The sequence below is a fragment of the Melitaea cinxia genome, chromosome 13, assembly GCF_905220565.1.
Source record: "Melitaea cinxia chromosome 13, ilMelCinx1.1, whole genome shotgun sequence".
NCBI lineage: Eukaryota > Metazoa > Arthropoda > Insecta > Lepidoptera > Nymphalidae > Melitaea > Melitaea cinxia.
In genome coordinates this window covers 2,105,496-2,249,674 of record NC_059406.1, presented here as the reverse complement: position 1 = coordinate 2,249,674, position 144,179 = coordinate 2,105,496, and the positions used below count along the sequence as shown (strand labels likewise).

Genomic DNA, 144,179 nt, shown 5'->3' with positions numbered 1-144,179 from the left:
ATGACAAAAAAATGTTATTGTGGGATATCCATAAGAGATAGGTATATACCATCGCGGAGTTTTCTGTAGACCTTTTCAATGTGTACAATACTTAGTACATTATTTTGATAAATCTCGTAGGGTTCAGACTGCGTTTGCAATTTAAGCGAAAAAATAATAATTATTTACGACATAACATAAGAAAACTCAAAACAATATTATCAACAGTACTCAAACAGTATTTCTCCATTATTTAATGGATGTTATTATACATATAAACCTTCCTCTTGAATCAATCTATCTATTAAAAAGAATCGCATCAAAATCCGTTGCGTAGTTTTAAAGATTAAAGCGTACATACATGTGCAGGGACAGAGAAAGCGACTTTGTTTTATACTATGTAGTGATAAATATAAACTACATATTAAATGCTTCATTCTTTTACAATACCAATAATAAATGCATAGTCAAATAACATACGAGCTTATTTTAATAAAATATTATAGTTTAAAACCTTACAATAAATAACATTTATCTATAGAAACTAGAAACGTCTCGATCCCCCCTCTATTTAGGGGGTATGAAATAAATCTCTTTCTGTAAGGACTCATCCCGCAGCCGGACAGAATCAGCGACGCGCACTCAGCGATTCAAGTTCCTATATTTCTTTTGAATTTTAACGCTATTACTATTTTATTTATTTTGTTACATAGAAAAACAACAAATTTTATTTAACTTAAGTAAAACATGATTCGTATTTTAATTTAATCATAAATTCGAATAATAACATTAAAAACCAGAACATATTACTTTTACCTATTTTATTTTTTAATTATTTCTTATTTATGCCTCAATAACGATAAATAAGGACAATACAAACGTACGATTTAAAATTTTAAAATAAAAAGCTAACAATAAAAACACACGTATGAATGGAACGATAAAGCGTCACTAAAATTCAAAGTTTTCCCGGAAATGCGACAGAATTTCCCAACAAATTCAAGTTAACCTTCGCAGTTAAATTCTTTTTCCCCGCAAGTGAGGCATAAAGTATTGATTCGGTCCTGTTTACGCTGGGTGCAAAAATTCGTGACGCCGCACAAAGGCAGTTTTTAAAATATTTATCGTTAGTTCCCACAGCCCTCATTCATCTATACTATAATACATTTTCAGTAGAATATTGTAGTAAATGCAGCTAATAGAGACCAATTTAAAATTACCTATTTATTTATTTACTTGACCTACATATGACTTACCGCGTTGGCGCAACGGTTACAGCCATGGATTGTATCTGTTGCGCTGGCGGTTGCGGGTTCGATCCCCGCACATGACAAACATTTGTATTGGCCATACAGGTATTTGCCGTGGTCTGGGTGTTTGTGCAGTCCTAGTGGTTCTCCCCACCGTGCCTCGGAGAGCACGTTAAGCCGTCGGTCCCGGTTGTTATCATGTACACCTGATAGCGATCGTTACTCATAGTAGGGAATATATCCGCCAACCCGGATTGGAGCAGCGTGGTGGATTAAGATCTGATCCTTCTCCTACGTGGGGAAAGAGGCCTATGCCCAGTAGTGGGATATTACAGGCTGAGGCGTATTTATTTACTTAATACATGAGGAATATAACAATATTATATCTTTAACAAAAATACAAAGGCGGTCTCATCACTCAACCTCTAAATTTACTATCAACGCAAAAAATATTGTTAACGTAAACTATTTGATCAGATAAAACAAATTGCTTTCGAGCAGCTGCCGATATGAAATTAAAAAAAAAAAAAACTATACTACTATATAGATTGAACCTAGTATTATTCATTTCATTCATTTAAAGTCCTTGTACATGACAATTACATGTAACACATTAAACATATTTGAAGATAGTTACAGGCTGTGAAGTACAGTGGGCGGACTTGTAGCTATTTAGCCATTTCTCATTCGTCGAGAGAACTGCGAAAGTTAGAAAAAAGATAGTTGGAATAAAAGTACGCGGTAGCTTATATTATGTAGTTATTGAATTACAAATTTAAAATTGATTCTATATTCAAATTTCAAATAAATTAAAATATCTTGTTCATCATATAAATATAGATTTACGTTTTCCTGCCATAACTCGTAGTAAAGCAGCGTTGAAATCAAAAGCCAACCCTTCGTAACAGAAAATTTATATCCATTAGTGAAACGTTTGTAAGGTGGCATAATTTAACAATTTTACGAGGAGTACAATCACAGTAATGTCATAAACAACTGCCATAAATGAAATTTTTAATCCCTCCAGAAAATTGCATTTCATTTTTTTAAACTCAGAAAAGTAAAAATAAATGAATGAATATATTAGACGTTTTTTTTTTTGTTTTTTTTTTAATTCAATATATTAATTCTATTGAGGTAAACCCCAGCTAAAAACTTCTTGCTTTAAATTAAGAGCAGCTCGACAAGGGAAACACATCAACCTTACAGAGGGTTACAGTCAAATAACACCACTAAAAATAAATACTATTAAAAATAATAACAAACTGTTTCCCCAATTATTGTAAAACTTTCTGTCCACTAAGTTGCAGACTTTGAAAGTTCTAAAATAAAAACAAACACCGCCAGGCCATAGTAATCCTAAACGTATTAATGAACATCAGAAGATGATTAGTAAATATTCTAATAAATTTGAAAGAAAATGTAAAAGAAATTTGCTTCGCTTTTTACTTACTGTTTTTTAAAATCCTTACAAAATGTACAAAGAATAGTTGATCGACCGATATATAAAAGGCTACATTCAACGTTTCAATAAGTTATAAAAATGTAACTTACGTAAAAATGCATAAAATATTTATATTAATTCGATAATCCTAAATTATTAAATAATCCCATACAATGTTATGTAATGTTTACGTTACAATATCGTAGTTAAGGTTGTAATGAAATTGCTATTATAACGTAACAGGCGCATTCACAATTAAAATAACATAGTTTACTTTATGTGTACATATATATATATATATATATATATATATATATATATATATATTTATGTGTGTGTGTATATATGTATATATTTTTATATGTGTGTGTACATATACATATGTATATTATAAATTATATACTAAAATATTTACATATTTATATATTTTTTTTTCTTTAATAATTATGTAAGTCTATCATATTGTAGTTCTTATCTCTATTTATTACTGATTTTTCCTCCCTAATTTGTGCACACTTCTAACCGCTGCTACTGTATCGTGTCCAGTACCCAAAGGTTATCTGTAAGAGATCGCTATTTAGCGATAAGATCGCCTTTGTACATCTTGTATTGTATCTTTCTTTATATGTGTCTGTATTTTGGTGTACATTAAGAATAAATAAATAAATAAATAAATAAAACATAATTTTTACATTGTATAGCAGAAATTGGAAATCGATGGTTAGACCTTGTATAAATAATATCAAATGTACCTATATACATATACCCCCTCTCTTCCCGTGAATGTCGTAAGAGGCGATTAAGGGATAACACAGTCCCACTATCTTGGAACTTAAAAACTGACCGATTGCGGAATAACCATCAAACTGCTGGGTTTGAAATACACAGACCGAAGACGGAGAATAGCGTCTTTGGTGCAACAAAGCTAGCCCTGCAGTCACCAAACCACCTACCCAGCGTGGTGACTATGGGTTAAACACATGAGTTCACGCCGTTTTTGGCGAACTTGTAGAGGCCTATGTCCAGCAGCGGGCTGCGATAGGCTGAAGTGATACATATATGCATATCGACTACATACTATAATATACTATATACTATAATATACTTCTACACTTCAGCCTATCGCAGTCCACTGCTGGACATAGTCCTCCTCGAGCATACTATAATATTAATTGTTAATCAGTCAATAGACGCTCCAGTTTCTAAGCTTTTTAAGACATATAATCTACAAACGAACGTTTAATATCTCACAAAATTTAATTCAAATTAGCTCTCATAGACCCGGTTCCCTTATCTCGAGCTACTTTCGCGACAGACTTTAAGAAATTGCTCCCAAGCTTACACTCATTTAAATTGCATTAAAGTTACGCCTGCCCGGCATCGGCGGGATTTTATGGCTCCTGTTTTAAATATTGTTTGATAATATATTCAGTAGTAATGTAACTATATATTTGGTGAGTTTCGTAATGCTATTTCATATTATCATCTGAGTTATATATTATATGACTCGTACAATAATATGAAATTTGTGTATGGACACCGCCGTCCCAAAATGTATCTTTTTTTATCACAAAGGTGGCAAACAAGCATGTAGCTTATGGACGCCAGCAACACCAGCAGGCCTAGCATGCGCGCCACGACAAAATTTTGTCTACCCCTTTTCTCGTATTATCTCTCTATGTCTACAGTAGCTAACATGCGTGCACGCGATACTCTTCACGTTACGTCAAGAAGAGATAATCATTAAATTTTAGTGATCTGTGATATTTATCTCTACGGAAGCTAACATGACATCGTAATTTTGTCGAATTTTGTCGTTTTAGGAAGAGAAACTTCTCGTCTTCAATATTATCGACGAGAAAGACGATAAATAAAAAATAAATAAAACCGGGTGCCTATTTTTTGTATACCATGGCGTTTCCCTATTATAATTATATAATTTCGGTATGGGAAGAGTGGGAAATGCGAAAAGTCGAGTGAAGTGTGCCATATAATGACACAAAAAACGTATTTGCGCCCTGTTGCTTCTTATTCTAAATAATAATAATACTTTATTTCAGACCAAAGTATAAGTCCATATTGGGTTAGTACAACAAGACAAGACAACATTCAGAATAAAAAACAAAACAAAATTATATTAAAAAAATCAATAACTAAAAATAAAATTAAATAGAATAAAAGTAAAATCAATAATCAAAAAAAAAATTCAAAAATTCAAAAAATTTTAAAAATTAAAAAAAAAGCCAAAAGGCCGAGAACATTGTTAAATAAAACATGTGTCACTCGTTTGAAATTATACAAACTTTGGCTCATCCCGGTTTGGCACGATTGGTCAATAACCTTGTAAATTCAACTTTACGACATAAGAAATAAGAATGATATTCAGTTGTGATTATGGTTGATAATGTTTCTCTACTCGACAAGGCGAGGTCTTCGGAAGAGAATTTTGTCTCTCATAGTGCGCATGTTAGGGTAATCGAGAAAATACTCGATGTAGACATCATCTCTCTCTCTCGTCAAGAGATATCTCGTTGTATGCATGCTAGGCCGGCAGGTGCATTGCAAGCGCGTTGCCGAACCTCCACAAGAACACCAAGTTTCCTATGACCAACACTCACCAATTTTTTTTAGAATTTTGAGGAAGTAGATACCACTGAACTTATTTAAAGAGTACTTACTATATGTAATAATACAATCACATCAATAATGTGTTATTTTATTATTCATTAAAATAAGTTAAAGGAAATTCAATGCTAAATGAAGTATAGTTAATAAATACGCGAAATACGCAGGTAGAATTTAACGACCGATAAATTACCTCGAAATTTGGACCATCAAACGTCTTTAAATTAAACGATCACAATTTTAACGTTACCCATGGAATAACAGAAAGTATTAAATTTTAAGGGTGTTCCAAATTCAAAATTTTGAAACATTGAACAAAAAAAAATTATGGTTGATTAATAAGTGGTTATTTTTTAATTAACATTACTATAGAGTCGATGCCGTTTAGAATAATTTGATGTAATAAGTTTTTTTTTTTTTGAAATTCATATAAAATCAAAATTCTGAATATTTATGAAAAAGCAATACAAATAGCACACAGAAACTAAAATATACTCTAAGAATTAAAATATATAAGTGTAGTTAGGCAAAAGTAAATAGTCAGGATAAATAATGGAAGACAGAAGAAGGTTCTCGGTCTATATCAGTAGTCATAATTTGATACAAGCTATATGGCGACACATTGTAATCGTATTAGCCGATCTGAAAAAATATCTAAGATCTCAAAAATATTCTGGAATAGATAGTATAATTTTATACATCTTTTTTATCTGAGATCTTCTGAAGCCGTGATTCAAACTTCACATTAAGGGGACCGTTTTAAGCTGCATTCGGGACATACATAGAGAAACTTTCAGATTTTACATAACCAAACAAAAAACCAGAATTCAATTTAAATAGACACGTAATAAAATAAAAACATCATCAACGTACATAGGCAGTCGAAAAAATAGTCAATTAAATAATAATCATTAGAGTTAACTAAAAAAGTACCATTTCACTAAAAAGTTATGAGGTAAAACACATTAAAAAATATACAGTTGAATTAAGAACCTCATCCTTTTTTTAATTCAATCAAAAATACTCTATACTTTTTGAATAATCTTTGATAACGCGTAGTTACCTACTTGACTATTTTTTCGTCGATCTACGTTGTATTACTCGCCGATGTAATTGAAGTCGTTTTTTTTCGTTTGCGAACAAACACAATTATTGTACATGTTTATGTTTCCTTTTCGGTGTAAAAATGTCTTCTTTTAGTGTACAATCAATAATATTTGTATTTTATTTTTATTTATTTTTTTATTTATTTATTACTTCTTGCATACATATAATCAAACACTTTTACATAGTAAAAAAAAAGAAGAAAAAAAAACAACAGAACAGAAATAAAATTAAACAAAAGGTAGTTACAATGACAGCATGCAAAGGCGGTCTTATTGCTTTAAGCAATCTCTTCCAGACAACCCCAGGTAAAAGGAGATTATTAGTAACAAAGTGCGGGATTGTGCAAAAGTAGATAAATATAAATAGAATTATAAATACATTAAAAAAAAATACATACATACACTTACAGAAGAATAAGATCATACAAAATCATGAGAATAAATAAATTTACGTAAACCATACGTAAAAATATAGGTACACATATTAAATACATACAACATACACAAAATACATACATCCATACATACACATATATAAATACATACACACACATACATATATACATACATAAATACATACACATACAACATAAGTACACAAATGCATATCACAAAATAATATAAAAAAAAAAAAAAAAAAACATTTAAAGCGATAGGTAATGTTTGTATAAGCGATTCTTAAAAATTGATAACGAATCAGAATGACGAACATTTCCAGGTAGGCTATTCCATAGTTTCGCAGCCTTAATCGTAAAAGAGTTTCTGTACACTTGCGATTGCGAAACAAACATCTTCAGCCGATTGTCTTTACGTGATCGAAGGTTTAGGTCAGAATTTAAGCCAAGAAATAAAAAACGTTCTTTTAAATAAGAAGGAGATAAGGGATTATAAAGAATGGAGTAAAGAAGGGAAAGCATGTGGAGATTACGGCGCAGTCTGATTGGTAGCCACTTGAGTCTTGTTCGGTATTCGGATATGTGATCAAACTTACGCAATCCATATACGAAACGTATACAATGGTTTTGAAGTCGTTCAAGTTTGTTCAGCAATTCCTCTGAAAGATCGGGATAAGAGGAGTCTGCATAGTCTAAAAGCGGTAGAAGAAGTGAATGTGCTAATGATAATTTGGTCTTGACAGGAAGTAAACGCTTCCACCGTCGCAAACAGCCAATAGTCGCAAAAAATTTTCTGCTCATCTCATTCACCTGTGGAGCCCATGACATAGTACTGTCAATAATAATACCAAGATTCTTTACTGAGGTTCTCACAACTAAGCTAGTATTATTTATTTTAATTAAAGGTAGACTATTAATATTAACCTTCGCGATCTGTTTTGCGCCACCTAACAAAGCCACCTGGGATTTATTGGGGTTTAACGCTATCCCAAAAGACTCACTCCACGAACTAATTTTATTCAAGTCAGAATTCAAGTCTTCGATTGCCTTGTTGATATTGTTAGCAGGGGCAGAAGTATAAACTTGCAAATCGTCAGCATATAGATGATAAGACGAGGAAAGAGATTTGGCGACAGTGTTAATAAAGATGGAAAAAAGGAGAGGAGAAAGAACACCACCTTGTGGCACACCAGCAGTAAGTGAACAATAAGTTGAAAGGCGGTCATTACTGCGAACACACTGTTCACGACCACGCAAATAACTGTCGAACCATTGGATGGCATCAGATGAAATATTAATGGACTTTAGGACGGCTAGAAGGATGTCAAAATCAACCGCATTAAAAGCGTTGCTGAAGTCTAGCAACGCTATAACTGTAATGCGCTTATTGTCCATATTAAGTCTTACGTCATCAGTTACCTTAACTAGAGCTGTTACTGTACTATGGCCAGACCGGAAGCCAGACTGAAAAGGACTAAGTATATCATTTTTAATTAGAAATAGATGAAGTTGATGATACACTATACGTTCAAGGACTTTAGAGAGAAAAGGGAGAATAGAAATCGGTCTGAAGTGAGAAAACGAAGTTGGATTTTTAATCTTAGGGATAGGGATTATTTGAGCTTTACGCCAAGAACTAGGAAACTTATGACAGGTTAAAGAGCAATTAAAAATGTGAGATAGGATAGGAGCTATATGGTCAAGTAGTAAAATAATCATTTTTCGATTTATTCCATCGTAGCCAGCTGCATCCGATTTGACAGACAAAATGTGTTTTTATTTTATTGTATAATGCATGTGTACCTAATTAACTGGTTAACGAATATATACGTCGTATTACTTGCCGATGTAATCGAAGTCGGTTTCTTTTCGTTTGTAAGTACGAGTAAATAACTAAGCAAAGTAAGCAAATAAAATATTCGGCTACAAAGAGCATAATTATATATCTATATTACACAAGCTTAATAATTTCTTGAAACAAAAACTTTTCATATCACGTAGGTAACAAACATACTACAGCGGCGTTCACGACGAAAGAGAGCTCCACAAGCCAAAAAAATCCTCAACCTAATGAATACCTGACGCAATAGACGATTCGTAATAAGCTCTACGCCTTTAACATGAGAAAATACTTCGCATTATTTAAGCAGCAAATATATCTGAAGGTTTCTGTTTCTCTTAAGAGTTATTCATATTAAAATATGTTATTTATTCATAAACAACAGGCTTTACAGATTAAATTAAATTAATTTCTTTACAAAATTCAATTTAAATTAAGAAATAGTCACGGAGTACACAATATTTAAAAAAAGAACACAATACATAAAAGAAAACAAAATGTAAATAAATGTAAAGATATTGTAAAAATAAAGGATATAATTGGTTAAAATCTCATAATATATTTACAAATTACCTGTATGAGTTCGTATGTATGTAACACGTGGTTCAATAAGTCCCGAGACTAAGTACTAAAAAAAGGTCTTTTTTATAAAATTAATTTTTATTCATCAACATAGTCTCCTCCAAGAGCGATACAGTCCCTCCGACGCTTTTCTAACTTTTCTATCCCATGTGTGTAGAACGATTTGTCTTTGGCTTCAAAATAAGCCTCCGTTGCTGCGATAACTTCACTATTTGAGTCAAATTTCTTACCCTGAAGCATTTTTTTGAGGTCTGCAAGCAGCCAGTAATCGCTGGGGGCCAAGTCTGGCGAATAAGGGGGATGAAGAAGCAATTCGAAGCCCAATTCGTTAATTTTGGCCATCGTTCTCACGGACTTGTGACAAGGCGCGTTGTCCTGGTGAAACACCACTTTCTTTTTGTTCATGTGAGGCCGTTTATCCGCAATTTCGTACTTCAATCGCTCCAATAAGCACATGTAATAGTCACTATTTATATTTTGCCCCTTTTCAAGGTAGTCGATGAAAAGTATTCCATGCGCATCCCAAAATATAGACGCCATAACCTTACCGGCCGATTTCTGAGTCTTTGGACGCTTCGGGCGGCTTTCACCAGCCGCTCTCCACTCCGCTGCCTGCCGATTGGATTCCGGAATGAAATGAAATGGTATATCCAGGTTTCATCCATTGTTACATACCGACGTAAAAAATCCTTTTTATTATGATTCATCAGCGCCAAACATCGCTCTGAATCATTGATACGTTGTTCCTTTTGATTAGTTGTAAGCAAACGCGGCACCCACTAAGAAAAAAGCTTTTTCATGGCCAAATTTTTATGTAAAATAGTGAAAACACTACCAGCTGAAATCTTCACTATCTCGGCTATCTCTCGCACTTTTACCTTCCGATCTTCCAATACGATTTTGAGGACTTGGTTAATATTTTGTTGAGTCACTGCTTCATTTGGACGACCTGAGCGTTCCCCATCATTGGTGTCCATGCGACCGTGTTTGAAGTTGGCATACCACCGACAAATGGTTGCTTTAGAGGGAGCTGATCCTGCATAACATTTTATAAGCCATTGCTGTGCTTCAACGGTATTTTTTCCCATTAAAAAACAATGTTTTATCAACACGCGAAACTCGTTTTTTTCCATTGTATCGAAATTACAACCTTAGCGTCACTTAAATGTTTCAAAATCAATAATTTTATTGTTCCATTTTTAAAAATTTGACACATATTCTTGTATTGATAGCCAGTACTTTTTAAAAATCAAAAGAGTTTTTAATATATGCGCCATTTCCAGGTTAGTCTCGGGACTTATTGAACGATCTAGTATATACATGTAAATATCAACATTTACATTTCATTTAAGACGCTTCTAACTATACAACATTATGCCATGGTTATGTTTATCTAGATAATACATATGCTATCATGGTCATGCAGTTGACGACACGTTGGCGCAGTGGTCACAGCACTGGTTTGTGGCTGTTGTGCTGTCCCCGGACATGGTTTGTATAGGCTATACGGATGTTTACCATGATCTGGCCGTTTATGCTTGTATGCTGTGTATTTCCGGACCCCGGACACAGGAGTACATACTGGCAGCCATTGAGTGTGACGCGTTTATTATTTTTATTTATTATATTTTTATCTAGTTCCTCAGCCCAGAATGTCATATTACCTTACTGCACATTCTTGAAATACTCTACTTGCCTGTAAAGCTTTTATTTTTTAATCAAATTTTACGAGGACTGTATGATACACGTTCTAATTGGAGGATTGTTTTCATTTCTATAAATAAATGGCCTTTTTTTTTTTTTTACGTGGGGAAAATTCATCATGGATACCCTCTAGCGCGGGGGCGCCAGAGGGTTATGTCAGACTCCTACTGACTAAAAACCACCACGTGTTAGCAGTCATCCGCCTGGGTGGGGCGAGAGGGGTCGCGCTAGCATTCGCCACCTCGCCTCAGCGGTAGGCCCGGACAAAGCTTCCGGGCCCCGGCATGATGGTGGGGTGGCCTCGCTCACAGCAAGGCCACCCCTCAGACGTATGGGGTCGTGTCGTCCGGCCGGCCGAAGTCCCCCGACTATCGGCCGCCGACCCCACTATTACGAGGGGGGGAGGAGGTGGGCAAACCGCCTTCTCCTTGCCCCCGTACGTCTGCGCCGGAGTGGGCCAGCAGAGGCGTCTTCCTCTCTGGCCCGCTCCGCGGTCTCCTTCTGCGTCATTACCTCTTCGCAGAAGGAGACCACCGCCTGCCACGATGTCTCGCTGTCAAGCATGGCCTTTACGACACTCGGCAGCGAGAGATCCCGTCCGAGAACCGCTGAAAGCGTGCGCCGCTGCGGTTCCCAAGTGGCGCACGCCTCCAGCGTGTGGAGCGCCGTATCTTCTGGTGCTCCACACTCGTGGCAAGCTGGAGTCGCCTCCCGTCTCGCGATTTGGTGCAGGTACTTACCGAAGCACCCATGTCCGGAAAGCACCTGCACCAGACGGAAGGTCAGCGGCCCGAACCGCCGCCTCACCCACTTCCGGAGGACCGGCTTCACTGCGTCCACCGTCCACTGCCCGGGGACTGGCGAAGCCAAGTCCTCCGTCCACCGCCGCAACAGGGTGTCCTGCGCCAGCCTCTGCATGCGTGTGAGCTCCTCCCACGTAGGAGACTCCCCCCGGGATTTCCGCGCCGCCACAAAATGATATGTTTCGGCGAGGATCTCCGCCTGCAGTTCCCAGGGGGGATCGCCGGCCAGCACGCACGCCACCGTCCAGGACACCGTCCGGTAACCGCGTATCGCCCTTGTCGCGATGACCCGCTGCGGCCGTCGCAGCTGGATTTTATTGGCGCGACCGAGGGCGTCCGCCCAGATGGGTGCCCCGTACATGGCCATACTCCGGATGACCCCGGAGTACAGCCGACGGCAATGGGCACTTGGACCACCCACGTTCGGCAGCAGCCTTCCCAGTGAGGCGGCGGCTTTCACGACTCTTGGGGCTAGCTCTGCAAAATGAGCCCCAAGAGTCCAGGGTGAGACCCAGGTACCTCATCTGGGTCCCCACCCGGACCGAAACCCCATCCACAGTCACCCGCGTACCTGGACGGGGTCCCCCTCGAGGCCCATGGAACAGTAGGGCCTCAGAAATAAATGGCCTATAATATCCCACTGCTGGACATATATCTTGTAGTCCATGTAGAAGAAGTATTGAAGCTCAATTCACCACGCCGCTGCAGTGGGGGTTGACAAATATATTATTTACTTTGAGTAACGATTTCTATCAGACATCTGTGATATATGGACCGTGGCCGAAGACGGCCAGCAGCGTCTTCGGTGCGACAAAACCAGCCCTGCGGTCACCAACCCGCCTGCCAAGCGTGGTGACTATGGGCAACACACACGAGTTCACGCCATTTTTGGCGTGAACTTATGGAGGCCTATGTCCAGCAGTGGACTGCGATAGACTGAAGTGAGTCTGTAATAACAAACGAGACTGACAGCTTAAGAGCCATTTCACAATTTTACGCTCTGCAAGTTTAGGTAAATTTGGTCGCATCGCGCGAGTCGTACGAGCCGCGCGATCTTTGTGCTAGTACGTATAGTGTGACAACCAAAAGACCATCGTGATCATTTTCTGATGTATAATAAAAATTATAACTATGGTATAAAATGTTTTTTACATAATTAATTTGTTAAAAATTTCAAGTATGTTATATAACAACAGTCAATAAATTTAAAATAAAATTAAAAAAATCAATTTTATGAAACAATTTTTTTAAATTGATTTAGTTTTTTCAGTTTACGAATGAATCTAATATTTACGATATGAATAAAAAAGCATTTAATGACATCGACACCGACAAACATATTAATTAACAAATAACAAGACAAACAGATTGAAATGCCTATTTGTATTGATAGTGTGAGAAAAGAAAATTAAATTATACATTTGTTTACAGAAATTATCATTATATTATTTTACAGTCATTTTCGTAATATGTTTATTTTATTTATATTTTATTATGAAAGTATCAAATGCGTTTTATCCGCTATAACAACAGGCGCTTGGCGCGTGTGGGCGAAAGGGACGGCTGCGCAGAATTTGGCGTGGACCTTACCTCTAAGAGCGCTAGCGCTCGACTGATTTACCGGGCTTGATGCGTGGCAATATATACTATCTTTTTATTATTTAATATAAAATGTATTAAAAATAATTACATCTTTTAATTATTTTATTTTTTTGTATTCCTTAATGATGTAAGTTTACTTTGATGAAGATAGTTCGTTAAAATTTCTTAGTTTTCTAAGAGAAATATCGCTTTTAAAATTGTACTTATTTGGAAAATATTCGTAACTTTAAATTTTTTTTATCGTTTAATAGAGATACAAATGGAATAAAAATCTATGATAGTGGACAACAAAATTATATTCCACATATTATGATATTTTTTTAAAATGGTTTCAACGTAGAGGTTATTGAAAAGTAGGACTTCAAAGTATACATTGCGACCGTTTACCCAGGGAGGAGGCTGATGAAAAGGTTAATAATTTTATACACATAATATAAATCAAAATTCTGATCTGACTATGGACTACAACAAAGGTTGCTCTATTATATTTCAAGAATATAAATTACATTATTGCATCCAACACTGAGATTAACGACGTCAAAATATTAGAATTTTGCGGATTGTTACCGATTTTTGTGAAATGGCTCTTAACATGAACGAGGATAGACGCCGAGACAGGGAACAAATCATACATGCATAATTAATTAGGCCAGTAAACTGAGACATCTATTATAAGTAATAATACTAACAGAAAGCGTTCAAAGCAATCAGCGACCTCTTTAGGGGATCATTATAAAATTCATCGCGCGAACCATTGCTCTTCGTCATTATGTTATAATTATCTCACAAAGCATTCGAAAATTGGGAACACGGAAGCAAGTTACCGATCTACCGAGTAATTAATAACAGTTACTCGATAAAACTCGGTCTTCCGTATAACGTTCGTTCCATTCATTTGATAACGCTTAAATGTTCACGGATACTGTAAATTATTAGACGTTCTCCCTCAAGTTCAGTATTGAAATTATTTTAATCGAATTTCGCTCTACGGTGTGATGATTAAAAAATTGTTGTTTAGCAATTAGATAATATAAATATTAATTTGAATTTATTTTTGAATAAATTAATATTTTTTTTACGCACGCTTGACTTGGGGAATTACGTTATTATTATTGTTACGAAAAGTATGATGGGGCGGTCGGATGTTGATAGGGAGATATAAGTGAGATGGAGCTAAGAAGCTTTATTTCAGTCGTGTGGTCTAAAGCACACTCGTTTTTTTAGTTGTAATATAATATCTTTGAAGTACGTCTTTTAGAGTTTCAATCCCGTAGGGTATTTATAGGACGCCGCGTTAGCGCAGCGGTCACAGCCATGGATTGTACCTGTTGCGCTGGCGGTTGCGGGTTCGATCCCCGCACATGACAAACATTTATATTGGCCATACAGGTGTTTACCGTGGTCTAGGTGTTTGTGCAGTCCTAGTGGGTCTCCCCATCGTGCTTCGGAGAGCACGTTAAGCCGTCGGTCCCGGTTGTTATCATGTACACCTGATAGCGATCGTTACTCATAGTAGGGAATATATCCGCCAACCCGCATTGGAGCAGCGTGGTGGATTAAGCTCTGATCCTTCTCCTACATGGGGAAAGAGACCTATGCCCAGTAGTGGGATCTAACAAGCTGAAGCGAGGGTATCTATAGAACCCTATTGCTAGAGTTCTGTTATATGTCTGTTTGTTTGCCTGTTTATTATGGGGCTAGATCTTTTACTTTCATTGCTATCTTTATTTCTATTGCATAGCGCAAATAAATAGAGAACGAATAAAATAATGACAAATGAAAAAAAGGTGGTTGTTATTGCTAAAAGAGCGATCTCTTCTAGACTACCTTTGGGCAAAGGACATGAAGTGAATGAAGCGGAAAGAAGGTGTGCCAATGATGTAAACAATAATGAACAGATATTTAATGAAATATTTTATATAAAATACAAATAATTTAAAAAAGTAAGCAATAGTAAAAATAAAGTAAACAAAATCAACTATTGCACATTATTTTTTATTACTTAATTTATTACCTGTATTAAGGGAATTATTACAACTAGCACTTCCATACCAGAGTGGTTATCCAAGCTTTAAAAATAAAGACTTAAATTGTATAACTTCAGCCTGTAATATCCACTACTGGGCATAGGCCTCTTTCCCCATGTAGAAGAAGGATCAGAGCTTAATCCACCACGCTGCTCCAATATGGGTTGGCGGATATATTCCCTACTATGAGTAACGATTGCTATCAGGTGTACATGATGACAACTGGGACCGACGGCTTAACGTGCTCTCCGAGGCAAGGTGGGGAGACCCACTAGGACTGCACAAACACCCAGACCTCAGCAAATACCTGCATAGCCAATACAATTGCCTGTCATGTGCGGGGATCGAACCCGCAACCGCCAGCGCAACAGGCACAATCCATGGCTGTGACCGCTGCGCCAACGCTGCCAATCGAAATAATATTAGTAGCTCTCAATATAAGTCGGACAAGACAAGAAACTACGAAATATAACTTTCCCACTTCCAATAAGAATAAAAGATCTTTAAAATTAAAATGTTGAAAGCAATCACAATTATATCGAGCGCTTTAGATATCACTCAACAGCGTTCCTTCGCTGGAATCGTCGGCACCCAATAAAAATTAACTGTTTGCAATTAAACTTTTGAAAGTACCCTTGTTCGAATGATCAGTCTTATCTCAGAAGAGCCCTCCTCGCTTAGCGGAGATAAAATTAGTTTTCAAGATTTTGAAAAATGTTGACTTGAACTTTTTTAGAAAACAATACCAGAGGAATCAAAACTGGATTAGGAAAAATATGAAGCATGGCAAGTTATATTATCATATAAAACACCTGTATTTTATTTCAATTGATTACTGTTAAGCTATTTTTACTCTTTTTATCAAAACATACCTTTTTTTATTTCTTTGATACGAATGTAAAATCAAAAACGTGATTATGGTTAACGTATAATTACATCAAATATATACTATAATATATATTAATTACTATAACAATAGAAAATGAATACATTCCGTAAAATAAAAAGCATAAAAAATATTATAAAAAAAATTCAATAAAACATAACAAATATCTCTGATGCTCTGAAACGTGGTATGAATACATTAGTTAGATCCGCTTTAATACCCCTTAAGAGCTACGTTGCCGGTGCATTTATTTACAATTTTATTCAATCAATCCGCTTATTGCATTATCGACCTTATTTATATTCGCTTAAGTACTTTTATGACTGTAAAATTAACATGGTAATAGAGTTCCTTGTGTCTATTTTCCCTGAGAACATTCTGTTTGTAGCTTTATCTTAAGAATGCGACGGTATTCTGTGAAACCTGCGGGTATTTGCGTCTTACCACGGGCATTAAATGTCAAAGACGATTTAAAAAAGTTTTTTAGTTGAAAAGGATTGAGAGACGACCTTTTACTTTTAATTTCTCAAAGACATATCAAAGCGAAGCTTAAATTTCAAACATACCATCACTTGAACATTTTATATAATCCGTTACATATGATTTATAATTCTGTTCATCACAAGAAATATATACAACCTTTTTGAAAACCAACCTCTTTGTCCCATAAATTAAAAAGAAATCAATATTAGAACGTAACCAATTGTGAGACTAAAATACTGCGCTATCTCTTTGTCGCGCTCCCCGCACGTCAGAATCATAAGGGACATGTTTGTCTGCGATACCGCTCCCATTGTTCTCATTTAAGACAATGAACATTTTGTCATAGTTTGTAGTTCCTAAACGCTGTATTATCATGTTAAATGCGGGTATACGATCTTTAAACTTGGACAGGCGCATGATTATCATTCGATTGTCCTAATTAATATGCGTTTGGCTATGTTACTGGGATCTTTTATGGATACATATTTGCTTATTTATCAGAAAACAAAATATAACAACAAAAAATATATACACCCATGTCTTTATGTAGGTTTAACGAAACAAAAATAACTTAAAATATAGAGCAAAATTCTTGTATACAAAATCGTAACAGATGAGAGTCAGTGTCTGACCACGTCCTAGTTATAGGCAGTGTCTGCCGTTCTAAAGACGTTTATTTAATTAATAGCCATCAGGATAAGCATAATATTTGAACAAATGGCACTTTTGTAAAGGTATATTATTAGTACTTTTATTATTAATTTAATGCAAGATTAATCTTGATGTAATAATAATGTATGTTTTTTTTAACTCGAAAAGTATGTCTATGAATGAACTTTATGCGTCTTAAATTCTAAGATGTCGCTATGAATTGTTCTGCCAAGTTCTAGAACTACAGTTAGAGTTAAAGTGCTATAATTATACAGCACTAACATTACTTGCCCTGAGTTTGCTTTTAGTTTTAATTTATGTCGTTGTGCTAACATTTTGGTCTTAGAATTACAAAATGGAAAATTGTATTACAACATTTATACAACGGCATACCGGGTTATCGTCAGAAGAGATTTATATTAAAAAACATACCTTCTATTTCCTCTTCTGTCTACAAAATCATATACAAGCACTCATAATTATAAGTATTTCTTTGTGGTATATACAAACAATTCAATGTTCATCATGATATAGGAAGTAAAGATTTATTTTTAACTACATGAGTCTTTATAGACCTTTATAAAGTAGAAGACAATTCAAAAGTTTTAAAGGATTTAAGATGCAATACAGCTGCAATAATAGAATTAGAAACTTCATGATATATGAAAATCTGGCTAGTCAGTCAAGAACTGATGTAGGGCACAGCAGGAAATTTCCTGCTCAAAATATGGAGCAGCTCGACTGGGGTAGTACCTCGACCTTACAGAAGACCACAGCTAAATAATACTGTTTTCAAGCAGTGTTGTGTTCCCGTTGGTGAGTAAAGTGACTAGAGCTCCTTGGGGGCAATTGGTGATAGGATCGGCAACGCATTTACGATGCACCTGGTGTTGCTGGCTTCTATAAGCTACGGTAATCGCTTACCACCGGGTGAGCCGTACGCTTGTTTGCCGACCTGGTTTTATAAAAGAAAGATCCTTCAAGTAGTAAAGTGTTTCTACGCTGGTTTAGATAGCCAGAAATTCTGAGGACGCGCTGTATAGACGCTGTATAGGTCAGTACAGCTCTTGTGACCCTCCTAGTGTTACTAGTAACCGCTTATCATGAGGAGTACTATACAGTTATATTGCCACTCAAGTATTATATACAGACAAATATTTGTAAATACATAATACATAATTTTGGATTCCTTCGTGGAAAATGTTAAAATATGTAAATTTATTATCATTTAGAAAAACTTAGTCGTCATTAATTCAAAAACAAAGTTACACAAAACGTAAATTCTGTTTCGTCTGTCAAACTTTGTAACGCGATTTTATTAAGGGCTGGTTACGGTCCACCGTGGCGGGGGAATTAGGATCGGTAATAGAAGTACTTACAAAAATATTACTTTCTTAATTGCCTAAAAGGTTAACTGTTGAAATGAAGTTTAATTTGAAAAAAAAATTTTTATGAAGTCAATAAATTGGAATATCTGACTATAATTTCATTTAATACTAGCAACCCGCCGCGGCTTGGCACGGGTGCAATGCTGATACTAAGTATACTACAGAATGTCTTTATTTAGAGTATGAAGCTAGCTTATAGCATGGTTATTAACATAATAACAATATTCAAATATGCGTCGTTAGATTACACGTTGTTACAGAATGCGTTGAACAAATAAAGGTTCACTGCTCGTTCCCCGTAGGTGATAGCGTGATAATTTGTAGCCTATATGTTGACCCGACTTCTTAATAATATTCGTGCCAAATTTGAAGTAAATCCATGCAGTACTTTTTGAGTTTATCCCGGACATACATACAGACAAACAGACAAAAATTCTAAAAACTTAATTTTTGGCTTCGGTATCGATTGTAGATCACACCCCAAATATTATTCTAAAAAAATATTCAATGTACGGTTTAGACTTTCCTACCATTTTATTATATGTATAGATTATGTAATTTTATTATTTTCATACTTATAGCTCTCATACTTTGTTATTTGATAAATTTGATATATTTTTTGTAAACGTGTTTTGGTTTAGTGGCTATTATATTATTTAGACGTCACAGAACTGGCTGTTGCGCTGGCGGTCGCGGGTTCGATCCCCACTCAGGATAGACATTTCTATTGGCCATATAGATGTTCGTCGTTGTCTGGGCATTTGTGCTTTTCAATTGTGAGTTTTCGAACCCCAAACACAGGAGAAAACCCTACTGGGGGCCGTTGAGTATGTAACGTTTATTTATATTATTTATTAATTTAATGATCCGCTATTTTACCACGAAATATCTGTTACCATTCTAGTACTGAATCTAAGATGGTTATTATCCTTGAGTCTCCGTATCAGTAATACTACTAACCGCCATGTCTATTACATAATTTGCAAAAGCCAAGCGATTGCGATTATAGAATAATAATTGAATTTAAATCATGCTTTAAAATTGAAAGCAAACTACATAATAATGTTGCCTGTGGCGATAAAATAATTTCAGTTTGTGTATATTAATATATAAGATTTATAGATTATCGTGACTACTTCTATTACTAAAACTATTCATAAAAGGGATTATTTACATGTCTCGTGAACAAGACATTTGCAGTTAATGTCGAAATATCTAACTGAGGTAGGGCACAGCAGGAATTTCCTGCTCAAAATCTGGAGCAGCCCGACTGGGGTAGTACCTCGACCTTACAGAAGATCACAGCAAAATAATACTGTTTTCAAGCAGTGTTGTGTTCCTGTTGGTGAGTAAGGTGACCAGAGCTCCTGGGGGGTTGGGGATTGGGTCGGCAACGCGCTTGCGATGCCTCTGGTGTTGCAGGCGTCTATAAGCTACGGTAATCGCTTACCATCAGGTGAGCCGTACGCTTGTTTGCCGACCTAGTGACATAAAAAAAAAAAAAAAATATCGAGCTCCGCAAAATGAAAATACAAAATATCCCGTTTATGAATAGTTGTGTATATTACTAATTGTACAAGCGACTTCACTTGTAATTAAACGTTCGACTTATTTAAAAAAAAAACTATTACCTTAGATCATAGTATGGAATCAAATCATAAATGTGTCAGAATTCGAATGTTTCCTTCAAATTCATTCGAAAGATTCCATTTTTTTTTTAATGTCGTCAATGTACAGAATTGGTCTTCTTACAGACAGTTTCAATATTCTGTCTACCCCTAGATTTACTTATTAGAGATAGAATTTTGACATAAACTCCATACTAACTGTGTCAAAAAACTATCACTAAGATCTCCAGTGGTTTCCCTCCAAAACGCATAAGTAGATTATTAAGAACGGCCGTTAGAGTATCATGACGAGGGTAGATAAGCATAACTTTATTTCAACTAAGCCCAGTGAGATCTTCATTAATAACAATTACGTGATGTTCGAAACGAAAGTTCTTGTAATCATATTTTACAAGAAGCATTTAGTTTTAATCATTCGTCCCTCTGGCACAGTTAAATGCCAACTTCATTCCAGTACGGGGTAGGTACCGTCCAGATGTCTTTAATGGCTTTTTAACGAAATTACGGCTACAACTTCGAAACATCGAACTGTTTATTATTTATCACTCTAAGTTTATTATTTTGTTCGGTCGATTTCCTTGATAAATTATGTAAAACGTTACGAATTATACAATTATATTTTCTGTATTATTTTTGTTTTTAAAACAGTTGAATTTAATATATATCTTCAGGTTTTTATTATAAAACTGGGGACTTAAATTGTGTGAAACAACCGACATTACCGCTCAGTAACGCTGAGTGACGTTTTATAGCGCTTTCAGCTGTTAATGTAATAAGATACAGTCCACTGCTGGACATAAGCCTTCCCAAGTTGGCAATTATGACGCGAATATATATGTTTTGCCCATAGTCAGCAGCCGGCTTTATCTTCGGCCTGTGTATTTGAAAGGCAGCAGTTGTATGGTTGTATATTACAATAGCATTGTTATATACATACAATAGGATACCAAAATTAACTCGTAATACGAATAGCAAGCGTCCATTTACATTTTGAATTTAGAGTTTCGTTATTTTATTCATAATAATTTGATTAATTGAGTAGAAAGAAGTTAGAAGTTAATTATCAGCAAACAATACAACCTTCTTTTCCCACTGCGGCCATTATATCGTTTTTAAGAAGCAAACTAAAAAGTTACAGTACCGACTTCAGTATCGATTATAGAATGCTCTCAAAATAATTGTGTTTATCTGCAAACGAATAAAAATTGAATTGAATTGACATCGACAAGCAATACAAGTCAAGCTTACGTAAAGAAGTTTTACTTCAAAAATGATTCGAATTGAGAATCATCTCCTTTTTTGGACACCAGTAAAAAATGTATAGAATTGGGTCTGTTAGAATTCTATTATAATAACAAATATTACGCTTCAGCCTGTAATATCCCATACTGGGCATAGGCCTCTTTTCCCCATGTAGGAGAAGGATCAGAGCTTATCCAACACGCTGCTCCAATGCGGGTTGGTCTTTATTTTCTCATAAGACATACAATTTCAGTATATAGTCACTTAAAATGAGAAACATTAAAAAGAATATGATACGGTATAGTAATGTTCGGTGCGTGTGTGTGTCTGTGTGTGTGTGTGTGTGTGTGTGTGTGCGTGTGTGTGCGTGTGTGTGTGTGTGTGTGCGTGTGTTTGTTTGTTTATAAATGTGTGTGTGTGTATGCATGTGTGTGTGTGTTAGTGCGTGCGGTCGTCTGTTGGTGCATGCGTGCGTATGTAGCGTGTATTTGTGTGTGTTTTTTATGTATGCGTGCTTGATATAATATTATTAATGAATTTGTGTTTTCTAGTATTTTTTATTTACTTTTAAAGCCTGTTATAATATAGGCATGTTAATATTACGTTTAATCAAAGTGACTAAGAATGTAATTTTTTAGCAATTCTTTAAATTTTGTCACGGACTTTACGTTAGTTATACATTCGGGTAAGTTATTATACATTCTAGCTCCATCATATTTTATGTTTAATCTACCGTAATTTGTCCTGGTTCTGGGTAACTGTATTAAATTGGTATTTTTCCTGCGTTTACTATAATTACTGGGATTTTTGAGATCAAAACGTAACTGTGTTTGTAGTGTTCCTTTAAGTATTTTTCTGACTAACATGCATGTATTGTAGGTATATATCTGTTTTACATTAAGAAGCTTTGTTATTTTGTAAACATCTTTTGTAGGTGTCAAGAAATCCATTTTATACAGTACTTTTATTAGTTTATTTTGTGTTCTTTGTAAAGGTTGTAAGTTACTCTTAGCTGCGCATCCCCATATCTCTCAGTAAGATACTCTAGATGTGGTTTAACTAAGGTATTGTATATAACAATTCGTAGTTTTTCTGGTATGCATTTGGATAGATTTCTTAAGCAACCAAGTAAAGAAATTAGTTTTTTTTCGTACTTTCATTATGTGGGGTTTCCATGTTAGCTTATGGTCTAAAATTAACCCGAGATATTTTTCTTGTTCGGATATTTTTAGAATGTCATTATTTATTTTAAGTGTTAAATTTTGATTAATATTTTTGTTTTTAGCGGCGAAAATCATGTCTGCTGTTTTACTGGTATTGACTGAGAGAAGGTTATATTTAAACCACTCCTCAAGGGTATCAAGATCTTTTTGAGATTTTGCCATAATTTCATTTATATTTTCTCCATAGTAGAAAAGGCATGTGTCATCTGCATATAATATTATATCTCCAGTTAGGTCGAGTTCACTAATGCTATTAATGTACATGATAACAACCGGGACCGACGGCTTAACGTACTCTCCGAGGCACGGTGGGGAGACCCGTGCACAGGAGGATTACTGCACAAACACCCAGACCACGACAAACATTTGTATTGGCCATACAGTTGTATGGCCAATACAAATGTTTGTAATGAGCGGGGATCGATCGAACCCGCAATCGCCAATGCAACAGATACAATCCATGGCTGTAACCGTTGCGCCAACACGGCGTCTAACATAATAAATATTACTATGTATTAATCTTAGTACTGTGTGGCTACGGTACTAAAGAATATAGCCACCCCCTCTCTTCTCGTGGGTGTCGTAAGAGGCGACTAAGGGATAACACAGTTCCGCTACCACCTTGTAACTTAAAAAGCCGACCGGTGGCGAGATAACCATCCAACTGCTGGCTTTGAAATACACAGGCCGAAGACGGGCAGCAGCGTCTTCGGTGCGACAAAGCCAGCCCTGCGGTCACCAACCCGCCTGCCCAGCGTGGTGACTATGGGCAAAACACATGAGTTCGCGCTATTTTTGGCGTGAACTTGTGGAGGCCTATGTCTAGCAGTGGACTGTATAGGCTGTAATGATAATGTACAAAATTGTAGCACGGCCAGTAAATGTATAGCTTTATTCAATAATAACTCCTATTCATTTGACATAAACGTTGTACTCAATGGAAAGCGGTCGTGAGGTCGCAATAAAAGGCCATATTCAATACTCGCAGTAATTACGGTTAAGATAAGAATAATTTATGTTTTATCTACGAGGGGGGGCTATGGGGGGATAGGGGTCGTTAATATTGCGTCGATGAATTATGAACTATTTACAGGTGAAGATTTTTTTTATATTGTTTGTTGATTTAATACATAAAATGTAGTCTGAAACGTGTTCTGCGTTTATTCTGAATAAATGAAGATCGGAACAGTAAGTAACGTATGAGTGTGTGCAATTAATTAATGTACGGATAGTAATCCTCAGTTATTTGCATTAGTTTGTTTATAACTCTGCATGTATTATCTCATCGCGAGCTTTTATGAAATAACTGGAAAAGTCTTTCACAAACAAATTAAAAAAGATATTGTATGTTAAATCGTTTGTGTATATATGTGTGTGTGTGTATGTGTGTGTGTGTGTGTGTGTCTGTGTGTTTGTCATAGGATATCCTATGAATCATCTCATTATGTTGCATTATTATTTTGACACAATATTATAAGACATTAATTAGATACTAAAAATAAATAGCAACTTGATACCTCCTGTGTGTATCAAAGAAAAGGTTTCGAAAGGACGAGGGCATCTAGTAATGGTTCTTTTTTCTTTAAAGTTCGAAGAGGTCGGAGTTTTAAGCAAATAGCCGTTTTAGCGCTATTTAAATTAATACTCATTAAGCTTATAGGGATAGAAGTTTCATTTTATATTTTAATATAACTATTGTAATGTTTATTTTAGTCGAAAACATTACACGCAAATGCTTAATCCGCTTTTTCCCTGATTTAAATTATTTTAAATTAACAATTAATTAGTTTCCGAGCCTTACCGTCTTTACCGGCAAAATTGTTTTCACTTTTGTCGGTAAAGCCTTACCGGAAGAGAAAAATGTCATTGAAAATATCTCATTTTTATTTTTGATGTGGAAATCTGGAGCCGAGTATATCTAGAAAAGGAGCCATTGGTGTAAGAAAATTTTCTTATGGATGATCCTGCTTTTTTACCTACCCAATACATAATATGAAAAACCCATGACCTGAAACTCGACATTCAGTATAAAATATAGATGCTTGATTTGCAATAGAAAACTGGAAGTGCCTCAATGACGAAAGACGTTATTAAGTAATTAAACGACTCACGGTCAACTGCCTCTGGCAAGATGTGAATGCTGTTTCAGGGCTAAGGAAATATTCACAACAAAATCAGACATTATCTGTATGACATATTCAAACGACCAGAATTGACAAATATTTGTATGGTTTATGCAAACATGCCATTAGTTTTTACATCGATTTTAATAGTGTTAATTGATCATGCCATACAGTTAAGGTACGAATTGTAAATAAGTCATTAATTTCTGAATCTTCTCTGTCTTTTTTCTCTTATAGTATAAAGTCAAATCTAAGCATAATACTCAAAACTACATCCGAATAACCGACTAGAATACAATACTAATTAAATGTGAACACAATTTGAATATCCGAGGGTACGAACCACCCCAATACTTCCAATAACCCGCAGTCAAACCACATCAGCACCTTATCGAACGATATATTGCCTACCTTTTGTTCTGGACCTTTTCATATATGTAAATAAATTCAATAACTCCGTCCGCCTCTTCCGAACACTGTTAGTAACCTTTTCCACTGCTCCATCTTATTGTGTATTCGATACACTACAGTGAAATACGAACTGTTTTTATATTTTACTTATCTTAAATATTTATTTATAAATGAAAATGAATTGCCAAAATGTATACACGGGCATAACTTTTAAACAACTACATTAAATTGGATAATTATTTGTGTTCGTTATTGTCAGAAAAAGTTTATATAAAAGTAAAATCTATATCTATACAAATAAATAAAATTGGAGTGTCTGTTTGTTATATTAAAACAGCTTGTGCGAAATGCATATGAATGTATGTATACACGATACATATACCAAAATAACATTTTTTTTTTTACAATTTTTGTCTCTCTATCTGTCTGTCTCTCTGATTTTGACGATACTCACTGTCAGATAGCTGATGTAATAAGGAGTAATTTACGCTACTTTTATTTTATACATATATTTATTTTTTAACTCTGCAAACTGAACTATAACTTTTTCCTCATCCTCATTTTGGTGTCATAAAACTTAGTAGTGGTCTCCAGTGATCGAAATTCGACCATAATTAATTAAAATTATAACTTTGAACATTATTTAGGTTCTGTTGTCAAAGACTTCTGTAATAATAAAGAAAATAGTATACATGCAAAATTGACATTGTTTGTCTAACTGAAACATGGCTTTTATCAGGTATTTATGATCAGGAAATTTTCGACTCTCGTTACACAGTTTATAGATGTGACAGAGATTATGAAACGCGAGGGGATCATCTTGGTGGAGGTGTGCTCATAGCTCTGCGTCGAGAGCTGCAGGTGTATTCGTTTAGTACGGTTTCAATGCCTGGTGCTGCAGCTGAGGCTATCGAATTGTGTGTTGATTTAAAATCTTCAAACAAATCAGAAAGACTCCACATTTTTTGTGGTTATTTTCCTCACTGTCCTCGACACTTTGATAGCTTATTGCATTTCTTTGAGAGTGTATCCGATGTCATTGTTAACAATCCTGATGATGATTTTTTTATCTTAGAAGACTTTAATATTTCTTCAGCACAATGGACTTCCGCCGATCATGCACCCTATATGACAAACTCCACAATAAATGGCGATCATTTAGTACAGGCATTGCAAGGCTTCATTAGTTTTACGGATCTTAGGCAGTATAATCACATATTCAACACAAAGAGCCGAATTCTCGATCTCGTTTTTTCAAAAAGGGAGTGTTTAGTTGCTCATTGTAAGGAGCCTTTGATCGACGAGGATCCTCACCACCCGGCTCTGGATGTGATTCTTAAATCATCTTCACCACAGGTGCTTCATTCTGCTCCGCGTGTTGTAAGATTGTTTCACAATGCTGACTATGACGCTATTAACAATGATATTGCTTCTGTTGAATGGCAGATTCTGCTTCAGGGTAAGGATGTTGATGCCGCGGTGGCTACATTTTACGATTTGATTAATAACATTATTTCTAAACACATCCCATTTAAAATTTTTCGACATGATACTCGCTATCCATCGTGGTTTTCTCGTTCTCCTGTAAAAATAATAAAGGAGAAGTTAAAGTATCACAAGAAATGGAAGATTTACGGTCGTAGATGTGACTATGACACTTTTAGCCTTCTGCGTGATCGTCAAAAGCGAGTCATGCGAGAGTGTTATGATAAATTTATTATCGATGCTGAAAAAAGAATAAAAATCAATAGCAAGTATTTTTGGACGTTCATTAAATCGAAAAAGTACTCCTCCGATCTTCCCGAAACAATGTTTTTCGACGATGAGACTTCTGGCGAGGGTAATAATATTTGTTCATTATTTAATAGCTACTTTCATTCCGTTTTTGAGCCCCCAGTGTGGCAGAGTCCTTCATCCCAGATTACTCCTGTTAGTGGTACAAATACCATTGGCAAAATAGTTTTCAGGATTGACGTATTAGAAAAATATTTGAAATCACTCGATATTTCTAAGGGCTGTGGACCTGATGGTATCCCACCTTCATTTTTGAGAGAGTGTTATAAGTCTCTGGCTTTCCCGTTGACATTCTTATTTAATTTATCTTTGACCGACGGCGTTATGCCTGCTGTATGGAAACAGTGTTACGTTGTTCCTGTCTTTAAGTCAGGCGACAGACATAGTATAAAAAATTATAGACCGATTACTAAAATAAGTACTATACCTTAACTATTTGAGAAATTAATTTATGACATTATATTCCCTGTCTTACGGCCTATTATTATTGATCAGCAGCATGGTTTTGTAAACAAAAGATCCACTGAAACCAACCTCTGTGAAATTGTACATCAGGTATCAGTTGCCTTGGATCAGGGTTATCAGGTTGATGCTGTGTATACGGATTATTCTAAGGCATTTGACAAGATTACACACTCTATACTTCTTCAGAAGATTCTTGAAATTGGTATACATGGTGACCTTCTGCGATGGTTTGAATCTTATTTGAGGGAGCGCAGTCAGGCCGTTACAGTAAAGGGTTTTTGTTCAACATTTATGCCAGTAACATCTGGTGTTCCCCAAGGCTCTCATCTCGGCCCGCTTCTTTTTAATTTATTTATAAATGACGTAGGTTCTATCCTCAAAAATTCTGACTTACTGATATATGCTGATGATATGAAAATATATAAGAAAATTAAAACATCTCTTGATTGTCAATTATTACAAATCGATCTGAACGAATTAAGTATTTATTGTACAAACAATCGCCTCTGAATCCCATAAAGTGTAGTATTATCTCATTTTCTAGAAGGACTGAGTCTTTGAAATATGATTATTTTTTAAACAATGTTATGCTTAACAGGGTATCTGAAGTGAGAGACTTGGGCGTTCTTCTTGACTGCAAACTATCCTTTAATTCTCACATCGAGCATATAACTACAAAGGCGTACCGAATGCTTGGCTTTGTATTTCGATGTGGTAGAGATTTTAGGTATAGATCTACTCTATTATTATTGTACAACTCATATGTTAGATCAATATTAGAGTATGCATCGACAGTCTGGAACCCTCAATACAAAACTTATATTGAAGCTATAGAAAAAATTCAAAGAAAATTTGAAAGGCACTTTAATTTTAAAGCTTTAAGTCGCAATGATGTTACCGAACCGTTACCCCTCCCATCGTTGCTTGATCGGCGCTTAGAGAGAGACCAAGTCTTTTTGTATAAGATACTGAAATCTCATATTAATTCGGCGTTTTTGTTACAAAACATTAATTTGAGATGCCCTCGGACGAGTTCGCGTTCAAAAAAGTTATTTTCTGTCCCTGTAACCAGGACCAAATATGCTGGAAACATCTTTGTTCTCAGGTCCTGTAAAAACTATAACGACATATTTAACTCTATTGACATTTTTAATTGTACCCTAACCTCATTTAAGCAGCACGTTAGGGACGTAATAAGTAAAAATAATAATAATGTATTTCTTTGATTAAAAAAAAATTCAATGTATTTCTTGGTATAATAATGTATCCCTTTAATTTATTACAGTAATTTTTGTATTAATCTTAATTTTAATTCTAATCTTTGACTTATTTTTAAATTATAATCCTTTCATTTGACATAATTGACACGCTCGACTCTTTTTGTGACTTTTTTTTTATAAATCACATAAATTTTTATATCTAAGTGATTTTTTGTCTTTTTGATAGTTAATTTAATTTATATTATGTTAATTGATTTAAACTTACGATTTTTGACAAATGACATGTCTGTATATTATTGTTAGTGGAAACTTTAGTGATTAATGTGTTTTTGTAAGAAAATTAATTGTATGTGATTTTTATATTGTATGTTTCCCAAATAAATAAATAAATAAAATGTAAGACATTATATTTTGAAATCTCAAAGAGCAAGCGAGACGAATGATAGATCAAAACAAAAGACAGGGATTAAAGATTTCCTAGTGTTAACTACTGGACTATAGCTTAAGTTGAACGTATGCTGAATTTTTCGACACGTAAATATACCTACCTAATTGAATGTGAATTAAATGGTATGACAAGCGTTATTTTAGTGCGAGCAACAATCGTGAGAAAAGGTTTTTCACAATAAAAATGTAGTAAATGGTAAGGAAGTTATTTGTTAATCGTTTACTTTATTTTTTTTACAAAACTACCCTACGAATTAATTAAAATTTACCTAACCGACTTAGATTTTAGTTTTGCAAATTTGGTCCGACTTTCATAATTTCGGCGAAGTGGAATTGGATCATACGGTATGCCTTAAGGGTCCACGGACCGCTGTCAGCATTCTCAGAGGAGACGATAATTCAATTTAGGTTGTAACCACAACGACCCCGGAATGTTATATTTGTGGGTACCTATTTTATTGTCCATAAAGTCTATAATGGCTTAAACCTTTACTATTGCCAAAGTTCCTAATAAAGACATTTGTCATGAGTGTAAATTGTTTTAATTGCTAATCATAATGAATTAAACCCAAACATACTACTAGGTATACTGACTTTATCAAGGCGAAGTGAACACGTGCATCCTTCTCTGTTAGAACAATTAAAATGGTATAGTAAGACAGAAAAAGTTGGACATCCGAAATTCTTTTCGATATTTATGATTTTAGTGCTCTAAATAATCTAGAGTTTTACTGACATATCATCATCATCATCATTATCATCATCACAGCCTAATACAGCCTCCACAAGTTCGCGCCAAAAATGGAGAAAACTCATGTATTTTGGTTTTAGTCACCACGCTGGGCAGACGGGTTGGTGACCGCAGGGCTGGCTTGTCGCACCGGAAACGCTGCTGCCCGTCTTCGGCCTGTATACCTTCAAGGCTTTTGGCCTTTCAAAGCCAGCAGTTGGATGGTTATTCCAACATCGGTCAACTTTTTAAGTTCCAAGTTGGTAATGAAACTGTGTAATCCCTTAGTCGCCTCTTATGACACCCACTGGAAAAGAGGGGGTTACTGACATAGACGAAACGTAAATAATTGTAATTATATTTGTATTATTCAAAATCGTGTGTATTTATTGCATGCACAGTTCATTGAAAAAAATGCTATGAAATAAAATATCTTCCTCTATAACAGCTACGCGCTTACAAAGCCGATAGACAGAAAAAAAATTGAAATAACCTTATTTTATATACATTATCTTAAAATGCCTCATCTAAGCATTATTGACATTATCACTTACTTTTCAGAAATTCCAAAGACGGTAAACGCATCCAAATCTTTTTTATCCTCGTCCCTAACAGAGATCTTCTTACAGATGGATATAAATAACTTAACGCAAAAATCGTATGAAATACGTTATAGCCTAATTAACCTCAAGTTAATTTTTGCAATCATTATACCTTATAAAATTAATAAGTTGTCAATCATATAGGACACATTTATGACATATACTCCATTATAAAAAAATGTAATTTTGTTAAATATATCAAAACAATGGAGGTCTCCGCTTCAGCCTGTTCACGATCAGGATTTAGCCTGTAGTATCCCACTGCTGGGCATAGGCCTCTTTCTCCATCTAGAAGAAGGATCGGAGCTGAATCCACCACGCTGCTACTGTGAGTAACGAACCCAGACAGACAACGAGACTGGATATAAATATTTACATAAACACAAATATCTACTCCGAGCAAGAATCGAACCTACTACCGCCGGTGCTTAGGCACCGCCCCCGCGGTACACGCATCATTACACCAGAGCGATCGTCTGGAGTTTTCCATTAGCAACATATTGTTTAAATTATATCAATTGCTGTATTTAACTTAAATTATTGCCATGTATTCAATTATAACACACTGGTGTTAATATTCATCCTAATTTATAGCTTTGGACGGAACGAATTTATATTGTAGTACGTTACCGGCGTGATAGGCTTTGCGGGAGTTTAAATGTTATATTCATTGAATGAATACTCAAAATCAATTGATTATCGAATGTGTCGTAAAAATAATTTAGCAAAGCTTTGTATGATTTGATTTGGTATTGCACCTGTTGCGGTATTTTTCTCCTTTCCTTTTACGATTAGCCCGTTGGTGCAGTTTGTAGTGACCCTGCTAATATATATATATATATATATATATATATATATATATATATATATATATATATGTGTATTATTTACATATATTTATCAAAAAAAATGTAGCTATACCAGTCTACTGTAACCTATAACACAAGCATACTTTAGGAACAGATGTCTGTGTGTGTATGTTGTAAATATTTATTTATTTATATATATACAGTTTCCCTCGATTTCTCTAAGATTCCATCATCAGATCCTGGTTTCCTTATAATGGCACCACACTTACAATATCTCCTTTCCAACAAAAAAAGAATTATCAAAATTGGTTCATAAACGACGAAGTTATCCTCGAACATACATTATATATATACGGTCGAATTGAGTAACCTCCTCCTTTTTTGACGTCGGCTTACTTTTAACAAGTTCACATTTTTTCATTATTTCATCATGTTCTTTTATATTATATCAAGCCTAACTTACTTACTTACTTACTTACTGTAGTAATTTTAAACCTTGAACTGAAGGATTAAAAGCGTCGAAACAGTTTCTTGAAATTTAAAAGTTGTCTTCTATTTTAATGCACGATTAAGAGTACACCCAATGGTTGACTAGTTTACAAGTATACGCAACAACAGCGTTAGTAAAAATAATATTCGTAATCGTAAGCAAAGACTGGATAAGTATTGCGAACAACCTGGATATTTAGCAAAAATTTGAAGAAACTTGAGGTCTATGTCCAACAGTAGACTTAAATATATTTAAACGACAGAGAGTATGAAAAAGAAAATAATAAATATAGCAACGGTGACATTTAAGCGAAACGAAACAAGGATTTTAACCCTTTTAAAGTAGGTCAATAAATTACAAAGCACGAAGCTTTTAACATTTTAAAACAGAAACGTCAGAGAGAATTAAATAAAAACGTTATAAAATATGTTTCTAATAAATTATAAACAGACTCCAGTCAAACGGTCAGTTACAAAAATATATAGCACACAAATGAGCAACTTTACGAACCTTGCTTGTTGTAATGACGTAGATATTCAAAATGCGATGTTAAAACATGAAAGTTTTACAAACGTTAAAAAATGTTGGAATTTTAATGTTTATGAACACGCTAAAATTTTCAAAATTTTCTTTATTACATTGAATATAGCGTAAAAATCGTGATCACTTTTTGACTATTGAGAATTCGAATTTCACCACAAAATTTTTCGCCATAAAATTTATCTAGCAAAATTTGCAGTACGCCTAAAACATAACTTAAACCACAGGAATTAGACACATATGCTAAAACGTGTTTCATGCAAGATATTACCAATTTTATATTAAATACAGTTTTTTTTAAAGAGTAACTGCGGGGTTTCTTGCCGATTCTTCTCTGCAGAATCTTTATTCCGAATCGACGGTAACTTCACTTTCAACCATAATTAAAATTTTGATATGTAAAGTGACTATTCTATGAAGCTTTTGAAGCCTATTTAAGATATTTTTATTTTCATTATGAAGATAAATTTAACCTCCACAGAAACGGAGCAGACGAGATTTGGTGTCCAAGTTAGGCCTAAATTTATTGGAAGTCGGCTTGTTCAATCAGATCTTGTCTGAACCAACATCCCAATGTGCCAAATTTATACTAGAGTTTGTAGTTACAATTTAGTTTATTTAAAAATGTTAAAATTGTTAGTTTTAGTATAGGATAAGTATAGTATAGGACTGTCATGTACATATGTATAAAAGGCCCTAATAGATTAATATATAAGATATTTGAAAAAAAAAACAGCGCATTAGTACATTATTCTTCAGCTGAGCAACGATTGTTGTCCCTAGTCAATACAGACACTTTCACGTGTTGAGGTTTCTAAAGAAAATTCTTCACAATTGTTTATTTCAAAACTAAGAAGAAAAATCTACAAAATATATTTGTCCCGTGTTATACTTCAATTAAAAGCAATACTTAAAAATGACAAAAACATCGAAAGCCACTACCCTCAATCACGCATATGTAATTCAAACAACGCTGTCTCACTAATTCTAAATAATATTAAAACAATTGATGTGTTTTAGAAACGTATACTGTTGATTGGTATGTCTGATAACAATCAGACCTGGGTATGCTATTCAATATTTATTTATTTTTTGTTTGCGTTTGTAGCACTATGGAAAGTTTATTATAGTGGCGTAGCGTAGTTTTTGCCGCTCGTGGCCCACCAAAAACTTCCCACCCCTAACAATTCATTTATTATTTTTTTACCAAATGAATTCAAGACATTAGTGGCACGCTTAATTTTAGCAAGCAACATTTTTATACGTGTTACTTTGCTCAAAAGTGATTTGGAGTTTTTTTTACAGATGAAAAAATCATGGTGATTTTGCCACACCTCTTTCGTAAGCAGCCCGGGCCATAAAATTGTTATATTGTAACCCGCCTACCCAGCGTGGTGACTATGGGCAAAACACATGAGTTCACGCCATTTTTGGCGCGAACTTATGAAGGCATATGTCCAGCAGTGGACTGAAATGATGATGATGATGATGATGATGTATTAATTGAATTGTTTTGGCTCATTTAAAACATTCCATAGCCCCAAATTTCAGAATCCTTACCACGAAATAGGGACCGAAAAGACGCAATCACTAAACTAGAGCGTTACGTGTTGTCCATATACTATTAAACGAGGTATTCCTCCGAGCGGTTGGGCAGCGATTGTCTAAATGTTAATGCAGCGGTCACAGACAGAACAATACTATGCAAATACCATCCCTCTGATATTGCTCTCGTAATAAGGGTCTGTTTGCGACTTTCAATAGGGCCGCCATAAATATATATATGTATGGGAATTTAGGTTTGGTATACAAGACAATTTTCTAAATAGGTACAATTAATAATAAAAATAAAATCATTTGGCTGAAACTTTCTTCAAATTTTTAGAAAAATACAAAATTTTGTTTTAAATGCGATATTTTTACAGTAGTAAAGCAAAATAATGTGTCCATTTTTTTCTTTCTCGGGATCTAAGGATATGCTGGATCAATTTAGAAAAATATAATTCTCTTACTTTGCCTATTTTGTCATGAAGAACTTGGCGTCATTAGGGCTACGCTTAAATGAGATTCAAACATTTTTTGTACATAGGTATGTCGTTTCTATTTGAAACTAGCAGACCTGATAAATTTCGTGCCAGCATATTTTGTTTCATACATCGTTTATTGTTTATATTCTTTTATACTTACTTTGTCCAGACAATAACAATACAAAAAAAAAACATCCAAATCGCCTGCACACGTTCTTCCGAATCCTTTATGTGCGTACATACATTTCAACTATTCATTTTTATTTATATAGATATAATTTCTGTTTTAAATTATATGTGTTATATTTAAACCATGTAATCTGAACACTAACTCATCCCCTCACGTCTTCTTTCACGTGAATTATAAATTGTTACATTTCGTCAAGTAAACAAAGCACCCTCTGTTCCTGTAATATTTTATTCACCATCACATACCTTCTTGTATATACTAACAGACAGGAAGGAATCCATAAAAACATATGGGACGATTTTCGTTTACCTCGAAACGGGAAGTTTGGTGAATATTACTTATAGATATTTTTTTATGTTTTATTGAAGATTTTTACTGATCCAATAGTACCTCGTAAGACGCATAATGTATAATAGGTATCACCATATTTACATTTGTATATCAGTAATTAAAGTTATGTGCGTGCTTGCGTGCGATCGTGTGTGTGTGTCTGTGTATGTATGTGTAAAGGCATTTAGTTGCTTACCTTGGGAACAAACGACCCTTTGTGTATGGCAAACATATTTTGTTATAATTATTGTAACTTACTTTTTTAGTTACTAAATATCATTGTCATAAACCTGCGTGGTTTTTAATGCTTTTTATTATAATATATTAATAAAAAAAAAAAAAAAAGTACTTAGTTAAACCTATAACTTCACTCAAAATAATATTATTAGTATTAGTATTACGCTTGAAAACAATAAAAGACACAAATGACACAGAATTGCTTTTATTATAAATATTAATTGCACATAAGAATATCCATACAAAAATACGTTTTATAATTAAAAATGATTTCCACTAAAATAAAATATAAAAAAACTAAACAGACAGATCAAAACACCAAGTATAATTAAAAAAAAAATAGCTTAAAAAAAACAAATATATGTGAAATTATGCAAATGTAGACACCGAATCGTATCAGTTGTCAAGAAATTTAAAACTAAGTACATAAATCTATATAAAAGCAAAAAAAAACATACACAAAACAATACAAAAATTTCGAAAATTTAATTGACATATTATATACGACTCATAAAGAATTGATTGCACACACATACAATTTCTCTACATTATGACAATCTGTAATGACACATCACTAATACCGGTTCCTATATTTAAAAAAAAAAACTCGTTTCACGAAGCGGTAAATTCCGAAAACGAAATAAAACGGTTCTTTATCCAAAACGAATAGTTAATTGAATATAGAAACCGGGTATAAATGATGATTAAAAGTGAAACTTTTCATAGACGTAATCAGTAAAAAATATTTTTATCTATGGACAATAATTTATTATAAAAAAAAATAACAATTTATTTATTTATTTACATATTTGTGATGTTATTGGTAACATTTTTATTTGTTAGATATCATACCTGTTCCACTATATGTTGTTTAAAATTAAATTTCCACTAGAATATTAATAAAGTAAGACTTAAACATTTAAGCGAAAGAAAATGATTCTTTCGCTGGATTTTTGTTTACAGATTAAACAAATACGTTACTAACTAGCAAAAAATCGATAACACTATGGAACAGATTTCAAAAAAATCATGAAAGTAAAATCACAGTGTGACCGAAGTTTCAAAGTATTACCCTACTTAAAAATTAAAGACAAGGTGACTTACCGGTTACTATATTCAAAAACGATCCGTTTTGTTCATTGAACTAAAGTAAGCAAAACCAATCGCTTTTGAATATAAGAACCGGTTTTTAATATATAAGGAAATGGTTCTTCTAATGGTAATGAAATGGAAAATCTAAGGGTAATGGAATGGTAAAGAGCCACAGTAATTGTCTTATATTAAAAAATGGATTGAAAATACATTGTACATAAAATTCATATCTGGTAACTTTTAGTCCTACATCCTACTTAAAATTAACGAAATACATACTGAAATAAAATTGTGACACTATTAACGAGATGGCGGTATAATACGTGAATATTTAATTTAACTTTCAAAAAGCCTCAACTACAATATTATTTTTAATCTAGATCAGCGGGAGTTGCAATGTTGAACCGAACGGTTTTGGTTTGTGTTACTTTTTTTTTACTTATTTATTTGAAACAATTTTTATCGCTTCCATTTTGAAATAGCATCGTACAACACAACGGATTCCTTTTTGAAATTAATATCAATTTAACGGTTTTATAGTTCAATTTTTTTTTAATGTTGTGCCAGTACTAATTTCTCTTACGACCAAGATAGTAAACACTAGCCTAGCCTGATATCAGTAAATTACATCATTTCTAGAGTCTCTAGTATTATCCAGTACTCTGTGTAAGCGAAAATCACGTGAGGGTATGTACGTATTGATTATAAGCAAACCGAACCTAACTAACTCGCACTGAAGCCTCAATGTTTAACTATTGACTTTGGGACAGTGTTCTGTAAGCGGATTCCAAGCAAGAAACAATCAAGATGTAAGCTAAGCGTATGCTCAATTAGGTTATGTATTACAGAAATTACAGGTTGTATAAAATCTGTTTTCCCATACTCATAAAATAATTCGTTTTCTCAAGAGATGTTTCATTTAGAACGGGACATTAATTTATAACAGGTTCATTATGTAAACAAAACGTGTAACTTCAAATTTCGAACAAGACATGTTCGAAATTTGAAATTTTCCTATGCAAAACGAATCCTTTTCTGAATATACGAGTAGGAACTAAAGCTTATAACGGTTTATTATCGGTTAGGAGATTAACCTACAATTTACGTATAAATATTTATCAAGTTGTAGATAATTTTGATTTGCCGATGTTTTTGTAGCATTGTTATCGCCGGGTATACTAATTTGTGGGTAGGTGTGGTGGCATACGCTTAGCTTTATTTAGGCGTAAGCAAATTTTCGTTTTACGATCGGTAAACAGGTCCGGCTAATACGGGTCGCTATTTGACCGGGTCAATCCTTGACCGGGATTAAGGAGCCTTAAACGGGTCCTTCTTCGATTTTATGGCGGATCAAAGTTTTTTGGTTGATACGTTATTTTAGATAAAGAAACGATCGTTTAAAGATACGATGAGATTTTCTATTGAATTATTTTTTTATTATATTGTTAAATTAATAATAAAACAAGCTTCATGATAAAAAAAGTAACAAAAACTTCGTAATTGCATGTATTATGGTAGGCGTGAGCCAGTAGAACAATTTGTTCAGAATTATAATATATCTAACTATATAATTCATGATTTTATTTCATACGAACATACTTGAAAGTATTTATACATGTAATGTTTAATTTTTAAAAACCTAAGGATTATGATGTTTTAATTTTTTTTTTTTAATAGAAAAATAATTTTTGTATTCGATTTTTCATGTCACGAATCGAAAGTGGTAATATTACTTTTATTACTGTTATATATATCAAATTATACCTTTTTTTTTTAAATAAATTATTATATCATTGCATATTTTCAACTATAGCAAATGTTTTAATTAATGTATTATCAACAGTCTCCTGAGCTACAAGTTTATTTATACATTCTTATATTTACTTTTACGAATGGTCCACCGATTAACATAAATTTTTATACATATTTGCGACCATATTATCACTATTTATTTAATTTCACACGACAGTAAACGTCATTTGAGTTAAATTATTACAAAACGTTTGAAAAGACAAACGCTTTTCTCGTCTATAAAGATGGTAAATAAAAAAACGAACTACCCTCCATAACATATTAGGACTGTTACGTAACATTTACGTTTTGTTGGTTTATACAAAATAATCGGTACATATCAAAACGTATTAAATATCTCATTACAAAATCGACTTTAATACAATTGTATTTAGACTACATTCGACAGCCGAGAACTCGTGCTCGCTACGTCAACTAGTGATGCGACTCGAGTCGATTTTAAAACGAGCGACTTTACAATCGAACAAGAAAAGTCACTTAAAAAAAACAGCCTTAAAAACAGTCAATTACGTGCTGATTAACCCAAATAGATTACTTTAAATTATCTTGTAGTATTAAAAAAATTCAGATGAATCTTTTACTTATTTGATTAAAATTGCGTCACAATTAAGTACTCCAAATTAACTCGTAGTATTAAATAAAATTGGTTGACGTTTTTTTTTACGTGTTCGATTTAAATCGATAGAAAGCAAGTCACGAAAATCGAATAAAACCTTAGTCGAGTCACGATAGTCGAATAAAATCGCAGTCGGGTCACATCAAATCACTTACGTCTACATCACAGCACTCTATGTGGAGTGTTCGAGGAGGGGCTCGTGCTCGAGCTCGACGGGTAGTGTTCGCGAGCCGAGCACCGAACTTTCGGCCTCGTCCGCGCACGCGAGCGGCGAATAGTACGCTCCCTTCGAACGGGTTCGAGGCTTCCGCGAACTTCGCGTCTGTAACAACGTACCTTCTATAAATATATAATATAAACAAAAAAAAAACGAGTGTACTTTAGACCACACGACTGAAGTGAAACTTCTTTAGCAGAGAGCTTTTCCAGAGCTCCTGGGGGGATTGGGGATTGGGTCGGCAACGTGCTTGCGATACTTCTGGTGTTGCAGGCGTCTATAGGCTACGGTAATCTCTTACCATCAGGTGAGCCGTACGCTTGTTTGCCGACCTAGTGATATAAAAAAAATAGCAACAGGCCTGCGCTGTGTCTTAGATATACGAAACGAGCTGGCTATGAGAGAAAGAGAGAAAGAAAATTTGTGCTGACACCTCTCTCTCTTGCTCCGTTCGCCTCGCTCGATCACACTTTTCGTAACGCTTTAGTCACACATTCACCGGCTTACTTCCCAAGTCAAGCGTGCGTAGAGAAGTTTTACTTCAGTAAAAGTTAATAATTAAATTTAAAATAAAGTAACAAGTCTTCACCTGTATCACGATCGCAGCGACCACGAACACAACAATGGCAACAGCGGCGAATGCCACAACAGCGCTGGCTCGAGAGTGTGGCGTGGCTTCGCTCTGTGTGGCTTCGAGAGCGCCCCACTCCGGTATACGGCGTTTGCCAGCCACTGATGAGTTTATACACTCGCCTGGAACGTACCACGATGTTATGACTATGTTCCAATTGAGATGTATACTTATAACTTTGCTAAAATCTCAATAAAGTATTATTTCAATGGCCACTTCGTCATTTCATAGACGCCTAATTTGAAGTATTCATAAAGATACACATAGACATGAATTGCTACTATTACATCATTGTAGGTCTGTGCGTAAAAACAGCTATTATTATTTTTTTTAATATCTAAGAAAAAAAAAACCAAAAAAACGTACACATACGCCATCTTGTACCATAATACTCTTAAATGGTCAAAGTATTAATATGAATTAGTTATAATATAAAAATAATAACTATTTCATTAAATTTTCAACTTATTCGTAACGATTCCAGTTTCATTCTCCATGTTTCGAATTTATATTCTTCATCATTTAAATTCATTCAAATTCAGTAAAAATTAATTCATTAATATTTCTCATCAATTACATTTTAACGTGATACCTATTAAAAATACTTCAAGAAATCCGACACCAAATAACATTCAAAGCCAAAATCAAAGGATTAATATTCAATCCAAGAGCATAATCTTACCGGTGTCCGGATGACAATGGCAGCAATCGGGTGGAGGCGTTGAATTAGTTGAAACCGCTCGCTCCGAACAACACTGCACGCATTGGTTGTTCAACCTGTGACAAGTCAACGTGATGGCGGTTTGGTATTACATTTCCAAACTAAATTAATCTACCTATATAAATAAAAAATTTCTATATTGTTGCCGAGCGCAAAACTCGAAAAGAGATGGACATATTTCGCTATTTTTTTAAGGTTAGTATTCTGTTGAATTTTTAATAAAAAAATAAAATAAAAATTAAGCAGAAATTAAAAAAAAATCTTATTTGATGTTCTTTAATTTTAGAATAAAAGAGTGACATATAAAGTGTGCATACAACTTCATTTAACAAGTCTATTCTCACAAACTTGTTCATAACATTTACAGGTTTTTTGTTTATATGCACACTAGCTGACCCCTGTGCTGTGTGGCTACGGCACTAAAGATTTTAGCCACCCCCTCTCTTCCCGTGGGTGTCGTAAGAGGCGACTAAGGGATAACAAGGTTCCACAACCACCTTGGAACTTAAGAAGCCGACCGATGGCGGGATAACCATCCAACTGCTGGCTTTGAAATACACAGGCCGAAGACGGGCAGCAGCGTCTTCGGTGCGACAAAGCCAGTACTGCGGTCACCAACCCGCCTGCCCAGCGTGGTGACTATGGGCAAAACACATGAGTTCACGTTATTTTTGGCGTAAACTTGTGGAGGCCTATGTCCAGCAGTGGACTGTATAGGCTGTAATAATAGCTGACCCCGCAAACGTTGTTTTGCCATATATGTTAGTAACCTCCTCAACCCCCCCCCCCCTCGTTATAACTTAGGAGGATGAAAAATAGATGTTGTTCGATTCTCAGACCTACCCGACCTGCCCGGTCAAGCCGTTTCAGAGGAGTTTAACTACACACACCGCGACACGAGAATTTTATATATTAGAAGATTTTATAGACAACAATTTTTGAGCAAATCTTTGGTGAAACGGAATATTATTAATTTACCTACTTTCGTCACATTTGCCACGAATAAAACTGTTAAAATTATTTGTAACTCAAAAGTTTAACAAAAGTATATTTTTCTTATTATTATTTTTAATTTTACTTTGAGTGGATGAGTTAGCGTTCTATTCTCAAAGATATTAAATTTTAACTTTGATCCGTTAGAAAAATCTTACCTTTGAGATCTGATACGTTGTATAATAAAAGCATTTACGTTTTAATTGAGCTTGGTGGTAGTTTGTGTTAAAATAATAAAGGGGTAAGGATCAAAGGAATGAACTTTTAGGTAATGACCTAACCTTCGTGGTCTTAAGCTATTGAACGTAACTTGCTAAAGTGCTACAAGTAGTTAGCCACAAAGTAATATCTAATAAAATTAATTACGTGTATGCCGTCCGAACGTAATATTTTTGTACTTAAATATCAAATTTGTTAAATATTATCTATACTAATTTTATAAAGAGAAAAGATTTGAGATTGTGTGTTTGTTTGCATTGAAGAGACTCCGTAACTACTGAACCAATTTGAAAAATTCTTTTCACTATTGGGAAGCTACAATATCCGCGGTTGACATAGGCTTAATTATATTTTCAAAAAAAATTTGTGAAAATTTATATATGTATATTGTATGAATGAAAAATGTTTGTGAAATACCCGTGCGAAGCCGGGCGGGATGCTAGTAAATAAATATATAAACGCTTCACGCTCAACGACCCCCACTAGGATTAACTCTTGTGCCACGGTACAATTCGGATATATACACAATACACAAGACCAAATGCCCAGACCACGACAAACATTTATATGGCCAATCTAAATGTTGGTCATGTGCTGGAATCGAACTTACAACTACCGCAACATACAGTACTGCGACCGCTGCTTCAACACGTTGAAATTAAAATAAATAGAACGATAATTTAAAAAAAAAAACACATTTTTAATATTTAACCTTTTTTGTTCCATAAAAGCAATATATATATCAAATTATTTATTTTTTATCTCTATATCCTTATTTCAATTACTCTAATACCAAAAAAAAATAACGAAATATTTCTATTATTTAGAGAACAATAATAAAAATTATCATAATTAACAAAAAAAAAACGCATTTCGTTTAGAAAAAAATGTTGAAGATGTATTCAGTTATTATCAGACATTTTAATAATATGTTAGCAGGGTTTGAAAAAAAAATTAAAAGATCAATAAGTGTTTTCCAATTATCTTCACTCCATATCAACGTCCACTAAAACGTAATAAATATTTTACAGACTATAGACAAATATTCTATAGACTACTCTATGCCCTATAGACGTTCGTTGTACAGAGTCCGGGCTTCAAAACTAATCGCCAAGTTGTTCAAACACTTATCAAGACGTAACTTTAGTGAAGAACAACGACGTGAGGAACGGCTGTCTGTTTGATTTTAAATTAAAGGAAATTAATCGATTCGAATGCTATACGCTGAGTTTGTATTGGATTTTAAATTGCTCACTTCAAGCTAACTTCTGGTTACTTTTATTAGTAGAAAGAACAATAATTAATATATATTTTTTAATTTATTCATAAATTTTGTTAGATTAAAATAATTTGATGGATGAATAGGGACTATTGTGTCGTTACATTGGCATGAACGCTTCAGCCTGTAATATCCCACTGCTGGGCAGGTCTCTTTGGGGATACTACATGGGGATGTAGGAAAAGGATCAGAGCTCAATCCACCACGCTGCTCCAATGTGGGTTGGCGGATATATTTCCTACTACGAGTATGAGTAACGTGTAGTCGCCTAAAACACCAACGATTCGATTCCAGCTCGGGATAGATTTTTGTATTTGCACAAATATTTCGTTCCGGTTTGATCCTTGTGGGTCTCCCCACCGTACCTCAGAGCGCACGTTAAGCCTTCGGTCCCGGTTGTTATCATCCGATCGTTACTCATAACAGGGAACATATCCACCAACCCGCAGTAGAGTAGCATGGTAGATTAAGCTCCTATCCTTCTCTTACATGGAGATAGAGGCCAATACCCAGCACTGGGATGTTTCAGCTGAATCGTATCGTATCGTACACTATTATACATTTTACCACATACAAAGAATATTGAATGAACACATCCAAAAACGTATGATTAATTCAATTCTAAAACAAAAGCTAAACCGCAGATAGAGACATAACAATCATTCCCACTCACCTATCAAGTCGCAATGGTCTCGAACAACCGGAACAGCTATACTGCCCGGGACCGGAGCAAGTCCTACACGATTCGTCGCAAGCGCGACATATTCCACTGCTCGTTTCGAAGTACTGTGAACCGAGGCACTCCATACATATCCCGCCATCTAACATGAACCGCGGAGGACAAGACGTGCAGTGTAGCGGGCTAGAACCGTTACATTCGCGGCAATAGTGGTGACAATGACGACAGCCATCCTCGGTTTGGTAGAACCCTGGTGATGGAAATTGATAATAATACTATGCGAGGAAGTTATGTCATACGAGTATAACAGCGACTTATTCATTAATGTTAATTTAATTTTGTAATCAAATAATTTCATAATTGTTTATGCTTTCAACTGTATGGTAAATTGATCGAGACTTTTTAAAACTATTTTGGAATTGATTTTAAATGTATTTTAATTATTATTTTTTATAATATATATGTGCTCAAATTAATAGAATGAGTGTAACACTAATTAATATAAACTATAGCTTTTAAAATCTTTTGTTTATGATTATAACTGTCGATTGTCAGCGTCCATCTCGTTGGTGTTAAATAAATAAATAATAAAAGGTTTATATTATGACAAACAGTAGTCTTAGAGAAAAACTATATTTTGCAAATCAACTAACAAAATTTTTTAATTCCCCTCCTCCTCCTAAATCCTCAATATTATTTAAATATTTCAAAGATTGTTTCGGATTCCATTAAAAATGGCACATATGCGTTTTCCGAAATTTCCCTAAAACTATTCAAATCAAGATGTACAATGTTTTCATTCAGCATAGGCGTTGAGTCAACATCCCAATGCAATACCGAACAATCATTCTAAATGCAAATGTAAGTTCAACTATCAGATTATTTGGATCACTAGAGACTAGTTCCGGTATTACCAGGTTACAATTTCAAAACCTCTAAGACTGATTGACATTAGCTTGCGATCTCCATTTATAAATATTTAATACACTTCAATAAATTAATTAAAAACAATCCTACTCTTAACTCCCCCCCCCCCATCTTCTGAGGACCTCTGGTCACCTGACTCACCAACAGGAACACAACACTGCTTGAAAGCAGTATTATTTAGCTGCGATCTTCTGTAAATTCAAGGTACTTCCCCTGACGAGCGACTCCAGATTTCGAGCAGGAAATTTCCTGCTGTGCCCTACCTTATATAAGAAGGAGGTACATAGAATCGTAAATGAAAACATCACCTACCTTGAGGACATTCAGGGTGACATTCCCCAGCTGCTAATCTCCAACCAGGAGGACAGGATGCGCACTGATCTCGTCTGGGTCCCACACAAGACCGGCAAGATAAATAACACTTGGAGCATGTTCCGCGATCTGCGTAGTACCTGGACAAATATAATATTATCAATCAAACTGTACAAGCTTAAAACTATTAGGAAGAAATTTAGTTCCACTTTTCCTGGAGGATAAGTGACGTTTTGATGTTTGAAAACTTAAAAACAGAAATACATTTACGCAGATGTCTATAGAAACGGGACATATACAGTTAGCCTGAACGTCAAAATACAAATATGCGGAATACAACATGCGGAATCAAAACTCTAAAACTTTAGGTAAATAATGGCAATCTTCGGTCAAATTCGCTTATTGAAATACCATGTATTTGATAGAAGAATCGATCTTCCAATTAATACAGTTACGCAGATGTCTATAGAAACGAGACATATACGGTTAGCCTGAACGTCAAAATACAAATATGCGGAATACAACATGCAGAATCAAAACTCTAAAACTTTAGGTAAATAATGGCAATCTTCGGTCAAATTCGCTTATTGAAATACCATGTATTTGATAGAAGAATCGATCTTCCAATTAATACAGTTACGCAGATGTCTATAGAAACGAGACATATACGGTTAGCCTGAACGTCAAAATACAAATACAACATGCGGAATCAAAACTAAAACTTTAGGTAAATAATGGCAATCTTCGGTCAAATTCGCTTATTGAAATACCATGTATTTGATAGAAGAATCGATCTTCCAATTAATACAGTTACGCAGATGTCTATAGAAACGAGACATATACGATTAGCCTGAACGTCAAAATACAAATACAACATGCGGAATCAAAACAAAAACTTTAGATAAATAATGGCAATCTTCGGTCAAATTCGCTTATTGAAATACCATGTATTTGATAGAAGAATCGATCTTCCAATTAATACAGTTACGCAGATGTCTATAGAAACGAGACATATACGGTTAGCCTGAACGTCAAAATACAAATACAACATGCGGAATCAAAACTAAAACTTTAGGTAAATAATGGCAATCTTCGGTCAAATTCGCTTATTGAAATACCATGTATTTGATAGAAGAATCGATCTTCCAATTCACCTTGTAAGTTGCTTAGGGATTTGATAATATAATTTACAATTCTGTGATTTTCTTCCTATTTTTAATGCATATTTATTCCATTTGTGAAAACTTAACTGGTCAGTGAATATATTGACGTTTACTAAAATCATTGTATTATAAATACTGTTTGTTCTATTATAGAAACTAGCCGTGCCCCGCGATTACACCCGCATTAATTTGAAGAAAAAAATTCATAAAAATATTGTATTTATATATAGCCTTTTTAGGTAATTAGGCTAGCCATAAATAAAAGAATTTTTCAATAAGAAACAGTTAGTCCTTAAGATTACCGCGTTCAAGCAATGAAATAAACAAACAAGTAGACGAAATATAAAAATAAATCTTACCCTTCAGCGCAGGAAGTTCTGCAAGCGCCAGACTGAAGCCTCAAAGAACCGATACACGAAGTACAATTCAAACGCGATACACATTCTGCACATCCGTGCATACAACGAGTACACCGACCGGCCTCTGAGTAGTACCCTCGACTGCATTCCGATACACATCTATGAAAAATAATAATAACAAAAGTCAGAAAACCAGCTAAAATTTTAAACTAGAAATACATACGTTGATTTTTTTGCATTACAGTTGATGTTACTGATATACAGTTGGATTGTCTTCGAATCGTTATCAAACATCAATGAGTAATCCTTTGCCGGCATTTATAGGCTGAGTATTCTGAGCTGGTATAAGCAGCCATAAAACTGTCTTATAAAGGAACAAACGTAATTACAAAAGCCTATCCGAATATCGTAAAAATTGTACATATTTGAGGCAATCAAATACAAATAAACCTGATGAAAAACCCTGATGTTTATTTTGGTCAGTCATATTTTCCACCTTTACATATTATGGATTTAAATTGATATTACGAGTAAATATCTTCATGAATACTCGAATTTCGAAGAATTGTTTAAACAGTTAATACATTTATCCTGCATAACGACCGTGATATGAAGTTGTTTATTTTAGAATGTGAATAGAATTATAAAGTGCTAAGCTAGGGTGCAAGCAAAAAGCGAACTCTACCGCAAAGAGTAATGCACATTATGGAGTCACTGAACTTGGATGCAGTTTAGACGTAATGATCAAGTTGGTCTTATCTTCAACGTGTTATATGAGGAGTTAGCTATTACTATTTAGGATATTTTGCACGAGATTAGGTATATGAAAATCGTAGCCAAAAATGGTGTTTTTTTTTTTCAGATTCATTTTTAAGCAAGCGATCTAACAAAACCTGATATGAAACGATTATATCTTTAAAAGTAACACAATGACGATAATTCGTCACGTATAGTTAGTCATTTTTTTACTTGTATTATCCAAAAAAAATATTAAAACTATCCAAATAAACAAGGCAACATTTTAATAACACTGTTATGAGTATTTTTGTCTGAAATAAATTACTTTATGTAGACTTACTTGTGATTCTGTATCAACGCTGGCGAGGAACAAGTAAGACAATTCGCTTCTGTCTCACCAAAGCAAGATTCACAATCTGTATGACACGCGTTACATTGACTCCCATCTAAAAATTCTCCAGAAGAGCATTTGTCGGTACCGACGGCGACGCATTTGCCCTTTTTATTCAATTCCCAGTTTGAATTACAAGTTAGACACAATGTCGCTAAGCACGACGCACAGCCAATTGGACATCTGAAAATAAATATCATATTAATAAAAAGGTTACAAAAATAACAATATTAAAAGAAATAATTATAAAAGAAAATAAACAAATATGATCTAACATTTGCGTGCTTGAATTCCATGGTGTAAAAACAACATAACATGTATCATAACATTTTTTTTTATATTGTACTAAATCAATATTGGTCTTAAAAGACGAGTGTCCTTTAGATCACATGACCGAAGTAAAACTTCTTTAGCAATAGGCCTGCATAATAAGCCTACACTGTGTCTTAGATATACGAAACGTAACTGGCTATGAGAGAAAGAAAGAAAGAAAATGTGTGCTCGCACCTCTCTCTGTTGCTCCGCCTCACACTTTTCGTAACGTTCTCGTCACGCATTCACCAGCTTACTCCCCGAGTCAAGCGTGCGTAAAGAAGTTTTACGTCAAAAATATATATTTTAAATAATTTTTAATATACTTACTTCATGCACTCTTTTCTCTTTTTATCTGCATAGTATCCACTGGGACAAGTGGGTAAACATTTACCATCAAGTATATAGTTTGAAGCGTGACACGTAACACACTGCGACTCTTCTGATCCAGTACAGGTATCACAGGAAGGATGGCATTTTGAACACATATAGTCATCATTCTCATATGTAGACGGCGGACAAGAGGCAGCACAAGTTCCATTATATAAAACTAAATGACGTTTACAGGAAGTACATGAATCAGCTCTTTCTGAGCAAGTTGAACAATGCGCGGCGCATGGTCGACATATCGATGCTTCACTATTTTCCCAATATCCATCAGGGCATTGTTGCAAGCATAAACCTAATTCGGCTACTAATAAATGAGCTGGAGAACAAGTTAAACACGAATCCTGTCCCGGTCCAACACAAGTCTCGCATGACTCGTGACAGGGCCAACAAACTCCATCCTGAGTGGCATAACTTCTTGGAGGGCATCGTGACACACAAGCGTCGTCGAGTCGGTAATTTTTACATGTTATACACTGGGTAGGTCCTTTTCCGTAGCAGCCTTGGGAATCGCATTCGGGATCACATTCGTGCATGACGCGCCTATCATTACTATCAGCGAGGACATTTTCCCCATGCGGTGAAGGGACGTTATGTCCGTCGAGACGGGCTATTGCTTTTTCCGGATCGGAACCGGCAGCAAATAATGTAGGAAAGTTCTGGTAATTGGTAAACGCGTCAGTATTGTAAAAAGAATCCCCGATAGAATCGTAACCATCAGCAGCGGTCGGCAAAGCGAACGATGGAACTAGATGCGACGGTCTTTTAGACCGTAATCTCACTGGATCAGTTGAGGTACCATAGAATATTAACTGCCATTTTTTGAGGATCCCCGGTTGATTAACATGTCTATTACCGCCATTAACGATTTGCAGAGTCCATCTGCCTTCTGCTCGTTCACCCCAGAAGTGAACACTTAAGAATGGCCAGTCGTCAAAATTAGAACTAATAACATCACGAGGTCTTTCAAACAATAATGTAGATGTAGTTCCCATCGGTGAAGTGAGTAGTATACGTAAGTTTCCGCGCGGGAAAAATCTCAACGATATTTTACACTGCACATGTTCAAGATATCGTACTTCGTTTACCGTTCCACTACAGCCATTAACATCCATGTGCACACTTAAAGCGTAACCATAAGAAGATTCGATCTGTTTATCTTCACTGATTTCTTGAGACTTGCAAATATGTTGGGGTGGAACAGATATCCATTGCTCAGCTAGATTTACCATTTCAGTCGCGTCCATTAGACCATAACCAAACTTATGACTAACTTTTCTTTTAACACCGTTAACAATCCATCCTGTTTCTTTTTCTAGAGGTTGAGAACGTGAAGTTAATACTACTAAATATTGCATATCTCTCCACGTTAAATCTGGGTTAGCTTCTAAAGCAAGGGCACATATACCAGCTGCTAAAGGAGCCGAAGCTGATGTTCCTGTATGTTCTACCGTACATATATGATCCGCTCTTAACCTTCCATCCATATCAACAGTAGCAACGCTTTTGTCATGCCCAGGTGTACCAGAACTGTAAGTAGATGCTAACGTAGATGAGCATTCTTCTAAGTACCAAGGCTTATATCCTCCTTGTGTAGCACTTGAGATCGACAAAGTAAATATGCTATTCGTGTAACCATCACAGTTGCACGAATCTGTATGACGTCCACCGTTTCCTGATGCCCACACGAAAATACTTCCTTTACCTCGTCTACCGCTAGTTACTCCGTAAATAAATGCTCTGAAACAAAATTAATATTACATATCTCAATTTCAAACTGTTTGCAATACATGCCTAACTTAGAAATAAAAATATTTTCGTACCTTCTAGCTAGTGGACCAGGACCGTCAACCGTTTTCCCGTCATCTTCTGGTCCCCACGAAGCACTGTAAATATCAATATGGTCAGGATTTAGACCCAACGCCCTAGCTTCCACTGCGTCGTTTACGACACCGTCGAGCATCCTCACTCCTCCTACACTAGCATTGTAAGCTATGCCAACTCCACAATATTGATTGTACGCAACCGCAGCTACCTCTCCAGCGCACCGTGTTCCGTGTTTGTTATCACCGTTGTCTTGAGGCATCGGATCATCATCGTTTCCGTTGATATCATAGGAAGCAAGAGGATCCTTAAAACGTAAGAAACAAAGTTATTAGCATTTTTATTTTTTTATTTTATTGTTGTAACATTCTCATAGCATTCATTGCTTTTGTAACTGTAACTATTGTTCCAGTAACTCTATAAAAACACGTAGGTGAACAAGTCTGAGGAACTATTTAAAAAATCGCACTATTAAAAAAAGCACTGAGAGTTCCGTACAAAAACTACTAAAAATATTTTTATTATATGGTGTAACCAAAAATTTATGACTTTCGCAATTTTTTCTTTGTCTGTGCTGTATATATGTGAGTTTAGGGGAAGTACCCTTTTTGTTTTGATTCCCTTGCGAGTGTCAAAATTTTCAGCATAGTTGTATCTTTTGATTACGTTGGCTTAGAAGTTTGATTTTTTCACAGCTCAAAGGGACAGTAGATGAGTATTTGATATGAATTTTAGCTTGACACCTCAACGCGTTTCTGAGAAAAGGGGTCTTAACAGACAGACGGACAAAAAAGTGATCCTATAAGGGTTTCGATTTTTACTTCTGAGTTACGGAACCCTAAAAATGAAATAATTTACTTACATAATTTTGCGCTAAGTCTGGGTGATTGGTTTGGATACCATCATCAAGAATGGACACAACAACCCCTTTACCCGTGTAACCTTTCTGCCACGCTAGTGCTACGTTCATGTCAAGTCCATCTTTAGCGCCGCCATTCTGTCAAAACATAATTCTGCTTAGTATTAATTCCATACGTATCACTTTTGTACATTTGATCGCAATTTAAAATAGACAACCTATATTATGAAAAATTGTTGTACTGAATCTTGTAAATATTCCACTATGGAATAGTCTCATATCTACTGGAGAAAGATTGGAGCTTAATTGGCACGGTAATTCATTAGAGATTGAAGGAGTCATATACCTCAAAATTTATTTTAAAAGATGCAGATTACCTCCTGAAATTATCCTTCCCTGTTGTGCAAGTGTTGCTAAAGTAATAAAAGAATGCAGTAATTACTAACCAAGTACCACTGTTCTTTGAACAATGGGTCAGGGAAGAAAGGCGTAGGGGTGATCGCTCGATGCCTTGTTCTATGCGAGGGTTTCCGCGCCAGTTGCGACCATAACGACCCCTCGTAAGGGTTGTAGTCTCGTTTGACACGTCGTTTCTCACGTTGCTGTTCGAACCATTTCACCTGAAGGCAAAAAGAAATTGTTATTTCTATATAGAAATAGATAAAATTATAATTATATTAAGAAAAAAAAACAGAAATAAAATTAATTACAGTAAGAAAATACATGTAGCTCTTGATTCAAAATTAAAAGAGTAGTGTAATTATATTTTATGAAACAAAGACGAAAAAAAATCATATTTTGCTACAAATTTTTGCAGTTACCTAAATGTTTACCTATATTATGTGTATAACTAATATGATAAATCGATAAAACCAGCAACAAAAATATTAAAAAAGGAATTCACATAAAAGGAATAAAAGAAAAAAAAATCTCAATTCGCGATAAAATTTTAGAAGCACTTCAGGCGGTACGTGCAGTACAAGTGAACAATGGCACCATTCTTAACTTTCAAAGCGTTTCAACAAGACGTCCTCACTGCTCAGTTTAGATGGGGGCAATTTCAGTCGGTGACACCGAATGAGATAGCGCCGTATTTACATGAGAATGACCGCGTTTGTCCAACTCACTGACATCACAATACCGAGTAATTTATACGCGTAAAGAAAAAAAGAAAAACAACGATGTCTACAGTTCTATACGTTGACTGTCGGACTGCAATAGACGTAAAATATCCTTAAGAAATTTCCACTTACACATTTTTACCATTTAGGCGACAGCGTAGCTACGGATTTGTTCATGCGGGACAGTCTTCTACTTGAATTACGTTAACTTAATAAAAACGATTTCTTGAAAAAAAAAAGTCGTGAAAGACAAGAACTATCCATAACTACACTACCCGACTTAGAAACACTCACGCCCTCATATTAAATATGAATTAAAGTAACAAACAGGCTAGGCTTTAGATTAAGAACCGCATTTTGAAGTTAGATAGGTTAAGGTTGTTTTTTTTTTCTAACAAAATGATGTCGATAAATAGTCTAATTTGGTAGTTAGATAGGTTAGGGTTATTTTTTTTTTTTTGTAAAAAAAAATTTTGATCTTAGATAATTCGACGGTTCTTAATCTAAAGCCATACCAGTTATTATAATCAATACGTGTAAATGACAAAAAAGTGACGCCCACTTTCTATACTTATTATAAAAATAAGTCCCCCGGCCGCGTCTTTCTGTCCTCCTGTCTGTCCTCCTGTCTGTCCTCCTGTCTGCCTGAACGCGATAAACTCGAAAACTACTGAACGGATTTTTATACGGTTTTCAACAATAGAAAGAGTAATTCTTTTTTTTTTTTTTTTTTTTTTTTTTAAATTTGTACCATAGATTAGATTAAGAACCGGTCGGTGGACTCACGTCTCTTTTGGAGACATTAAAAACAAACATAGTCTGACTTGAACAGCGATGTTGTTGACTAACGCCTACCTTGAAATAGAGAAAAAAATAAAAATAAAAATTTGCATGTATTAGAGTAAAAAAGGACATGGGTTCATAAGCCCGTGGATGTATAAGACTTGTTAAAAAAAAAAAAAAAAAAAAAAAGAGTAATTCTTGAGGAAGGTTTAGGTATATAATTTATTATGCTTTTATGTAAATTAGCTGAAATACGGCGACAAATGTTGAAGAGGTCGCAAAAAATCTCGCCAAATGGGAACTTTCCACGCGAACGCCGCGTAAACTAGCAAAGATACAGTTAAGTAATGTACTAGAGAATTCAAAATCTATAAAAATGCTACAAAAAAGTCCGCGATAGCATATCTCTATCTCTGACTTACAATAACCACTTTTATGTTAACATTTTTAATTAAAAACATTACGTTATTTTCAAAGCTATTTTCTTTAGTTCGGTATTAATCCTTATCCAAATGAATATGTTAGTTAGCTTAGTCATTTAATGCAGATTAAAATTGCTCTTTACACTAAATCAATCAGATGAATAGTTTTTGAGATATCGTTGTTAGAAGTAATTAGTAGCGAAACATTTTTAATGCTTGGCGAGCATTGAGATGCCTACGGCGAGTCCATCCCCTCTGCCCCGCATCGCTCGACCGCCTGCTCAAGCTATATAAACCGGGCGATGTAGCGCGCGATCCGCCATAGTAAACAGACTTTGGTAGCAACTGAACGCATTGCGTATATCGACTGTCATCGGCTTACTACGGGTATTGCTGTTCGGCATTAAATCTTGCTATTGGTTCCTATTATTATGCTATTGTTAGTTTTAATTAATTATTTTCATACTTAGTAGGTGGTGTAAGAAACCTTTCAGTTTACTTTCTTCTTTTCGTTTGGTTATTTCGTTACTTTTTAAATAACCAAGTACCTTACTTTTCCGTACTTGGTTGCTATAAATAGATTTTTGTAAATAATTTTCGTGAGTCTATTTAAGTTCATGTATATTCCTTAATTAATTATTTTCATACTTAGTAGGTGGTGTAAGAAACCTTTCAGTTTACTTTCTTCTTTTCGTTTGGTTCTTTCGTTACTTTTTAAATAACCAAGTACTTTACTTTTCCGTACTTAGTTGTTATAAATAGATTTTTGTAAATAATTTTCGTGAGTCTATTTAAGTTCATGTATATTACTTTTTTGTTACTTGGGTGTTGTAGGGAAGTTGTTGTAAATAAATATTATTTAGATTCATTAAACTGTTTCTATTAAGTACCTCTTTATTCAATTTCTTATTAAACTTAGGTAGATAATCATGCCGAGAAGAAGGCCAAATATAGGACGCAGTACGTCTGCTGCTAAAAGACTTCGTTTGAATCGGAATAGTGAAAATAATGAAGAGAGAGAACTGCGTTTATCATTGGACCGTGAAAGACATATTTCGCAAAGACTGCGAGAGTCTTCTGCGGAACGTAACGCACGTTTGTCGTTTACTTTTAAATATCCGGTGCCTACCTTACAGCTTCATCATCAACAATGTGTAGATATCTTTGTCATCACATATACTTCTTTATCTATACCTAAAACACTGGATGTGTCTATAATATGCGAGGAGTTATTTCAATTACTCTAGGCTCCCATCACCACATCCTGACCTGGTTACTATAGGACCAGCTGCAATGTTTACTCTTTCAAACATAATAAGAATTATCCAAGTCGATACACTGGCCTCGAAGTAATAGGGAAACATAGTCATTATTGGGGAGTTTCGACGATGATATGATATACCTAATCATCGTATTTTTAAAAACAGACAAACAAGTTACACATAAAAATACCAAAATCGTCATAGGTTTGCCTATAATATTTAAGAAGGTCCTGCGATTTCACCAGGATCCCATCATCAGATCCTAACTGGACAATGGGACCACCTGCATACGCACCATATATTAAAAAACATCCCTACGAATTGAGAACCTCCTCCATTTTTGAAGTCCGAAATCCACACGGGCGAAGCTGCGGGCGGAAGCTATCTATATAAATAAAAATGAATGTTGTTAAGCGCATAACTCGAGAATGGCTCGGCTAATTTATTTTTTTGTATGTTCCTTAAGGCCCACGGAAGGTGTTAATACAAAAAAAAATTTACTATTGACAGAACGAAGTCTGTCCGGGCAGCTAGTATTATAATAATAGTAGATGGGCTTGCATTATTTTCGAACATGATGAGAGCTTTAATTTTACTTACGTTTTGTCTAGTCCACCTATATACGTTCAGAAAAACAAAAAAATAAAAACTTAAAAGAACTTTGACTATAATTACAAAATAATTACGCTACCATTTTAAATACGTATTTTAAAAACATACCTAAACCGCACACTTAACGTTAACGTAAAAACAATCTTTCGCTCTAGAAACTTCGTTCAGACCCAAAAGAACGCGAACAATTTAAATACCGCGTAGATGGTATTATTTTAGTATCGCAAAAAACCCTATTTAAGCTTAATTACAAAGTGTGTATAAAAAGGATATGTGAAAGTTATAATTAAACAGAAAGGCTGGCCGGCAACATAACCGTAGCGTGTGAGAATAGCAAAGACATTATTTGTCTTGGTCCCGAGGTAACTCAATAAAAACTCAACCGCATTTACCGTATTCGACGTCCTCTACACAGTTCGTTACCTAAATATTAAGTTAAACATTCTGCTGCAAAAAAAAACGTATACGCTTCTATATTTTGCGACACATTTTTATTTTGAAACTTGCGACATTTGTAAATAATGACTTGCATTTATAAAGTGCCATCATTGTACATTTTTAACGTCAAAAAGCGACTTACATTTTTAGGTAAAAGATATTTATTCTCATAAGAATTAACAATTCACTTATATGAGAAATACGACTACATTAGAATGAATACATTTTTAAATAGCTATAAGTTTTCAGTAATTCTAGCCGAGCGTGTCGGTAATATACAATAGTTCATTAAACAATATCGTCACAAAAACTACAAAAGTGAGGGTAGAAACAAACTATATCGATGGTTTATCGGTATAGTTTGTTTCTACTATCCGATCTCCGATCGGTAACTAAAACTATGCAGAAAAAAAAATAACAAATCGACAAGCGACTAACTAGATGCGGCCAGACGAAATTTTAAATAAAAATTAATATTTATGTATGTAATTTTAAAATTATATAATTTAGTTTTTTATTAATTAATTATAACTTTAATTTTATTAAAATTTTGTAACCTATTTCCTAGTTATTTTAACGTTATTACTTTAATTTATTATTTTAATATATATTTATAAATAATATTAAATGGATGTGATTTTTTTTATATTTTTTTGCAGAGTAAGAATTTTATAGATCATTTTCAAGAATCAAGGGAAGAAAGAAATTTGGAAATCATTTTTAAGTCTTGGCGTAGTTAACAGTATTGTATTACAGAAATAAATACACAATTAACACTATTGTTAAGAGATATGGAATCATATGGAATAAAATATGAAAAACAATTAAAAAAAATAAGAAGCATTGCGAATAATCATCATTTACTTATCAAAAAATATGAACCACTTCGTGGTGTTACACAAAATTCAAAACAAAAACGTCACAAGTCACATATAAAATACACAATGACGAAGACGTTTCGTCTCTGTAATCTAATAAAAAGTTACACGTTGACCGCATCTCGGTTACAGACGCTCGCATATAACCGGGGTATTGTGTGTTCTTTGAAATGTGAACCCGTCGTATTTCACTGCAAAAGCTTTGTACGGAATATACGCGTTGGATACTTTCGATGTTTTTATGCATAAACGTTAAATGAGGTGGAAAGTAAAATATTAAAGTGAACACGTTTACTTTAATGTGTTCAAATAAAATGAGCACGCGATGTTAATGTTTTAAACTATTATGAAGTCATTATATAATTATAAAATATCATTTCGCGGAAAGAGCTTGTATTATTTAATTATTTAAATACGCTGTATAAATTAAATTACATACACAAACAAGATTAAATTACAAAGAAAGGTACTTATTTGTCGCAAAAAAAGAGTAACTTAACCCACCTAAAAACTAAAAACAAATGTGACACGATATACATCAAAATTTTTTAATCACAATAAACGTCAAGTATGCACGTCGAAAAGAAAAAAAAATCCCCGGGAGCGTCCTAACGATATATCCTGCGGGATATATTTTCTAAACTCGGGGAGGGTACGTTGATAAAAATCACTTTTTTACGCAAACAACACCTATATTGTTCTAACGGCGCTTGTTAGCGCGCGTACGCTCAGCTGTGCAAATACAAGCCAACATAGTTATGTGGAAGCGAAAAACCTAGGCGACAACTTTATTATTTCAACGTTTAATGCGTTCTTTTTAATATTTCTAATTGTGATTTTATTATATAAATAAAAATGAATCGCTAAAATGTATGCGTATAACTCCCAAATGACTGTATTAAATTAAATAATTATTTTTTTGTGTTCGTTACTCAGGGGTCAAAACACGGCTTGTATGAAATGAAATTGAAAAAATCGATACATTCACTAAAAAAAAATATTTATTGGGAGCTCTAATTAAAATATCACGTTTTATACCAAGACAAACCAAGCAAATAATTTATAATTTCTCAGTTAAATCAGCTCAAAGGAAAAAAAGTAAGTAGGGTGTTATTCCATTATCCATTTCATATGGCAACCAAACATTTGAACGATAAAAAAAAAAAAAAAAAAAAATTATTCCAAATATGCAAGAATATAACACGCGTGCTAATTTCACAAAATAACCACCAAAACAATTCAGTCAAATATTGATTTAAACATAAGAAAACTCTAAGCATAGCTACGGAACAAACACAGTATTTGAAGGGAGCTCAACTGTATAACAAATTACCAAACGACTTATAAGATGTTGTCAAAGTATTATTGTATTTACCGGCGACTAATGTAATTACTGCAAATGATTTTATTTTATAATTTTAAATCGCATTGTAATTGAAATTTATATTTCTTATGAGAATAAATATCTTTCAGCTTAAAAAAATGACGAGACGAAAGTCGCCGGGTCAGCTTGTTAAACATCTAAGTCTCGGTAACGTTGTATTTGTAGCCGCACTGCTGCGAAGCGTTTCTGACATTTTTTATAACACTTTTTTTTTGTAGTGACCAATGTCACTAACCAATTATAATTTTTGTATTTAAGCTTCAGGCGTTCCACACGCCAGTTCAAGTTTTTAATCGTTTGCAAGACCACACAACGTCTGCCGAGTCAGCTACTACACAAGAATATTTTTTCTGATTTTATTCTATTCATTGAATACATTAAATACTATCTATGTAAACTTTACGTGACCATTGTGAAATATCTTTTAAAATTAAATACGGTAAATAAACTCTATAAGCTAAGAGACTCAAAAACATCTGAGTCAACCTATAACAGAGTTATTAGTTTGCAGCAAGTTATTAAATAAACTAAACGCTGCCCCGTTATCGTTTGCTTTCCACTTCAAGAGTTTACTGTTGTAATATTTATACGCTCACTCTATAAGCCTGTAATATTCCACTGCTGTGCATAGGCCTCTTTCCCCGTGTAGGAAAAGGATCAGAACTTAATCCACCACGCTGCTCCAATGCGGGTTGGCAGATATATTCCCTACTATTAGTAACGATCGCTATCAAGTATACATGATAGCAATCGGGACCGATGGCTTAACGTGTTCTCCGAGGCACGGTGAAGAGACCCACAAGGACTGCACAAACACCCAGACCACGGCAAACATCTACATGACTATTAAAATTTTTTGTCATGTACGGGGATCGAACCCGCAACGGCCAGCGCAACAGCCACAAACCAGTGCTGTGACCATTGCACCAACGCGTCGACGTAATATTTATATGTATGTATTCATTAAAAAAGTATATAAATACGTATACCGGTCCAGTAATAATTTATGAACAAACGAATGCGTATGAAAACGAACGTTTGTATGTCATTCATATTAATAAATTTATTTACTTAGGCGAGCTACTCGTACTTTTATCCTAAGCAGTTATAATAAAGGTTGTCAAATAGATAACTGTCCAATGCCTCTTACGTCATCGTGTTAGTAGAAACGAGCTCTCGCACACGAGGCTTAATGAAGCCTCTTTGTGCTTATACACCGTAACGTAATAGGGTCCTAAACTAATAAAGCGAAGGTCCTGTGGCGGGGTCCGAAAGGGTTTAAACAGATTTACGCAAAATAAAAAAATCGTACGGCCCGTTCGGGTATTACTTGTTGGGATCAACAAACAGTGAAATTATTAAGGAGTCCTTTATCTTAAAGCCAATAGGTCAATCTGGGATGGCTTACTTAATTTTCCAAATAGCTTTAATTTTTTATTGTTAAAATATTGGAATAAAAAAATAATTGGTATCAAAAAATGTTAAATAAACTTTCCTTCAAAACCAGTTTAGATTATAACAGTTGTTTTAATGTAAAAACACCTTCAAATCGTTAAGGATTTCAACTGTGAAGCACGAAACGGCTCATTATATAGCAGTTAGCTGCTTCAAGGGGGTTAATGGATGACTTTTTATGATGTACGGTGCTGAACACGAGAAAGGCTGCCATCGCCACGCCCCTCACTTTTATTAGCTGCGATCCACTTGGAAGTCACCTCAGCTCCTAAGTTACGCGTGAAACACGCAGAACTCATTACGAGAACATGCGTTTAGCCAGCTCGTTACGTAGGTTAAGGTTCTTTTTTATTGAAGTTGACATTCAAATTTATGACTTAAATTAACTAAAAATATATTGCAAAGTTTCTTGAAATTTGAGACTTTTTTACCTTATATTTAATAATTGAAGTGAAATTGGTGTAATAATTAGAACACGCTGATTTTTAAAATTACAATGATACAATCTTTTTCAATGTAATCAATGTACAGTAATTACAACAATCTCGTGATAAAATATTTTTATTATCTTGTAAAAATTAAGATACACAAAAAGGCACTTTTAAGGAATCGTTGCTTTTTAAGTTCCTGTAAGCTCATCACGAAGGTATATAGGCCGTAATGGTGTTCGTAGGATGTTTATTTTGTGGGTTGACGGTCAACGTGGGCGAGTGCCGCGCCACGCCCCCGAGTTTTATTAGCTTGGATGTTAGTCGTAAAGCTGTGCTACGTACTAACTTAGGAGTCGTAACTATTAAAATTCGTTTATTTCATTTTGTAACGACAAGGAATGAAACATTTAAGTATACTGCGGTCGCCCAGTGATCGAAATTCGGCCGTAATTAATTTAAAATATAAGTTTGAACATTATTAAGGTTCTGTTGTCAAAGACTATACCTCTATAATAATAAACAAAAGAGTATACACTTTTGGTTTCGGAGCGTTTTGAAAACTATTTATAGTAATTAACTAACTTAATTTAAATAAAATAAAATGAAAGACATGTAACCGATTTGGAGGCTTTAATGTCTCTGCTTAACTACTACAGTCTTGGATCCAGCGGATGTCAGGGGGGGCCGACCAGACGCTGAGTTTGCGTCTCTTGCTTATTCTATGAATTATTTTATACATCTTATTCTATGTACCTTATTCTATGTATCTTAGTCTATGTATAATATATAAGGCGGATGGACGAGTCGTAATTATAACTATATACAATGTAATGTATTTTTATGTATAATTAAAAAATATGTAAGCATTCTGCACTACTTCTCTATATAAACTATAAGTGTGCGATATTTCATACTCCTCCGTCAGCGCAATTTTCGCACACATATATATATATATATATATATATATATATATGTGTGCATATATATTCAATGACATAACCCGAGTCAGGGTGTAATATACATATTTATTTGTATTATTTTTATGTACGTTTATCGATAAAAAATAAAGCATAATCCGTCGGCTGTTATCTATGACACAAGAATTAAGTTGCTTACCTTAGGAACAGACGACCGTGTGCGCATTTTATAGATATTTATTTTTTTATATGTAGTATCAACTGAGCTATTACGACATAATCACCTATAACATGATCGAATATTCAGGCCGACGTAAATGATACTAATATTCATATGTGTCTACCCATCAATCAAAATCAATCCAATTAGAACGAACCAAATAGCTATTTGCCTTGCTTATATTACAGCGTCAACTAATCCAGTCCGATGTCAGGAAGTGCATCGATCAGTTAGCGTTATCAAATGACTAAAGCAATTGCTCGCATAGCCTTTAATTACGATCTAACAGAACATCCATTTAGGGATGCTATTGAGAAAATTGATCTAGAATGATGGCTGTCTAAGGTGACGCTATTAGTGCCTGACTTACACATAATATAGACATGAATACTGAAGATATTAGATTATTAAAGCATAGTTATAGAACGGCAAACTGGAGAAATTTAGAGCATAAAATTTGTAGATTGGTATCAGACGGTAATAAGTTTAAGTACGAGATAGACGAAAACATTTGAAAGGGTATTCATTTCTTTTTTTCGATTTGAAAACTTAACGATAAAACCTGCATTTTTCGGACACTGAGACATGTATATCAATGTTCTGTAAAGTATAGACTATAAGCTCTTACATTTATGGCGGACAAAACTGCTTAGGAATGAGACTTTTAAAGGCTTTTACAGAACCTTTAGTATATAATGCATGATACGCTTTATTGTTTTTATAAACTGTTCCATCAAAAGTATAAGGAATAGCCTAAAGCAATAAAACAATCTCTAGGAGTTCTCTGACTTTGTTCGGTTACATAAAGTGTGTGTTCTTCTTTTATATAGCAAAAGTTTTATCGAAGGCATACATAATATATAGAACAAAAATATTTCTAGACAGAAGTTTGTTTCTAAGTACGCCCTCGAACTATTTCCAATACGGAGGGAACTCTTAGACAATTCCGATCGAGTGAACGTCAAGATATTTACATAGTTATAGTACCTACACGCGTTTTCGTTCGCTTGGAATTATTATTTTTTCCTTTTTACTCCAGGATTCTTAATTAACGAAAATTGTTATTTGCAACAAAGCACAACAACATAAATATCACTTCAATCAATAATACAAACTTTCAGTATGATAAAGTTATTTTATATTTTTCATTTTATTTACTTATACCTTATTTTTACATTACAAATAATTATTAAACGTAGTTTAAAGATAGTCAAAAACTGTGTAGTACAGTGGACGAACTAATGACCATTATCAATTTCTTCCAGACATCATACTTTATAAATATCTATTTTTGTAATTTTTATATATCTTCAAAAGACGCAAGATGTAAGTTTATTATTTCGTTCGTTGATTTTCGTATAAACGTGCCAACTTAATAGAAATTAATTAATTAAATAACATGTCGAACGCGTACTGCTACACCAATTCTGTACTCACTAGTTTGCCTATAATCTAGAATTTAAAGGCGTTGGCGCGTTAGGCTCCAAGAATATTCCGACTAGAAAAAAGTCAGGCTCAACCAGATCATGTATCTGGACCGGATCAGGATAGAATGAGGCATGCCAGATCCGGCAAGCTCTATCAGGACCAGGTCTGGTCCAAACAAGGATAGCCTCATGTAAAATATAATCAAGTATGGTAAGTCATACTGGATCAGGACCCGGTCCGGTCCAGATAAGGACAGCCTGATGTAAAATATAATCTAATATTTAAGATTAGAATTTCCACATAAACTTAAACACAATTTTAATTAGTAGTCCAGAATTAAAATTTAATGTTTCCAGCTTAAAAAATGACGAATCCTTCATTCAAACTTTCAACCCATTTTACTTTAAAACATGTTCGAGAGCCTTTAGACCTCTTTAGGGCAGCCCTGTCGCAAAATCCGTTGTTGGTGGACGTCTCGAACTTTTAACTACATCTGGGGCAAACTTTAAGTTCATAACAAAAAAAATAAGAGGTGTTGTAGAAACTTATGAGAGCCCTTAGACCTACTCGTATTTCCTTCTATAATCCGTCCTTTTTTTGGTATCGCAGGGGAACCCATTTACGGGTGATATCCAGGACGCCCGGGTAGGTAGTCCTAGACCGTGTCGGATTCAGCACTTGGGGGTGCAATACCGACCAAACCCCTGCCTTCCTTCCCTCGCCTTCAGCCACTTTAATTGGAGAGTCCCGGATCTGCAGGTAACAGGATCCCTCCAGCGACAGGCTGGCCTCGGCGAAAAGGCCAGACTTTTCCCTCCGTGGGGACTGTCCGGCTCATCTCTGAACAATCCCAACGACGCCGTGACTATCAAGAGCGGGTTCTCATCCCGGCCTGACACGGGCACAAGGGCGTTACTGGAGGCGCATTAAGTAGCACCTCCTATGCACCCTGTTACTCGCCAGCGGAGAGCGGTCTCGTTGACGGCCTCCTCTCTCACCCGCTCGTCATTTTCCTTCTGAGACATTACTGTCTCGCAGAAGGAGACCACCGCCTTCCAGGACTCATCGTCGCCGAGCATCGCAGTGATGACGCTAGGCAGTGACAAGTCCCCTCCGAGGACTGTCGTCAGATCGCAACGCAGCGCCGCCCATCTCGGGCACATCTCGAGGGTGTGTTGGACCGAGTCCATATATAATCCGTCCTTAGAGAATGTCTACTAACTATTAACTATCTCTCTACCAAATTTCAAGCTTGTAGTACAAAAAATGTGGTCTTTTATAAAAATATTCGAGAGCCCTTAGACCTTTTTAATGCTGCCCTAGTCGCGAAATCCGTTCTTAGGGGATGTCTATTAAATAATAACTAAACCTGTGCCAAATTTTAAGCTTGTAATACAAAAAATGAAGGACCTCAATATAGACTTGTGAGACCCCTAGGACTCGTTTAATTTGGCCCTATCGAAAAATCCGTTCTTAGCTCAAACGATTCATATATATAGATGAACCCGATAGAATGTATGTACTACACACCTGTAAATATGATATTTTCCATGATAGCGAGACAGATCAAATACTCAGTACTCCCAGTTTATAACCCTGCTAGTTAGCGCAAACTCTAATGCGCTTCTCAATTTACTCAAGAGCTAATCTTCATGTTTATTCGATCTAATACCGGTCCTTAGTATAACGAAACCAGACATGAACACACGTAAACTAAAGTTAAGTCCTTGGATATTAAAAAGCAAGCTTGTTCGCAGTACCGTGAATGATATAAATAATACGTTAATATGTCTGTAAAGTAGGCAGCTTGTGTTTTTGTAACAGCACATACTCACATTTTTTTTAATGATTATTTATTTGTAACAGCTAATAATATTGTAAACATTAGAAATATTAAAATAACCGTGTCACGAAGTTTCAATAGTACCAAATCTTAATTATTTTCGAACTGAAACTCTTAAAATTTTACGGTTAATTGATCTCTAGATAGATATAAATACTTTTCGCTTTTAAAATCCAGATCGTCTCAAGCAAAGCGTTGATAAAAAGCAGGCAAGTAAACAAAACATTGATTTCGATTTCATATGAAAGCTTTGTATTCACGTATTTAATATATGTATCGATATTTTACACGTCGAAAAAAGGTTCTATATTGGATAAAAAAAGAAATCATAAACAAAAATAGAACCTTTGTTTCTTTATTAAAAGGCTATGAGAAGACGAAGTTGGTCTAAGGGCGACTTTTCCAATCATAGGGACAAGGGTCGCGGAACCTCTGTATTTGTAAGTAATATCTCTCGTACGCCTTACTTATTGTATTATACGCCTTATTTATTATGTTAGTCGATTTTTTACGAACGAATAGGTGAATTAAAAGTTTAGTAAATAATAATAATAGTAAATTAAGTCTCGATAGTCAACATTGCAAGGAAAATAAAATCTAAGGGTCGACCGAGATCTCGGTCTTGGCATACTCGGCTACAAATTCTACCGAGAACTCTGTCTCGATTCTCGGCGAAAAATCGCCGAGCTTCTCGGGCATAACCAAGACCGTTGTAAGTAGGTACGGTATAGGATAATAGGACCACCACATCCACATTCGTCACTTACTGTCAGTGCGTGAGAGAGCTATTGATTGTGATTGGTCAAACATGGCTGCAACAGATAAATCCAACTTATGGGCAGCTTATGATTACATAGACTTAGGAGATGACCCAATGATCAGCGACGAAATCAGTTCAAGTGCTGTGATAGAAATAGCGCTTGATATCTTTCTTAGAGAATAAAGACTGCAAAGAAATGCAAATATATTTGAGTATGGGTATTTGTCACCATATCAAGTACTTAGGTCTGCAGCAAATTTTTTTTTATCAGCACCGCCTACAAGCGTAGTAAGTGAAAAGTTATTTAACAGAGCTGGTCAAATATACGACTTGAGGCGACACTTTGAAGGGTGAAAACGCAGAAAAATTGCTTCTTATGTGCTACAACATCATGTTGTTCAATTTTGACAATTAAAACTATATAAAAAAATATTATTATATTCTTAAATATACTATATGATGCAAAAATAGCGCATTTTCATATATACAGGGTGGGGATGACAAGACGACAATAACTTTGACATCGTATATGTAATGATATTCCAAGCCCACATACAAAAAATCAATAAAATAAATCCAGTAGTTTAGTCAAAAAATATGATTTTTCATTTTTTAAAATTACTACGTGTTGTATAACATTAATAAACGGTCACCCGCAGGTTAACGACCCTTTGAGCGCGATCGGTACAAACATAATATTACGCGTACGCGTAATTTAAAAACGTGCAAAATTGTTATCTATTTTGGTAGGTCAGTGTTGTGTTAAGACATATTAAAAACATTTGTTAAATAGTTTTAATATTCAGTATGATTCTAATAATTTTCTTTTTATAATTTTTGTTTTTTAAAAATTTATTGTTTCTTTTAATGCTTAAATTTTAAATTCTGAAAATCTAAATTCTGAATCTAACATAGTTTTTGCAAGTAGGTAATATCACGGGGAGCACACATGGCATATCAACAATATTTAATAAATTTAAGTATTTCATTGACTATATTTATTTCAAGATCAAAATATTCGCGAAACTTTTGCTCGAGCAGTTCAACAAATGCAATAAAGACAACAAATAACAATAACAACAATTATTAATAATAAAATACCACGTTATTACATTAAAATATTAAATCTTGCAACAGCTGAAAAAAAACAATCAACGTGGCACGTGTGTTGCAATGACCCTGAGAACGTCTAACGGTGTAAAGGACAACTGGCTGTGCCAGGGCTGCTAGAAAAATTTGTCACACTCATACAAAATTTTCTGTGGTCATATTTTTTAACAAAAGAATTTGTTGGCTTAAAATTCGTATCATTTTCGTTTCTTCTTATTAATTGCTAGGCTAATAATGTGCCCTTAAGGGTATCATTGGATAAACTGTTTCTAAGTTTTGTTCTGATTAAATTAACTTCGCTGAATTCTCGTTCACATTACAGATTGCACTGTAATGGGGAAAACATAACAAATTTAAAGCAAATTGAGCCAGTGTTTTATAATTTTCAAATTGTTTTTTATTTCAAAATGTATTTTTTTTCAAGTCGCAATTATTACCACAAGATAAATTATAAGTTTCATTACAAAGCAAACAAATACAGCCTTTCATTCAAGTAAGGGAAATTAACGAAATTCAAGCTTGCCGGTGAATGATGTTTCTTTAATTATGAAATGCTTCCAGGTAATAGGAATATAAAAATCGTACATTTTGCGTATGATTTTAGTCTAGCGATCGTACATGAGTAAAAATTAAAAAAAAAAAATAGTATCGATTAAAATCGTACATCTGTCAGCCCTGGTGCGTAGGCTAGCGTAAACAAAACATGTTATAACATGTTTTTAGTTTTTCCCTGAGTTGCCGCGTACGCGACAAGCGGCCAGTGGTCTCTGTGCCGTTTATTTAGGTATTCATGTTTCTTGATGTCATTCATACGCGTTGATTTGTCAATTTTCTACATATGCGCACGAGTTTTGTTCGTTTTAATTAATTATTGGATTATCTCGAAAGACTTGGAGTGATTGTGCGATATTTTAACGCTTTATTTTTATAGTGACAAGAACATTAACGTAGAATAAATGCCTAGTTTAATAGTTATTAGGTGAATTGTGCGAAATTAGGCGCTAGTGTTAATAGTAAGAATAGTTTTTATTTTATTTACAGTGCCACGTTATAATTACACAGCTTCGGAGTACATGATTTTTGTTTACGGAGAATGCCACGGCAAGGCTAATTTAGCAATACAGAAGTATCGGGAGAGATATGGGAACACCCGTATTTGTCCAACCGATGGCCGCACTATTTCAAATGCTTTTCAGAGGATACGGGAAGATCGATGCTTAATCCCGCATTTTCTGTGAAGTTTTGTAACAAACGACTTGTACTCAACAGACGTAAATACAGTTGATGAGTTAAAAAATAGAATTATTAGACCTTTTAATAAATTAAAAAATATGGCCACTAATGGCGACATCATGTCAAAATTAATGAATTAAATTAAAAGAGATTTTAGATAGAATTTAAAAATTTAGTAACCTACTATGACTGATCAAACAAACCAACGTACCTAGTTCGTAGTAGTTCGTTGTGTCACCGCCAGGGTTCGCCAAACCGATTCATAAAGGTAACCGTTTGAAACGGTTACCGTATGAATCGGTTACCGATTGAAAAGGTTACCGTTTTATTTCGGTTCCAAAACCGTAATAAAACGGTTACCGATTAAACTGTAATACCGAAATATAACGTTATGTATTTCGGTTTTAAATGATTCGGAGAAGTAACAGAGGGTGACAAAATCTGTGAGCCATCGTTTGAAATGAAGAATCTGTAATGTTCTTTTGCTTTAATTGATAATGCTTGGTTTTTCATAAGACTGGCTTCTTTAAGTATGAAACTAATTAAGTTTTTTGTTTTGAATTATTCGTTATATGCAATGTAAACATTAACGCGAAAAAGAGATGAAAACTTGCTCGCGCCACGCCCGGGGCCTGTCGTCTATCACAAATAAATAAGTTTTATGTAAAATCACGCAACACACGGAGGCGAATGAGATAGAGATATGGTGTACGTTCGGACCGCAATCCGAGCTAGCGCAGCGCAGCTACAAGAACGGGAATTGGCCGCTTAAACTTACGACGCGAACGTTATGCCTACTACCGGTTTATTTCGATACTGTATTACCGATATGATTCGGTTACCGAATGATTCTCTTACCGTTATTTTGATTCGATAAGTACCGTTTTATAAAGGTAAATAACCCATACCGGAATATCCCTGGTCACCGCGCGTCATAACAGGTCAGTGAACCTATAGTCACACATGTTGTAGTATAATTTTATTATATTTTTCTTATTTAGTTTGTTTGAAAAAATCATTTTTTTGATTTTGACGTTAGAACTTTTTTGATGGTTTTGAAATACTCCTATAAACTAGTATTACCTGTGTTATCAATTTTTGTCGTATTGTCATCCCCACTCTGTATATATTTTTTTAATTTCTTTTCTCGGTTTCGGTCTCGGCCGAGAACGCAAAACCTGTCTCGGTCGACCCTTACTAAAATCTAGACGGAAATTCTAAAACGAGTACTTTTATTATCTATATCCGTAACTGGATCCAATACTTCCGCTCAAAAGAGTACATTAAGTAATTAGATTAGATCAAAGTATGTCAATTAAGTACAGTTTGATAAACGCTGGGACAATATTAATAAATTAATTATTTTAATATTACTGTCTGCTAAATTCAATAAATTAGTATAAATACTTCCAATTATACAAAACTACAAACCGAAGATACCTAAAAGCTAGGTATTTGTGTAGTGTTTTCTAATGTTTACGCGAATTTTACTCATTTAATGAAACAACTTTTTTCGGATTTTATCGCGGTTTATTATTAACTTTTGGGGAGGACCACGGGAGGTCCTCCCGTGACCATGGTTGCTGTAAAGTATCCGAAACGTCGGGAATCAAAAGTTAATAATAAACCGCGATAAAATCCGAAAAAAGTTGTTTCATTAAATAGGTCTTTGTGGCTTGGCTATCTTTTTTAATTTAATTAATAAATTTAAAAAAAAAATTCTAATCTTACACATACAAAAGTATTATTAACAACAAGCTGACCCAACTGTATCACGTGATGCGAACTATTAAACGCGTCAAGTTGAAATATTCGTTACATTTTTGAAGTATAACTTCTTTAGGCACGCTTGACATGGGGCGTAATGTGGTGAATGCGTGACGAGAGCATTACGAAAAGTTTTATCGGACGAGGCGAACGGAGCAAGAGAGGGAGAGGTGCGAGCACACATTTTCTTTCTCTCTTTCTCTCATAGCCAGTTACGTTTCGTATATCTAAGACACAGTGCAGGCCTATTGCTAAAGACGTTTCACTTCAGTCGTGTGGACTAAAGCACACTCGTTTTTGAAATATTTTCTAAATTTTTAGACAATTTCCTTAAATTTTTATTCCCGTCAAAATCTTTCAAATCAGTCAAGCCCTTCGTAAGTTCAGTGTTTACCAACACATTTATTGATTATTTTTTTCATTTACACATATAAAAGAAATACATATTTATGAAGAAACAATTCATCCCAGCACTAATAAATATTTTATTTACAAAGGAAAACACAGATTTCAATTAGGCTCAACCATTACTGTTATCAAATATCTCGCTAATACTAAGCTATGTCCGTTCGCAATTTGATATACGAGCAGATTACACTGTTATTTTGTTGGAAATCGGGCTTTTGTGTCAAAGGGAAAATCCTATAATCCGAACACGGCTAAGTAATAACTTTTCAATGTGTGACACGCTGATAACTCAGTGTTAATGTACACGGTAGATTAAATTATCTACTGTGATTTCGTTGACGTTTTTAGATAAGTCTTTGATGGAAATATAGCTTTTGATTAAAACTTCTTTTGCATCATTTTCGTATGTATTTTAGTAGAATCTTTAGGATGTATGTGGAACAGGATGTAAAGTTTCTCGTCCGCCATTGAACAGGGACGATCCTCCGACCAGACGGATGTTGTATGTGGTGGGCTACCGCCCCGACGGTTGTTGTCGGGTTCTTGTATATATGTTAAATCTTCGGATAGCTTTGATATCGCGATGTAGAATATGTCAGTTCTTAGTTACGTAGTTCGTACGTCGCGCGATAGATGTCGCCACATCACTCCCCTTCGGAGTCGAGAGTCCAATCTTTGACACCTAGAAAGCTGGAAACCGTCTAAGTTTCATCTTCAGTTTCTATATATTCCCTTTCATAACTTAAGCAAGGTATTTGTGTATCCTCCAGAACTGCAAATTTCTTTGGCCAATGGTTATTACTTGCCATCGTGTAAACTATATTCACACAACATACACACCACCCACAGATACCGTGATTTGTCAAAAAGTTACACCAGGAAAATACGCTATGGACGCTAGCAACACCAGGAGTGGTACAAGCGTGTCGCCGACCCTAGCTCTTACTACTTATCTTACTCAGTACAAAACCAACACCACTTGAAAGCTATATTACTTAGCTGTGATTTTCTGTAAGATTAAGGTACTTCCACAGTCCCCAAAGTGAGCAAGATATTTCCTGCTACGACCTACCTCGATATCTTTATATAAAGATGTTGCAAATTAATCAACATTGATCATGCAGAATGCAAATCAATTGCGAAAATACATAAATATATTTTTAAAAAATTATGATAAATATTCTGTATACTTAAAATCAAAAGCCTTATTAATCCAACGTAACAATGGTTTTCCTTCAACGTAAACACAACAAAATAATTAAGCCACATTAACTGTTGGTGAGGCCAAAACAAATATTTGTCACGAACTGGAATTAGAAATTAAGCGCGACCAGCGATGTAACTCAACGCTGTACGTGATCACCCTTCCTTTATATGCAAATAGTTCCTCCAAAATTTGTATGTTTATTTGTGTTCCACGATGAATTTTAACTTATTGTCACGAATACTATATATATACTATCAATAAAATTCACGCGTAACGTAAAAACTACTGGATACAGTTCAATTATAGTACTTAGGTTTTATTACTGAGACTATTGATACTTAATTAACAAAGTGCTAAATGTCAATCAAATACTAAATTACTATAGTTATGAAAAATGTTTTCAAAAGTAAATTTTGAAAGAAAATTATAATTTTGATTTTGATATTTTTCATTTACTTATTTATTCTTAATGCACACCGAAATACAGACACACACACACTTCAGCCTATCGCAGTCCACTGTATACGCCTCCACAAGTTCGCGCCAAAAAATGGCGTGAACTCATATGTGTGTGTAGCCCATTATCACCACGCTGGGTTGGCGGGTTGGTGACCGCAGGGCTGACTTTGTTGCACCGAAGACGCTGCTGCCCGTCTTCGGCCTGTGTATTTCAAAGCCAGCAGTTGGATGGTTATCCTGCCATCGGTCGGCTTTATAAGTTCTAAGGTGGTAGTGGAACTATGTTATTCCTTAGTCGCCTCTTACGACACCCACGGGAAGAAAAGGGGTGGCTATATTCTTTACTGCCGTAGCCCCTCAGCGTATAAAGAAACACATATAAAGAAAGATACAATACAAGATGTACAAAGGCGATCTCATCGCTCAAGAGCGATTTCTTCCAGATCTTTCATATTATTCCTTTCATGGAGATACATATATACGTATATAACCCAATACGTTCAAAACCTATATATATATAAACCTATATATAAATAAACTTGGGTCATTTTTCTTTAGAAAACCTATTGATTAAGGTATTAAATGTCAATTCTATACAAATCTTGGTTTACTGAAGGAATGGAGTGCCACTACGCCACTCTTCAATCACACGTCAAGTCTCAAGACACGTCAAGTCTCAAGACACAAGTACCGTAGTGTAGTCACACAATAACAATTTACAAGTTGAACAGCACCTCCCTGTACAGTAATTTCAAACCACTCGAGGCCAACTACGACTAAGTACCGAGACTCCTCACGACGTAATTAAAGTTTTCACTATAATCATATACCAATTTAATAAAACTATTCAAGATTTAATAGCGTTAACTTCAGTCTGCTGAACTTTGCACTATTACAGCTCATTTGGATTACATTTAAAAAGACATTTTGGCAGGATAAGTTCTTACTACATAAATCAATTTAAATTTATACTAAAACATAGTTCCACGTAGCCTTGCATTTTAAGAAACAGTATCCATTATTTCTTTATACGTTTTAAATTGCTATTTTCTTTTAAACAACATGTGCTTAGTCAAAAAAATATTTATATATTAAACAACGTATAAATTAAATTGGTCTTACTTCAGGTTCATTTATCAGCTTCTTGTGATGATCGTGACTCGGTTCCGTCGATCTCTTGCGAACGTCGTGGTGGGAAAGCAAATAATAACCCTTAAGGGCACCAATCTGCGAACAAGGAGAAATAAAGATTAAAAAAAACAGTGTCACAAAACTAATATGTTAGTTTGACAGTATGTTACGAATAAACCATGCTTCTTTTTCAAACATTTATGTTTAATTAGTTTATACACAAAATCATTATTAGAAAACCCATTTAGATGTTAGTAGGTTCAATATTTGGTCCACTAATATCCAATTACTCACTCAAGCCAAAAGCTTAGGTCCTAAAAATTATTTGAAAATAGAATAGATAAATATACTCGTATGTATGTACAATTATTATTTTTTTTCTTTTAAGAAGAAAAACTAAAAGTCAGACTATTAATACATATTAATAATTTAAAGTGTGATCTAAAGTTAAATTCAATTAACAAATTCGTATACTTATATACTAAAAACTAAAAGAAAAAAATTGAAAATTTATTTGTAGGTAAAAAATTAGAGCCAAATTCGAGTCAAAGGAACGATAGAATTCATGATTATGGACGCAAATAATGAAATTGGCGGAATCTTGAAACGGCTTACAGCTGTCAATTATTCAATTGAGACGAAACGAATCCACGTCGATTGGCAGGATTTCATCTTCATTATTAATTAACCTCAAGATTCTTACAATAATGCTTGTTATCCATTTCAATATAGAACCACCCAGCTTCGAGTTAACGACACAACAGTTCGCCGATGACTATTAAAAACGTCGGATGTGAAACAGCATCTTTACAGGAGAGCGATTCAAAGTGTAAATTGCGTGTATCTTTTTACTTATTTTAAGCAGGATCATGAAATTTTAAAGTAATGCTGTCCAGGCTATTTATATTTATTACTAGCCGGTATTTAATGTGTAAATATGAGAAAAGTCGTTTGTTAGATTTTTAACGGGTTAAGACTAATAGGTATCGATTTGTCAGAAGTCATCACAGTAGCCTTTAGCAGTCCACTACTGGATATAGGCCTCCACAAGTTCGCGCAAAAATGGCGTGAACTTATGTGTTTTGCCCGTAGTCACCACGCTGGGCAGGCGGGTTGGTGACCGTTGTCAGAAGTACCACAACTAAATAATATATGCATAAAATAAAAAAAATCTCTTCAGCTGATGATAAACTTGGTTATTTGAGAACGTTTTATGAAATAACCAAAAAAAAAATGCGATTTTGCAGTTCCGACGATGTTAATAGTCACTAGCGAGCGTACTGTTGGTAGCTTCAACCACACACACACACCTCGTTGCTTTTAATCCTCATATGACTAAAAGCTTGACACGTTTATACAACGTCCATTAGAATTAAATATATATGTTCATATTACATTACTACAAAATAATCACAAACAAATAAATTAAATCAGGTCAAAGATATTTATTCTCATAAGAATTGACAATTCACTTATATGAGAAATACATTAGAAAAAATACATTTTTAAATAGCTACACAAAAAGCAAAAAAGTGGGGGTAGAAACGCACTACATCGACGGTACATAAAAGAGAGTCACTATGCAGAAACAAAAGTAAAAAAAAGCAACAAAACATTTAAATTGATATAAAAACAATTTTAGATATTGACCTAATTTAAAAACTATATTTATCCCAAATGACAGAGATATTGAGACATTTTCTACCTGTGATGATATTCCTAATAAATCTCTGACACAATTCAACACTTGACGACCTCAATGTCGCCCCTACAATGTTTAAAACAGTCACCAACAGTATTTGCCTAAAATGTAATATTTATTAAAGCAAAACTTGTTACATGCTTGACTTGGGGTAGCTGGCGAATGCATGACGAGAGCTTTACGAAAAGTGTGATCGGGCGAGGCGAACGGAAGTTGAGAGGGAGATATAAGTTAGTGAAGATAGAAAGAGAGAGAGTTACGTCTCGTATATTTACTATATAGAAGCTAAACAAGTTTTGGTCTAGAGTATATATACAAATAAGTTAGACTGTCGATTTGTAATATTTTTATTGATATAGTGACAGGACCACAAAGAAAGGCAGAAATCCATTATATTGTACAAACACAGACATCTAAATAATTTCCGCGTTTCACTCAACAGACGGCTCGGCTTAATTAACTTATGTTTGAATTCCCGAAAGATTAAGGTCGGATTAAGACTGAATGCAATTCCTCTAAAGGCTTGTCGTCTTTTAAAAGCTTAGCACTATTCATCGCTATGGCGAGTTTTGAATTTTTGTATTGTTCACACTCCACATACATTTTCAATTAGTATAAAAGTATATGACATACGGGAGTCTGTCGTGGTCTGGGCGATGGTATTGTATTATACGCGTTTTCAGACTCCTTAATTAAAATTCCATTTTACTGATGGTGTGAAGCGTTTATTAAAAAAACTAGCGACCCGCCCCGGCTTCGCACGGTTGCAAAAACTATCAGTGTTCCTCTACTATATTATGCATGTATTATACATATAAACCTTCCTCTGGAATCACTCTATTGACTAAATAGAACCACTCATTATCCGTTGCGCAGTTTTAAAAATCGAAGCACAGATAGCGGGAAGCGACTTTGTTTTATACTATGTAATGATTACAAAAAGAAAATATTCACATATAAGGACACTCCACAACCGTTCTAGTGTAGCGGTGCGAGAACTTGCCTTAACCGGCTTGTTCCAGTTCAATTCAGACCAATGCAACGATCGTGGTAGTAAAATTTGAAAAACGTCAATTTATTCACTAACACCGCCACGGGAATGTGAGATATGTATTTTTTTGTCGCTTTTGTGTTCGCGCTGGTATTTTACGCGCGAACGAAACTAAATTGGATTACCTTTATTGGTTCAATAGAGTCCACGTAAAGATGCGTAACGTTCACTAAATCATACAAACAAATGTATACCATAAAAAGATAGATATAAGAGTGAAACTTCGATATCATTATTACATTAAAAATGTACGATAAGCGTAGACACGAGCTCACGTCGCTTTTGTGACGAACTATTGCAGGTTTTAAGAGATACGTTGACGTAAATGTATTTATTTGAAATCGAACATTCACTTGTGGAATATGAAAATGTTAGCTCTTCAAAGGAATACGGGAAATGTCGACGGAAATGAACCATGAAACCGGTGACCTGTTAACATTTTTTTTTTTTTGTCATTTAAATGTAGTATATTAGTTCATTAAAGTAAAGCGATGCTTTAATGAAGCGTTTCGTACTTTTGAGGATACTAATTTTAAAAAAAGCATAAAAAGAAAGAAAATGTATAAAATCTCTCATTTTTCTCTCATTTTTTTAAAATTATAATCGTATATTTATTCGAAAATAAAATAACATACGATTACTAAATAAATACACTAAATTTTTAGGGAGTGAGTCTCTAAAATCAACTTCATTTTGTTTTTAAAACGTTCCATACTATTTAGAAATAAAAGTTAAATTACCAAGCATATGTTTCTAATTAAATACAATAGTAAATTAAAGCTAAATAACATATTGTACATTAATTCTTACGATTTATTTTTGTGCTACCCACACATTAGGAAATTCTAAACAATTTTTAATATCATATCAAAAATTGACCGTTCCGGCGGAGATCGAACCTGCATCTCCGACTTACCGTGTCGGTGCTTTAGCCAATTAAGCTATGGAACGATGTACTCGCTAGATCGAAACTTTTGATATGATGATTATATATTCGGTCTAAGCGACCATGGCGCCGTCTATAGTGAGTCATTTACAGCACTCGTAACTATTCAAAGTTTCACATTACAATTAATTCTTTGACAGGAGACGACACCATGCTATTTTTAATTCTTACGATTTATTTTTGTGTTACCCACACATTAGAAAATTCTAAACATTTTTTTAATATCATATCAAAAATCTTGCTATATTTATTGGCTTAATTGGCTAAAGCATCCTAAGATCCCCGCTGGAACGGTCGATTTTTGATATGATATTAAAAAAATATTGTACATTAAACACAATAAAATACTGCACATCGTGTACACAGAACCAACGTAGTTGTCGGTTCCTAGAACAAAATAATATTCGTAAAAGACCTGAAAAGCCACATTCCTAAAAAACTACAAAGACCCGAACGCACACGTACTCACGTAGGCTCACCCACACTTGACCGATATTATACTTTTACCTGTTTCACATTTTTTTTTTTAATTTTCGCCAGTTTAGTGAAACACGTATTAAGGTCGAGCTCCCTCATTTCGTTTTAAATGTAATATGAAACAATATAGTCTAGTTTTTTATTTTTAAATATCACATCATGAAACAATTTGCAGATTAAGTCGTTAATAATATAAATCTAATATATAAAATTTTCGTGTCGCGGTGTTTGTAGTTAAACTCCGCCGAAACGGCTTGACCGATTCTCATGAAATTTTGTGTGCATTTCATACCCCTGAGTTGTAGGGGGTGATTAAGGGCGTTAATAAGATATATGGCAAAACAACGTTTGCGGGGTCAGCTAGTATTGTTATAATAAATAGTATTACTTATACGTACACTAGTAGACTGTAGAGAACGCAATCATTAAGTTGTCTAAATTATTAGCTTTGAAAATAATTACACTGTTAGGAATGTTATCACAAATTATATAAAGTTATTTTCAATCTCCTTCCAAAAGTGCAATTGCATGTTCCATCAATGAAACTGTCAAAAACAAATCTATCCGAAATATCCTAAATAGACAACGACAATGTATAACTCTAATCTCATATATTTTAATACAATCCATTTTGCACTTCTAGCTTGATACCGAGACATTAACATCAGCCTATGATAGCGTCAGCTGAACCATTTATGACTACCAAGTGCACGTTTCGTTCTTGAATAAATCCATAAAAATTACATTACTATCCATTATTTATAGAAATCTTCACCGAAGATTTTTTAGCTATATTCTCTAGAGAGGGCTGTTCTAGGCTTAATTCAGGCTAGCTCACAATAATTTTCGGTCAAAAATTTAATTCAAAAGTTTCATTGTTCATGTGAGTCGATCTGACTTTTCGCATGACCGGCTGCAAGAATCCATCAAACGATATTGCGATGTATTGACATAAGAGCAGGAATATTACGAGTTATTTGCTTACCAAATATTTGGGAAATCTGCGAAATCTGCTATTTGATGTTTCGGATATCAAAAAAACTTATTTCGTCTGAAATATTGACCAACAAACAGTAAATATTATATTATAATAACAATCTACAAATAAATGTATGTAGATTATATTTTTTACAAATATTTGAAACTCATCAAATAAATTAAATATATTCAAAGTAATATAATCTTATATTTCAAGTACAAAATAATATAATCACTATAAATTTATAGCGGTATGGCTCAGTAGAAATATCTAGCTTAAATTTTGCAGTAGCCCGCCTGAGGAAGAATCTGAAATCTTAGAGAAGATCACAGCAGCTTACAATCAAGTGGACAGTACTGTTGTTTGCCACTGTTATAGTAATTAAAAATGAAAATACGAGTATTAAAAGATTTTGGTACGACGTAAAATTAATTGGTAATGCTCAAAATATAACCCAACTATTACTGTAAGGAATTTCATCTCATCAAACACTAGCCCGTTGGCGCAGTTTGTAGTGGCCCTGCTTTCCGTGCCGCGGGTTGAGGGTTCGATTCCCACCTGAGTCTGGGTGTAATATAATATTTGTATTTATATATTTATATATGTAAATTTCTATATATATTTCTCAAATAATATATACAGTATATAACAGTCGGCGGTTACCTGTAACACAAGCATTAAGTTGTTTACCATAGGAACAGACGACCGTGTGTGTATGTTATATGATATTTATTTAACATGATAAAAGAAGAGTGAATAAAAACCATCTGAAAACTTACTTTAAACAAATATACAGCAATGATAACAACGTAATTAAGGTCATATTCCCATATTCGAATTTATTAATTAACTTACGTCAAAGGAAACCCAAATATATTTTCCATTTTCTATTGCCTGTTATTTTTGTCATCAAGAGATACATATTTTTCTTTTATGGCATACGTGTTTATTATTTAGAGATATACCAAAAATTATACTAATAAAAACAAACTAGTGTCTGTTTCAACTTTTAGAATTATTGAAGCATGCTTTAAAAATGTGGGATACATGTATAAAGTTATAACTCTATAATCTTTAATAATTATAATGGTTCCTTAATTTTTAGACAATTTTTATACGCACTATATTATATACAGCGAGTTCGTATCAACTTTTCTTTGACAGACAAACGAACAGACACGCAGATCTTACACACACATCAAAACTTTTGCGTAAACGAAATCCGCAAGGATTGGTATTATTTCTTATTTGGTCAAATAGAATTAGAAAAAAAACTAGAGACATAAAAATAATGAGATCTGTTACAAGATGAACAAGTGAACATACAGATACATACCGAGTTATATAATTACATAACATTGTCTAGACGTAGAGCGATACTGACATGATTACAAGAAGCCCTCTTATACTAAGAGAAAATTTTCCAAGAACAAAAATATTTAACAAGAGTGAAAGGACGAATTAACGAATTCTTGACTAACTTGTAAATTAAACAAAGTAAGTTATGATTAAAACTGATTACTTAATAATTTGAGAAGAACTAATTAAAATACCATACACGTGTAACTCAAAACAAACGTATGTTATTCTTCGTACTCGAGTTTTACGTCTAAACATTGAAAATATTCGGAACAAAAAGTTTCTTAGGTAATTGTTTCTATACTTCCATACGTTCTCTTTATAAAACAAAATGTTTGTATACGCTTCGCTTACGTGACGCCGCGTTGGCGCAATAGTCACAGCCATGGATTGTACCTGTTGCGCTGGCGGTTGCGGATTCGATCCCCGCACATGACAAACATTTGTATTGGCCATACAGGTGTTTGCCGCTGTCTGGGTGTTTCTGCAGTCCATGTGGGTCTCCCCGCCGTGCCTCGGAGAGCACGTTAAGCCGTCGGTTCCGGTTGTTATCATGTACACCTGATAGCGATCGTTACTCATAGTAGGAAATATATCTGCCAACTTGCATTGGAGCAGCGTGGTGGATTAAGCTCTGATCCTTCTCTTACACGGGGAAAGAAGCCTATGCCCAGCAGTGGGTTGTTACAGGCTGAAGCGTAAAATGTTTGTATATGATATGGTAAACTAAACTAAACTTATTCAGCCTGTAAACGTCCTGCTACTGGACAGAATTTTACCCGCTTTTCGAGACAAGGTGAGAAACAATGTATACCCAGATCAAAAACAATTGTTTGAACTAACAAAAATTTCTGCCTCAAAAGGTAATCAAATATAAGATAGCTGGCAAATTTTTACCATTAAAATTGATTACTTACAATTTACATTAGTATAAAAAACGTAATAGGGTCAAAAGTAATTTTCGATGTAACAAATTAAATAAAATATTTTATTTTATTCATTGATCGATAATATTATAGAAATTAGATAATAAAAATATATAAGTACAAGTAGGTACCAATATTTCATTTGTAAATCAATTTACAAAACAAACTATATACAATTAAGTACGAAGAAACGTTAATCTATACAGATAAATTAAATTGGAGTGTCTGTTTGTAATATTAAAATAGCCGCTTTTTACTGAATTCAAAATGGATGTATAGGTACACGATACATATACCAAAACAACCTTTTTTAACATTTTTGTCTGTCTGTCTGTTTGTCCCGGCTAATCTCTGAAACGGCTGGACCGATTTTGACAGGACTTTCACTGGCCGATAGCTGATGTAATAAGGAGTATCTTAGGCTACTTTTATTTTAGAAATTTATTTATTTTATAACTCTGCGAACTAAACAATAACTTTTTTGTTAAATTCTACGTGAACGAAGTCGCTGGAACGACTAGTTATAAATAATATACGATACGATAATACGATTTACGTTTCATATTAAACAAGCAACACTTAAAACGTGTCTTGTTTTATTCAATTATTTCGTACAAATATTTCGATAATCCGATGTAAATAAAATAATAATAAATCCCAGAAACTAAGCCTTTGATTTGTGACATGAACTTTCATATATTTTATGAATTATTTATTCGTCGTTATTCTCTTTTATATCAAATATTTAAATTTAAACATTAAGTTAATATGTTTAACATATTGATAGCAAAAAAATTAAATGACTCGGGGAAATTTGTACCTACATACCATTTATTATTTTATACTTTTTTTCGTGATTAAATCGATTCGTTATAACGAAACAACTTTTTCGGGTTTTATCGCGGCTTACTGAGTATTTTAGGCTCGACGTTTCGGATACTTTACAGCGACCATGATCACGGGAGGACTACGCGATAAAATACGAAAAAGTTGGTTCTTTACAATGAGTGAAATTCACGTGAGCAATAGAAACAATATCGATTCGTTTTAAATTTCTTATAGACAAATTCTGTCCTGACAATTACGAACAAGAGAAAAATAAATAATTATCCGATTTCATGCAATCCGAAATATAGATATATTTCGGTGATTTATTTTCATTTATATAGATTAAAAAATAGTGTCTGTAATAACTCTGAACTGATTAGGTGCGGTCTTAACACTGGTACTCCTAGGGATTTTAAATAAAATCTTATATAGGTCATCCTCGTATAGTGAAGTTACTACAAATATTACGACCAAATCTTCATTTAAAAAATGTTTACCATTCTAATCTTCGTCCTATGACACACAAGGAGACATGCACAAAAGTCTCATTTAAGCGCGGACAAAACCACACAGATCAGCTAGTTTTTATTAAATAACTTCGTCGCATTTACATAGATAAGTCGAAGGGATTAGGGCAGATTTTCACAAATCATGACCAGCTTTAATTAATTCCGACGTAATGTACGACAGTCGAGAAGTAGAGGAATTATTAGTTCGGCTAACAAATTAGATCCCAGCTAGGGTTGCCATTGCGCGTCTGTTAATTTACCGTACAAATTAATATCTACGTTCCGACCCTCGTCATATGTACCCTCGTCTTGGGAATTGATGCTACCTCGGATTTGAAGATATGGATTAGGTGCTTTGATTTTAGTTTCCTATGCATTCTGTAAAAATTAAACAATAATTTTAAAAAAATGATTATAAAATATATTAACGGAACGGAACGTAACAAATTATATATATAGAACATTATAGACGGCGCCACGTTCCCTTAGACCGAATATAAAATCATCATATCAAAAATTTCGATCTAGCGGATACATCGTTCCATAGCTTAATTGGCTAGAGCACCGACACGGTCAGTCGGAGATGGAGGTTCGATCCCCGCTGGAACGGTCGATTTTTATTTAAAAAATGTTAAGACTATTTTTTATAACAGAAATGTAAATGGTCCCTATCGTATTTGTATCCTATGGCTGCCGTATATATGTGTAAAAGCAGTTTTATTTAATTTTATCAAATAGAGATTTATCATTTAGTACAATTACATTTTCCTCAAGAAAAATTCAAAAATTCACACAGCACAAATCCATCCATTCAAACGAAGTCAAACACAACAGCTAGTCAATGTTTGAATAACTAGGTATGTTAAGACACAACTATCTAGAAACACTCAAGCTTAATTACATTGTTACGAACCTAAATACCTAACTACGTATGATACCGTATTTCTGATCCGATGTTAAACGAATATCGCCTGCGCTAATGTGACGCTGTAGACGACAATCCCATCTCCGGGCTATCTGCGATCTCGCGCGGAATAAGAAAATATTTTTACATTTTACTTCACGATAAGTACGATATTATGTATCCTATATTAAACTTTTATTAACATTAATAATGTAGTTGCGTTGACAACAACCTACAAACACGTGTGTGTACAGGACAGTCGCGTAATTTTACCTATGTTCCGATTCTAATTAGATTTCGAAAAAAAAATCTAACTAAAAAAATCTATTAAGTGCAAAAACTCTTTGTAAATTTGCATATTTGTGTTCCAACAAATTTTACAACGACGAAGTAAAACATTACTTTGCTACACAAAGTAATAGAGCATTTACTAACATATACTTTATTGATTACTTTTATAAGCTATTACAAATAAAAGGTGGGCAGTTAAAAGGAAGGGTTAAAAAGGTTTACAATAGACTAAAGTACGTTCATCATAATGAGAGCTAAAGCTACGCGTTGCAGTCAAGGAGCAGGTGCATCTAAACGTAAATCTCACTGGTATCTTCCAATATTCCTCGAGCTTGTGATATTGATCTTGTTCGGCGCTCTAATGCATCACGTTGTGCCTTCATACACGGGTGCTTGATGGATGCACGGAACTCAATGATTTTGATGTGTACTTACGGGACGAAGAATATGCTGGATTTAGGAAATTTTTAATAGTTACTTAACTATGTATGAATAAACATTAATAATAGTGCATATAATAAGTGACTGCGTGCAAACGAAAAAGAACAAAGTACCTAACTACTAACAATAACATAGGTTAAATGTACATTGTAAGTACCAATTAAGTGTAAATATAATAAAAATAATTACTATATAAAAATATAAAAAAAAAACAATATGTAGAATAGTCTTGATCAGTGGACTCGCGTCGACTTTTAGAAATTTTAAGACTAGTTATTAAGGCTTCTAGGATTCTGAAGTTGCGGTGAAGTACCGATGCATGTTTAAACAAAAAAAAATGTGGAATAACAAAAGCACGGGCATAATAAGCCTGTGGATATATCACTTAAATAAAAAAAAAACGAAAAAGAACGATTTCAATTACATCAACAAGTAAGACAACGTAAGAGGGCGAAAAAATTGTCAAGTAAATATGCGTTATCAAAGATTCCTGAAAAAATACTCATCAGACCTATTTATTACAAAAAAAAATCATCGACATCGGTCCACCTAGGAAAAAGGTTGTGAGGTGTAATATAACGACGGTCGACGAATAAAGTATATAAGCATTACTAGAGATTACTCAAAAATTACTTGTCAGATCTCGATTAAATCCCTCTACCCTTCCGCCCTACCGCTTTCACTAAGCTGTGTCTTATATGCCCAAAGGTTGTCTGGAAGAGATCGCTCTTCTAGCGATAAGACCGCCTTTGTACACTGTTTTTATTTGTAATATGTTATTGTGTTGATTATGTTGTGTACAATAAAGAGTATTATTATTATTATAACTTTAAATGTCTCTAAAAACTCTAAGTCCTAAGTTACCGTTCCGATTTATCGAGGCGACATAACTTCATGTAAGTAAGTGTATGGTACAGTCTATGGTTGAGTGAGAGATGACATGTGAGGGAAGGTTATGAGGGAAACCAAACCCAATGAAAGTCGATCTAACACTAAATTTATTAAGATTATTTTGAGTATATATAGGCAGAAGTACAGACGTCATTCGTAGCAAACAAATATCAATTTCATTAGAAATCTGCATAAGAAAAATAACAATTTCGTAATAAATCAGCTAAATTAAAGAGGTTACTAATTAGCAAAACAATCATATTGCTCAATGTGCGTTGACCCGTACATCCTGCCGACTCAAAGAAGAAAGATAATTTTGATATTAAAATCTACAATAACAATAATAACAATACAATTAAAATTTAAGTACCTAGATTTAAATAACTTATTTATTAATCATCACTGCACTACACTTTAATTGGTATGTCCAGTCGAACGAATCGCGGTCGCGCGCTCGGGGGAGCAGGGGCCTCCTGGTAGTTCGTATCTGCTGCAACTGGAACTGCGGTCGTGGAGACGTCTTTCACAGCACTGCTCTGTATAATTTTGTTTCTGCGATATCGCATGGTACCGTAGAGACATCCCGCAACAATGATAGACCCTAAGATTATATACAAGACAGAGTACTGATGTATATCGTGTATACTGAGTGATGCGTTTTCCTGCTCCTTGAGGTTAATGATCTGAGACTTCATCCGGCGCCACAAGTCTTCATGATCCTCGGGTGTGAACAGTTGGAAATCCGAAGTATTTATTATGGAATTTAATATTGAATAATCGGCTGGGATCGGTATGTTTTCTTGGACCTTAACTTGGCTCATATAACTATTTTGAGTGAATATAGAGAAGGTGTCACCTTTTATTGTACAACCTTGACCGATTTGTAAAAGGCCATTCCCGGTCAGTGTTGTCAATACAACTCCAGTGTCAATGCAAAAGATGCGCACTGTGCATTTCCCACAGCAGGAATAAAGCCACATGTTATTGTTATGTAACTTGACCCAGCGCACGCGACATGGTGCCTCCTTTGTTTTACATATTGTTGTATTGTGTATACTCAAGTTACACATTCCGCTGGTTATTTGTAATTCGTATATCGGCTTATCGAGAGCGCATAATAATTTGTTTGTCTGTATGTGGACACAATTTTCTACATCTGATTCTGTCAAGATGAGTAGTAAGTCCTTTTGTAGATTGAATGCAATGTATGGTGCGATAAATTCTACGTTATAATGCTGCTGAGGAAGGGTTATTACTCTATCCAGTTCAAAATTTTCCTTAATTACCAAAGGAATCTTGATTTCGATTATCAAATAAGAAGAACCAATGTCGCCGTTGACCTTCATTAACTTATAAAGTTCTTTAAAATCGTTTTTATCGGCAGGCAAAGTCAGGTCATTCGGTATATGCCGGTATATGATATTTAATTGTTCTTCCAATTGTTCAGGCAGCAAAATGATCGTCTAAATGACCGTTTGCGAGGCTTGTTAAAGTGTTTATAACGCTTTCTTGCAAGTGTCGTAGGTTTGATATAATCATAGCTGAGACTGAGGATGACAAAATGTGTAATTCATTGTTAGCTATCTTCTCAGTTCGATTACAAGAAGAAAAAGAAAGATTCGTTAGACATTTCTGTAGTATTCCGAATTGCTTGTTTAATATTTCTTCATTCCTCTGAAGAATGTTATATTGCTCTTCTATGACACTTGTTTGATTTTTTAATAAGGCTCGTAGAAGGTCCTCGTTCACAGAAAATTTGGTTTTGTCCTTTTCATATTTCTTATTACTTTTCACATATTTCTTAGTAGTCTTAGTACTATCCTGTCTATTCAGGACACAGGAGGACACTTGATATTTTTGCGAAGTTGGAGTATTCAGTTGGGTTGATGACCCACTGGACATGTCAGTCAGCGCGTTTGTAGACTGCTTATTAATGTTTATAGTATAGGCGTCATGTATCATTGTGTTATGACTCCTTTTACATACTTTGCATTTTTTCATTGACGTATATAAATTCCTGTTATGTGTGTACAAGCAATTATGACAAAGGTTAAAATCTTCGATAATTCGATAACGTTCGCCCGGTGTTAATTTGATAAACTTCTCGCATTTGTATAAGGGATGTTTCTTGTCACAAATCGGGCAATTTGACATGTATGTCGCAACGCTTTGATATTCTTTATTTATTAATTTTCCATACCGATGCTCTTTTTGAAATTGAGACTTGTAAGTCTTGTTATTAACTGATTTTTGTTGATTATATTTTTTGAATGATGACAACGTTTCTCTATCTCTTATGCCGCTTGGTTCTAAAGCCATGAATTTGCTCTCTAAGAAGTCCATTAGCTCCGAGAGTGAAGGTAATTCTCGTGGCATTTTCCGGGTTTCCTTGTAGTCGTTATAGGTGATTGTATCCAGCTTTTTTGTAATAATATGAACTAGTAATGGGTCCCAGGTACTTGTATCGATACCCAGGTTTTTAATAGCGTAGATACATTCCATTGACGTGTCGTAAATACGTCTAATCTCGTAGACTGATTGTTTTTGAGCGGCTGGCAGATTGATAAAGATTTCGATTTGTTTAGTAAATAACAATTGTGGATTGTTATATCTGTGTGTCAACAATTCCCACGCTGTGTCGTAGTTGTCCGCTGAGATAGTTAGATGTTGGATGATTCGTTCAGCATCTCCTCGTAATTTGCTCTTTAGGTGTTGCATCTTCTGAGTTTTTGTAATCAAATTGTTATTATGAATACTTTCTACGTATAAGTCATAAAACGTAGGCCATTGCGTATATTTGCCTGTAAACGTAGGCAAGTCGATCTGTGGTGTCGATTTTTCGTGATGAATGGTCGATGTGAGTTTAAGATTCAACGCCTTTTTGATTGACTTGTATGAATCTTCGTAGGCGTAAAACTCACTATCGTACTGGGTATCCGATCCTTGTAGGATATTATCTATTTGCAAGTGCAACGCGTCTATTGCGTTCCAGCGCGTTTGTATGCTGCGTAACTCGTCTTCCAGCTCCCATTTGTCTTGGATTTCATCTACTTTCAAGCGATTTATTTGTCGATGAAAAGCTCGGAAGTTTGTTCTTTGCAGTGACATCAATTCTGTTGCCTGACCTCGATCCGTCGTTGAGATCTTAGTGGCATTTGAACTTGTTGGCAATGTGAGTCTTGGCTGCAGCTTTGGTGTTGTCGGAATCGCAGGTGATTCCAGTGGTTTGCCAGCTCCTGGTGTCGGTGACACAGAAGTCTCCCTTGCTGGCGAAAATGACGCTACCTTGATGCGTACAGAATCAAAGTACTCTCTTGCCTGTACGTATTGATTTTCTTTAAAATAAGGATCAGTATCGTTATGGTAGAGCGACAACCGTTGGTCGTTACCTTGGAACTCAGCCCATAATTTGTCAAGGACATCGAGTCGCTCGTCCAAGAATTTACGGGTCTTCCGGGATACGGAATCTTTGTTGAAGTTTCTCTCTATCTTTTTTATTGCTTCGACAATTTCTTGTTGTCGTTGCAGGATATTTTCCATATTAATTTTTTAATGCTGACGTTGATGTAAAATTGATAGGACCGTCTTCAGGGGTCCAGGCCAATCTCTCAGTGGATAGTGCGACCTTGATTGCGCCTTCTCAATTTAACTGGTGGAACCCGCTTCTGGGAAGCCAGTCAACCGATTCGCAGTCACACAAATTCCACGTGAGCGTTGTGGCCACTGTATGTGGACTCTCCAAATGTCGATGGAAATCCGTAGAGTTTATAGTCTTGATTGACTGTTTTCTTGAGTGATTTCTCGAAGAAATATTTGTTTTTTTTTTTCTCGAAGGATCAACACGACTGTATGTATCCTCGAAGTAAGACTGTTGTCTTCTAGCTTGCAGGTTCAGAATAACTGCGCAGCTTGTCAGCAGCAAGGCTGTATTCTCGAAGGACCAAAAAACTGTATGATCCTCGAAGTAAGACTGTTGTCTTGTAGAAAGTAATCTCGAAGGACCAAAAAACTGTATGATCCTCGAAGAAAGACTGTTGTCTTGAAGAAAGTAATCTCGAAGAACCAAAAAACTGTATGATCCTCGAAGAAAGACTGTTGTCAGATTATAGAAAGCTTGTATTTTGCTTGAAGTTGCTGTATTATCTTCCAAACGTCGATGGAAATCCACAGCTTGTCAACAGCAAGGCTGTATTCTCGAAGGACCAAAAAACTGTATGGTACAGTCTATGGTTGAGTGAGTGATGACATGTGAGGGAAGGTTATGAGGGAAACCAAACCCAATGAAAGTCGATCAAACACTAAATTTATTCAGATTATTTTGAGTATATATAGGCAGAAGTACAGACGTCATTTGACGTCAATCGTAGCAAACAAATATCAATTTCATTAGAAATCTGCATAAGAAAATAACAATTTCGTAATAAATCAGCTAAATTAAAGAGGTTACTAATTAGCAAAACAATCATATTGCTCAATGTGCGTTGACCCGTACAATAAGTAAAACTTGAAAATCTTACGCTTGTAATAATAATAATCTTATAATCTTTATCTCATACTTGAGCCCACGAGCGGTTTCTATACACGTTGTTCAGTTACACAATTGCTTTTGTTTCATTCTATTTGAGCATACCCCGGGAAATGTCGACGTAGTTTTTAATTTAGCAGTGTGTGTGTGTTTGTTTCGGATATTAAAAAATATATAACGTTAAGTCGACGTGAGTTGATGAATCTTGGTGTGTGTTTGTATTTTTAAGATTAATCTCTTATGATTAATGGTGTGTAAATGCAAAGCCGGGATTAAACACGACTAAATTGCTGTGTGGTTATGGCAGTAAAGAATATAGCCACCCCCTCTCTTCCCGTGGGTGTCGTAAGAAGCAACTAAGGGATATAACACAGTGTCAATACCACCTTGAAACTTATAAAGCAAACAGATGGCGGGATAACCATCAAACTATTGGCTTTGAAATACACATGCTGAACACGGCCAGCAGCGTCTTCGGTGCGACAAAGCCAGCCCTGCGGTCACCAACCCGCCAGCCCAGCGTGGTGAATATGGGCAACACACATGAGTTCACGCCATTTTTGGCGCGAACTTGTGGAGGCGTATGTCCAGCAGTGGACTGCAATAGGCTGAATTGATGATGATGATATTCATGACATATCTGTACAAAATTATTTAAAATCAATCCAGTAGTTTACGAGACTATTCAGGACAAACATCGAGACATGATATTTTTATAATTATAGATTATTGTTTTCCAATGTTTACGTAAATTTCACTCATTATAATGAAAGAACTTTTTCGGAAAAGTATCCGAAAGTATCCGAAACGTCGGACATTTAAAAAAATATTAAACCGCGATAAAATCCAAAAAAGTGTTTCGTTATAATAATAGATTATTGTCATACCAAAATCATGAATCGACACAGTCAACAATGTCGAATCCCATTACGTTACACAGTCATGATTGTACAAATACGTCACTCCGATGCGGTTCACATCGTGTGTTTGACAAGATGTTGCGTGTGATGTCAAGATTACAGAGTTACTGGATAGCAGTTCGTGTTTAACTACCAATTTCCTTGAGAATGGAGTCAACTATTTTATTATGCAGTTTAAAGTTCTAGGTTACAACGTATACGGCTGTGGCCCGCAGTTTCAAAAACAAGATACTAAAATATACTGCCTAAATACCTATAGCCTGATAAATATTTTAGCTAGAGAAATGGGCTATTCAACATTTTTTTTTCAATTCGAACGATTCGATTTTTTTACCATTTGCTAGATATTTCTATGCGCAACCTGAGAATTCTAAAGATCTTGTATTTCAAGTAAAATAAAAGATTCGAAGCCATTTAAAAATGCATTTGCAGTTATGTGTATACATACAGATAAATATCTGTATGTGTATAAAATGCATTTTTAAATGTCCTTGTAATAGTCATTTTCCCAGTAAATAATTTGACATTAAAAAAATCTATTAGTCAATTACTTTAACGGTAAAACTTTTTCGCTGTGAATATACATTTTAATACGTAAATTATTTACTATATCCACAAGACAAAACAAGTTGAAACATAAGTACGAACTAAAGATGAAGCAAGTTGTTTTTATGTGAAACGATTACAATTTTTTTAACAATTAAACCCGTATCAAATTATCAAAGATGTTTGAAACAACCAACGATATACCAATATTTTAAAATTAACAAAAAAAAAAAAAAAATAAAAACAAAAAAAAACGTATAAATAAATTGTTACGAAACTCGTGAAACGACACGAAAGGTAGAACGACGTTAAAGAAATTTGTTTTGATATCAAAGTAAAACAGTTTCGCGTTATACCCGTCGTCTAGTGACAAATCCTCGACGAGATTGACTGTGTATTTTGTATAATAAAATAAAACCATACTTATTTTATCCCGGGGTTCTACAATGTTCCCGGGGTGAATTCCTTTTCATGTCCAAATACTGTTTTATATCCCTTCGAGCGAGTAATGAATAAATGTTTTCTAGTTTAACAGACGTCGACCTGGTACGCTATGTTCTGTACAAGTTTATAAACACAAATGGGTATAATAAGGTACTTTAGTGAAAATATAACAACCATCGTAGCTACCATATAGATACTTTTTACAGTTTTTTTTTTTTTTATATATAGTAATTACTCTTCTATCAAATATAATTAAATTTCTATTGGAAACTGATCTTGCTTTAATTTGACCGATTTTTTGGATATTGATAAGATATTACCAATTTTATAATAAAACACAGTTTTTTCTAAAGAGTCATTGCAGGGTTTCTTTCCGAATCTTTTTTGCACAATCAACATTCCGAATCGGTAACGGCTTCATATTAATTATAATTAAAGTATTATATCGTAAAATTTATATATTGTAGAATGACAATTCAAAAATACTAGTAATAATAACATACGTGACATTGTCGAAATTGACTGTGCTATCTTGGCACTAATAAAATGAATTAAATCTAAATATTAGTTAATGATTACATAAGTAAGATAACATATTAAAACACGGAATAAAAAAGTCTTATAAAAGCAAATACTTAAAATAAAGTAATGAAGCAACTTCTAAGAAATCAGTAAATTTTTTACACTTCTTTCAGTCGAGCCACCGAATATAAAGCACTTTTTAACGAGGTCTCCTTTTTATTTATTTAAAGGTGCTACGGCCCAATTTCACCTGGCTGCAGTGACCGTGAACAGGTTCCTACTATGTATATGTTTTACGTTGCGATAAGGGAACCGCATTCGTGCTTTACTTAAACCAAAAATATAAATTTCACACATTTTTTATGTAATACAAAAATCCAAAATCAACATTAACTTTATTTAAATAGGTTTCAGAAGCAAATTAAAATATTATTTATAATTAAAAGTGAAGCTACCATCGATTCGGAATATAGGTTATGCAGAATGACAAGAAGCTCTATAGATACTCTTAAAAAACAACTGTTTTTTAAAATAAAAAATTGGTAATATCTTGCATGAAATACAGCGTCACTAAGTACACAATTCTTTATCATCTATATATTGATACGTGAAGCAAAAACTTTGTAGCCCTTTCTATGAAAACTGTGCGGACGTAGAAGTATGAAATTTCAAACACATTTAGTTTTTTTTTAAATTATGTATAATGAGATAGGCTTGCGTTCGACCACTATTTCACTTGATGTTTAGTGAGAATGTGGTCTAGGATGAAGTACGCTTACCCAGACGTGGCCTATTCACTCGTGATTTAAAGATCCCCAGATTGTAGCTATCCGGAAACACAGACGCTGGTAGAGAGTTCCATTTCTTTAGCCGTACGCATCAAGAATGTACTAGCGAATCGCTTAGTGCGTATAGTGGGTATGTCAACCATATAAGGGTGGCGTAACTCTGTACCTACGTCTGGTTGTTCGAAGGTGGAAGGGGCAGGGAAGAATCAGGTCGTGGAGTTCCTGCGCACACTCTCCGAAGTGTACCCGATAAAAAATCGACAGGGCGGCCTCCAACGCCGATGATCAAAGCTTTGCAGCTTTGGAGCGACCAGAGTATCATCACCAATGAGCCTCTTGGCTCACCTCTCGATTGGCTCGAGAAGCTCAAGCTGGTACTTGGCAGAACCATCCCAAAGATGAGAACAGTACTCCATGCATGATCGAACTTGCGCTTGATATAAATTCAGAAGCTGTTCCGGGGTGAAGTACCGTCTCACCTTCGAGAGGACGCCCAGTTTTTGGCAGCAGCTCTTAAAACTTATAATTTAAATTAATTATGGTCGAATTTCGCCCATAGGCGATCACTAGTTTATGTAATTCTTTTATGCTTAGCTGTTTATTATAATACAATAAAAATACACATCGCGCATTTAATAAATCATGTCGTCACAAGCGCGAACTAACGAAGCACGTATATTTTTCAACTTGTTAATGACACTTGAAAGCTGCGTTTTCGTATCCCCATCTCGTATAATAGGCGCGTCGTGAATAACTTACATGCAAAAAAACCCCGTACTTCACACAGAGGACACACGTGTAAATACGTCTAAGAAAAGTGTATTCTATTATGAGTGCTAAGCCGTTGTGATAAAAATTAAAATAGAATAACAATATTGTTTCGTTGTTCGCCAAACGTCCGTGTTGTACTCGAATCGTAAATATGCTATGAAGTATTATCATCCAGTTTGACGGGGAGACGTCTTTTGTTTTATGGCAGGCAAAGGTAAGATAAATATCGAAAATACAAATTTTTTACATATTTGAAAAAATACACATTCGGTTTATATTTTTTATTCGATTTCATAATTTATACACCTCAGATTTATACACGTTAATAAATAATACGAAGTTCCGTGAGCTTGGTTCTATACGTAAACCCTTTAATGTTTATTGACAGAGTAATGTCTGTTTTAAAGTATTAGGGTTGTCACTTGATGTCACTAGCCGATAAGGTTGTCAATACGTAACGAAATAATAAAATAAAGATTCAAGTAATTTAAACCTGTGGTTTTACTTACTCCCTAACATTATATAAACCCCTACATCCCTAACATTATAACATTATATATGTACTGTGTGGCTACGGTACTAAAGAATTTAGCCACCCCCTCTCTTCCCGTGGGTGTCGTAAGAGGCGACTAAGGGACATCACAGTTTCACTACCACCTTGGAACTTAAAAAGCCGACCGGTGGCGGGATAACCAACTGCTGGCTTTGAAATACACAGGCTGAAGACGGGCAGCAGCGTCTTCGGTGCGACAAAGCCAGTACTGCGGTCACCAACCCGCCTGCCCAGCGTGGTGACTATGGGCAACACACATGAGTTCATGCTATTTTTGGCGTAAACTTGTGGAGGCCTATGTCCAGCAGTGGACTGTATAGGCTGTAATGATAACATTATATACAATAATAAATGTATTTTTTGATTAAACAATATCTATTTATCGTTTACTTCTTCATAGAAAGAAACCTACAAAACTTTTTATTGCGGTAATCAACCTCTCACCTCGAAATGCAGAGTAGCCCGACTGACTGAGCAGACCGACTCAACATTACAAAAGTTCACAACTAAATAATACTGCTGTCAAGTAGTGACACGGTATAGTGTTCTTGTGTTGAGTAAGGTGGCCAGAGTTCCTGAGTAGGCGGGGCGGTAGGATTAGCGTCTACATTGCGCCTACAATGACAATGATGTTTTAGGCAACCATAAGCCACGATAACCGCTTACCATCAGTTGGACAGTACCTATCTTTGTTTGCCAACGTAGTGGAATATTTAAAAATCTGCACATGTTACTGTTAGAAATATAGAACGATGGGTGGCACGATCAGGCGGGATCATGGTCATCAGATATGACAAACAAATATAAAAAATAAAAGAAAAATTTGCACAACAAGACATTACTTACGTATACATACCGATACAATACAGTGCACATTACTTATGTAACTTCAAGAGCACAAAGATAGAATTGCAAATAAAACTAAAATGAAACCATTCAACATTTTCCTACGTAATAAGTACCTACCCGATTAATTAATTTTTATAAGTAAGGTTACATACGCCGCAAGTTACATAAATACAACATATATCTAAACATTTAAACTGTATGAAATGAAAATAAAACTACTTTTAAAAATAAAATAAAAGATTTATGGTAGCTAACAAGTGCTCGTTGCCATAATATTAACAATACGTACCTACATTACAAACTTAGGTAATGTACCCAGTGTTATGCAAATGATAACAATATTTTTATTTTACACTATCTTTAGTGTCTCGGTAAATATCGCCTATCTATTATGTAATGTTCGTCCAATTCTGTATGACATTTACCACGGGTGCACCAAATGCAATATTATGAAGAATTACTGTAACGCATGAATGAGAAGACATACGTCTGGACCCCGAGTGCGCGTCATTTAGTTTCACGCCGGTGAAGAGGCCACGAGAGTCACAATTTCAAAGAAGCCCTTAGGAGAAGCACGCTTGGCATTAGGCGAGGCGATGACTAACCCGCATTTTTTTTTAAATAGACCTCAAAATGCTGTCTTTCTTTGTGTGTGTCTCTGTGTGTATGAATTACATTACAGAGAGTTCATTTGACAGGAAATAAAATTAGTATATTTTCCATACTCATGTTATTTTAATTATAAGATATAGAACTAATAATTCACAAACTTAGTAACAGCATCGGTGGTTCAGTGGTAGAATGCTCGCCTGCCACGCGGGCGGCCCGGGTTCGATTCCCGGCCGATGCATCGTAAGTTTTTTTTTGTTTTCTTTTTCTAGTTATATTTTTCGTCAATTTTTTTTGTATTTTTTGTATTTTTTTTTTATTTTTTACCTTTCCTGGGGATTGGGGGTTACTATTGCACTAGCGATTTTTCTTGTGTCTCAGGCGTCTACAGGCAATACTTACTATCAGATGAGCAGTTTGTTTGCCGACCTTGTTGTATAAGAAAAAACGTAAAAGTAAGTGAAGAAAGAGTGTTCTATTAATACGGGAGTTTATCGTACCCAATAGAACCTTTGTCAAATAGATTTTTTAACGCTTCAGTATCAGCCAGTTACCGTGACAACTGTGTCAAGCTGTCATCGTTCGACGAAAACAAATATGTCATTCGACTAGCTCGTTGGCGCAGTTTGTAGTGACCCTTCTTTCTGCTCCAAGGGTTGTGGGTTCTATTCCCACCCAGAGTCTGAAGAATATTCATAATGAGAATATTTTGACGTCCCTACGTATAATATCGAAATTGAAAAAAGGCACTTTACATTTTTTTACGCTGAATGATTTGTTAAAAGTAGTTTTTTCATGCAATAAAAAAAATAGAAAATTTTCAGTTTCGATACTGTACGTAGGGTCGATTATTGGTAGTCGATTTATTTATATACTTATTTATATATGTATTATTTATAAGTGTGTATATTGAAAAAAAATGTAGCTATAGCATTCGGCTGTTACCTATAACGCAAGCATTAAGTTACTTACTTTAGGAACAGACGACCATGTGCGTATTGTGTAGATATATATTTATTTTATTTAAAAAATATTCGGCCACTGACCTACTACTGATAATCTTAGTGTCCTGATAACTATCAGAACTCATTAAGACACGAACAAAACACTAGCGTAACGACTCGACCGCTGTATAGCCGATAATCTTCACCTGCTACATCGAAGCGTCTTAGAAGCCAAGCCAGATTACGCGCGGCTTAATGTTCGAAGCGTTAAGAACGCTCTGGAACATTCCGGAAGCAATTTTCTACACACGAAGTCGAAATACGGTACGACTTTACTATTCATTATTAAGAATAAACTCAAATATAATAAGATCATTTAAAATATTATATTTTACAATACAATACATACATAGGTATATATATGTATACGTACATATGGTACTATGGTATGCTTTTACTAAGTTAGTAGTCTCTCAAAGAAAAAGTCTTCTAAAAAAATATCGTGCAGATAATGGTAGGCAATGGTGTTATTGAATTATTTATATTAGTTCATTGAATATTTTGAATTCATGTTCTTATACCTGCATAGCTTTCAATTAGCAACCTTTTTAAGCGATTTCAAAGAAGAAGGTTCTCAATTCGACTGTATTTTTTTTTTGTTACCTCAGAACTTTTAACTTCGATGTTTTTTTTTTTGTAATTGAAAGGACGATTTTATTTTTGTGTTACCCACACATTAGAAAATTCTAAGCATTTTTAATATCATATCATAAAGCGACCGTTCCAGCGGGGATCGAACCTGCATCTCCGACTGACCGTGTCGGTGCTCTAGCCACGCTGGAACGGTCGATTTTGATATGATATTAAAAAATGAAAGGCGGTGCTTATAGTATGGTATCATTTACATTGAATCGAGACTTTACAATCACTATTTGAGTCAAATAATGCGCATTTTCTTTACTATTTTTTCGTCGATCTACGTTGTATTACTTAGCGAAGTCGGTTTTTTTTTTTTCGTTTGCGAACAAACATAATTATAGTATACTGTGTATGTTTCAAGCACCAGTTTCTACTTCTCTTTATTCTTTTTATTTCGAATCTAGTGATACTCTTCTACAATTTCTAACCAGTAATTTGAGGTCAAACATGAAAGACAGGAAAAAGATTTGTCAAAACGTATTATAAGTTTCTTGAGAAGAAAAAATAATAGATAAAAAACAAATCCTTTTTGCATTATTTTTCCTACAAATAGAACATCCTCTATAATAATAATATATGTTTTAATATGTAGCATAAGTTTTACGACGTGAATCTAAATATGAAGTAGAATATTTTCATCTTATTTTTTTTTATTCAACGCAAACACGGCTAAAAGTTTTCCTCGTCAAAATCTCATCCCCCTCACGGAGTCACCGCTGCTTCATCGCGTAACACAAAAAAAAAAACACAAGGGACACGTCGACGCTTCCTTACAATGATAAATGACGTAGAAAATACTGTTACCGTTATACAAACGGAAAAAAAACACCCTCAATACAACATAAAATCAATTAATCAGTATTAATAAACATACACCGTATAAAATTCCCGATACCGTGAAATAACGATTCGACGCGAAGGGACTCGACGCTTAACCGCGTCAATCAATTAAAATTAAACGAGCATTCGCCAGAAAAAAATAGCGCGCGAACAAAAGTATGTTGAAATTAAAATAAGTTAATTAACGGAAGTGGCCAACGTAATATGTCGATAATTTTCGGTTTTCGCGTATAAACATAACGGTTTAAATGGCCGTCGTGAACAAACATTGGATTCATTTATTTACAGTACACTTCGCGCCGCACAAACAAATGCGGTGTACTTAGCAGAATGAAAACGATAACGAGCCCACAACGTCAAATTTCCAATTTGCAAAGCTCTGAACTATATAACAGAGGATTTGAGCTATTTTAAATGTTGCTTTGTATTCGTTTCAGGTGTTTAAGCCTGAGGTCCTAAAAATATAATAAACAAAACCTTTTTTTATGTAGACACCTTAGTTATTTATTTAGCAATAATATTAAAATTATATCCACCAGTGGGTATTGTATCCACCGGTAGGTATAATTGGGTATACCTACTGGTGCACTTTTAAGCTGTGTTCAAAAAAATCAATGTAAACGTTGGTAATTTAAGCTCAATTATGAAACCGTGTTGCGTCTAAGCTACTCTTTCACCGATTTTTCGTAAAGGTCTAGCTTAGATATTGCATGAATAATATACATATTATAACATTTTCTTATTTTAAATCTATAGAGAAAAAAATTCTTTTTATGCTACCTATATAGTTATTACTATTATATTATTAATAAAATACCAACGACATTTGATTATCCAAAGCGAATACAATTAGAAAAGCAGGACCAAGTTCGGAGGTGATTTCAGTGTTCCAATTAAATTTATCCCAACTCAGATCGGACTAGTATGACAGTTGGTAAGACTGAAACAGTCTTTCCATTTACTAAAATTATCTAAATTTAAATTAGGGGCATTTTAGTCTATTTGAGCAACTGTCATAGCTAACTTATCTAAGCTATACATATAGTAATCCCAGAAACTATTTTAAAATTGACACGGTAAATATAGAGTTTATATTAATGATTTATATAGAAAGAATTTTACTCATTACAATGAAACAACTTTTTCGGATTTTATCGCGGTTTATTAAGTTTTTTAAATGCCCCACGTTTCGGATACTTTACAGCAAACATGGACTAATAAACCGCGATAAAATCCGAAAAAGTTATTTCATTATATAAAGATTATGATTAAAGAATCTTTAACAATAATATTTATTACGAAAGTTCGATTAAAATTAAAATAGAATAAAAATGAAACATAATAGTAAAAATATTTGTAACTCATGAAGTCAATAATAATTATTTAACGGTCAAGAAAGCTAAAAACGACTTAACGAACCAGTTGCTACTATTTACTTCTTACTGATCCAGTGATATTTTCATGAGACATTGTACCGAAATAATTTAGCACGTGTGTGTTTATAAGCTGTATTGATTCAACTTATTTGTATCCTGAACAGATATTCCAAATATAGAATTTAAGAATCCGAGTATCAACACAAAATTTCCTGTTTTTGGCATATCGACAGAATCCATTAAAACATTATATTTACTAGAACCCAGTATTACCATACGGTAATTCGTTATAAATAAGCCGAGCGCCGCAATTTCCGACGCTTTGTCCCGATTCGATCGAATTAAATGAAATGATAACAAACCTTGGTAATATTCAATTTAGAATTTTTCCACTGATACTATATTTAATAAAGATAACTTTTTATATAAAAAATTAAATATTAATAAGAAGTTTGTACCAACTTTAGAGCCAAACAAACTCAAGGCATACTTTATTTAAGTAGGCTTATTATATAAGTACTTTTTAAACGTCACTTTACAAGTGTATTATTTCAGTTCTCGAGAAACTGCCACCTGTCCGGAATGCGGATTATATACCGAGTATAGGTGACAACAAACTATTTAACAAAGTGTAGTTGAGGGACGAGGAACGGCGACGGCACGACGTTTCGAATTAGGATGCTACGACACGATATGGATGCGGCAACATACGACGAATAGGGACTTAATGTGGCATTAGAAAGGGGGGGATATTTATTAACATTTTTCTTTAATAATTCTTCCTATGATAGGTAATTTAAATTAATGGTTATTTTAATTTATCTAATGACAGCGTTTATTTTCATAATCACTATTTCAAAATTATAAATACTCATTGTGACGACTTAGACTTATTTGCCGATAAAATCTCTGTTTTCTGTAAAAATGGCTATAAATATCTTTGTACGTTATAAATTAACTTTATTGTATAATTTAATTCTGACATTAGTTATATTTTATTTTTCTAATTTTGACTTTTTTTTTGTTTCGACTTCTTATATACTGACACTAATGTATTTTTATAAACACAATTCTGAATTTTAACTAGATATTGTATTTTGACATTGTTGTAGGTATATTGTAATTTCTACAAATGAATTTCTTAACCAAATTATTGATATTTATTTCTTTTAATATTATCCACTGATAGTATTGTATTTTTATTGACATTGTAAATTTTAATTATTGTATTTTGATAAGATTGTATATTTCTAATTCTACATTTACCATTATTTTCTTCATTTGTCATACTTTTTTTATTGACTTGTGTCTGGAGCAAAGCTCTGTAAACTTGTATGTGTGAAATAAATAAAAATAAAATAAAAAATAACGCAATTTTTTTACTGTCGAACAAATATTTCTATACACATTTACGTCTATATATTTTAATTTGAGCCTTAGTCTTAATTTCAACTTAAATTTAAATTTTACTTAAATACAAATATGACAATCCAAGCAGTGAAGCACTAACATAAAACTCCACAAATTACGAACATAAAATTTCAAACTTTAAAACCAATAACGTCCGGATCATCCGTAACAAAAACTCTAACGGCATCAAGAGCGAGTGAAACACACGAAACGCCACTCGAAAGCAAACCTGCCATTCGTCAAGAGGACACATTTCCTTTGAACACGTAAATATTTCCCCAGTCCCGACACGTCTTTATAATAAAAATATCAGCTGAAACGTCCTTGACAAAAAATAACGTAACATTAGGTACGATAACTTCCCAACTGCGCACTATTGTACAGACAGACGAAATAAAATTTGCACGTTTTACTGAATTGACATATTCATGGATCATTTGATCGTAAATGGATACTCAAATGTTTAGTACCTGTCTGAACAAAAAAATAAAACTGTGACGAGGTATATATATTCATGAAATGTAATATTTAGAAAAGATTAATCTAGAAATATATTGTTTTACTAGCTGACCCGGCAACGTTGTATTACCGCTAAGCGCTATTAAAAAATTGGGGTTGATCGTAGAGGGTTGAAAATTTAGGGTTGCATGTATTTTTTAATGTTGTATCATAAAAAAATAAAAAATAAATAATATATCTAAAAATTAAAAAAAAAATGGGGTGGACTATCCTTAACATTTAGGGGTATGAAAAATAGATGTTGTTCGATTCTCAGATCTACCCGATATGCACACAAAATTTCATAAGAATCGGTCAAGCCGTTTCGGAAAAGTTTAACTACAAACACCGCGACACGAGAATTTTATATGTTAGATTGATACAAAATGTTTGGACAAATTTTTTGTTTGTATATTGCAAAACAGAATTAAAGGAAATTTGACGATTATTATCATTATATATATAACACAGCATCACCATCACATCATCACAGCAGCCTTTCGCAGTCCACTACTGGATATAGGCCTCCACAAGTTCACGCCAAAAATTGCGTTAACTCATGTGTTTTGTCCATAGTCACCACACTGGGCTAACACAGCATACTGTTACTAAAAAACTAGGACTTGTACAGAATGACTAGAGATATCAAAATGCAGCAACTTCGTTACAAGAGCATAAAACTGTAACAATAACATCACATCCACTCATAGGCAATGAAAGAATTGTCAAGCGAACGTCAAAATGAATTAAATCTAAATTTAAGCTTTTAATGATAAAAGCAGAAACAAAAAACAAATCTTTACCTGTTCAGACTACCCATCGCATCGCATTTACATTAAGCACACATAGTATTGTTACTGACGTTACACAAAATGAGCACAATAAATATGGACGGCGCGAAATAGGCGCAGGTGTGAACGAACGTCAGTAGAGAGACGAGTACGTGAAAAACTCATTCGTGAACAACAAAAGAATGAGATATCTCGGGGTGGCCAGGTGGCGCGTTGAGATAGTGCTGACGTCACGTTCCGCGATTTAGATGTGACCCGATTCTGCATTATTTATTGAGCGAAATCAGGACCGTTACACCCGTACAAAATAAAACGTAATTAAAATGACGATGACACGATGAAAAAAGAATTTTACGTGCTCACCAAGGCTAAAATCACTTCATAGAATTGTGAAGAATTTTATTTATCTCGATGATTTTTCCGAGAATTTTCCACAAATTTTTCGAAAACAGTACATAAAACTATGTCATCATTTGAAGACAACGTAAAATAAATTTATACAGTAACTCGCGGAACTCCAGCAAATTGTTAATGCATGCGAACACCATTTTGGTGACGACACCTGAATTTAATACTTTCAATAAACAGTCCTAAGTATTAGCAGTAAGTTTTCATTTGTAAATTCATTATTTGTTTTTTATTTCTTTCCAACTACTCAATTACTTTTATTTGCTTCTTTTCTACCCTATCTTCTTTTCTACCCTATCTTTCTTTCTGTGAAAGATTTTTTTCTTTCATAGTAATCGTATCAAGGATCCCATTTACGAGACTTATTTGTACTACGTGTGACCTTTAGAATGTAATTGTATAATAATACTCGATTTTGTCACAATAAATTCAAGAAATTCCAAGTAACAAATATATTTCAAAACAGCAAACAATTTAACTTTTCAATAGAATTAAAGTTTTGATATTTCAACGGAGAACAGTTCGCTCGGCACATGCTTTGCGGTGTAAGCGATTGCTACGAGCTCAGTTACGCATGCTCGGCGCGATATTGAAATAAGTTTTAATGACTGCAACCATTTGCGAACTTATTCTATGCTCCGTGTTGTCGTTTAGACGCGGATAGCGATTCTCGACAAGTTATTCTAATGTTTTCGTAGCGTTACGACTAAGTCGGGGCGTATAGTAAAGTTTGCTATTCATTCAGCAGCTTTATGAATACCGTCGGATAATTTATAAACTAATGTAAAGTGGGTTTAGTTTTTGGGCAACTACTTTATGAGTGGCCGTTTAGCAACTTTCGTTCATGTTCAGGCTATGTGCCTCTGGCACTTATAAACTGTAATAGTTTTCAAATTAATCGTACATAATTGGTAAAATACCAAAGAAATGGGTATTTAAGGTATTTTTCATTTTCGTTTTTGAGTTAATCGTTGAAACCAACTGATTTGAAAGGAGTATGACAGTTAACTACAAACGAAATTTATAGCTTACTGTGATTATATTGTAATAAAATACAACCATACCTATTACGGTTGCGAATCAATGCTGTTGTAAATGCGTCATGCCGTTGTCCCTTTAAATTACCAATTAAACTTATTTCAGAGCCACTGCCAATTAAGGATTCACCACAATATTTTCGATTCCTACGATATTCATATAACAATTTGAAATTAATTGACAATTTTAAAAAGTACATCAAAATTTAATAATCTTACCAGATCTTTTATTATTATTGCACTAAATTTTTAATGTCACGTTATTAAACGAAGAATAAAAACAGTATAAATCTACAACTAACTCAATACAGGAACATTTCGGAATATTCGAACTTATTATCACCAAGTTATACATACCCTCAGAGGACTTCGCTCGAACTGGCCGAGAGTTTTATCGGACGAATGTGAGCCGTAAACGTTCACATGGTAATGCGACCGCGCCATAAAAACTTTTCATAGAAAAACTTAGGGGCCTCAAGTAACGCTATCGAGACGACGGTTTGATGGCTACTCGTGACCCTATTGAAGTTTAATGGAATCTCATATCAATTTACTGTTTCCTGCATCTTATAGTTTGCTGGTATTTATAAATCTGATAGGGCAAACTTTTGAAAAGCTATTAACTTACATTACTGATCGTCTATATACAAATTCATTAAAATTCCCAAAAATCTAGATCAATCCAAATAATGAAGAAGTAATTAAGAACAATAACATGAACTTATTTTTTTTTTTTTACTTTTTTTAAAGATAATGGTTGTAAAGGCATTATTTCCAATTATAATGAATTATAATATCCACAGCAAAAGCAGCACCGAGCTAATCCGATCAGCTTAAATCTACCAGCACGTCAACTAATGTCGAGCCATTATCGGTCGGCTATATAATTTGCATGACTAAAGAGATCCAAATTTGGCGGTCGAGTTGGTTCGCGCGCGGAGCACCGTCGAAGCGTTTAGCAATCAATGATAGGACCCGTATAGGCCGTAGAGATTATCTTAATGGTGTCGACGTTGAACACGAATTATGTATTCGTAGCGCACAATCGTGCTAAATGAGAAGCCAATCAACGGCATTGAGGGTTGACGCTTTATTGAAATACCACAATGTCCGGTGGCTTAATGTGATTTTTTTTTTAATAATTCAATAATTTTTAAAAGTAGTTCCATGTAGGAGAAGGATCAGAGCTTAATCCGCCAACCCGCATTAGAGCAGCGTGGTGGATTAAGCTCTGATCCTTCTACATGGGGAAAGAGGCCAGTAGTGGGATATTACAGGCTGAAGCGTAATAAATTTTAAGCTTACGTATTTTATGTTTTAGCTTTCGTCGTCTACTTCAACGGTGTACAAAATGAAAAGAAATGTCCTAATGTTGACCTAATTTCAAATAATTATTTATTATTGTGTTTGCTCGCAAACGAAAAAAAAACGACTTCAATTGCATCGGCCAGTAACAAAAAGTAGGTAGACAAAAAATCGTTAAGTAAATACGCATTATCAGATGACTTAAAAATTATTTGACAAATCTCACTTAAATTTAAAAGGGACCATGTGACAAGCACCAGCTTTCGATTCATAAAAGAATCATCAAAATCGGTCTTCTCAGCAAAAAAAATCTGACTAACGTAAAAAAAGTACAATTTACTAACAAAACTTCAGTTTAATGTAATATAAAACTGCTAAAAATCGATTATGATTCGAAATACATGTACTGCGTCCACTCTTAAGCAGCCCTATGCCATAACCATTCAGACGGCAATCGGCAACTATTAACTCGACAACAAACCCAATGGATTTTCATAAACACTTTCGTAACGATTACAACCATTTTGAATGCATACAGTATTTGGGATTTAATTAAAAAATCGATTTTTATATTACTTAAACATGAAAACAATATTTTGAGTTATCCTCAATATTTGTGAGTATCATCACACTGCTAGTAATAGGTCTCTTCCTCCATGTAGGAGAAGTATGGGAGCTTAATTCACCATGCTGCAACTATGTAGTAACAATCGCTATCAGCTATTTTTGATGACAACCGGGACCGACAGCTTAACGTGCTCTTCGAGGTACGGTGGGGAGACCCACATGGGCTGACATCCAAACCGGAAAGAAATATTTTTACAAATCCAAATATTCATCCCGAGTTGGAATCGAAACCGCATTTCGCAGAGCGGTTATTTTTTTTATATTTAAATATACAAAATAGGTTGACGAATACACATAATATGTAATAAGAACTTTTGGGCACATACGTTACGAATATATCTTTAACTTTATCTGTTAAATATCGTTATGTGAAAAAGGCCCTCGGACTTTTAAATATTTAAAAGTTAATAAACAATAATAGTAAAAAGAAATCATAGATACTCGTACTAAATAGCGTTTCGACATTAATTCCTTTACCATTTTAAGAAACATAGAACGAAATAAAACTGAAAAGAATTACCGCTTATAGTCCAAAAAGAAAATACATTTATTATTTATTACGTAGGGACAAAACGAGGCTTCGTGTATTCTGAGGACGATTCGACGCAACGAGATAACTTACTTGTTTAGTTTTTATCTAGGCGTGCCGTTTTGTGATCACATTCTTAGCTTATTTCTGAAGATCGTATTCCCCGAGGCGGCATCCGAGTTAGACTGCTTCTCCTAATTTACTTGACTAGACTTTTGCAATGTAAGACGAAACTTATATTTAGTGTATTATTACTTTTTAGATTATTTGGCAATTACTAAAACTGCTTTATAGTATTTGCCTTTTTCGATAAAGATAACTTTAGTTGTTGCTAAAGCAGTTGCACTGCTATTTTAAGATCTACCTTAAACTGGTTACAAAACTACAATTATTTATTTATTTTTGAATATAATTACGCTTAAGTACTTAAAACTTCGTATAGTGAACCTCAATATCCCAGTAAATAGGACCCGTGAATGAACAAGGCGACCGCGATATAAATATCTATGGACATTTATATGAACATATATATATATATATACATATATATACATATATATATATATATATATATACATATATATATATATATACATATATATATATATATATATATATATATATATATATATACTATAAATATTTTTCAGTGTCACAATCGTATCTAAAAACATTTGTATTGGCCATACAGATAGTTTTCGTGTTCTGGGTGTTTATGCGTGGGTTTTGTGTGGGTCTCTCCACCGTGCCTCGGAGAGCACGTTAAGTCGTCGGTCCCGATTGTTATCATGTACGATCGTTACTAATAGTAGGGAATATATCTGCCAACCCGCATTGGAGCAACGTGGTGGATTAAGCTCTGATCCTTCTCCTCCATGAGGAAAGAAGCCTATGCCCAGCAGTGGGATATTACAAGCTGAAGCGTATCGTGCTTAAATTTCCTTTATGTATCGTTAACCACGCTATGGCAGATAGTAATAAGGGCTTAAACTCTCTCTCTTTCTACTATAGATTAAAAAAGGTTTTTGACAGAACACGTCTACGATTATAGCTAAGAGGAGTACTCCTGTATTAAAAAAAAACAAATATCCTTTAAAATTTTGCACTTTTAACATCTTTTGTCAATTTATTTCTATAGAGAGAAAACGTGTAACAAATAACTGCACTATATAGGCTTACAAAAGTTTGAAAAAAAAAATCACGTGAAAATTTTAGAAAAACGATTTTTTAATTGGATTGAACCCACGCAGCGCGGCAGCGCAGGCGTGAATTTTAGGAAAAATGGGCAAGTGCGAATTTGTTTCGCGTTTTAAAGGACGATATAAATACATATTCACAACAATATTAGAACTACTTGTCGTACAAATAAACAAACGGTAAATATGTAATATTAAAATAAGAACTAATTATAGTAGTTAAATTATAATAAATTATTACCATTAGATAATATTAAAATTAAAAGCGATTACAAAATAAAAACTTCATATTTGAACGGGCAGTCAAACAGGTTATCTGACAGAACTGAATCCAAAGTGGAGGTAAAATAGGTATTCAATGGTTATTAGCGGCCATAGATATCGCCAATGTTAGAGTATTGTCACACAAAATGTTATTCTTTATACTACGAAACCCCAAAATAGTGTGACCTGCCGTCATGTTTGCACAGAAATTGGTTTTTTAAATATATTTGTTGTTGTGGAAAGACAAAGGCTTTATTTTGCTATTTTTGCTAAAAACACTTTTAAATATTATGTTTCCACTAAAAAAAAAATAGTTCAATATTATTCAGTAAATATTATAATAAATTTTGTTTAATCTTAATTTATGATCACTGATAAAAATTCATCATTATATTGAAAAAGAATGTATACTAATAGCGAAGTCAAGGCAATTTTTTAAACCTGTTTTTGCGTGATTAAGCTAACTTAACCTAACCTTCGACTGCTGTCGGTGTCGTTTAGACCCCCGTGCGTCTTATTTTGCGATTTTAATTACTAATATAATGCGAATTTTATAGATACAAACATTGTGCGCAGCTGCGAATTTAACACCTTACTCCACAGCGCATAACAGTTGCCAGACGTTTGAAAACTATACTACATACATATTCGGGTAGTATGCAAAATAAAAACAATAGTTTTTAACAAACGGTATTCTACTAATTCTATCTTTTAGTGATATTTGCGACATTTTAGTCATTAAGTGAAGTAAAAGTTCGGTACGCCTGCTTGACTTGAGGAGTAAGCTGGTGAATGCATGACGAGAATTTGTTACAAAAAGTGTGATCGGCCAAACCCAACGGAAGTAGAGAGGGAGATTTTTGGAGCTAAAGAAGTTTTACTTTAGTCGTGTGGTCCTCCTTACATACTTGAATAATATTAGTACATTTCACGGATATTAAGTACTAAAAAGTACAGTTTCACACATATAAAAATACTCAAACATCATTATTCGAGGTCATTAAGGGACTGAATATTCCTTTCCTAATAGGACCGTGGTTTCATTAAAACTTACATAATATGCCCAGTGCGCGTGAATAATTAGAACACTTCTTTGGAATACGAATGAGGAGGAATAGACGAAAACAGCAGTTTCAAATTAAATCTCATGATATGTGTTATGTAATTATCTAAATTTAGATCAACGGTAATATTATAGTAATTAAGAGTATGCTTGTCAGTTTGTGTTGACGCGGGGTTTTCTCGAACACATCATCCGCGTTGTCTTGGACTTGTATGATGCTTAGTTTTTTTTTTTTTTTTTTTTATTTTTTTATAATGAGAATGGGGGCAAACGAGCATACGAAGCCATCTGATGTTAAACAGCTACCGTCGCCCATGGACATCTGCAACATAAGAGGAGTTGCAGGTGCGTTGCCGGCCTTTAGGAAAAAGATGCTTATACACTCGACGCTTGAAAACCCCCAAATTATAGCGCTCAGGGAAAATCTCAGGAGGAAGGTCATTCCACAGTTTGCAGGTGCGCGGAAAGAATGCGCGTGAAGCTCGCACATTGGACGCAAACCATGCACCCAAATGGTGTGGATGGAACTTAGTCCTTCGGCGAAGGGTACGGTGGTAAAATCGTGACGGCGGTACCATATCAAAAAGTTCGTCAGAACACTCACCGTTGTACAGACGATAAAAAACACACAGAGAGCCAACGTCTCTCCTTATGCTTAGAGGTTCTAAATCGTCCGTGAGTTTGGGATCGTCGACAATGCGAATTGCCCGGCGTTGGATGGAGTCAAATGGGTGAAGTTGGTATTGAGGGGCACCTGCCCAAGGGTGCGAGCAATACTCCACATGGGGACGGACCTGAGCTTTATAGAGCAGTAATCGATGTCCCCGTTAGATGCTTAGTTATTATTCAATAAGTTTTTAGGATTATTGCAAACATCACGTACGCCCGGACATGATGCTGTTTGGGCGATTTATTATTTCCCCCTTGTCATCACGTATTATATTACAAATGAAATTAATGAAATACTGTAGTTTGTATCATATTCTAATATATAAAATTCTCGTGTCGCGGTGTTTGTAGTTAAACTCCTCCGAAACAGCTTGAGCAATTCTCATGAAATTTTGTGTGCATATCGCTACTATTTTTAATACCCCTAAGTTATATGTGGGGGGGGGGGGGTTAAGAGGATTATTAAATATTATGAAATTTTGTGTGCATATCGGGTAGGTCTGCGAATCGGTTAAGATCTATTTTTCATTTTCCTAAGTTATAAGGGGGAGGGTGGTTGAGAAGGTTAGTAAAATATATGGCAAAACAACGTTTGCGGGGTCAGCTAATCTATAATATATATAAAAGCGAAAGGTCACTCATTCATCACGAAATCTCCGAAACTATAACACCCACAAACTTGAAATTTGGCAGGTAGGCTCCTTATAAGACGTAGGCATCCGCTAAGAACGGATTTTACGAAACTCGAACCCTAAGAGGCTGAAACGGGGGTTGGAAGTTTGTATGAAAGTCCTATGGTTTTGAAGTAAGAGACTTAAAATTTAAAATGTAAGCTCTATAGATGGTGAAAAGGTGACCAAATAATGAATATTTAGAAGTCAACCCCTTTTTGGGTTTAAAACGGGGGATCTTAGGTTGACTCACTGATCACGAAATCTCCGAAACTATAACACCTACAAACTTGAAATTTAGCAAGGAGGTTCCTTATACAGCGTAAACTACCGTTAAGAATGAATTTTACGAAACTCGATCCCTCGGGGGGTAAAACGGGGGTTGGAAGTTTGTATGAAAGTCCTATGTTTTAGAAGTAAGAGACTTGAAATTTAAAATGTATGCTCTATAGATGATAAAAAGGTGTCCAAATAATCTATCTTTGGAAACCAACTCCCTTTTGGGGTTAAAACGGGGGATGGTAGGTTGACTCACTCATCACGAAATCTCAGAAACTATAACACTTAAAAACTTGAAATTTGGCAAGTAGGCTCCTTATAGGTCGTAGACATTTACTAAGAACGGATTTTATGAAACTCGACCCCTACGGGGGTGAAACGGGGTTTGGTAGTTTGTATGAAAGTCCTACGTTTTTGAAGTAAGAGACTTGAAATTTAAAATGTATGCTCTATAGATAGTGAAAAGGTGTTCAAATAATGTATCTTAAGAAATCAACACCCTTTTGGGGTTAAAATGGAGGATGGTAGGTTGACTCACTCATTACGAAATCTCCGAAACTATAACATATACAAACTTGAAATTTGACAGGTAGGTTTCTTATAGGACGTAGACATTTCCTAAGAACCGATTTTACGAAACTCGACCCCTAAGGGGGTGAAACGGGGGTTGGTAGTTTGAATGAAAGTCCTATGTTTTTGAAGCAAGACTTGAAATTTAAAATGTTAACTCTATAGATGGTGAAAAGGTGTCCAAATAATGTATTTTTAGAGATCAACTCCTTTTTGGGGTTAAACCGGGGGATGGTAGGTTGGCTCCCTCATAACTAAATCTCCGAAACTATAACAGATACAAACTTGAAATTTGGCAGGTAGTTTCCTTATGGGGTGTAGACATCTGCTAAGAACTGGTTTTATGAAATTCAACCCTTAAAGGGGTAAAACGGGGGTTGGAAGTTTGTATGAAAGTTCTATATTTTTAAAGTAAGAGACTTGAAATGTAAAATGTGTGCTCTATAGATGATGAGATGGTGTTCAAATAATGCATCGTAATCTATATATATATATATAAAAGAGAAAGGTCACTGACTCACTCATCACGAGAACTCAAAAACCGCTGGAGGGTTCATCCATCCAGGATGGATAAAGATGAAATTTGACAGGGAGGTAGATTATAGTTAGTAGACGTCCGCTAAGAACGGATTTTGCGATATTCCACCGCTAAGGGGCTTAATTGGGGTTGATAGTTTGTATGAAACATATAAGTTCGCCTGATAGGTTATTTATACTTCTGCCTGAAAATAAAACTAAGAATGTGGTGTATAGAGAGGTTTTATAAAAACAACTATTAAATTATACTAAATTGTGCCTTTTAAAAAGTTACTCAGTGTGATAAGCATTTCAAGTAACTGAAATAAAACAATAATTTGCGTTAAACATCTTAATAGTAATGCATATCTTTATAACCAAGCGGATTATAGGATTATAGGAGTCGCGGGCAACAGTTAGTGTATTATAAAACAAAGTCTCCAAAAGCGTATGTGATAGATTCCCTCAAAATCTACTAAACGGATTTTCATGCGGTTTAAGAGGAAGGTTTACGTAACGGCTAAGCCGATTTTGATGAGAGTTTCACTGGAAGTTTGCCGGGAAAACTTTGTGACACACTGATTTCAACGCGGGCGAAGCCGCGGGCACAGCTAGTTAATGTATATAATTATAAACCCGAAAGCATTTTGAATTGAAAAAGTAAGAGCTAAGTCAATGACTTAAAACCCTTAGCGTGTGGAGGGTTAACAATTATCTTCCACGAGACCCGATGGAATAAAAATGTATTTAATTATTATTAACTAATAATATATATAATTCGTTATTGTTATTACGATTTAAGAAACAATTAGTAATCTCATTATAATACAAACTGACGATCTACAACTAGAACGGAACTGACAACGAATCCAATTATGAAAGATAATATCGTAAACTTACAAAGTATACGAGTATAGATATATAATTGAAAGAACTGATGACAGTTAAAAATGTCACATCGACTTTAAATCAACAAGTAATACAACGTAGGTAGTCAAAAAAATAATCTAATAAATACACATTATTAGGAATAAATCAAAAAGTATTCGTCATATGCCAATCAAAATTTAAATGGGATCACATGATAAGCACCAGCTTTTGGTTCACAAAAGAATCATCAAAATCGGTAGCACAGTAAAAATTTCGAGGTAAAGCACAGTACATAAAAATACAGTCGTCACTTTTGAATCATCATGTAACAAATTACAATGATTATTATTATTATTTGTCTATAATGAATTAATTACGGCTGAAACAACCAGCGACTCGGATTGTCGATACAACATACAAATGCAGATATATATATATTTTTTAATTAACTAATTAAAACCGACACCATTTATTAAACCGACAAGTACTCAAAGCGTATGAACATACACGTGTACAAGTTAATTTTATTCATATAGGAACTTTGATGCATTCGGAAAGTCTTTATGTATAAGTAGAAGAAAAGTTGAAGACAGTACACTAATTTCGTCTGAAACTCACATGACGAGGTGGCCGAGAGGTTAAGGCGTTGGACTGCTAATCCAATGTGCTCTGCACGCGTGGGTTCGAATCCCATCCTCGTCGTAATGATTTTTATAGCTTTTCTTTTTACTTATTTTAATTATCTTTTACTTGTATTTTATAGGAATTCACAGTGTTTTCATTAAAAATTTATTTACAAAATAACCTCTAACAAGCGTGCTTTTATAGCTCTTTTTATTTCCCGTTTTAAATTCTTTCATTAGAAATTCTAATAATTTTAAATGTAAATTTTTTTAAATACAAATTCATAAAAAGTGAAACACTTCGTTATCCAATGTGTACTTTTAAGATTTCCTTCGGTCTCTGATTTGCTTGTTACTTATTTTAGCATTTCTTTTATAAATATTCATTAAAAATGTGTATTTGCATATATCTGTTTATGTATCCATTTCTACTTAGGTCAATTTCTTCCTTATAAAACTAAAAAGAATTAATTACTAATTAAATAATTAATTAAATTTAATCAAAACTACGAGTATATTGACATCAAGTGCCATTCACAATGTGTTTCAAAACCAATTTGAGCTTGAGTAAATAAATAAAAAAGGATTAAATTTACGATTGAAAGTTTTAACGAGATTTACAAATCTTGCTAAAACGCAAAAAACTTTTTTTGTTTTTATTTTTAGAGACTTATCTTTATAGATACGTCAGTACCATCGTACCCTAATTTTTACTATATCTAGTAGTAATTGAAAAAAAAATATAAACCAAGACTATAGAACAACAATAGACTTGAAATACGAGTTAAATCCAAGATGAATTCATGACAATCTGAGCGCAACCACGTCCCGACTCCACGAGGAAATGGCTTTGTTTCCTGTACAAGCCTATCCGACGGGAAATTAAATGAACAAATAATAAATAAAACTACATTTACAGTACATACTACGGAATACTGTGAAATTGTATGGTTTAATATCAGAATCGAAATGGAATAGAAAAAGTATAGTAACATCATATTTACCTAAATCAACCCAATATACACTAGGTCTATAGCCTAAAAGGCGGAAATGTATGTAAATCAAATACATAGTGATACACGGAGCAAGCGCACGAGAAAGGGGGTTGTCCGGTATGGACATTTCTAATGCCGTCAACATCTACCCGCAAATTTCAGTCTCGTGAACAACACATTCGTAGATAATGTCGAAATATCGAGCTCCGCAAAATGAAAATAAAAAACATGGTAAATATACCGTTTTAAGTAATTTTAACAAATCACACAAAAAATGAAGATTTACTTACTACATAATTACAAATTAATATTTACAAGTCACAACTTAGGAACTAAATATTTACAGATAGTTTTGGTAATTAGGTGGTATTAGTAGTAATGGAATTGTGCCAAGAATGCTGCCGATTCTCTGGGCAAAAAATGCAACAGCCCTCTTGTCACCAGTGGAGGCAATAAGGCGAGGAGATATTTCATTTAAAATATTTTTAACACTGCTACTCCAAAGTCCAAGTGTTTATAAATTGTTAAATAAAGTCTACTTATTATTATTTCTTACTTTACTTTAAATTATATTGAAATAATAATAATAATAATAATAATAATTTATTTCAGACGTAGTCCATATTTTTGTTAGTTACATTTTTTTTTTCCCTTAACTATGTTAGTTTCAATAATTGTGACAAAACAAATTATACTAAATCAAAAATCCAATTAAACAACACTAAAATTAAAATCATCACCAATTAACTAAAATTCAATTAATACCGAAATTTAAATCATCACCGAATTCAATACCAAAATTCAATCAATATTATACAATATTTAAAATTAAAAACTAAAACAAATGCTAAAATTCAACCAAAATTACAATATTTAACATTAAAAACAGAATCAATACTAAAATTAATATTAAAATTCAATGTAAATTAAAACTAAAATCGAAATTCAATCAATACTAAATTTAAATAACAATTTCAACCAAATTAAAAAAGTAAAATTCAATCAATTATAAGCTTAAAATAATGACTTACTCAATTTAATTCAAATAAAAATAAAATATAAACTTAAAATTAAAAAAATAAATAAAAGTAAAACAATTAACGGAACATATTCGAACAAAGGATCCGCATCGCAAGAAAACATGCTTAATATTCTTTTTATAAGATTTTCAGAGGTAAAGTTATGTAATTAATCTTCTAAACGAGTTTTGAACGTAATAACAATTTCTGAACTAGGCGTAAATAAATAACTTCCAGCATTCGTTAGACGCAAAACGTGCTCGATTATGTAAATTGCTCAAGGTTGTAAGAATTATGAAAGAACACCACCATAACCGGAAGGAGAATCGACAAGATATCACATAACATACACATACGGTCGTCTGTTCCTACGGTAAGCAACTTGATGATTGTGTTAAAGGTAACAACACACACATATATTAGACCCAAAACTAGGCGAGAATCAAACCCACAACCCCTGGAGCAGAAAGCAGAGACATTACTAGGTGCGCTGGGCTAGTCTAAGATAATGAGTTCTTGCGTTGGATAACTTGTAAACGATTAATAAAAGCCTCACACACGACAGCCTCCGACGATATGGAATGAAATCCTGCATGAATTGTCTGAAGACATATACAGGAAGAGCACAAATGTACAACGACAACAAATAAATAAACGCCTCACGCTCAACGGCCCCCACTAGGGCACACACAATACACAAGCACAGATCCCCAAACCACAGTAAACGTGTGTATGGCCAATACACTTTGTGCGGGAATCGAAACCGTGACCGCCAGCGCAACAGTCTCAAGCCAGTGCCTTGACCGTTGCGCTCACGTGTCATCAATAAAATGTTTTCGCATGAGAATAATATACGTGTAGCTGGCGTTAATTTCAAATACGTTCTCGTTGATAGTCTTTAGTCTATTTAATGGTTTAGACATCACTTCAGCCTAATACAGTCCACTGCTGGTAGCCTCCGCAAGATCACGCCAAAAATAGCGTGAACTCATGTGATTTGCCCATAGTCACCACGCTGGACAGGCGGGTTGGTGACCGCAGGGCTGGCTTTGTCGCACCGAAGACGCTGCTGCCCGTCTTCGACATGTGTATTGTTTAGATAGCTGTTTATATTTTTAAAGTAAAACTTCTATACGCTTGACTTGGGGAGTAAGCTGTTAAATGCGTGACGCAGTACGTTACGAAAAGTGTGATCGGAGGAGGCGAACGGAAGTTGAGAGCGAGATATAAGTTAGTGAAGATAGAAAGAAAGTGAGTTACATTAGTTAATTTTTACTTCAGTCGTGTGGTCTAAAGCACACTCGTTTTTTTAATTTCAATATTAATATAGCTTAGAGTGATATTTTACAACACTTAAGAATTCGGCGAAACACAAAAATAATAAAAATAAGAACTAATTCCTAAAGTACCGTTACAGATACTTTCATTTAATTTCACGGTATGATTTGAGTTAATGAATCGTTAGTAGAATAGAACCTTTAAAAAGAATCAACGTAAAAATACAAAGATTATAAAAAAATGTACAATTTAAAGATCAGATAAAACCAGTAACACTTTTACAAAATCAATCTTTCAAAGAAAAATAGTCTAATTAGGAAAGTTCTCGAAATAAAAATCTAAGTTATAGTCCTATTGACAGTGATTGTACCAAAATAATACCATTTTATATCCAAGGTTTTTTTTTTATATAACTAGGCCGGCAAAAAAACGTATGGCTCACCTATCAAGTAACCGATTACTTATAGATGTCTGCAATACCACAAGCATCGCCAGCGCATTGCTGACCCAGGTCCCCCCGAGAGCTCTAATCACCTTACTCAACACCAGGAACACAACACTGCTTGAAAGCAGTATTATTTAGCTGTGATCTTCTGTAAGGTCGAGGTACTACCTCAGTCGGGCTGCACCAAATTTTGAGCAACAAATTTCCTGCTACCTCGGTTAAAATACACACAAGTCTCAAAACCGGATTATATTTAAAAACATGCCTGCATTAACAATATACATTTACCACATTACACTGTACTCAAAGTTTTGGCTTTGAAGCTAAAAAAAACTTTACAAAAAAGCCTCCGTACGCAAGGAATTGCTTACGCCTCTCCCGAGTAACGCCACTTAGGATAAATTGAGTTAGATAAGAAACCTTTTAAGCTACAAAGGCTAATTACCTCTGTTGCGTCTGGAGTATTATTATTTGATCATAAGCAAACTGAGGCAAAGATTCAAGCTTCTCACTGTTTTTTGTTACATCAACATTTTAATGTTTTGATGAACTCTGCTCACCGGCTATGTTATCTTTTTTTTTCTTGTATCAACAAAATACTTTTTATCTGACACTTTTTTTAACGTTACTAATGCAGAAATGCTGTGTGGTTACGACATAAAAGAATATAGCCAACCCCTCTCTCCCCATGGGTGTCGTAAGAGGTGACTAAGGAATAACACAGTTCCACTACTACCTTGGAACTTAAAAAGCCGACCGATGGCGGAATAACCATCCAACTACTGGCTTTGAAATACACAGGCCGAAGACGGGCAGCAGCGTCTTCGGTGCGACAAAGCCAGCCCTGCGGTCACCAAACCGCCTGCCCAGTGTGGTGACTATAGGCAAAACACAAGAGTTCACTTCATTTTTGGCGTGAACTTGTGGAGGCCTATGTCCAGTAGTTGACTGCGAAAGGCTGCTTTGATGAATGCAGAAAAACTTTTAATTACTGTTCACTATAATAATACATAATAAAGTAATAGAAATGTAGTATTGTATAAACATAAATGATTAAGTTAAATTGGGTGTTTATAAAGGCTTTTCGAGGGGCTTAATTTTATAGAGGTAAGGCACAGCAGAAATATCTTGCTTGAAATCTGGAGCAGCCTGACTGGGGAAGTATGCCAACCTAATAGAAAATAACCAAAAGTATCCATTGAAACCGTATTTTTTATCATTGTTACATGACAAGAAGTTTTTAGGAAGTTCTTAGTCACATTGACTGTTCTTTTTTTAACTTTAAAAAAAATTAACGACTGTATAACAGCTTTTTCTTTTTAACCCACTTCCAAAAAATGAGGATGTTCTCAATTCGACTGTATTTTTTATATATCCTCAGGACTTTTGACTGTGTGGAACGATTTTGATATTTTTTTAATCGAGAGGTGGTCTAACTACGTTCTTTATACCGCATAACTTTTCACTGAGTATACCGATGTTTTAATCAAAACCTGATACTTGTATTGTAGTCCCATTTCAATTTGATCAAGACTTTATATGAACTTTTTGGGTAATATTTGATAACTCGTATTTACTTGACTAGTTTTTTGTCTATTTACGTTTCCATGTAACTGAAGTCGGTTTTTTACTTCGTTTGTGAGCAAACACAATCATCATTTTTTCGTCTGTTTATTAACATAAATTATCTACGCACTATGACACTAGCTTAAAAGAAGGACTTGTAGACTTACAATAAGTATTAAAAAAATTTGAAAATAAAATAAATAAAATAAAATAAAATAAAAAGGATACAATTAAACTGGACCTTACCTTGAAAAGGTAAAACGCAATGTCACAAATAATATTTTAAACACACTTTCAATTACAACACTTAAGAACAACATACAATCACTTAAGAATGAAATATATATTCAAAACCAACACCAACTTATTTATGCACACACCCACACCAGTACACATTCGTCTTACATACACAAACCTACACGAACACACATCACCTTTACACGTCATGCACACACCTCTAACTACAATGGATAAGATTGAACATAACCGTTTATTTTGTATTAACATATTGCCTAGTTATATATTTCATAATAATTAATTTGTTCATATCAGTATGATCCTATTTTGACCATACTTTATATTGTTACATACTATTGTATCTTAACACTGTTGGATCGCCTAGTAAAATAAAATAAAATAAAAATTTATAGATCGATGAAAAACAATAAATATTACTTAACTTTTATTGATAAAATTTTATTATTCAACATACAATTTTTTTTGAACTCTTGTGTAATCCACGTTCACACTAGGAAGATTATGACAACGGTATAAGATTTTTTTTCGGTTTTGAAATTACACCATCAAAACTACTAAAGGTCAAATTTCGTGAGTCACTTGTACTAGTTAGAGGCTTCAGGATGAGTTAATAGTTCATCATTTATGTGTTTACATGTGTGTGTCTCTCTGTGTTCGTTTGTGTATGTAGTGTGATGTTTTCGTATATAAATTGGTGTCGCGTGTGTTCAAGTAATTTCCCGTGACAAACTTAATCGTCCCTCGCCATTTTAATCGCTCCCATATCGAATATTATCTGTAAGTTTTAATTATACCGCTCATATCGAATTCCATCGCCGCTATATCGTACGTTTATTTCGTCGTCAATTTTAAAAGCAATTTTCGATAATATTGTTGCCGTTAATCATGTGTTAATTTGTTTAATGTTAAATTCCCTGGTAACGGTTCATTACGATTTCACTTCGCTGCAGGCGATAAGTATTGATATCTGGAGCCCGGTTCCTATATTAAAAAACGAAACTTTAAACAATTAATTGTGGTTACTTTAAACCTACCACCAATTCGGAATGTAGATTCTGCATAATAGAATCAACAGGAAACTCTGCAGTTACTTCTGTAGCGGTCCTAAGTGTAGTGGAGATAAAAGAAACTCGATGTTGACTGACGATTATTTAATTTTTATTTTTATGCCAGCGTGAATCTTCCAAGTATATGAAACCAAAAGTCTTAAAACAAAAACTGTCGATTGTTCTAAATTTTGCCATGTTTGACATGGAACACAGCACTACTATACTCACACATGTTTATCATTTATATATTCTTGAACCGAATAATATGATTTAGCTACTGAATACTTTTTTCGCTCGACCGGTTCGTAAAATTAATCGTTTTAAATAATATGAACTGGTCTGTAAACGTACATCGACTAAGAGATCAGCTTTTCCAATACTGAAAATAATTTAGTACGATGCAATATATTTTTTACAGATTAAACCACGATTGAATGCCTTTTTTGTATTTCAATACAAATATAAAGATAACAGTCACAATAAATATTGGACAAGTTGAATATTCAACGGTGCACTAACGCGGATCGCGAAACGGTTAATTTTTTTTTTTTTTTTAATTTTAAATCTATCTATCGAAAATAAATTTCACGATACACTTGCGTCTAAATTGAATTAAAAAAAAATTGAAATTTTGGTGCTAAATTAAAGAGTTAAAAACAGAGCAGTTGACTTAAAATCAGTAGTATAGATGTCGGTCACGGTAAATTTAAGCAAATATTTTTTTACCTTTATAACTATTTCTATTTATTAAGTTAAAATAATTCTAACTTATAATAATAAATAATTATAAGTCAATAAAGAAATGAACGCCTTTTCTTTTTTTGTAAAATATTATACTCGTAATTATATTCGCATTCAGCCTGTAACATCCCACTGCTGGTTATAGGCCTTTTTCTCCATGTATAGAAAGTCGCTGTTACACTGCGGGTTGATGGTTATGTTCTCTACTATGAGTAACGATCGCTTTTAGGTATTTATGATAACAACCGGGACCACCGCTTAACGTTCTCTCCGAGTTACGGTGGGGAGATCCAAAAGGTCAGACATCCAAACCGGAAAGAAATATTGGTACAAATGCAAATATCCATCCCGAGCGGGAATCGAACCCGTAAATCGTCGGTGTTGTAGGCTAGACTCGCACCACTATACCAGAGCAATTGTTAACGATAATCTAAATAATTACGAGTATGTTCGAAAGGTGGATATGCAAATTTATAAATTGAAATTAATCACGTCAACAACCATACATATATGGGATCCCTTAAATTTCACAAATTAAACCTGTCATACAAAAAAATATGTTAAATTCTGACCTGATCCTCGCTTCACATGGAAATAAATAAACATATCCAATTCGAATAACTTTACGAATTTTCAATTAAATTTAAAATATTTTTGACGAGTCGAGCGAGTTGCTGAGTTCGTGTTGATTAATTTTTCGATTTGAGGAATATCTTTAATTCTATTTTACATACTAGCTGTGCTCGCGACTTCGTCCGCGTTTAATTGAAAATAAAATACTGTTCAGCTCGCAGAGTTACAAAATAAAGATATTTCTAAAATAATAGTAGTCTAAGTTACTCCTTAGTACATAAGCTATCTGCCAGTGACAGTCCCGTCAAAATCGGTCCATCTGTTTCTGAAATTATCCGGAATAAACAGACAGGTAGACAGACAGACAAAAATGGTAAAAACTGACATTTTGGTATATACACCGTGTACATCAATATGAATTTAGTAAAAACGGTTATTTTAATATTACAAACAGACACTCCAATTTTATTTATTTGTATAGATTATAATTTAAATCTATATTATAATTTAAAATATAAAGACGAAATATTTGTATTTTTTGAATGTTTGTTATGAATAAACTAAAAACTAGTGGACCGATTTTAAAAAATCTTCTTAGGTTCGTTACGGTATCACAGAGTGACATACGAGTAAAGCTATGAATAGGCATACGTGTAATCCACGCGGGCGTAACCGTAAATTGCAAACTAGCAGTGCTATATTATGTAAGTACAGTAAAAGTATAATGCTTTTGTAGTAAAACTTCTTTACGCTCGCTTGAGTCGGGGAGTAATTAAGTGAATGTGTGACGAGAGCGTTACGAAAAGTGTGATCGGGCGAGGCGAACGGAAGAAGTCGCTGTATTTCATGCAAGATATCACCAATTTAATAATGACATAGTTTTTTGAAGAGTAATTTCTTGGCGATTCTTATCTGCTGAATCTCCATTCCGAATCGGTGGTATCTTCGCTTGTACCTATAATTAGTTAAAAAAATATAATTATAATTTGTAAAACGATAATGACGAATAAAGTAGCTTTTGATTTTGAGTTTTTGAAATTATATATAGAATAAGTTGTTTAATTTAATGCCTTTTGCTTGTAGCTATGATTTATAAAGTACGAATGAGATGAACATCGGTCGTAAACGTTGAATCTACTGTTATTACGTCACGCCGATTTCCTATGTAACTGCGTTGTCATAAAATATTCAACAAAACTACCAATTTCGTACGGACACATTATTTAATGTTCTCTCCTTTGTTCCACTATATTATTCTTCGTTAATGGTCAGTATTAATTTTTATCTTATCTTCACTGTGTGATGTGTTTATAGCATATTAAAATTTATGTTATATAAAGCCAAATGTACTGTTAATATACTTAAGTAAATAAACTAATTCGGCGCTTAACATAAATTATATACCAATGGAACAATACTAACGAGGCCGAAGTCGCACGAATCGAGCTTTTCTTTGTGAAAAAGCGTATAGGATCAGCAATTAATTAATTCCAACTAAACACGTAATAAAAATGAACAAAGATACTTTAAATATATTCCTAAGATAATAAAATCACAGCAAATCGTTTAAAAAAAGGTGTATGAAAGTAATCTAAGCGAACACTCCAAACATACATTATATTGTAATCCGATTATCTGATTTCAAAGCGATCGTTTGATATCAAATTGATTTTGATCACTCAGAACCTGCATTAAGCCTGCAAAGTAATTAGCTTAAACTGGTAATCTATGTGACTAATACGTGTTATCAGACGAAACGAACTTAGGGTAAATCATCTCATTCGATTTTCAACATTGTCGCTTTGTAATTATGCATGTATTGCTGTACACTGGAACTCCAAGCATGTTTCAGCAGTGGCTCTCAAAGTATACGGTAACACCCCCAAAAAGATAACGTTTCTTAATCCTTTATACATATAAAAATAGACACATAGTAATTAATAATAGTGATAAATACTGAGTAGCAAGGTAATTTTTTTTTTTTTCAATAAATTAAAATATATTATATGTATGTATTTTACTTAAAAAGATTGTCTTAAAAATGTTATTTTATAATTAGAAAATCAATGATAATAAAGAAATGAAATCTAAATAATCAAAAGCTAACAAAAAAAAAAACTAAACAAACACTTAAACAAATAATTTGTATTCGCCGTATAAAGTAACTGTATCCGCCTGGTGTCAATTATGTGGTACTGTGAAAATAAAAAGGGTCGTAATAAATAAGGCAAAACAAATATTTACTAATTTAAAAAATGGTAAATAAAAAAGGACCCGAAATCAAGTTCGATTACTTTCGTTATCAATTTGTGTTAGATTGAATTCAAAAAAATAAGAATACGATTTGGACTTGTTTTCCTTGCTTTAAATACTAAAATGTTATCTAAAAGAATATATACTTTATTACAAATATATGAAGCCATATAACGACATAATATAACTATTAATAGTCTCAAAATCAGAAAAATGACTTTATATTAATAAAAAATCTATTATTATGCACAGGAGGTAACCGTCAAAAAGTTTGTGAAGCTCTGCTTTACGTGAATATCAAATGGTCGCATGTTTTCGCTCCAATGTTGCGTTCGATTCAGCATCTGTTTGTTCTCACGATACGACACAGTATCGCTTTGAATAAATAATAAAACATCGCCATCGGTAAGCTGTGTACGAATAATAGAGAGAATTAAACCGTTAGGGTGTATGGAATAATAAATTTATTATCAAAATTCTTTTTTCTATAAAGCGTATTTTCCACTGAGCACGCTCATATTTCATTACACTTTGAGACGTTAAAAAATAATATTTTCGCGTTGAAAAGGAATTTATTAATGCTCGTGGCGTTTGCTTTCACGTATTTCGTAAGTGCGGAATCGATTGAAATGTTTAATACCTGAATTAATACAAGAGTTAAGAAGATTGAGATTACGATTTAATGAATGCTTTTTCTCATTGGATAAGCTATATCAAAAAATGCTTGATAATAAAACTCAACGCAAGACAGACAGATAGTGAGGGAAGGGATAAAGTTGTTTCTATGAAAAATGTAACTTATATTTCAAACTTCATACCCAGGTATTCAGTGCGATTTATAGACTAACAATTTATATATATTATTTTTTTACTGAAATTTTCTCGTCGTTTCTTCCTAGAATAATTTCTAAATGAAATTGACGACTGAAAATTTAATTTTTTTATTAAATACTTTACTCGAATACTTTTGAGAAATTATTTTCCGCCAAATTCTATCATGGATTAATCTCAAATCTTTTCCTGTATAAAATGGTTACTCTTACTTAGAAATGGAACATTCAAAGCCTATTTTAGTTCAATTATTTAAGTAAGAATTTTTTAAATTGTTTTAAGTTATTCATAACGAACTATGCTACGAATATCATACAAATCGAGTAACTCCGTTTTCGTTCAAGCCACTTCCTGTTCAGTTACGTCGAGTGAACTTTCAAGTTAGTAAACAGTATCCGAAGAGAGTTCGATCCGCATTCGAAACATTCCTCGACTTGGTATGATAATCATACAGGAGCATTTTAAACATAAACTCATATAAAATTTATTAAATTTGAATAGATTTGAGAAACTGTTCTATCGTGGCCACACTAATCTTATATGTAAAATTCTCGTGTGACGAATTTTAGTTAAAATACTCCTCCGAAACGGCTGGACCGATTTTTAGGAAATTTCGTGTACATACCGTGTAAGTCTAAGAATTGCTCAACATCTATTTTTCATACCCCTAAGTAACAAGAGGGCGGGGGGATTAAGAAGGTTAGTAACATATATGGCAAAAAAACGTTTGCGCGGTCAGCTAGTTATATATAATATTATTATTATATATTTTTTATATATGTATAACCTAATTACATTGTAAATAAAGTATCATTTCAAAACTTATAATTTCAGTAGGAATAGTAATAATATATGATCGAATTTAGACCACTGCGCGACCACTAGTAATTAATAATTAGATAATAATCAATTCAAGTAAAGTGCTCGTCTACTTAATTATAATACGTTATTAAGAAAGCGTATGCATTAGGCCTATATTAATCATGCGGAATTGCGGGAATGTGCTCTAATATGCTAGAACAATGCGCGGATGTGTTACTGAGGTAGCTTAAGTGGATTGTGGGGGGGGGGGTATATCTATGGGTTTCGACCACGAACTAATTGGTTTGTTTCATTAGCCTACATACCTTTACACATAGTCATGATACAGTGGATTAAAATCGAAGTAATTGACCGTTAATTAAACGTATACAAACAATAAATATCTTTGAATATCTACACGTAAAACTTTAAATATCTTCACGTGCATTCCGTAATAATACATAATATATTGAGTAATCTCCTCTTTTTTTGAAGTCGGTTAAAAAATACAAGATATATATCTACGAGTTACCATAAAAGTTAACGAATTTTATGGATTTTTTAAAATTTCTGTAAATAAGTATAAACTAGAGATGCCACGAATATTCGGCAATTATTCGGTATTCGGCTATTCGGCCTCTTTTTTCGCTATTCGGTATTCGGCCGAATATGGTTAACCATTTGGCCGAATACCGAATAGTAATTTTTTTATTTCCTACGAATTGTTTTTCCGCGACTTCGCGTAAATTATAGCCCATGTCCTTTCTAAGGCTCTAGAGTATCTGTGTACAAATTTTATTAAAATCAGTTCAGCAGTTTGGACGTGAAATCGTGATAAACAGATTTACTTCCTTATTTATGATAAAATACAGTAAGGATTACCAAATAAATTATGAAATAACTCAAAATATTACTGACAAAGATTTTTATTTAACCAAAAAAGAACTAACAAATTAATATTTAAAATCTACCAGTCGTAAGAAACAAAAACAACAAACAAACTGTCAGTTTATTGTCTTCATTATAAATTTCATAAAAGTTCCAAATAGGCGATTTCTTATAATTGGATTCATTTAACTTTACTCGAATCAACGCTGATATTTCTTATGGTAATCAATAACATTAAATGTTATATTTTAGTAGGTATAGAGTACGTACGATGCACCAACGACCAACAAATAAAGCAGGTTGTAACACGACCGTGAAGTACGTATTACTTCAGCAATGCAAGTTTAAACTCGTACGGTGACGAGTTGTCTTGTCGCCCGCGAAAAGTACTAAGTGTGGCCGAATATTCGGCTGCCGAATGTTCGGCGCTTCGGCCAAGAGCCTCGCCGAACATTCGGTATTCGGTATTCGGCCAAATTACTATTCGTGGCATCTCTAGTATAAACACCTTTGAACGTATCTCTGTTAAACTTTTCGACGTGTTTTTTTTTTTTGTATTAAAAAACCATCCTGACAAACGCCCTTATCAAATTACACAGAGAGAATACCTTTCCGAGCTTTTGTCGAATTTTCCGGGAACTTTTTTTTTAATTTTGTCAATATTCGTCCGTCCCTAAAAACATTATTAGAGATACGACAACGGCTAATTCAAGTTTTAAAAATAACTTGTAATTGGTGAAGTCTCGAATACCTACGGTTTCTCATACACATTATTAAAATTGTACTGATTTATAGATATATTATTTAATAATAATTTACATTTTTATTATTAAATAAGTTATTATTGTTACTTGTAGTAAAATTTAATTCAAGATACTTAAATCAGAGTATTTCTAAGTAAAATTATAAATTATTACCTACATAGTCTGTAATTTTTTGACTACTCTAGCTAAAACAATTTAAAATAATGGACCACATTAATTTAGTGTTGTTTAAGAATCATAAATCCAATCAACACATCGTAAAATTATTATATTTTACGCAAAAATTTACTTATTGTGTATTGGTCTAGATTAGTTTATCTTCTATATCAACTTAACTTTGGTTTGTATAGTTTCAAAACTGGCCTATTCTGTGAAAATTGGAATTTATCTGCAATAAAGTTATTCTGAAAAAAAAAAAGATTTTTTTTTCTGCGTTTCTATAAAATTAATAATTTCTATAAAAAATATATTTAATTTCTTTAAAAAAAATTGATAATGCAGTCAGTTGCTGTGACCACTGCGCCAAAACATGTGAACTGACACTGCTTGAACTTTGCCGACCCTACCCCCAATCCCCCCCAGGATCTCTGGTCACCTTACTCACCTACCGGAACACAACACTGCTAGAAAACAGTATTATTTTGCTGTGATTTTCTGTAAGGTCGAGGTACTTCCCTAGTCAGGCTGCTCCATATTTTGAGCAGGAAATTTCCTGCTAAACCTAAGTCAGATTAAAACAATACGGCAAACTAACGCCATCTAGCGGCATTGAATCTATTCAGGGTGGCAAAGATGGTAATGGAGTTAGCGCGAACTAAGCGCCAAATAAGTTTTTTGTTGTATTTTTACTGTACAATCACGCACAACTTACTTATGCTGACACAGAACAGAGTATAATAAAAAGTGATGAATGCCTTCTAATGAATATATTTTTCGTAATATATTTACTTTCAACAATAGCTTTACAAGAAGATGGGCAATAAATATATAATAATATATGTATAGAAACAGCAACATTCTGTATCTTAAAAAAAATACCTAAATTACCATAACGTTATTTAAACAATAAAATAGTAAGTAATTTTAGTAATGAGGCCCAGTAATAAACACGTTGCATTACTGAATTCAAAAGACCAAAAAATTTTAATTTGCATGGAAACATATTTTATATAAACAACAAAAATCTCAAAAATATAATTTATGAATAATACTAAACCGAGTGCAATATGAGTCACATGTAATTGTATAGTTACTCAAACAAAAAATAGTGACGATGATATCATATCACTTCTGAAAGACACAATTCTTAGGTAAAGACAGAGTGAAGAGCACACATCAACCACTTACATGGACACACACTAATCCCATTATTTGACAACGCCCGAACATAATAACAGTACATAGAAAACCTTTGTACCTTCCAACTAATCAGATCACACACTCGACCAATTTCGTCTAGTCATTAGAGGTTTCGCGAAAAACGTAACAAAGGAAAAAAACAAAAGAAGATGGCGCGTTTCTTCGAGACCAATAATGTTCGGAAAAGTATATTTATTTTAGAAAAAAAAGAGAATCGTAAAATATAGTGTCGAATATAAGGTATTTCGTGAACAACTTATCACGTTCGGATCAGAACTGATCAACAGAATGAATCCCAATTTCATCTCGAACCTACTTTCTGATTACCCTCACGCAGTTTCCATCCGCGACGTGCAGTAAATACACCTTATATTCGTTAAACAATTCGTATTCAAGGACAAAGCGGAATAAAAGTGCCGAGTAACTTTTATTTTAAATAACATCTAACATATTTTTAAATTATGCAAACAAAAGAAAAACCTCCGCCGCGAAAGGTTCAAAATACTTTATCCGCCAAGTTTGTAATTAAAAATTGCTCTTTGTTCAGAAAACTTTAACGACAACGAGCAACTGCTGAAAGTATTTAGGAGGCTCCGGGCAACCTTTATCTTACTTAGGTGTTACAAAACAGGGCAACGTATGCGATTTTAGTTCTCAAGACCGAGCAACAGAGGTCACCGTCTGGGAAGAGAGACCACCGGTCCCGTCCATTGTACACCACGCATTGTACAGGAAATTGTACAAATATGCTTTGTCTCTGCAATTCGTGTAAACAAAGAAAACAACCACTTCTCATAAATTATACGGTATACGGTCTAACGGACGTATATTTTCTAATGAACCCTTTTCTCATTAATTTTTCCCGAGCACGGGGTCCAAGTTACGGGAGAGGTCAGTCTTCCTTCCGTCCCGGCGGCCTCTATTAGAACTTTATAAAGCACAATGAAAATCATTTCGAAAGAAGAAATACATAACAAACACACGTCCGTGATAATGGGAGCGTCGGGCGGTGGAATTCCCCGAGCATCTGGCTTATTTGGTGCTTATTACGAGTACAAAGAATCGGAAAACTCTATTCGTACTTCTATCCGTTGACACATACCTCCATTAGGTAATTCTCGAGGCGGCGCATTTTTCATAACGTCTTCGGGACACCTGTCACCGTTTGCTTTTCAGAGGAATATTACTTTACATATCTCTAAGGAGGCGCCACCCTCTGATGCTGACGCCTGCAACGTGCGACGCGTCTGTGTCTTTATATCGAATCTAAATCTTAATGCACAATACACTGACTGCACAACATGTCACATCTCTAAAAACTTATAACATCTTTTTTTTTTATTATTTCACTGTTCTTGATTGTACAGATTTAAAGACACACAAGATTTCTTACAGGCAATCATGAGTGGAGGAATCAATTCTACTGGACACAAAGTATATCTATAACCTATTCTACCTCCCACTGTCAAAGTGCATTTGTATCGTCATCCCTCAAATAGCGTTATCCACAACTGGTTCAATAGGCCCTAACACTGAGACTGGAATTATTTGCATTTCTAAATACTAAATATATAAAAGTAGAAAACAATAAATAAATAAATAATAAGCACAATTTATTTATTTTAATAAACATTACACATAAAATATTTAAAAAACTAAGCACATATCACATCCTTTTTATTATTTTTGTATTTTTTTATCGGTGATAGTTTCACTTGAATAATAAAAAAATTATTAAAACCTTAATAACACATTTGCATCGTCATTTTACAAATTATTTGTATAATATATTATATTAATACGTGAAGCAAAAACTTGGTGTACAAAGTTTTTACGAAAATTGCGCTGACGGAGGAGGAAGATATTTCGCACACTTATGGTTTATATCGAGAAGGAGTGGAGAAAGACTGAGAATGATGAAAATTGTGCATAAAAAATACATTGAATCAATAAAAAAAAACATTACACACACTACCATCTATCATCATCATCATCATTACAGCCTATACAGTCCACTGCTGGACATAGGCCTCCACAAGTTTACGCCAAAAATAACGTGAACTCATGTGTTTTGCCCATAGTCACCACGCTGGGCAGGCGGGTTGGTGACCGCAGTACTGGCTTTGTCGCACCGAAGACGCTGCTGCCCGTTTTCGGCCTGTGTATTTCAAAGCCAGCAGTTGGATGGTTATCCCGCCATCGGTCGGCTTCTTAAGTTCCAATGTGGTTGTGGAACCTTGTTATCCCTTAGTCGCCTCTTACGACACCCACGGGAAGAGAGGGGGTGGCTAAATTCTTTAGTGCCGTAGCCACACAGCACCACACACTACCATCTATACACACGCATAAATACTATTTTGTTTATTATAGAAGTCAAAGACTTTCTTTAACAACATAACCTTAATAATGTTCAAACTTGTAATTTAAATTAATGATGGTCGAATTTCGGCCACTGGGCGACCGCTAGTATTCTTTAAATAATTGATTAAAGTTAACGTCAAGATATTATTGATCCAGAATATAGAACGAGCAGAATAGACTAGAATACATAACTAGTACACAAGTCCGGCATAAAAAACAGCGACACTAAACCCACACTTTTGTCATAAATCTTATACTGAGATAATATGCTTCCTCTAAGTAGACACTTTAGTATAAACTTAAACTTTAATTTATTGGAAATTGTAAAATTGTTCTCGGGATTTTAATACAAAGTTAATTATGCAAAGATTATCGAGTGATAAGTTTAAGCGTATTCGTAAAATTACGTATGTAATCGTACACATTGGGAGCGGTTCGTTGGTTGCTATCAACACTTTCTATAAGTGGCGTTAGCGGGTAATTACCTTCCTCCGGAATATAAATTGAGAGCATTTATTGTATTTTAATGGGTTCTATTTGGTACTGGCAAAAAAAAATACATAAATATGCAACCTTTTTTCTACTGCTTGTTTGAAACAAATTCGAATGAACAACACATTTGTATTTAATGGGTTCAATGTGGTGGTGACTTAAAATAAAAAAAGAATAAAAAAAAATAAAACTTTATATGAAAACTGTTTTTAGCTTTTAAACAAATAAAGAACACGTTTAACAGTCCGATAAAAGACCGTGTATTACTGATGTATAAAAGCGTTTCGTACTAACAAAGGCTAAATTCGTACCGTCCACTTAACCTTAACCCCGCCGCTGGAGTAGGGATCGTCCAATATGTTACCCGCGGGTACAATGTACCACTATTGAGCACATCGAGTACAAAACGGATGGGTTCAGGCTGAGGGCCATCGACACTACGTGAGTCGAAAAGAAAAAACCAAATAGAACGTTTAGCGGTCTTCTTTTATAACTCTTCGTGTATTTACACCTCTTGTTTTACTTTCTTTGTGAAAAACATACTTGAACAAACACGTAACATTTATTTGTAAGTATGTGTCAACTGATCTTTAGTATTAAAAGAATAAAGTTCAATTCGCAAAAGAGGCCTCCTTTTCTGAAATATGCTTTTACTAAAGTCAAACTATTTACATTCGATATAGCACATATATGTGTGCGGTTATGTAAACAGTGTGACAGACATAAAGACGGTAGCTCGTAAGGGCACTCGTGGGTCGATTTACCGAAGTACGTCGAGCACAGAAGCAAGTTCCCGAGTGTTTAGATACCTAACGGGTTTGTCGTTTGGATATAGAGCGTTTCCTAAACCATAAAGTGTTTATAATGATAATAAATGTAACTTAATAGAACATGTCATGTGGTGTTAAACGACTTCTATCGTTATCTAACAGTGTTTTGCGATGTTATAATTTTATTGCTATATCATACAAACTACGGTTTTTAATGTCCTGTACTAGTTGTGACTCACAGTAATTTTGTGTACAAAACTTACATATTACGACTTTACATGTTCATAGAGTAAATACTTAAATTTTTAGACCATGTACCAAGTTAAAAGCTACGTCAGAGTTTAAATTAGACCTCCAGGGTAACAACACTGGTATCACACTAATATCCAAATAAAAACTTCCAATTATTATAAATTTTGTTGTCTTGCATGAGATACATAATAGTAGTCGCCCAGTGGTCGAAATTCGACCGTAATTAATTTAAATTATAAGTTGGAATATTAAACAAAAGATTATACCTCCGTGTTGTGTCAAACACATGGTAGTGTGTGTAAAGTTTTTTTTTTTTTTTTTTTTATTGATTTAATGTATTTTTATGCATAATTTTTAAAAAAATATTAGCATTTTGAACTCCCTCTCTATATAAACTATAAGTGTGCGAAATTTCATACTCTTCCGTTCGCGCAATTTTCGTAAAAAGGGGTACAAAGTTTTTGCTTCACGTAATTAATATACATATAGATAGATAGGTAATAAAACTGAAGTGTATGTCTGTGATTTCAAAATAACAGTTTTTAAGTGGATATAATTATTTATTTACACGATACTAAAACACAAAGATTTTAAAAACTTTCGTCTGTATATCTGTCTGACTTTCACTGAAGAATGAAAAGGGAGGTCGTGAAGTAACAGATGGGCTACTTTTTATGCCGTGATTCCCGCAATATCAGGATTTAAGCGGGAAAAACCGCGTTTGCCACGTCCGAGTACCTACCGCCAAAAAGGAAATAAAATGACCAAATCTTTTTCTATTAAATACGATAATTTTTGCGAGCAATAGCAACTGAATCTCAAAATAAGATAGAAGAGGTGACATGGCATCGTATACTTTCTAACCCACAATTCTCACGAGATATGGATCGTGCTGTTAAAAAAAACGGTGTTCAAATAGTTAGTTACCCACGCGAAAGTAATCGCGGATATAGCTAGTCATCAATAAACGCCATTTATGTATTCTTAGCCAAAGCACGAGATTCTAGGCTATTTCTTATTGATAGGACATTAACACTTTCCTTTTTATCAACGTCCATATGCAGAAATTGATTCAAAATATATACACATATAACAACCATTTTAACTATGTAACTTTTATTTGAAATTAGAACATCCATTCTCGAAAACTTTTGAATTTCCGACATTAAACTAGAGTAACTTCACAATGTTTACGAACGCACAACGTATATTTATGGCCAGTATCTTAGTTGGCACATTCCGATGTGCTCAACGAACAATTTTCTGGTCGAGGTGATCCATGTACACAGTTAGGTATTGCAGTCATTAATCACGGGAAGGACTTAATTAGACGTCCGCTGACAGACGACCAGGCTAAGATACCGACTTGAGCTTCGACTAATTTTCACTAGCATATTTTCCCTGATGACTTGTGTAAACTTACCGAGTAACTACACAATAGGCTACAGCGATATTTAGTAAAATCGATAATCCATTATTTCTTATAAAATATAAGGTACTTTAGAGACGCACTGCTTTACTGCGGACGAGCAGATAAATAACTAAGTTTTTTTCGAATATATTAATACCATAACTACAAGTAGTTCTCGCATTCGGTATTCCTGTATCCATTTTTTCATCATTTTTAATTATTATTTAGTCGATAAAATAGTTTAAGTCAATAAAAAATACAGAACATCACAAATGTCTTGAAAGCCGAAATTTACGAGCCTCACCGTCCAACAGCCGATAGTTAGTAATGACATACCTGTCCGTGATTGACGAAGCCGTGTCTCCTTGCGATGTCATCTACGTGCCTCTCGCCAGCCGGCACGTGCACTGCGAAGTGGTTGTGGTAGGTCACCTCCGGTACACTCGCGGCCACCTGCAGCGCTGCCAGCAAAGCCAGCGCGCGCCATGACAACACCATGACAGAGAACTATGGCATATACGCTCGGCCGCTCGACTGTTACCCTCAACACTTCAACACGTCATATATTACAGGCACCGTTCTAGTTCTTCTCATCCCTCGACCACCTGCAACAAAAAAAAAACAAGCACTTAGTACCTAAGGGACGTAAGACTATAGAGGCGTTTAACTGCTCACCAAGAGGCAAGGGGAATATTAAAATTTAACAGCGTCGATTACCCGACGCTGCAGCACGCTTGTACGTTATTCATTCTCTCAGTTCCCAAAAAAAAGAAAGACCAAAATAATGACGCAACATAAACCATCTATTAATATTATGAAATAATATCAAAATGTAATTTGTTCATATATGCTACAAGTAGCGATATCTATGTTCATTTACTGTATGAAATATGACATTTAACTAATATAGTCAGTCTGTTGTTTGAATGCACACGGTCGTTTTATTAATACCATCAAGCAAATAGACCAGTTTACTAAAAGTATGATGAACTTTAGAGGAAGACCCGGTAGGAAGAACAAAAGAGAGATTATGTCTTGAACAAGATTCATACTGTGTTAAACGACTGACGCGCAATGAAATATAAATATACTAAATACTATAACCTTTATTTATGTTTTTACTTAAAACCTTTATTTATGTTTTTTTTTTTAATTTAAATTTTCTCTCATATATTAATATTTAATTTTTTCAAAATTTTTAATTTTATTTATTTAATACATTTTTATTACACAAGTAATAGAAAATGTCATGGAAGTGTTAAATAATAATTTACTTTACTATACTATTTTATATACACTATTTTTTTTACTTCAAACCATTGTACTTAAAATATACCTAAAAAACTCATTTAATTATAACAGAAAAAAATACTATATACTCAAAAATTGAAGTTAAATAAAAACTTGTAATATGGATAAAAATTTCTACATTTTTTTAATACAATGATAGGCTTGCGACCACTATTTCACCTATGTTAAGTGAAAATGCGGTCTAGGAAGCACGCTTACCTAGAAGTAACCTATTCACTCGCGACTTAAAGATCCCCAGGTCATAGCTTTCGGGAAACACAGACGCTGGTAGAGAGTTCCATTCTTTAAAAAATTTTGGAACCATTTCTACTATAGAATAAGCTATCAGAATTTATTAATGGTCTCCACCGAATCAAATATTCTAATCCGAAAAGTGAAGAGAACTTCTGCTGTATTATTGATTACAGTAAGTTCATTTGTCACATCAAAAATACCAAAATGTGTGTTTGAGCTGCACTCACATATACTACGTAGTATACCCGATACCAAGGTTGAAGATTAGAAGTCAAACTATCAATAATGTAGCCTTGACAATGTCATGTACCCAAGAATTTAATATCAAGACGGCATCTCATGAAACTAACTGAAAGATACCGAGACAGTGTAAGAAATGTGTCAAGACACAATTATGTCTGGGAATGTAGAACCATTCTTAGGACCGACCTTCGCATAAGTTGAAGATCTTATGAAGATATCGAACTTTCAGTCAACTAATAACTTGGGAAAAATAAATAATATTTACAATACATACATTTTTTCGAATATATGACACTAACTCTCCCCTTGATAGTAAAGTACGAAGCTTTATAAAAGTTAAAAAAGTAATTTAGTACAAATCTGAATTTAACTTTCCTGGATTTCATGCATAAAAGAAACAATTTATTCATGCGAATCCGGGATTAACCCATATTCCTAAGAGAAATTATTTTTTTTTTTATTGAACAATACATGCAAGAACTCATTACGAAAACAATATTGAACTATCCACACCAACAACGAAGTATCCGGTTACCATAAAACCTAAAACCAAAAACGAGAACAATGTCTTTAGTTTTGTAACGGCAAAACTGCACACGTTATGTGTGAAGGTTTCAAAAATAAACTTTCATTTTGAACACAAACTCGCACAAGGGTAGGTACTAGCTCTGAACTACTAAAGTATGCGATGTTCCCAACATAAAACGGTTGGAAATATTGCAGGGAACGACGCGCTGCAGATTCCGCGCTTTGCGTTAAACGTTTATGTCAGAACTCGAAGCTACGATGTCTCCGACAGAGAGGTTCGCGGAATTCTAATATCCTGTTCATCAGAATTACCCACACAAAGTTTCCAACGTGATAAAATCCTACGTACAAATTATATATTAACGGTCTAAATGAAACTAAAGTTGACTTCAACATTAAAACCACGGTGCTTAGAACAAAAACTCATTATATAATAATCATGATCCCTCTTTTCATAAATTCACAATATATAATTAAAGAAACAAAGGGCGAAATATCTTTAAAACATAGAATAAAAAAAAAACGAGAAGTAAGAATGCCCCACAAATTAATGTTAAAAGGATAAAGGCCAAGATATATGTATTTGCTGTGTGGCTACGGCATCAAAAAATATAGGCAACCCCTTTCTTCCCGCGGGTGACGTAAGAGGCGACTAAGGTATAAAACAGTTCCACTACCACCTTGGAACTTATAAAGCCGACCGATGGCGGGATAGCTATCCAACTGCTGGCTTTGAAATACACAGGCCGAAGATGGGCAGTGGTATCTTCGGTGCGACAAAGCCAGCCCTGCGATCACCAACCCGCCTGCCCAGCGTGGTGACTATGGGCAACGCACATAAGTTCACGCCATTTTCGGCGCGAGCTTGTGGAGGCCTGTGTGAAGCAGTGGACTGCGGCAGGCTGAAATGATGATATGATGATATGTACCTACTCGTAATTATATATCGTGTTAGGGGTAAAAATAAATCGATTTAGGGGTAAATAGTTGCTCCTAGCTTAATTTTAACTTTATAACTTATATCCAAACTCCATCCATACAAAAAAAATCATAATTGTTATAAACACCGTCTCTAAATTTAGACCTCAATCCTCAAGTTGTTTCGGGGCAAGTTAAAAGGATGGTCCACCCAAATTAATTCCAAGTGATCGAAGGGATAATTCCATTAGGGCCACGGTCCGGGGGAGTCAAAATAATCACAACTTAATAATCTACCATCCCATTTATTTTTGACACGTAAAAAATTTCATTCGCGTACCTACATTTTAATTCAACGACGACGCAACCCTTTTTTTAATTCAGTATCAACATAAGTTTTTCTTTGATCATTTTTCTTTTACAAAAATTAAATCGGCTAAAATGAATTTGAAATAAATTTTTTGTTTATATGTGCATATTTTATACTATTTTTAAAGTATTACCACCAACTTGACCATTTTCTCGTGTATGAAACGTTTAAGAATTCCTAAGAGGACAGTTAATAGCAAAACAAGTTGAAGACTCCAATACTTAGGGTCACTTGATATGAAGTCTAAAACCTAAAAACTCCAGTCGCAATCCTCGGAAAGCACGTAAAAGCGTCGATTTCATTTATCATCATAAATACCTGAGACTGATCATTACTGGTGGTAAAGAAACTTACTGTTGCACCCGCAGTGGAGGTGGATTACCACTTTTGTTATATAAGGAGGAAGAATTTTACTCAGAAGTGGGAAATTTACAGTTTTATTAATTCAGTTCTATAATCTAAATCAGGGGTTCCCAAAGTTATTTTGTCTACTGCCCACTCTGAGAATAAATTATTTTATAGTGCCCCCCCATTTTTTCACCAACTTAAAAACCACTACAACTTCAAATTAAATTAATTATTGCGAGCTACATTGACGGAGATTAAACATTAATTCTAAATGAGACTTTTACTATAACCCTCAATACTTAACTCTGAGCACAGTAGGTAGTACACAGCGGCGCTCAGGTCTCAAGTTAACTCTTAGGGGCTACACCTACCAATGAGAAAGATTATTGAAACGCAACTTTAATTATGTATTCAGACAGAGTATCTTTTATTCAAAATCAAACAAACATAATCGATTCTCATATAAAAACTAATGTGAAGGAAGATTTAAATCACCCCCCAAGCCTCTACACAATGCCACCATTTTTTATGGGTCTCTTACCCTCTATGCCTGTAGCGCCCACAAGGGGGCATCATCACCTACTTTGGGAAAGGCTGATCTAAATCATACAAACATGGCAGAAGTTCGTAAGTACTTACGTTTTCTATCACTTTTGTTCATAAAATATATTTTTATTTGACTTGTCATTCCGAACGAAAAACATTTCAAATGTAAAACGCAAAACCGTTAGATTATTCCTATCTCAAACTAAATCTAGCTGAAGCTTACGAAGCATACTCCACTAGCGAACCAGAACATAGGATTACCACGGAACAACCGAGGCAATTTGTTGTTTAATCTAAAAACCGGATTTAGAATTTAACAATGATGTATGTTTAGTTCCTAATGGTCTCCTTTAGCGCGGCACTAACACGGTCTAAGCCAGTGCAAACCGTTTGGTATTGTCATAAAATGCAAATGTAATCACGCAAAAACTAACAACAAACTTGAAATTATACAAGAAAATACGGTTTTCGAAATCTTATTTTGAAAACGACAAATGTATCCATTGTTAAAAGTTTCTGAATAATGAGCACTGTCGACAGCCTTTACGTTTGGTGTTATTTAAGATAAAGTCAATTATCATAATGAATTCAGACAGTCACAAGAGCGAACCATTCATTATGAATACGGGGAAATGGGCTTATTTAAGCACTTGAGTTTTATTAACTTGATACGTAAAGTGTTGTTCACATAAAAGGCGACGGTTTCGACGGTAATTGGAAAAAAATATTTATATCAATAAATCTATATATACTTATAATAAAACTGTAATAGGATAAATTATGTACATTCATATTTTGAGTGTCTATGACATTTATCTGACGCATTTCTGTATCATTAATAAAATTAATCAAGTGCTTTTAATCTACACAGATAAATAAAATTGGAGTGTTGCTTGTAATATTAAAATAACCGCTTATTACTAAATACATATCGATGTATACACGATAGTTATACCAAAATAGCATTTTTTACACTTTTTGTCTGTCTGTCTGTCTGTTTGTTCCGGCTAATCTCTGAAACGGCTGAACCGATTTTGACGGGACTTTCACTGGCAGATAGCTGATGTAATAAGGCGTAACTTAGGCTACTTTTATTTTAGAAATTCATTTATTTTGTACATCTGCGAACTGCACAATAACTTTTTTTTAATTCCAAGCGGATGAAGTCGCGGGCACAGCTAGTACAATATAAAATGAAAGCAACCATTTGTCTATTTTTACAGGACAAACGGGAAAATATCCTACTGGTAAGCTACATCGCTTAAAACTGTATGCAGTGTTAATCCCGATAGGACGAATATAAAATTACTCGCATGGCTGATGGACCATTGGCGATAAACGACATCGAGGACGCACGAATTCCGACGGAGACTGCAATGCATTTAAACGTATTACAGAGAACTATATTTTTGGAAAAAAAATCAAATAAAAATAGTTTAAAAGTAGCTAAAGAAACTTACAGATCCAGGTTTATGTATTTTAAATGATACGGAAAAATTATTATCATAGTATTTTTCGAGTAGGTATAATTAACTGAAATATTTTATTCAAGTCACTCAAATATCCAAGTCTCGCTATCAGAGTCTATGTCTGTGGCGCTCGCAGACGCGGGTTCAATCTTCGCACACGACAAATTTAGGTACATATTATGTAGGTCTCACAGAAATTTGCCTTAATTTTGGCGTTCATATTTATATTTTGTTTTTATTTGTACACTCAACACAATATTAAAACTGATACTAAGACCCTATAAGTATGAGTTGTTTAAAAATTTCCTGTTCATCTTCACAAAAAAAAACGGTAATATTCGAAAATTTAACAAAAGAGCAATAAGTACAGCTTCACAGAAATTTGGCGTACAATAGTTCATATAGATCCATACGCTGGCAGTTGCGGTCAGCGCACCGCATCGCACAGTCACGCACCGAATTCAGAGTACATTGATTTTAACTATACAATAAACCGTTCATACAGTAGATCACCGTGAATCAAATAGAGATTTAACAATAACCAGTTTCTTAGTATTGATTAACAGATAAGTGACAAAGACGACCAAGTTGGAAATACGCTGAATCGAACTGAACGGAATAAGCCTGGATTAACCCTTAATGTATAGGACAGCATATTGTTGGAGCTTAAACCATTACTCAGGTCCTGATTCTGCAGGTTGGTAATAATCTTCTTGCTGCTCTCCAAAGCACGATGAGGGGACACAAGCACATACAGGAACGACACCCGCCATTGAGACGACCGCTCGCCCCACTAGACCAGAACTATTGCATTCTTTACAAAAGAATTATTTATTCAATACATTATTTCTTTGATAAAGATTAACTTCACAACTTTCAGATACAAATAAAAAGAATTCGTTGTGAAAACTAAACATTTTAATTTATATGCAACGTACAAAAAATTCGTTACACTAAAACTATGAAAACTAAACGATGTCCCGCTTCTAGACAAAAGTTTTTCAGCTCTTTTGTTCACTCTTCTGACAGGCGAAGATTGGAACCTGAGACAAAGACTCAATAAATCTTCTTGCACTACTAGTGTACTAAGTGAAACGTATAAAAACTCTTCAATGGTTTATATTTTAACTATTTCCAAAAGATTTACTTAAGTCCATATTATTGATATGAGAATACTTAGCAATGCAAAAGAATAATAATATTATTTTTTCGACGAATACATGTGAAGTGTGATTTTTTTACATTGTTCCGCCAAACCGCATTGGAGCAGCGTGGTGGATTAAGCTCTGACCCTTCTCCTACATAGGAAAAGAGGCTTATGTCCAGCGGTGGGATATTAGAGGCTGAAGCGTGAAGCGTTTTCACATTAAAAAGATAGAATCAAAAACCGTTATGAAATTTAAAATATAAGTAGTTGTTTTCAGTAAAGATAAAAATATTCATAGCATACTCATAGCATAAGTTACAATGTAATATTAAACGCATTATTCAAATTTACGACGTCACCACCTTTGTTATGTACGATAAACTCGTAACTCAGCATCGAACACCTTAATAATTATCAAGTTATTCGCGGCATTCGAGTATAATGCCATGAATAAAACATTCCTCATGCTTTCGAAAACCCAAAACCAATTCGTGTTGAGCCCTAAATTGATATAATGTAGCACCGGGCACGTCTCAACGAAATTCGGCACATATTCGACCTCAACTTAGGTATAGACGAAGACAAACAGAACCTAGGTAAACAAGCTGACGTGGCAAACAACGCCTCCTATTAATGGACTTAATAACACTTCACCGGTTTAGTTTAGTGCGGTTGCAGAGTCATTTATTACACATTATATTTTATCGAGAAAACAATTCAGAACTAAAATATATGAAAACAGTTGATGTAGTATTATAGTCGCTTTAAATTATTTCCTTACATTTCTCTGCTTAGAATTCTACGCGAAAATGAAGTAAGATCACGTATTAAAGTAACTACTGAACAAATGTCTCAACGACGGAGGTTCCACTGTGCTCTACTAATGCAACGAGCATGTACTAATTCCCGCGGCGCTATTTCACAACACTTACTCGACGATTAAATGTATACACGAAAAATATACTTAAAACACAAAAGAATCACTCAGCGGTGTTAGACTTAGTTCGAAATTAAGATCGTATCACCAATAAATAAGTACAAAAGTACGTTGCAACTAAATCGCATTGTAGAATGTAAAGGAAAAGTTGAAAATAAACGAAATATCTTGAGAAGAAAGCCATTACTATGTGTTCATTTGAGCAGAACTTGGAGGCGACAACATTGGCACGATCTCGCACTAACAGAAAAATAATGTATTTTCAATGAGTCTGAAACTTTGAAAGCAACTCTTGCATTACGGAAACTGAGGAAGAAATACAAACAACTACATTACACTGTTTCTCTGCACGCCTTTGTGAGTGTGTGTTGAAAAATTGTCTTAGAATTATTTTTACTTGGTCATTGTCATTTTATAAATAAAATAGTAATAAATAATAATACATTGAGATTTTTAATAAGACCAATCATTTGACTGTACTAAAATTATACCTATCGATTTAATTATTTCTAAAATGTACAAAAGCAACCTTACAATAGTTTATAAATAAAAGTGAAATTAAATAATTAAATTAACAATAATATCTAACTAAATTTTCATTTGAATTTGATACAATTGTTAAACAGTTCTTGAACTTAAGTTTTAATTCGATTAACGACCCGTTAAAATGAATTTCTCTTGAGTTCTTCTGATTCAAACAACAACTAAGCGAATAACATCATGTAATTCGGAACAAGTTGAAAACGTGAACGCGACATGAAGTAAAATACTTATTTTACTGACTTGAGGAATAAATATAGCTGTCCCGGTGTAGTGGTGCAAGCAACCACATTATCGTCGGCGGTCACGGGTTCGATTACCGTTTTAGATCAGATATTTATGTTCGTACAAATATTTGTTTTTGGTCTGAGTAGTACAAATAGAAAAAAAACTTCAATAATATCATTCAACTGTAAGAACACTGAAAATCAATAATCTTTCGACATTATTTGATACTTGATTACATACATGTATATTTTTATTCTCACATAAATTAACACACACTTACATTACAAAATTATGATATGAGAATGAATTTAACAAAACTAAAGAGAAAGCCTCAACCCGATAAAAACTTCAAACAAATAAACAGAATTAATCGGCATTGTGGGAATAAAGGAAAATAAAATCCGAAAAAATAGATTAACCTTTTTCAAATTACACTCTCGAAATAGCATTAAATCAAAATGATAATGAATTTGGACCAGCGATGCAATAAAGACTTACGTGAACGGAGGCAAATGCTCGAATTTAAAAATAAAAAAAAAAACGGACAAAATGCCGAGAGCCATTTTCTTTGTTACATTGCTTATTTTTATTTTAACCGTTTAAAGCTGAGCCCGAACAAAGGTACCATCGTAACGCTCGCGGAAAAGTACTGAATCTGACTGTCCACTATTTTTCTCAGCTCATATTTTAATTATCAAAACCATACTAAAAACAAAACAAAAGGAATGAGGGCTTTGTAATTCTTTTTGTTTTGCTTCGAATTTAACGAACAGATATTTTAAACATATCTTTATTTATTTATTAGTTTACTTTTTTTTTTAAGAATCGATTTTTTTTTATATATGGCTCCGTGTGAAAAAAAAATGAGGAATGAAATCTACTGAACGAATGACTTCGTTACGTTTCTCGTAAAGCCATCCGTGTGCCTATTTAGACAGTCGATCTGAAGGAGTAAACTCCTGGCGTGCGTCGGAGCTGACACTCAAACTTTTTTACAACGATGTCTTCATGAGACGTTAATACAGCAAAAGGTTAGGTTAGGGTATGTATTTCTTTTTCAGTACAGTTATTAACTATACGAAAAATACTCGTAAAGTCTTAAATGACTTTATTTGCATTAATTAATTTACACTGTATTACTTAGACCTGATTAAGTAGCTAACAACGGAAAACTTTTATCAACTCCTCATTTCCATTTCCGTTAGTATATTGCAAAAAAAATACAGACTTTATAAGTAAGTAAGGATATAGTTTAACGTTAATAGCATTATTAGTATTTACATGAGTTCATTGCATCGTATCGTAGGGACGAAGTTTTCTAGGAACAAAAGAATTATTAAGATGGCTTATTATGCAACAACACGATGCGAAGTGCCCTCGATAATGCGTACTTCGGTTCAGACTGTGACAAAATATGCTTTTAAGACTTTTAAGTGTCCAAACTTGGAGCTATGAATGTTCAAAATTTTGAATTATTTTACATATTTACCAATCAAGTTTTCTATTATATACTATAACGAAATGAAGAACTAATATATAGATGAAAAAGGCAAGAACATTAAAAGATTAAATCGTAATAATAATGGAAAAAATAGATATAAATTACTATAATTATTATAACTATTATTATTATTATATACTTTATTGCACTCAAAAATACATATAGAAACATAAAATAATAGTAAGGTTTATAACAGAGGTGGACTTATCTCTGAAAGAGATTTCTTCCAGTCAACCCATGATTATGATTAAGTGTTTCACTATTTACTCTATCACTATTTACTCTATTAAAAACTTTTTTAAATGATTCATCACTTTTCGACCATAAATTTAAAAAGAAAATATAAAAGTGTACTCGAAGCTTTAACAAGAGCGGATCTTGGTCAACGTAACTGGAACTTTCAAATATACATTTCTAACTTGATGAGTTCTTTTATGTCAACACGCGTTGACAAGATTGTGGCTGACGTCGTACATTGTAAGGAGATTCTTTCAGATTCTACAGCATCTACGTGTAGAGTAAGGGATTATAGCTCTTGTGACAGTGAGGGGAAGATCCGACTTTGCATACGTCTGCTAGTGACGAAGACTTTAGATCTTTCTATTCGCTATAACAGAATCTCCTTTTATAATAAATGTCGCTGCATTTAGAAACGGTACAAAACGTAATAATGTTTCCATTGTACGAGATACAGAAACAAGTGATTTTATTAAAAACGCAAACGTCGGGGACCAGATGAAAAAGAAAGGATTAGGTAAAGAGTGAGGTGAGTCGCTTTTTTAATTTTATTTTATTTTTAAAAAACTCTGGCGATTAATTTATCAGCAGGGAGATTTTAAGTAAAGAATAAATAAATTACGTATATGAAAACTGGTCTTGAAATAAAAAAAAAGATAATCTCTGATAATAACTAATAAACAATCTATTTAGTTATTTACAAATACATATGTTACTAAACAAGTATTCATTTGAATAGCAAGAATTTCAATCCTTGTAGATAAAATTGTACCGATGTTACAACCACTACCGTACTCACAAGACCGGATTGTTTGCGAGACAATATTGAGCCAATACCCGCAGGTAAGGTAAGAGGATCATCCGTAGCCATAGACTCAACAGGGTCAAGTTCTATCGACGCACAATAGCCACTCGATCGTTCGCTAGCTTACTCAGTGTTTTAAAACAGAAATCCGTGTATTGACTTTCAATAATTGAAATTATAAGTTCACAATTTTTTTTTTAAATGTTCTAAACATAAAAACCGATATGACGTAGTGGTGCGTGTAGTCGTCTAAAACACGGTTTGCGGGTTCGATTTACGCTCGGGTTCATCACTTTAGCCTATCGTAGTCCACTGCTGGACATAAGCTTCCATAAGTTCGCGCCAAAAATGGCGTGAACTCGTGTACTTTACCCATAGTCACGACGCTGGGCTGGCGGGTTGGTGACCGCAGGGCTGGCTTTGTCGCGCCGAAGACGCTGCTGCCCGGCGCACGCCCGGGTTTGATATTTGTATTTTTACAAATATTTCTTTCCGCTTTGGATGTCTTGTCTGCCCTTATGGGTTTTCCCACCGTGCCGCGCGGAGAGCACGTTAAGCCGTAGGTTGATACCATAAATACCTGATAGCGATCGTTACTCATTACTTTGTAGTGGTGGATTAAGCTCCAATCTCCTACATGGAGAAGGAGGCCTATGCCCAGCAGTGTAATGTTACAGTATCGGATCGTGATCATTTTAATCATTCCGATAATATGAATACATTGTAAACCCTTTGTTTAAATGACAGTTTAATGTAAATCATTCCTGAGTGGTGTAACATGAAGTATATTATATCTAATAATTTTATTGTAAATCGCCTCTAGGCATAATATTTGACAAATGGCATGGGCATTTTAGAGCCCGTGGATGTTAATTTTAAATAAAAAACTCGCACATGACATAATTGTAGCTCTTAAATTTCTTATGTTAGCTCTTACAACCTTTTACTTTACGCTTCAGCCTGTAATTTCCCCCTGCTGAGCATAGGCATGTAGGCCACAACGCTGCTCCAATGCGGGTTGGCGGATATATTCGCAATGAGTAACGATCGCTAACAGCTGTATATGATAACAACCGGAACCGAGGGCTTAACGTGCTCTCCGAGGCACGTTGGGGAGACCCACAATGACTAACAATTAAACTGGTAATAAATATTTGTATAAACACAAATGTCCAATCCAAGCGGGAATCGAACCCGCGACCATTGATGTTTAGTCGCCGCCGACACGGCACGCGCACCATTAAACCAGAGCGGTCGTACCTTTTACTTTGCCCTCCCCCTCCGCTCATTGATCACCTTAATTAATAATTAATATAATTTTACCAATAATTCTCAAAGTAACAAATCGAATAGAAAACGTACACCACATCGAAATGATAAAATTGATTCATGCGGTACCTGTACAAGTGGAGCGTTAAATTCAAATTCACTAGCGAGTGGAGCCTTTACGCCCGATCGTACATGCTAATGCGTTGCTTTGATCAGTTATGCTGGATCTCAGTTCAAACATGTTCAAACAGGTTCACTATGTACCACACGGAGTAAGCAACGACGGGGACAAGAAGGCAGGAAGATTCTGCTCTTGATCTACCAAGGTCTGTCACTCGGGTGCAACAAAAAAC

General features: G+C 34.3%; 1 protein-coding gene and 2 non-coding genes across 3 annotated transcripts; 2 read left to right on the top strand and 1 right to left on the bottom strand.

Annotated features, from left to right (window-relative positions):
* Positions 1 to 38,822: 38,822 nt before the first annotated feature.
* On the bottom strand, positions 38,823 to 131,693 carry LOC123658857 (furin-like protease 2). The gene is made up of 13 exons (XM_045594150.1): positions 131,532 to 131,693; positions 72,065 to 72,169; positions 51,251 to 51,424; positions 50,808 to 50,942; positions 49,945 to 50,252; positions 48,065 to 49,861; positions 47,372 to 47,605; positions 46,294 to 46,452; positions 44,772 to 44,911; positions 43,527 to 43,782; positions 40,324 to 40,418; positions 39,600 to 39,763; positions 38,823 to 39,115 (listed from the first exon to the last, which is right to left on the bottom strand). Exons 1-13 carry the CDS (start codon positions 131,691 to 131,693, stop codon positions 38,966 to 38,968), a joined length of 3,879 nt encoding a protein of 1,292 aa, XP_045450106.1. The 3' UTR covers positions 38,823 to 38,965.
* Positions 94,075 to 94,145, top strand: Trnag-gcc. Its single transcript has one exon. It is a non-coding gene; the product is annotated as a tRNA-Gly (tRNA).
* On the top strand, positions 111,087 to 111,168 carry Trnas-gcu. Its single transcript has one exon. It is a non-coding gene; the product is annotated as a tRNA-Ser (tRNA).
* Positions 131,694 to 144,179: the final 12,486 nt, after the last annotated feature.

What these genes read in the sequence shown, in the direction of transcription:
- LOC123658857 (XM_045594150.1), bottom strand. Translation starts at nt 131,693, where the DNA reads ATGGTGTTGTCATGGCGCGCGCTGGCTTTGCTGGCAGCGCTGCAGGTG. An exon ending in CCTGGTCCACTAGCTAGAAG is followed by an intron (nt 49,862 to 49,944) that starts GTACGAAAATAT and finishes ATTTTGTTTCAG; the next exon opens with AGCATTTATTTACGGAGTAA. An exon ending in TCACCCTGAATGTCCTCAAG is followed by an intron (nt 43,783 to 44,771) that starts GTAGGTGATGTT and finishes TTCCATCACCAG; the next exon opens with GGTTCTACCAAACCGAGGAT.